The 144,179-nt window shown below is 44.3% G+C and overlaps 1 protein-coding gene across 3 annotated transcripts; it reads left to right on the plus strand.

Annotated features, from left to right (window-relative positions):
* Positions 1-16,556: 16,556 nt before the first annotated feature.
* MON1A (MON1 vesicular trafficking associated A) lies at positions 16,557-83,191 on the plus strand. 3 transcript variants are annotated; one of them, XM_068133387.2, is made up of 9 exons: positions 16,557-16,635; positions 22,320-22,775; positions 46,778-46,958; positions 55,949-56,367; positions 59,244-59,617; positions 64,603-64,701; positions 64,897-64,994; positions 70,868-71,015; positions 81,781-83,191. In XM_068133387.2, the coding sequence occupies exons 2-9, from the start codon at positions 22,343-22,345 to the stop codon at positions 81,919-81,921; spliced, it is 1,893 nt and encodes a 630-aa protein (XP_067989488.2). In that variant the 5' UTR covers positions 16,557-16,635; positions 22,320-22,342; the 3' UTR covers positions 81,922-83,191. The 3 variants fall into 3 exon arrangements, with proteins under 3 accessions (XP_067989488.2, XP_067989484.2, XP_067989485.2); XM_068133383.2 differs by having other exon boundaries at positions 64,603-64,994; XM_068133384.2 differs by having other exon boundaries at positions 16,559-16,635; positions 22,323-22,775; positions 64,603-64,994.
* The last annotated feature ends 60,988 nt before the right edge of the window (positions 83,192-144,179 follow it).

A 144,179-nucleotide genomic window follows, 5' to 3' on the forward strand; every position in this document is an offset into this window, starting at 1 on the left:
CAGCAAGTTCCAACAACAAGTTCCAACAACAAGTTCCAACAAGTTCCAACAGCAAGTTCCAACAACAAGTTCCAACAAGTTCCAACAACAAGTTCCAACAGCAAGTTCCAACAACAAGTTCCAACAACAAGTTCCAACAGCAAGTTCCAACAGCAAGTTCCAACAACAAGTTCCAACAACAAGTTCCAACAAGTTCCAACAAGTTCCAACAACAAGTTCCAACAGCAAGTTCCAACAACAAGTTCCAACAGCAAGTTCCAACAACAAGTTCCAACAACAAGTTCCAACAGCAAGTTCCAACAACAAGTTCCAACAACAAGTTCCAACAAGTTCCAACAAGTGCCAACAGCAAGTTCCAACAACAAGTTCCAACAAGTTCCAACAAGTGCCAACAGCAAGTTCCAACAACAAGTTCCAACAACAAGTTCCAACAAGTTCCAACAGCAAGTTCCAACAACAAGTTCCAACAAGTTCCAACAACAAGTTCCAACAGCAAGTTCCAACAACAAGTTCCAACAACAAGTTCCAACAGCAAGTTCCAACAGCAAGTTCCAACAACAAGTTCCAACAACAAGTTCCAACAAGTTCCAACAAGTGCCAACAGCAAGTTCCAACAACAAGTTCCAACAAGTTCCAACAGCAAGTTCCAACAGCAAGTTCCAACAACAAGTTCCAACAAGTTCCAACAAGTGCCAACAGCAAGTTCCAACAACAAGTTCCAACAACAAGTTCCAACAAGTTCCAACAAGTGCCAACAGCAAGTTCCAACAACAAGTTCCAACAACAAGTTCCAACAAGTTCCAACAGCAAGTTCCAACAACAAGTTCCAACAAGTTCCAACAAGTGCCAACAGCAAGTTCCAACAACAAGTTCCAACAAGTTCCAACAACAAGTTCCAACAAGTTCCAACAACAAGTTCCAACAGCAAGTTCCAACAACAAGTTCCAACAACAAGTTCCAACAGCAATTTCCAACAGCAAGTTGCAACAACAAGTTCCAACAACAAGTTCCAACAAGTTCCAACAACAAGTTCCAACAGCAAGTTCCAACAACAAGTTCCAACAACAAGTTCCAACAGCAAGTTCCAACAGCAAGTTCCAACAACAAGTTCCAACAAGTTCCAACAAGTTCCAACAACAAGTTCCAACAGCAAGTTCCAACAACAAGTTCCAACAACAAGTTCCAACAGCAAGTTCCAACAGCAAGTTCCAACAACAAGTTCCAACAACAAGTTCCAACAAGTTCCAACAAGTTCCAACAACAAGTTCCAACAGCAAGTTCCAACAACAAGTTCCAACAGCAAGTTCCAACAACAAGTTCCAACAACAAGTTCCAACAGCAAGTTCCAACAACAAGTTCCAACAACAAGTTCCAACAAGTTCCAACAAGTGCCAACAGCAAGTTCCAACAACAAGTTCCAACAAGTTCCAACAAGTGCCAACAGCAAGTTCCAACAACAAGTTCCAACAACAAGTTCCAACAAGTTCCAACAGCAAGTTCCAACAACAAGTTCCAACAAGTTCCAACAACAAGTTCCAACAGCAAGTTCCAACAACAAGTTCCAACAACAAGTTCCAACAGCAAGTTCCAACAGCAAGTTCCAACAACAAGTTCCAACAACAAGTTCCAACAAGTTCCAACAAGTGCCAACAGCAAGTTCCAACAACAAGTTCCAACAAGTTCCAACAGCAAGTTCCAACAGCAAGTTCCAACAACAAGTTCCAACAAGTTCCAACAAGTGCCAACAGCAAGTTCCAACAACAAGTTCCAACAACAAGTTCCAACAAGTTCCAACAAGTGCCAACAGCAAGTTCCAACAACAAGTTCCAACAACAAGTTCCAACAAGTTCCAACAGCAGGTTCCAACAACAAGTTCCAACAAGTTCCAACAAGTGCCAACAGCAAGTTCCAACAACAAGTTCCAACAAGTTGCAACAACAAGTTCCAACAGCAAGTTCCAACAACAAGTTCCAACAACAAGTTCCAACAGCAATTTCCAACAGCAAGTTGCAACAACAAGTTCCAACAACAAGTTCCAACAAGTTCCAACAACAAGTTCCAACAGCAAGTTCCAACAACAAGTTCCAACAACAAGTTCCAACAAGTTCCAACAAGTTCCAACAACAAGTTCCAACAGCAAGTTCCAACAACAAGTTCCAACAACAAGTTCCAACAGCAAGTTCCAACAGCAAGTTCCAACAACAAGTTCCAACAACAAGTTCCAACAAGTTCCAACAAGTGCCAACAGCAAGTTCCAACAACAAGTTCCAACAACAAGTTCCAACAAGTTCCAACAAGTGCCAACAGCAAGTTCCAACAACAAGTTCCAACAACAAGTTCCAACAGCAAGTTCCAACAACAAGTTCCAACAACAAGTTCCAACAAGTTCCAACAAGTGCCAACAGCAAGTTCCAACAACAAGTTCCAACAAGTTCCAACAAGTGCCAAATCAATAAGTATCAATTTTTTTTTTTTTTTATGAGCCTCGACCAGAGAGTGGTTGCTACTCACAAAACACTCGTCGCTAGCTGTTCCATTGTCTGCCGATTCCCACTCTGCTGTTTTTGTCTTATAATCTCCAAACAAGAACAGTACACATTTCCTGTAATTATCTCTCATAATCAGGATAATTTGGAACAGCCCTTAAACTAACATCAAGCAGATCAATTTTTATATTTTATGCAATTTTTTTTTCCTCCATCGCCATCTTTCATCATAATTCTGGACCGGCATGAGGGGGGGTTGTCTGTCATGAATTTATAGGCATGGCGGGAAAACTGAAAAAAAAAAAATTTATTTAAAACGGGTGTACACGATTGTACACGTGTACGGACGGACCTTACCGAACCGGCAAACAAGTCGCTTCATGCACATCAGTGGTGCGTTTCTTCGTGGCGCGTGTCAGAAGAATTACACAGCGCAGGAAAAATACGTATTTACAGAAATCGTTAAAAAAAAAAAAAAAAAACTCGGATAATCGCTAAAATCGTTGTGGCCGGTGTACCATATTGGAAATATATATATATATAAATATAATTCCGTTTCCCGGTTCCCTGTCGCTCGTCGAGCGCCGAGCAAGTCAAGTGCTTCGAACAAGTGCAAAAAAAAGTAGTACTTTATCCGTGTGCGGGTGGGTAAACGAGTGTACCGGCCTTACACGTCCTGGAAGCAAGCGGTCGCAAGGTGCACACTTGCTCCGCCCGCTTCCAGGTCACAGTAAGGCCCTTTAATAACCAGCGCAAAAATACGTATTTACAGAAATCATTTAGAAAAAAAACGAATAAATTGCTACAGTCGTTTATCGAAATCCCATTCGTGATGGCTCACGCCACCTATATCGCGGCATCGGTGCGCAAAGAAGCCCCAGACCACCTGCTCCCCCATGTATGTACCCATAACTTCCAAGTTCGTAAATCATATTGGACCAAACAAGACACACTCACCTTTTAAAGACTTGTTTGTGTCCAGTTGATGTCAGCGGTGCCTCCAAGATTGTCAGGGAATTTGTACTGGGGGACTCACAGGACTCCAATGACCGGACACAGGTTACAAAAGGTCTAGTTTATTAAACTGTATTCACTTCATCCAATTACCAAAATGATACCGCATAATATAATGGATCAGGTTAACTCTTTTCGCTGGTCCTTCTCGTTCATCCGACACTCCCGTTCGGTCAGCGCTTCACGTAGCAAGTACTCGTTCATTCCATCGTTCCGTCCGGCAGGGCTTCTGAGGACAAGTCCCTTTACTCAACGTTTGCTCTCGTTATATCGCCAAACTGGACTTAATCTCCTCTCCGCTAATGTCCCGAGGTCATGCATCGCACCGAGTCCTGGCATCAGCTCGCTCCCCTCCTGCTGTGATTTCCATTTACACAGCAGGGGGGGGTGCTCTAGCCTGGGGCCTTGACCAGGTGTTTCAAGAGATTACATTGTTCATACACATTCCTAACTCATTTACAAACTCGTCCTTCACAGAGTTTGCATGTAAAATGTATTTGCTTTGTTACCAGGTTAATTAATAAGTTACCAGTGCCAATTAATAAGTTACGCTGAGTTACTCTTCCACAACGGATAACGGAACTAGAACTTAAAATAAAAAGGATACAGGATACAGTGGAGGAGACAAATGCACAACTGCCCTCGAAATTAGGAATGAAAGTCACAGTTGTCCCATCTGATTTCCAGTTGTCTCCCCAAAAAGGACGGTACAGAGAATTTTTTCGTGTTTCAGGAGATAACGAGAGATTGCAGTGGCAACTCAGGGATGTAGAGATGCAGCCCAGCAATACAAGTGCACAGGTGCACAGATCAGACAACGACAGAAACCGGTGTTTCGAGTGTGGAAAGATGGGACATTGGAGAAGAAGATGTCCGTATGTCAACAGGAAGACAAGGTCATGGGGCAAACCAAGATCAAGGGTACCAGTGCTTACCGGTACCTCAGACAATGATTAGGCCTTCATTGCTGCAAATCCCAAATGATGATTGGCCTCAACAGATTCGATTACTGGACAAACATGAATAACTGTCGATGATTCTTGTGTCTGAAACGTTTTCAGAGCAAGAATGATTCATTTTTCTTTTTTGCTTGTTAACAAATTAATAATTAATTGATCAAATGCCAAAATTGGATCTTCTATTTTGGGCACAGCAATTTTAAATTTACAAAGTTTTGAACAATTGCGTTGCAATTGTGGCAAACCAAGTAACAAGAGTCACATGATGATCAGGTGGGAATTTCGGACTATTGTTCCGCACGATTGATAGGTCAATGGTCGACTGACATGCAAATGGGTGTGTAGTCAAAATTTGGATAGATTATTGTGAAGGCAGAAAGGGTAATTTCAATGTGACATCATAAGGGTTTTCTAAGAATGGACTTTTGGTTTATTTGTCTATAAGCATTTTGAATTTGATTGACAAATTTTATGAAATTGAAATAAAATTGACACCCATCTGATCTGTAAATAATGGTTCCAACGCAAACAAATATGCATAATGCATGTGTGTGTGTGTTTTTGTGTATCAATCTTACAAGATTGTTGACACCGACAGTGTGCCTGTCTGGAAATGGATAGTTATATGTGGATGGGATTGGGATATGTGGATGGGATTGAATATCCAGAGAATCCGTAAAATAAAATAGAAATATAATTTGATTATGAACATTATCTCTTTTGTCAAGGGAAATGGAATATAAAAAATTTGATATGCTGGGTTATGAGCAGCCATTAATTAATAGTAAAATTGTGAGTAATTTTGGGATTCCATTTTTTGATAGAATGTATATGAGAATAACATCTATTTATGGATATGAGCTTCATAAAAGGAAATGTGGGAGTACAAAATCATCCAAATGTGGGAGAGGTCTTACACTGACTTCCCAGAATACTCTGCTCATGGATTTTATATATATAAACTTGAATTTTATCAGCATATAAATTGTGCTGTATGTATGGATGTGTTTTAGGCATAGATGATATGGGAAAATAGTAAAGAAAATTTTGCTGGTTTGAACTATTGTGGGTTTTCAGTTCTGGAGTTTAAACAAAGTCACTGGTTAACAGATGAGAAAGGATAGTAAATAAATTATTCGATGCTGGGCAAATTAAGTACGATATTACTAAGACTTATGAGAGCTATTGTTCTTCCTTACAGCAGTGGAAAATTATTGGGAAAAATTAGATCCAACATAATGAATCTATAAAAGAATGTGATAGGGATAATATCCTCAATTTGTACTAATTATTTGATTGTGGGTAAAGGAATTAAGTCATCGTAGTGGATTGTTAACAGCAGCCTGAAAATGTCCTGAGAGTGTGCATCCATGTAATCAGAAATCCCAGATTTGTTTTTTACAAACAACATTTTGGTAGAGGTCTTGTGTGGAACACTTCCTTGGTAGATAAAAAACGGTACTGCATGCTGGCAGCCACTTTTGCGGCCAGTTAGGCCAAACAAATTGAGAGGAAATTGTAGTTAAATACGTAAGTTACACATGGCTATTTGTAAAAAAGGAAATTTGTTGAGATGGGAAACATTTTTTCGAAGGTTTATTAAGGTGTTATAATATGACATGTGGCAAGGCAAACTATTGGATGGGAAAATTAGATCTGGCTATAGAATAAATTTATTGACCCCTTGAAGTTAATTCTTCGAATCATTGTTTCACTGGCATTTTTGTTCAAATTGGAAATAGTTTGGTAGAGCTTTGGTTAAAACCTTTGGTTGCGGTATCTTGGAACGAAATGATAAACCATAGGAGATTGATAAGAATAAAAAAAAAAAAAAAGATGGACCCAAAATAGAAAGTTGGATTCATGCCCCTCATTGCAAACAAGCACATGGGGCTAAGGTGGACGATCCCACAGAAAATGAGGCTGCACCTAGCAACCCAGCAGAACATTCAGTGGTAGATAAATGATAGTCGTGATTTACAGTCATTTGAATTACATTTTAACACCCCTTGCATTGATAAACATTACATTTTCAACATGTGATATTCCTACTTGGAATAGTGACATTTATTTGCCTACATGACATACAATTACCTGCTGATATTAATACAGCATGAGTGAAAAATGTATCACAACTACACTCATGATCAGGGGATTGAGTTCAACCCCGGGAGATAGGGGGATCAGGGTAAGACAAATAATCTGATTATGTTACATATTAAGGGATTTTCTTTATTTACCTTTTAGGGAGCTTGTTAGTTTGGTATATAATGTTAAATGTCATCGACATATAACTATGTCATAGGTATGAATATATACAAGGAGTAGCAGACTTGTTTGTTGGTTTAGTAGTTATATTGGCAATTGTTTTAGTGGTGGCTTGCTTGAAAGCCTTAGTGACGGTGTGTTTGAATAAGGTAACCAACAACACGATGATAACGCATGAAGTGACAAATGAGGAAAGAAATGTGGAACCAGAAAAGGAAGACTTTTATGGCGACATAAACAGTAGAATTAAGATAATGGCATAACGACAATGTTATGAGTTGTGTCAATTACAATATCAATGAACTCATATCACCACGAGTGACACACTGTTAGGAAAAAAAAAGAGGGAAAAGAAAAAGTGGAGAGGAATTATGGTAATAATACATTATGCTTAATTTGTTGGTTTGGGAAAATTGTTGTTGGGAATTAGGTATTCCCGTTTGTGATTGTAATCATATACAATGCTATTCTTAGTTTAGTAATAAAATACATACCTGATTGAATATTATTTGTGTGACGCATATAAATGAATATAACTTTTTGTGTTAAGAAAAAACAACAAATTGTTGAATGTGAAACTGTCGGAAGATATACATGATTATGCTGATTTCATGGTAAGATGTACCCTATCTGATCCAGTGTGTGCGGAAAGCAGATTCAGATGTGACTGAGCATAAAGATAAGACGAGATCACATTTTGGAGGGATTGCTAACGGAATTGGGAAGAAGTTCGAGAAAGAAAATTTGTGGCTAAAAAATGAAGTTAATCATGGCATACACCCTCTTTCTCAAAGAATGATGAAGACATTCTCCCATGTAACTTGGAGATGAATGCTTACCTTCACCAAGGAAATTTATGTGACCATTTGCCTGGATCACACTGCAACATATGAAAGAAAGGCGATCACTTACTCTTGTTCGAAGGCTTCGAACATTCATCACATCAGAAGTTGCAGGACAACGACATTTTACCTGCAACCTCTGTGAAATGCGGGGACATATGTTATTACTTCACCAACTTCCGGGGAGCCAGCATGAAGCTGCAAACCAATGGCTGTGCCTTTTCACAACAGCTGTGCGCGATTCTGCGGGCCACGCCTGGTATGGACCATGGATGACCTGAACACCATGGTCCCAACATCATTGTGGATGCATCCGGCATCCCTGTTCCACATCTTGCTGGCCAATCAACGTCACACCAATACTTGCTGCCCACTCATAATGAGGGAGGAGGCAAGTTGACTACAACTGGGCGAAGGCCTTGTTCAAGGAATCATTATGGTTCACAGCAAAAAGTGGCAAGAATGCTACATGGAGAGAAGGGTCAGTCTATGACTCCGCAGTGTTACCACAACAGCGAAATCCTACACGAAGTAGTGCAGGAGCTATGAAGACATTAGGAGAAAATGTTTCATACCTGGATTCAAACACAAGTGATCAGCCCTTCCTTTCAAACAAAGTCAACATGTGTGTGGAGGCAAACGTTTTTTCCAGATGGTGCAGATGCTTTACAAAACTTGAAAATGAAGCGAAATTGTTGTATCTTGGTGATGGTGAAGTGTTGTTTTGAAAATATATTTGTGATGCAAATGCAATAGATTGAACAATATGGAAGGAGTCAATGACCAACGAAATGTTTTGTGATTCTTGCAGGATGACGGTGTATGCCTAAGGGAATTTGATTACCAAAGTGATTGATTATTTACTTATACTTGTAATGATGTTTACTAGTAGTGATTGATTGTTTACTTATATTGATGTTTAGATTAATGGTTAATATAAACAAAAACAAAAAGATGAGGGAATTGTGGAAGTGTAACTCAGTGTAACGTATTGATTGGCCCTGGTAACTCATTGATTAAATCTGGTAACGAAGCAGAATGTGCATGAACATGATAATCTCTTGAAACACCTGGTCAAGGCCCCAGGCTAGAGCACCCTCCTACTGTGTAAATGGAAATCACAGCAGGAGGGGAGCGAGTTGATGCCAGGACTTGGTGCAATGCATGACCTCGGGGCATCAGCGGAGAAAGGATTAACGTTTCAGCGGACAGAGGATTAAGTCCAGTTCGTCCATATAAACTAGAGCAAACGTGGAGTCGACAGGACTTGCTACGAGAGGCGCTGACCGAACGGGAGTGTCGGATGAACGAGAAGGACCAGCGAAAAGAGTTAACCTGATCCATTATATTATGCGGTATCATTTTGGTAATTGGAATGAAGTAAATACAGTTAATAAACCAGACCTTTTGTAAACCTGTGTGCGGTCATTGGAGTCCTGTGAGTCATACACAAAATTCTTCCACAGATGCCATTGTCCTGCGATCCGCTAATCCAGCGGTGACTGAACGTTGCCTTCAGGAAGGAGACGAGCTCACACTGAACAAGGCCACCAGCATCGGTCAGAACTACGAGACCTCACAGGAGAGCTTGCGAGTTATTGCTGCGGACGAAGACAGTAAGGTGTATGCCATTAACAAACAGCAGCCACCCCGTCACAAGACACCCACCAGAAAACAGTGGACAGACAACCAAAACTGCTGGTACTGCGGATACTCATCATCACACTACAAGTGTCCCGCCAGGGAGGCCCCCTGCAAATTCTGTAAGAAGGTAGGCCATTTCGCCCGTGTGTGTAGACAGAAGTTGAAAGAGCAGTCAAGATCTGCTGCGCATGCTGTTGATTGTGACTACGAGTCTGATGACACGACCCTGACGCACAGTGTCAACAACATTCATGGAACAAATGCAGCAACAGAATGGTGGACTGATGTCAAGATTGGAACAAAGGTCGTGAAGACACAGATTGACACAGGTGCAACAGTATCCATAATGCCGCTTGAGCTGTTTCACAGTCTAAAGACCCGCATGTCATTGTCTGCCACCGATAGCAAGTTAAAGAGCTATTCGGAGCATGACCTTGCTGTTGAGGGATGCATCACATTGCCTGTGACGCACAAACAAAACACTGTTGACGTCAAGTTTTATGTCGTCAGAGTAAAGCAACGACCACTTCTCTCCGGCCGAGCCAGCACAGCACTCGGGTTGATTGAGAGAATTCACAAGGTCAGTGACCTTAGTGATTATCCTGATCTTCTCCACACAACAGGTGTACTGCCAGGCAAGTATTCTCTGAAAATCGACCCCACTGTGCCCCCTGCTGTCCATGGACCACGTCGGCAACCAAAAGCTCTGTACGACAAGGTTAAAGCCAAGCTAATAGAAATGCAAAAAGATGGGCACATTGCTCGTGTCACTGAACCGACAGACTGGGTGAGCTCCATGGTCACCGTAGTTAAGAAAGACAAAATCAGAATCTGCATTGACCCAAAAGACCTAAACAAGGCAATTAGGAGAGAACACTATTACATTCCAACAGTTGAAGAAGTGGTTGCATCAATGATACCAGGTTCAAAGTATTTCTCTGTACTTGACGCCAAATCCGGATTCTTACAGATCCCGCTCACATATGAGTCCAGTCTTCTCACCACCTTCAACACCCCAATTGGCCGTTTCCGTTGGCTGAGGCTCCCTTTCGGGGTCCGATCCGCTCCTGAAATCTACCAGCGTATCATGGACAACATGCTGGAGGGCATCGAAGGCGCTCGTGCCATAATGGACGACATTTTGGTGGCGGGTAGGACCCCAGAGGAACATGACTCCATCATGCGACAAGTTGTCAACAGAGCTACAGCTTTCAACCTCAAACTCAACTTTGACAAATGTCATGTGAAACAATCATCCGTGAAATATGCAGGGCATATTTTGACAGGGAGTGGTCTGAAACCTGATGATGACAAAGTGAGGGCCGTGAAAGCAATGCCCGAGCCCAAGAACAAAGAAGATGTCCGAAGAATACTTGGCTTCATCCAGTATTTGGCAAAATTTCTACCAGAATTAAGTACAGTGGATGCACCACTTCGTGCCCTATTGCCCAAAGATGTCCTCTTCCATTGGGACAAACCTCAAGCCGAGAGCTTTGAAAAGATGAAACAGTTGTGCTGCAATGCACCGGTGCTGGCCTATTACGACGCCAAGAAAGGCTGTACCATTCAATGTGATGCCAGCAGTTACGCTCTCGGAGGAGTGCTTCTGCAAGATGACCACCCTGTAGCATATACATCCCGTGCGCTCACACCGACTGAGCAGAGATACTCGCAATTGGAGAAGGAAATGTTGGCCATTGTACATGCCTGCAAGAAGTTCCATTACTACATATTTGGGACATCAAACATCACCGTCGAGTCCGACCACAAGCCGTTGCAGTCAATTCACACCAAGCCCCTACTAGCAGCACCTATGAGGCTACAATCAATGCTCCTGAAGTTGCAGCCGTATGACTTGACAATCACGTACAAACCAGGGAAGGACATTCCACTGGGCGACACCCTGAGCCGTGCTAACCTCCCAGATACTACACCAGAGATGGACATTGAGCTAATCAATATGGTAGACTTCATATCAGTGGTGCCGTCTCGCTACGCGCAGTTCCAGCAGAGAACTGCTGAAGAGTTGAATGAACTGCACACCATGGTTCTGAAAGGATGGCCAGACACCAAAGCTGAAACACCTCACAGCATCCGTGCATACTGGCAGTACCGTGACGAGCTGTCGGTGATGGATGGAATTGTTTACAAAGGCATGAGAATCGTTGTACCCACAACAATGCGGCCAGACATGATGCGACAAATACATGGCTCACACATGGGAATCAGCAAATGCAAACAGAGAGCCCGAGAAGCTCTGTTCTGGCCAGGCATGACTGCACAAATTGAAGACGTCGTCAGTGATTGCCCACAGTGCAGTTTGTACCAAAGTCAGCAGCACGCAGAAACTCTGATGCCCCTGAAAACACCTCTGTTACCTTGGATTGAGGTGGCTGCTGATATCTTCGAATATGAAGGGAATCAATACTTACTCACAACCGACTGTTTCTCCAAATTCATCGAGGTGGATGCTCTGACAAACCTCAGCACAGCAGTCACTGTCAACGCCCTCAAATCACAAATGTGTCGACACGGCATCGCAGAGACACTCAGAACAGATAACGGACCTCAGTTCAGCTCGCAAGAATTTTCCCAGTTTTGTGCTGACTATCACATCAATCACCAGACGTCTTCGCCCCGATACCCTCAGTCAAATGGTGCAGCTGAGAGAGCCATACAGACGGTAAAGCGACTCTGGTCTAAGTGCAGTGATAAACATCTGGCCCTCCTTGACTACAGGACCACGCCGCTGGAAAGTTGCAACATGTCACCTGCCACGCTTTGCATGTCTCGCAGACCCCGCAACCTGCTGCCAACCTCTCGTGAGTTGTTGCGTCCAATTACTCTGAACTGTGATGAGGTCAGGAAGAAGCTCGATCAGAGCAAGGAGAAGCAATGGGTCCACCACGACAAACATGTCCAAAGAGACCTGCCCGCCCTCCTCCCAGGAGACCCAGTAAGGATGACTCCACTCCCAGGCACAAACAACTGGCTGCCTGCAACAGTTGTAGCCCATCACAGTGTGCCCAGATCATATATCGTTGAAAGTAATGGCAGGAAGTATCGCCGAAACAGGAAACACCTCCGCCTCTCAACATACGGTGCTCATCAGCCAAGCTCCACAGCACTGACGTATGCAACCCGGCAACCGACCAGACCGACCCCACACTGTGCTACTGCTCCAGCTGGTCTGCCAGCTCCCAGCTCAGCTCAGACCACACAGCACTGCCCGTGCAGCAGCAGCCTGCACTCTACAGCCCGTACAGGGCAACCCTCGCCAGTCACACACACGCCATCCTCTCTGCCGCCTGAACAGGGTCAGAATCCTCTCACCACGAAGTCAGGCCGCATCATCAACAGACCCAAACATCTAGAGGATTATGTGACAAACTGAGGGCAGACTAACCCTTCTTCTAGCACCTTGTATCTCAGGGTAGTCTACCCCTGTTTTACTGTTGTGACAGTATGTTCTAAATGTTTACACTTATTTTGTTCATGTTCGTTCATGCATCAGCTACATCTTTTATTACTTGCTGTGCCATGCTTCACTTAATTTTCCGTTTGTTGTTTGTCAAAGGGAGATGCGACATAACGCATTATATCATAACGTTATGTTCACGTCATGGTTTACGACATGGTTGTAACATAACGCATTACATCATGACGTTATGTTCACGTCATGGTTTACGGCATGTTCACGACACCATGACGAATAAACGGCAGTCCGTTGGCCCGCCATCTTGTTGACTTGTTTGTGTCTGAATAACCAAACGTTACAATGCCTGCATCAATGAAGCGTTGGCACAAATCACAGCTCTTGAATACATCAGGGAAGAGAGGGTTGAAAAACAGAGGTTCAACTTCAAACATCCCTGGGGAGTATGTGTCCCCCTTGCGACTCACGGTAAGACCTTCCCAGGCATTGAGAAGGCTCTGGTAGAATATAGGGAGTGTTGCTGTATCGACATCCTTTAGGTGGGTCAGGAATACTTCACGGCCATAGCCGAGTCTGCCCGCCTGTTGCAAAATATGACAGGCCAATGGGTAGTTTGACAGGTGCTCAACATATAGAAGGCACTGAATGGAGCACAAGCAAAAGGTCATGAGGCGGGATTTCACGTGAACAAGGCCTTGGCCTCCTTCAGATGAAGTATGGCATATTACATTTGGCCGCAGCCAATGATGGCCTCCCCCAAAAAAGGCCACAAGTTTGGCCTGTATCATTCGAAGCAGCACTTCCGGTGGTTGTAGGCGAATAAAACGATGCCATAAAGTTGCAGCAACCAAGTTATTGGCAACTAAGACACGGCCCTTAAATGAAAGGTGTGGTGTGGCTCTTTTCCACAGGTTGAGTCACCTCTCCATTTCTCCAATCAAGCCTTCCCAGTTCTTTTCCATAAATTGTGTGGAACCAAGGGACACACCAAGGTAGTCCATACCATCTGCCTTCCATTCTAAGTTTTCCGGAAGAGGAGGTAGATGTGTCGAGACAGGGAGGCAACTATTAAGGTAAGGCACCCAAATAGCTTTGCTTTTCCTCCAATTAACTTTTAGGGAAGACGTCTGGAAAAAGGTTCTCAAGGATTTAACAAGAGCATCAACATCCCGGTTGCTTCTGATTATGACACACACATCATCTGCATACGCTGATATAGTCAATGGTGGACTCCTTGGGAAACACGTCAGGACAGAGATATTCTCCCTGAGCGTACAAAGTAATGGTTCCATTGCTAATGCGAAAAGCAATCCTGAGACTGGGCAACCCTGCCGTACCCCTCTCTGAACCTGTATGGGGGAAACGAGTTCATTGTTTACCTTAATTACACTAGAGATGTCAGTGTACAATAGAGATATGAAGGCTCTGAAGTTAACCCCACAGCCACATGCTTCCAGAACACGCCACAAAAAAACATGATCAATACTGTCAAAGGCTTTTTCAAGGTCTAGAAACATTATTCCAAAATCATTTTGATCGTGGTGAGTGCCCATTAAACCCCGAACTAAAAAAATGTTGTCATAAATGGATCAACTGGGGATGCAGAAAGTCTGATCGCGTAGGACCAGGTCACCAATGACTTTCTTCAAACGATTTGCCATCGCTTTTGAAAACAGTTTGTAGTCGGTGCACAATACTGAAACTGGTCTCCAATTCTCCATCCGCCGGAGATCTCCTGACTTTGGGAGGAGACTCACCACTGCCCTCCTTAGGCGTAATGGCATTGCACCAGTTCGCAGGGATTCTTGGATTACATTTAAGAGTTCTGGACCTAAAAGGTCCCAAAATTCCAAGTAAAACTCAGCTGGTAGGCCATCGATTCCTGGAGCTTTTCCAGATTCCATTTCAGCCAGAGCACATTCTAATTCAGGAAGGGTTAACGGCACATCCAGCTCCAGCCGTTGAGTCTCAGTCAGGGATGGGAGATGGGAGGTAAAGAGTTTCATCTTATCCTCACAAACATCTCTTTTTGCAAACAGTTTTGAATAGTACTTTCTAATGGTATTTTTTACCCCATCAGAATTTGCAATTGCACATTCACTGGGGTCCATAACTGATAGGATAAGCCGAGCTGGCTTCGTTTCGGATTCGAGGTGAAAAAAGGATTTGCTTGGGCTATCTGATACTTTAATATTTTTTATTCTTAATCTAACTAATAATCCTGCAGCTTTCTCCTGCTATAGTTCCCTAAGTTGGGTCTTTCTTTCAAGGAGTAAGTTATAGTTTGCCTCATTCTGTTGTTTCGCCAGTTTGTTCTCCAGTTTTAGAATTTCAGTTTCTAGCCGAGCCAGTGTGACTCGAATTTCATGGGTGACGTGTGAATTAAACTGTTGACAAAACAGCCTTGTATGGGTTTTCATATTGTTCCACCACAGGTTAATGGAAGCAAAACGGGGCTTTTCTTCAACTACTGCTATCCATAGATTGCGAAAGGCTTCCTTAAAAAAGGCATCATCCAAAATCCTCGTGTTAAATTTCCAATAGGCACCAGTATGCTTAAAATGAGGAAAGGATAGGCCCATAGTGACCATGTGGTGGTCAGATAAGATAGATGGGACAATATTTGAGAAGGTTATCATATTCCTAAAACGTGGGGTGATGTACCATCTGTCAAGCCTCGCTAAGGACACTTGACCATTGGAACATCGACACCATGTGTACTGTTGGTCATTTGGGTGTATCAAGCGCCATACATCAAGAAAACCCACGACGGAAAGGAAATGGGAGAGGTCACCATGGGCTTCGGGATGTGGTTCTGGGGAGTTCCTGTCCAATTTGGGCTGAAACGTGCAATTAAAATCACCCCCCGTGCATTTGCACTGATTGAGGTCAAACAATTTTAATTGGTTTATCACGACAGTAAAGAAGGTTTTACGGTCAGTACTCTCACTAGGTGCATATACATTAAAAATAACAAATGTTAGGTTATTAATCACAAGTTCCAGGGAAGCAAACCGGCTCTTTATCCCCTCCTGGAAGAGGCAAGAGTCAGGTACAAGTCCTGGTTTTAACAAGAACCCAACTCCAGCAGATACAGACGACATGTTACTGAAGAAGCATTCACCTTTAAAATGCTGCACCAGTCATGTTCAACCTTCTCAATGATATGAGTTTCCTGCAGTAAGATCACATCAACTTGTTTCCGTTTGAATAAACTATTTACTTGGATCTGGCGGATGTTGTTCGCCCCACCACCATTTATATTAAGAGTTCCCAGAGTGAGCGTCTTCATTATTTGTTTGTGAATTTTGTCTGATGCCGAGAATACTCAAACTTTGCCTTTGTTATTATTTTATTTAGTCGATGAAACTGTGATTTTGTTTGGTTTAGTTCCTCAGATTTTTTTAGGACCAGTTTTGCAGCCTCAATAAAGGAAGCCAAGTCGGGGAAATGATAAAAAATGACAACATTCCGTTGTCTGTAAGTTTTATTGAGAAACGAGAGAACAAGATGAGGAAGGACTTCGGGCTGAACTACCTACCATTCATTGTGATACGACCGTCACATCCATCTCCTCCTCTGATTCCGATAAGTCAGACATTGCCCCAAAGGGGTGAAATGTGTTCCATGCTGGAATCGAGATAAAACGCCGAAAACACAAAGGGTTAAACGCAGTGACACTCGATTGATGTATTACGAGCGCGACTGGTAATTCATCCCTTTATCAGTTTTCCTCCGACGATGACAGGAATGTAAAACTCCGGAACTTAAAATACGGTGAAACTGATTAAAAATCGGAAATGAGTTTATATAAGTGAATAAAATGACCTGTTAGGTTTGTAAAGTTTTATAATAACCAAAACAGGATTGGATTGGCTCGCTCGAAAGGAAATGACGTTGTGTGTGTACAGTGGAGCAGCAGTGTTGTTCCGGGTGGTGTATGGTTCGTGTCACGCGCTGAAATTGGCTTGTGTGACAGTTGCATGGTACAGTACGTGTTTGTTATGCACTGATAACCTATCATTAGCTTATGACGATGTTAAATGTGCATATCCATATGCTTGTGCTTGTGTTCGTTTATTATTGTGATATACACGAGGTGAAGATCGCGAGAGTGCGCCATGAAATGGAAGTCTTTTCCAGGTTCAGGAATTGTGTTGTCGAAGTGGTTTGCGGAGATCGTTGCCGTTGGTTAGCAAATGTCGTTAAAACCCCACATTGTGGTGATTCCAGGTGCTCATTGATTACGAGAGGAAGGCACGGTGGTGATCACTGTTAATAATGATAATAATAATGTTATACAAATCAGATATTTGTGCTTATTCCTTCATTTGTTTAATATTAAACCTTTCCATGTAAAAATGTAAATTGTGACTTTCTCTTTGAGAGTCAAGTTTGTTAAATAATTAATTGATCAAATCGATTATTTATTCAACACTGGGTTGTCCATTTAATACCATTTGTTGTGTCAATTTAATAATTGATCAAATCAATTATTTATTCAACACTGGATTGTCTATTTAATAATACAATTTGTTGTGAATTTAATAATTGATCAAATCAATTATTTATTCAACACTGGATTGTCTATTTAATAATACAATTTGTTGTGAATTTAATAATTGATCAAATCGATTATTTATTCAACACTGAGTTGTCTATTTAATACCATTTGTTGTATCAATTTAATAATTGATCAAATCGATTGTTTATTCAACACTGGGTTGTCTATTTAACACCATTTGCTATCTTTATCAATCTTTGCTATCTTTATCAAAAACTCTCTTCCTCACTCGCCCTGCACTGCACTCTCTCCACCTCACCCCCAGGAATACCTCTGGCTACGGCTTCCCCTTCGCTCCCACCTCTTGTTCATATGTGTGTTGTACTTGTACCGTCCACCAAACAGTGATGACTCCATCTACATCTCGCTGTCTGATAATATGGACCAACTTCTATCTACTCATCCCAACTCTCTCTCTTCCTCATATGTGGTGATTTCAACTGTCACCATGCCAGTTGGCTGGGTGTGGGTACCTCTCACCAGCCATGGCTCCTCAGCAAAGGACTTCTCCGACTCACTGGGACTGACGCAATCTGTCAATTTCCCGACCCAGATCTCGGTCAACGGAGCATCTTCTCTTCTGGACGTGGTTATGACTAACTTCCCTGAAAATGTCTGCTGCTCTTCTTCTGCTCCAATCGGATCATCTGATCATGTCCTTGTTAAAGTGGACATCTCTCTGACCATTCTCGGGGAGCCTGCTCAGCGTCGGCGAGTCTGGCATTTCACTCAGGCCAACTGGCACGGTCTTCAAGCAGCCATCAATCATCTGGACTGGTCTCCCATCTCTACCACCTCTGACATCAACTCATCCTGGGAATTCTTCCAAAGTAAACTGCTCTCTCTCATGCACAGATTTATCCCATCTCGTCTTCAGTTGTCATACCCTTCCTCCCGTCCATGGTACACGGAATCATTTGTGGTGAGGCTGTTGCCCAGAAACAACTTGCCTTCGTCTCCTGGAAAGCAAATCCAACGGAAGGAAATCTCATTTCCTTTCACAAAGCCCGAAACAAGTGTGTCCACCCTCAGGAGAGCCAGGAAACAATATCTCTCAGTTCTCAAGACCGAACTCTCTAATCTGTCTCCCTCTTCCAAATCCTGGTGGCGTCTGGTCAAATCCGTTTCTGGTGTTTGTTCCCCCTCCATCCCCTCCCATACCTCCAACGGCTACACAGCTGACTCCGCACGTGAAAAAGCTGAATGCCTCAACTCTGTTTGCCTCTAAATCTTGTATCCCAAACCCATCCCTCTCTGTACCCACCATACCCAGTCGTACCCAGCTGCTCCTGGACTCAGTGTCCTTTCCTCCTGACAAGGTGGAAAAGTTTCTGTCAACCCTCGACTCTGATTCTGCAACTGGACCTGACAGCATCAGCCCACGGGTCCTAAAATCCTGCCCTGCCGCTCTATCTCACCCTCTCTCTGTTCTCTTCACCCTCTCTTTTGCTCAAGGTCAACTGCCATCTGCTTGGAAATCAGCCAACATCACCGCTTTGCATAAAAAAAGGTGCAAAAACAGATCCTAGCAACTACAGACCAATCAGCCTTCTCCCAATTATCAGCAAAGTCATGGAATCCATCATTGCTTTGGATATGAAATCTTTCCTCCTCTCCAATGGCTTGATCTCTGATCATCAATTTGGTTTCAGACCAGGTCACTCTACTCTGGACATGCTGCTTCTGCTGTGTCAACAATGGATGGAGGTCCTCAATGCCAAACAGGAAATTAGAGCTGTCTCCCTCGACATATCACGTGCCTTCGATACGGTCTGGCACCCCGCTCTGCTCACCAAACTCTCCTCCTTTGGTATCCATGGAAATCTCCACGCATGGCTAGCGGACTTCCTCTCTAGTCGTCGTCAACGTGTGGCCCTGAATGGGTTTCTCTCATCTCCTCTTCCTGTTCAGGCTGGAGTTCCCCAAGGCAGTGTTCTGGGCCCTGTGCTTTTTCTGGTCTTCATCAATGATCTCTCTGACTCTCTTGAAAATCCTCTCTATCTCTTTGCTGATGACTCCACTCTCTGCCGCTCCATTCCTCTTCCCTCAGATCGGCAGTCTGCAGCCTCCTCACTCTCTGAAGACGTGGACAAAATCACAGACTGGTCAAACAAGTGGAACATGTCTTTCAATCCTGACAAATCTCACACTCTTACTATGTCTCTCCGAAAAGATCGACTGGACAACCCTCCCATCTACTTTCTCAACAATCCTCTCCAAGAAGTTCTGTCGCTCAAGCTTTTGGGTCTCACTATCTGCCATGATCTTTCTTGGGAAAACCACATTTCCAAGCTGGCCTCCAAAGCCAGTCGCCGACTGGGCATCCTCCGTCGTGCGAAGTCCTTCCTCGGCACACCTGAGCTCCTCACCACATACAAGGCTTTCATCTGCAGCTCAATGGAATACTGTTCTCCCCGATGGGCCGCGCCGGTGCTCCTGCCTCACACCTAGCTCAGCTTCACGCTGTTGAAACCAAAGCTTTCAGAATTATTGGAATGTCCCGCGATTAAGCTATCTCTGAGGGCCTTTCACTCACTCACCGCAGGCAGGTAGGTGGTCTTTCTGTCTTCTACCGACTCCTCTCCGGCCTTGCACCCCCAGCTCTCTCTGTGCTCTGTCCCCCAAATATTCCTACAGGTCGCACAAGATCTGCCAGCAACCCTCTGATGGTTAAACTGCCGAAATCTCGGCTCTCTGCTCACCTTCACTCCTTCATTCCTCTTTTCTCCCACCTCTGGAACAAACTTCCTCACTCCCTTCAATCCCACTCCTCCCTCCAGGTCTTTAAAACAGCTGTTCACCACCATCTCTTATCTTACCCCATCCAAAACCTTGATCTTTTCTACCCCCGCTAATTCACCCCAGATCCACCTTGTTTGAAATTCCAACTTCTTTCCTGGAAGTCCTGGCAGTGTCCATATGTTTTATACCTCTCCCACCCCCCCCCCTTCCCATGCCCCCTTCCCAAAGCCCTCGCCCTCTCTCAGATCTCTCCATGTCTCCATGTCTCTCGGTCCCTGCTCTCAAATGTTTTGTTTTGTGTCCTTCCCCCTCTCTCCCCATCTTGGCTACCGCTCCCGATGTTATATGTTTTATGTGTCGGTTTGTCTTTCTGTGTGATTAATGTTCGCTCTTTCACGAGCCCCGATCTTGTATCCCCCCAAAAAAAAATAAAAAAATTGTTGTGTCAATTTAATAATTGATCAAATCGATTGTTTATTCAACACTGGGTTGTCTATTTAATACCATTTGTTGTATCAATTTAATAATTGATCAAATCGATTGTTTATTCAACACTGGGTTGTCTATTTAATACCATTTGTTGTATCAATTTAATAATTGATCAAATCGATTGTTTATTCAACACTGCGTTGTCTATTTAATACCATTTGTTGTATCAATTTAATAATTGATCAAATCGATTGTTTATTCAACACTGGGTTGTCTATTTAATACCATTTGTTGTATCAATTTAATAATTGATCAAATCGATTGTTTATTCAACACTGGGTTGTCTATTTAATACAATTTGTTCTGTCAATTTAATAATTGATCAAATCGATTGTTTATTCAACACTGGGTTGTCTATTTAATACCATTTGTTGTATCAATTTAATAATTGATCAAATCGATTGTTTATTCAACACTGGGTTGTCTATTTAATACCATTTGTTGTATCAATTTAATAATTGATCATATCGATTGTTTATGCAACACTGGGTTGTCTATTTAATACCATTTGTTGTATCAATTTAATAATTGATCAAGTAGATTATTTATTCAACACTGGGTTGTCTATTTAATACCATTTGTTGTGTCAATTTAATAATTGATCAAATCGATTATTTATTCAACGCTGGGTTGTCTATTTAATACCATTTGTTGTATCAATTTAATAATTGATCAAATCGATTGTTTATTCAACACTGGGTTGTCTATTTAATACCATTTGTTGTATCAATTTAATAATTGATCAAATCGATTATTTATTCAACACTGGGTTGTCTATTTAATACCATTTGTTGCATCAATTTAATAATTGATCAAATCGATTGTTTATTCAACACTGGGTTGTCTATTTAATACCATTTGTTGTATCAATTTAATAATTGATCATATCGATTATTTATTCAACACTGGGTTGTCTATTTAATACCATTTGTTGTATCAATTTAATAATTGATCAAATCGATTATTTATTCAACACTGGGTTGTCTATTTAATACCATTTCTTGTATCAATTTAATAATTGATCATATCGATTGTTTATTCAACATTGGGTTGTCTATTTAATACCATTTGTTGTATCAATTTAATAATTGATCATATCGATTGTTTATTCAACACTGGGTTGTCTATTTACTAATACAATTTGTTGTGTCAATTTAATAATTGATCAAATCGTTTATTTATTCAGCACTGGGTTGTCTATTTAATACCATTTGTTGTATCAATTTAATAATTGATCATATCGATTGTTTATTCAACACTGGGTTGTCTATTTACTAATACAATTTGTTGTATCAATTTAATAATTGATCATATCGATTGTTTATTCAACACTGGGTTGTCTATTTACTAATACAATTTGTTGTGTCAATTTAATAATTGATCATATCGATTGTTTATTCAACATTGGGTTGTCTATTTAATACCATTTCTTGTATCAATTTAATAATTGATCATATCGATTGTTTATTCAACATTGGGTTGTCTATTTAATACCATTTGTTGTATCAATTTAATAATTGATCATATCGATTGTTTATTCAACACTGGGTTGTCTATTTACTAATACAATTTGTTGTGTCAATTTAATAATTGATCAAATCGTTTATTTATTCAACACTGGGTTGTCTATTTAATACCATTTGTTGTATCAATTTAATAATTGATCATATCGATTGTTTATTCAACACTGGGTTGTCTATTTACTAATACAATTTGTTGTGTCAATTTAATAATTGATCAAATCGTTTATTTATTCAGCACTGGGTTGTCTATTTAATAATACAATTTGTTGTATCAATCACATGATCATGGTGATGCATAGTAAAGGATTTATATTGAGGCGATTTTTGTTTTTTGTTTTGTGCGACCAAACAGCAGAGAGCACCTCGTCATAGGACATGGCAGATGATGGAGGGCAAGGAAGGAACATTCCCAATGAAAGCCATTCACGAGTTTTATTTCTAACTGAACCAATCAAAAACATGACGCGTACACCTCCTGGTGAAAACATGACACGTACACCTCCTGGTGAAAGCATGACGCGTACACCTCCTGGTGAGAACATGACACGTGCACCTCCTGGTGAGGACGTGACGCATGCACCTCCTGGTGAGGACATTACGCGTACACCTCCTGGTGAGGACATTACGCGTACACCTCCTGGTGAGGACATTACGCGTGCACCTCCTGGTGAGGACATGACTCGTGCACCTCCTGGTGAGAGCAAAAAAAACGTGAAGTTTTTCCTGGCTGGGGATCAGGTACATGTGGATGGGCCTGAAGTGAGATCTGAGAGTCCTGCTCCAGGAATGACTGAAGGAACAGAACCAGGTGCGTTTTATCCTTTCATTTTAAATGTATTCTTTGAGCATTGTTTGTTTCATGATAATTTGTTTTTTCTTTCTTCCTTTGTTCTACTGATCTACCGGAGATTGAGTAGCTTGTACATACAGTATTGTTACGTGTGTGGGGGTAGGTCATGAAATACCTTAGTTGAGATAGAATTGTATAGATTAGCATGCCCCGAATATCGCGAAGAAGAAACCTTTGTGGAAGAATTTATACTTTTAATTCTCCATTTTGTCATGGTTTACATGAAGCATTTATTTCCTTCAGAAGAGGGAGAAAAGAAAACCATCTCTGCCTGACTAATGCCATCAGGTATACAAACACATCAGCAGTTACAGGACGAAGTCATCCAGCTCATTATTTACCCTGGTAAATTCACACCTCCTGAACACTCCTGAACTGCCTGAACACTCACACAACCATTACAATGGTTGTGTGAGTTTGAAATTGCAAGGCAAGGGTTTGGGAGGAGGAAGGTGACAGAGGCAAGGGGCCTTGTGGAGATACCGACACTGACATCACACAGTACTTGAGACAACAACATTCTCCAAGGTCTGCATTTCTCAGATGTTAGTTATAAACATCCCGTTCTCCCTTCCGTAATCCTCGGCCACGCTGCCTGACTTCAAATGGAGACAGCCTTGAGTTTCCCAACTTACAGCTGCCTCGCATGAGCGCATAGTTTTTCTTTTCTTATGACTCCCTCATACTTCCTTCACTAAGTTGGCTTTTATTCGAACTGGCTACATATGATTTTTAAGTTAGGTTTTATTTACATCCGATCTGGACACAAGCTTTGATCAATAGTTAAGATAAAATTTACCCACACCTTTATGTATCTAAGTTAGGCCGACTGTCCGGTAAGATCGTATATATGTTTCCATACGAGGGGTGGAGCTATGCTAATAGTAGGGCTTAAGAATAATCCCCAGTGTGTAATTGCCCCTGTGATTATTTTTTTTCCTATATTTTATTACAATGAAAAAGCTCGCTATTACAACCACCCAAATCACCGACAGTATGACCTGACATGCCGATCGGCAAAGGAACGCTGCCCAGCCGAACATTCCCGCAGGACGGTTAGGCCACGCCCCGAGCTTCGTCATTGGGCATCAAGAATGGCTGTGAGGCCACGCCCCGAAGGACGATTGGTTGAGACGATTCGACGGCGCTGGGCAATTGGTCAAAAGGATGACTTCTCAGACGCGAGAGAGGAAAAGAAAAGGGACAGCCATTTTCTCGCTCTCTTGCCCCTGGTTGCATTAGCGAACAGTCACATTCTGTCTCGCTCCTCTCTCCTCTCCTGGGCCCGGCAGCATTGGCGAGCGGTCGCATTGATATCTCTCTCCCTGTGCCCTCGACGGAGGCGGCTGCGCTTGGAGCGTTGCGCACTAGCGAAGCGAGTGGTGGGAGCTCAATGGATCGTGACTATCGGAGGAGGAAGGAGTTTGGCCGCTGCTCCGCGGGTCGGTGGCTGCTACGGGCGTGACCGCGCCACCTTGTGCGGTTCCTGTGCGATGGTTCAAAGAACGGTCGAGAACGCCAAGCTGAGTACCGGCCAACGCACCACACCACATTTTATTTTTGTTTATTTTTCCCTCGTCTGAAGGCAAAAGGTCTGAAGGTGAATATCGGAAAAATGAAGGTGATGGCAAGTGGTAAAGCATGTGGTGCGTTGGAAAGAACTGGGAAGTGGCCATGTGCTGTGTGCAGGAAGGGTGTCGGAGTGAACTCCATTCAATGTACAATGTGCGCTGAGAAGGTTCATCAAAATGTAGTGGTCTGAGAGGGTCATTAACCAGTGTGGTAGCTACATTCAAGTGTAAGGTGTGCACAAAGGGAGCTGCAGATGGAGGAAATGTTGAGTTGGATCTTGGAGACGGCGTGAAGCTGGAAGGTGTGAAAACATTTTGCTACCTCGGAGACATGCTGAATGGAGAAGGTGGACCAGACTCGGCAACGGTTGCTGGAGTGAGATGTGCATGGAAGAAGTTTTGGGAACTGAGTGGCGTGCTGACGAGGAGGGGAGTGTCGTTGAAGCTGAAGGGAAAGGTGTATGCTGCATGTGTGAGAAGTGTTATGATTTATGGGAGCGAGACATGGGTAATGAACGTAGAGCAGCAACGAAGGCTGGAAAGGGTGGAAATGCGAATGGTTTGGTGGATGTGTGGAGTATCGTTGAGAGAGAGGAAGACAACTGATGAATTGCGAAAGATGATGGGAATGGAGCCCGTGGTGGATGCTGTGAAGAGAAACAGGTTGAGATGGTTTGGTCATGTGTTGAGGAAGGATGAAAGTGACTGGTTGAGAAGTGTGATGGAAATGAATGTAGAAGGAAGTAGAGGATGGGGAAGACCGGGAAAGACTCTGCTAAAGGTGGTGGAAGAAGAAATGCGGGCAAGGGGATTAACAAGGGGAGATGCAGAAAATAGGGCAAAATGAAGAAGATTGTCATGGGGCCTGCAAGGCTAACCCCTGCTCTAGCAGGGAAAATGGCCTTAAAATGCCTGTTTTTGTTGTTGTATTTTCCCTCGTCTGTTTTACGAATCTGAGTGGAGGGTCCCTCATTTAGGAATTTTAGTTTACCTTACCTTTCGTTGTTCCCTTTCATCTTACTATAATTCACCAAATGTCCATCCGTCTGTCTGTCCGTTCGAAGGTACCGCAAAAACGGCTGAACCGATCGCAATGATATTTTGGGTGGGTAATCCTAGGACCCCCTGGAGGAAAATAAGCTACATTGTTTTTCCAAGTTTTCCAATTTTCCAGTTTTTCCAAACACGATGGAATAATATTTACTGATATGAACAGTGATGTGGCTTTTGTTGAAATTCTACCTACCAGGAGAGATCGACTCCTGACGAACTATTCCTATATAAACGTGCGGCTCCGAAGTAACACGGCAACCGAAGTAACATGTGCAAAGCGACTGAGAAACAGGTGTCGCGGCCGCTTCCGTGTTAGATTCGGCGCGCACTCTTCACACATAAACGTGTGATTGAGAAAGACGTGTAGTGGCCGCTTCCATTTTGCAGAATTCAATCTTTTGTTTGCTGTTTAGATTTTGATGATTTGCGTGTGATACGATTCAACGGATGATTATATGAATCGTTTAAAATGAAAAAAGCCTTCAAGTTCTTGATCCAAATCAGATTCACCACAGATCCACCTTGTTTGAAATTCCAACTTCTTTCCTGGAAGTCCTGGCAGTGTCCATATGTTTTATACCTCTCCCACCCCCCCCCCCCCCCTTCCCATGCCTCCCCCCCAAAGCCCTCTCCCTCCCACAGTTCTCTTGATGTCTCCATGTCTCTCGGTCCCTGCTCTCAAATGTTGTGTTTGTGTCCTTCCCCCTCTCTCTAACGCTCCCGATGTTATTTGTTTTATGTGTCTGTTTGTCTTTCTGTGTGATTAATGTTCGCTCTTTCACGAGCCTCGATCTTGTATACAAACAAAAAAAAAAAGTTCTGAGATTTTGCCTTTTCATTTGGGCTTCCCAATTGAAGCCCCGCCCATAGGGCGGGTACCTTTGCTAGTTATTTTAATAACCCCATTATCTGTTGCATGTTACCTTGTGTTCTGACTCGTTTATATGTGGTGGGTTCGAGGAAGCCCAGTGAGCTCTGTTCATACTCCTGGCTCTGGGGGGTTGCTTGTGTACATCTCTCTTCTACGGCCAAACTTTTGATTTTCCTGTTCTATATGTTGAGACCCTTGGAAAAAATCTGGGTAACACTCCCAGATCAAGTACGTTTTTTCTGCACACCCCAATACGTGATTATGACTTGAGGCCAATTAGCCGAAATAGCAAAATTCAGTTTTCATGGAATAATTCAAGAGTAGGCAGCTTTAGATTCAAATGTAACATTTATTTATCATGTTTAGACATAACTAACACATTTTTAGCATGGTTCAATACTATAAACTGTCTTTTTTAGAAAAAAAAACCTGTCATTTAGCTTTTTTTTTCTCCAAAAATCACTTTCAGTTTGATAGGCGCTCAAAATCCGATCACCTCTCATACACCCAATTATGTAGATAAAGCAGCCAAAATTTGTCAGAAGCTTCCTTATGAAGCCCTTTAATAGGGATAAACATGGGTTTCTTTGTGGCTTATCAGTCTTTCACATTTTATATTTTCAGCATATGGTCCGACCTTGCCGATTTTTACAGCCGTACAAACGTAACTAATATCCATTTTTTGTTTTTCAGGCGTGGCCGCTGATGATGGAGTCTGTTACTCTCTCAGGACCGCCCGAAGACAGTTCGTTTGATGCGACAAACTGCATCATCTGCCAGAAAAGCGCGGGGGATAAAACTGAGCACAACTAATGGTTGCAAAAGGATACGAGAAGCAAGTTACATCCACAATGATCAAGTTTCCAAACGGCTTAAGCTGGTTAAAGGAGATGGGTTTGTTTATCATGTGACCAATGACTGTTACAAAAAATACACCATGACTTCAGTTCTCAATAGGAAAAGGAAGAGTCTCGCTGTATGCCAAGACCTGTCCCGTTCTGAGCAGGAAGAAGATAGAAGTACTTGTTCTAAGGCCGTCCGACATCCACCGAATACAGAGACGTCCACAACAGCCTTACGTCAAGTGAAGTGTATTATCTGTGACAGTAAATCACACAAACAACAGTACACGAAATATCGCATTAGTGAATCAGGCCGTGCTTCAGCTTTTCTGGCTGCGACAAACTTCTTTCAAGATGATGTGTTCACCCGAACGTGCGACCTTCAAGATGCGCATTCTGTGTTTGGAGCAGATCTGTACTACCACAGGGACTGCATGACTAAATACTTGTATAAGTATGACTCTCGTGATAAAGCTTCCATACCAAAAGTGTCTGAGAAACAGCTTGCTTGGAATCAGGTTGTTAAAGAGTTAGAGCAAGGCCTAAAAGAAGGGAGGGGTTATGAACTTAGTGCTATCAGAGACTCTTTGAACAATATTGATGACAAATGTAACTTTCGTAATAGAGATGTAAAAGTTTTCTTGTTGAACACTTTTGGTAATGAGATTGATTTTACATATCCCAGTTCGTTCAAAAACTCAATGATGGTATTCAGTGTTCCAAAGAAAGTGTTAGCTGAGCGCATTCGTTCCCTTGATCCTGTTCAGGTATGCGCTGGTGTGATTAGGAAGGCTCTAGATGAGTATGATTTTGGCCTTGACGATAGCTTTTGTGATGCGCATGATCTAAAGCATTCCTTGAGCGAGATGAATATCCCTGAACCTGTACTACGTTTTTTCAGTCATTTGTACAATTTCAATCCTGACACATATGCAAAAGCAGCCGAAGCTGTCATGACAGAAAGTGATGAACCAGTTGATGAGGATGAAGAAGAAGATGATGATGACTACGATACCGGTAGCAAGCCATCAGGTAACAGCCTCTCCACACAGCGTTGCAGAAAGATACAATCTGTCTTCCAAGTCATGCACTATATCCATCACTGCGGTAGAAAGAGAACTCCAATGCATATTATGAATGCGGAATCAGTTCATGGTCTTGGGCGTGGTGGCAAAATTGTAACTACAGTTCTAAACCACGGAGGACTAGCAATCAGCTACCCGGAGCTGCGTAGGTACCAACATGACCTTGCCACGTTTACAGCACAGCACAACAACGATCGCGTTTCACTGCCGTCACACTTTGATCCTGGGCAATTCACCTCCGGTGCAATTGACAACTGGGACCATGAGGGGGCAAATGTATCTGAACATGACACTGTGACTGTTCTCTACCAAGACAAACCCCCGTCGTCGACCAGTAAACCAAAGATTTCTGACACGCAGGTCACACATGGTCCACAGTCATTCAGTTTAATATTAAAATGCCAGGTACTGTCCGACTTTCACAAGCCTGCACGCCGTGCTGACATCCCAGCAACTTACAAAGTGGCCGAACTGCCTTACACTTCCTCCGAAGCCGATGCAGCAAAACTGAAGGATATTTCTTGGTCCCTCGCACGCTTGAACGTCATGCATGATGAAGTGTCCATCTACCCCGAGTCACAAACAATGCCATCTTGGAGTGCTAGCAACTCTGTTTGGACGGAGGAGGCCATCCCATTAAAGAATCTTGCATTTGTGCCTGTTCTGCCGCATCCAGTTACAGAGTACGCGACAGTTTATACGGCTATGAAGAACTTTATGGACATTGGTTCTCAGCTGACTCAAAATGAGATACCAATGTATTGTGATGAAGGTGTTTATTGCATCGTCCGTGATATACAACTGCTGAGACCAGAGGAATTCAGGACCCTGGTTCCATGCCTGGGAACGTTTCACTTAGTGAAAACTGTTTTGAAATGTATTGGCAAACTCCTGGATGGAAGTGGCGCGGACATCACATGGTTGCAGGCTGGTGTTTTTGGTCCAACTGTCATCGAGCATTCTGTTCTACATGGAGGTCACTACAGCCGCTGTCTTGAGGGTATGCAGCTCCTTGCTGAAGCCTTTGAACGCCTCCAGTACAAAGAATTCTTCTCCGAGAAAGGCATCGACCAATATACACATGAGCTTGCCATCCTGACGAACCTCCAGTCTAGTGTCAAGGAGAAATGCATCACAGATAGTCAGAAGTATATGGTTCAGTTTGCTGATGCATCAAAAACGTTGGTCGAAGATTTGAACAGATTCATCCAAACACGGTCTGATACCAATGAAAACTTCAAGTTCTGGACTCAGTTCTTGCAAATGATGGATATTGTCCGTGATCTGTTGAGAGCTGATCGTGAAGGGATTTGGGAACTGCATCTTGACGCTGTCCAGCGTGCATTGAACCTGTTTGCGGCATTCGATTCGACCAACTACTTGCGATGGTGTTCTCTCTACCTTGAAGACATGCGACGTCTACCTGAGACTGCACCATCAGTTCATGAACAATTTGCCAAAGGCAATTTTTCAATCAGAGAGATACCTGGCCGATTCACCGCTGTTGGAGGAGACCAGAAATTAGAGCAAAGCATTAACCTTTAATCTAAGTGCAGCGATAGAGTCATTGGACATGCAATGCAAAAACAGTATGTCGCCCAGTGGGACCTAATATACCATGAAATGATGGCAGTGAAGAACCTACATCGGCAATACAGTGATGTGATTGACAGGACACATGAGACTTACAGCCACCACGAATCATCTCAAGCCACAACGAACCGCAAAGGACATATTCAGGAGATGATGAGATTCATTGAAGAGAAGGGGTCCCCTCTGTCTCTAGACGCTTCCAAAACACTACAAAACTTTGTGACAAAAGAGGTTATGTCCGATGATATAAAAACTGACATGCTCAATGCCTTTTCAAAAGGAAAAGAGAAGTACCTGAAATTCAGAAAGGAAAGGTTTGTCACCAAGACTGAACGAATAAGCAGTACCATTCACCGCACAAACTTGAAGACGATGAAAACTCTTCGAAAGAAGCCACAGAAGGCTACCAAGACGACAGTGAAGGAGATGAACATCGCTGAGAGAAACATAGAAATAGCTCGGGAGCGTGGCCTCACCACTGATGATCTCTTAAAGTACGATGTTGTTCCCTCCCCAGTGTTGTTTGATGATGCAGGAATGATGACTAAACCAGCAAAGAGCCAGCTACTGAAGGAGTTGGAGACGCACCTAAAACCGGAAGAATTTACATATAGTCATCGGAAAGAAGCATCATTTGTAGTTGACATCATGGCCACAATCCGAAAGGTTAATGTTACGAAACTCTCCAAATTCAATGACCTTCTATCAAATTTCATGTCATTTTCGGCCATATATCATCGGTTTGGGCGGACTGACTATGTCTTTGACATGTATTCTGATGATCCATCAATGAAGGACAGCGAGAGGAAAAGGCGAAGTGACACTCTACCCATCGAATATACTTCAATAGAGCCATCAACACCACTACCTAAGGATATGAACACATTCTGGCCTTCCATCAACAACAAACTTCTCCTTGAAAAACTGATCTGCAGCCATGTTCGTTCAAATATTGCAAATACCGGTCAGTACCCAACTGTACTCGGACAGGTGACCAGAGAGAACGAGGATTGGAAATGTATGAAAATGCACAACGGAGATGAGAGCGCACTGGTACACCTTCAATCCACATTTGAAGAGGCGGATCTTCGCATACTCCTTCATGTTTTGGACGCGCTCAAAGAAGGACACAAAATATGTGTTGTCATCTCCAATGATACTGATGTAGTTGTTGCCTTGCTCCACCACATGCCTGTCTTTCTCCAACATGACCTAGAGGAGCTGTGGGTACGAGCTGGAGTTGGAGATAGCACTCGGTATGTGCCCCTTCATACCTTGTTCGAGTGCATCGGATGTCAACTCTGTGCTGTTCTTCCTGCCGTACACAGTCTTACAGGATGTGATATCACTAGCAAAGTTGGGACCAAGAAAGCCACCTTGAATGCCGAGCCAGAAAAGTTATTGAAGCACTTTGGAGGGTTGCCGACCCTTTCTCAGCCTTTGATCAAGAATGCAGAATCCTACTTGGTCAAAGTACTGAAACCAAAAAGCGATACGAATAAATTTTCGAACTTGCGTGCGGAGATCTTCCATCATGTCAAAGGGAGTTCTCATCACAACCTGCCACCAACCAGCCAAGGTCTCCTGCCACATATGAAGCGTAGCTTTTTCAATGCCTACAATATCATGCATGCTTTGGAGCTTCATCAAGATTCTGAAAATGTGATCGCACTTAAGCCAGAGGATTGTGGTTATACGCATGACAAGGAACAGCTGATACCTGAGACAACGTGGAAAACTCTAGAATCACATTGGACAGTTGTCTGTTCATGCACTAAGTGTGCCAGGTCAACATGCCCCTGTAGGACCGCCATAATCAAATGTGTAAATTTTTGTCATTGCAAAAAGGCTTCCCCTGATGCCTGCAAGAATCCTGTCGCTTGATAAAGAGTACATGTATTGAAGTTGCACGGGTGGTAAATGGTGGTAATTGACAGCACGCGCTTCCTTGTTATGACAGTTATATTGGGTTTGTGGACATGTTATGATTTTAATTCATGAATCCTTAAGCTATGTAAGTGTAATAGTTTTGCTTAAGCTGAATTTTGAGCGAAATTTAGTCAACATCATTGCCAGGAGGTGTTTGGCGGCCATTTTGAAATTATGCAAATTAGGTGTATTCAAAAGGGGTTGATTATGGTTCCAATGAATAGCTTGCTATCAAAAACCCATACATAGACACCAAAATCAGCCGAATATCACACTTACTTCTAAAGTTAGACCAATTTAACCAATTTTGGTTTATACCGCTTTTTGGGGTAGGGGTAACCTTTGTTAACATTTGACCCCACTGTCACTATACAATATAATGAATCATAAATATGATGCATGGAATTATTAAAGGGCTTCATAAGGAAGCTTCTGACAAATTTTGGTTGCTTTATCGACATAATTGGGTGTATGAGAGGTGATCGGATTTTGAGCGCCTTTCAAACTGAAAGTGATTTTTGGAGAAAAAGAAGCTAAATGATGTGTTTTTTTTCCTAAAAAAGACAGTTTATAGCATTGAACCATGCTAAAAATGTGTTAGTTATGTCTAAACATGATAAACAAGTCAAGTGAATCCACTTGGATTCCGCCCAGGTTGGCACATGGAAATTATGATGTAGCATAATTATCATCTCGGGTCAAGATTTGAAATTATGCCATGGTTTTTGTAAAATTGCTACTAGTATTCACATTATGTACTTTCACCAAAACATACATCATCATAGAAACATACATAGAATTTGGGTCCTCTGGGTCATTTGGGTCCTCTGGGTCATTTGGGTCCCCTGGGTCATTTGGGTCCTCTGGGTCATTTGGGTCCTCTGGGTCATTTGGGTCCTCTGGGTCATTTGGGTCCTCTGGGTCATTTGGGTCCTCTGGGTCATTTGGGTCCTCTGGGTCATCTGGGTCATTTGGGTCATTTGGGTCCTATGGCTCATTTGGGTCATTTGGGTCCTCTGGGTCATTTGGGTCCTCTGGGCATTTGGGTCATTTGGGTCCTCTGGGTCATTTGGGTCATTTGGGTCATTTGGGTCATTTGGGTCCTCTGGGTCATTTGGGTCCTCTGGGTCATTTGGGTCCTCTGGGTCATTTGGGTCCTCTGGGTCATTTGGGTCCTCTGGGTCATTTGGGTCCTCTGGGTCATTTGGGTCCTCTGGGTCATTTGGGTCCTCTGGGTCATTTGGGTCCTCTGGGTCATTTGGGTCCTCTGGGTCATTTGGGTCCTCTGGGTCATTTGGGTTCTCTGGGTCATTTGGGTTCTCTGGGTCATTTGGGTCCTCTGGGTCATTTGGGTCCTCTGGGTCATTTGGGTCCTCTGGGTCATTTGGGTCCTCTGGGTCATTTGGGTCCTCTGGGTCATTTGGGTCCTCTGGGTCATTTGGGGCCTCTGGGTCCTCTGGGTCCTCTGGGTCATTTGGGTCCTCTGGGTCATTTGGGTCCTCTGGGTCATTTGGGTCCTCTGGGTCATTTGGGTCCTCTGGGTCATTTGGGTCCTCTGGGTCATTTGGGTCCTCTGGGTCATTTGGGTCCTCTGGGTCATTTGGGTCCTCTGGGTCATTTGGGTCCTCTGGGTCATTTGGGTCCTCTGGGTCATTTGGGTCCTCTGGGTCATTTGGGTCCTCTGGGTCATTTGGGTCATTTGGGTCCTCTGGGTCATTTGGGTCCTCTGGGTCATTTGGGTCCTCTGGGTCATTTGGGTCCTCTGGGTCATTTGGGTCCTCTGGGTCATTTGGGTCATTTGGGTCCTCTGGGTCATTTGGGTCCTCTGGGTCATTTGGGTCCTCTGGGTCATTTGGGTCCTCTGGGTCATTTGGGTCCTCTGGGTCCTCTGGGTCATTTGGGTCCTTTGGGTCATTTGGGTCATTTGGGTCCTCTGGTTCATTTGGGTCCTCTGGGTCATTTGGGTCCTCTGGGTCATTTGGGTCCTCTGGGTCATTTGGGTCCTATATTCCTATCCTATAACATATATATCCTATAACCTATCCTATATATATCCTATATCATATAACATATATCCTATATATCCTATAACATAACATATAACAAATATATCCTATATTATGTACTAGCGAGCGGCCGCGTACCAGCCAAAGGGGTAGCCCATGGTTAGCCTAAATATAGATTTGATGACGTCATGTTTACACATCTGAGCGACAGAAACGGAGCTTCACTTTTGGAGAGACAGAAATTCCCAGGCAAACGCTATAACGCACCAGGTTTACAACCTGTGCGTTAATAAATGTTACATTTGAATCTAAAGCTGCCTACTCTTGAATTATTCCATGAAAACTGAATTTTGCTATTTCGGCTAATTGGCCTCAAGTCATAATCACGTATTGGGGTGTGCAGAAAAAACGTACTTGATCTGGGAGTGTTACCCAGATTTTTTCCAAGGGTCTCAACATATAGAACAGGAAAATCAAAAGTTTTGCCGTAGAAGAGAGATGTACACAAGCATCCCCCCAGAGCCTATACAATCAAGTAAAGACCTCCCCCACACGTGCCAAAGAGATAACACCACCATATTTTTGGGTGTACTCTTCGGAGTTGAGGCTCGTTTGGTCAGCCGTCACCCTGAGGTCTTCACTACTACAGTTAAGGTCGATGCGATAGTATATTGTGTAATGCAATATAAGATAACACTTATATTGCAGGTAAGGCAAGGGCACTCGGAGACATCATTGTACTCGTACACTGGCATTGAATCCGTAGCTTCGCTCACGGTTGTTGAACATCACAACTTGTATATGTTACAGTACAGTAATACCGTTTTTGTCTATATTTGCAAAAAAAAATTCTTCCAGAAACATTTTGTTTCCAGTAAACAACTCGGCGTTAATTTTATTAATACACACACTTATTCACCAAAAAGCAATATCTATTTAATCTGTTTCATATTCCCAGGGTTCATTCGTTATGTGGTTTTTGGGGTTTTTTACGGTGTAGCCCATCGGGCAGAGCCGTCTAGAACGGTGTGGTGTATGCCCATCCGTATGTATGTATGTATGTATGTATGTCCCATCAAACATATACCAATCAGAGCTGAGAATCTGGTGACATGGCAGGGTGATGTGATTATGGCTGATGTCATTACAGCGGTGCGGCTGCTGACTCTCCACACACTGCCATTTTGATTTATATGCCGTTCATGCCGAACATATTGTCGAAACTGTCATATATCACAATCGCCATGCTCTGCCTTGACGTTTTTCATTCAGTGTGAAACACAAACAAACCGATTGTTAAAATGACCATCAAATATTGAAAACATCGGCGTTATGTCTCTTCCAACAAAACGGTACGTATAGGCCTTTGGGCCGTTTTGGACAAATTAAGCCCAGGTTTCTTAATACAGTTGTGTATCGTTTCAGTAGTATCGTTTTCGTAATGTAAATAATAATAATATAGTAAAAATAACCATAGTACTTTAATCCCAATGTCGTGAATTGAAAGTTTAGGGATTGAAGTGGTGTATGCTTCATGATCGGTGATGAGCGTTGTTCGGCACTAATATTAATAACCGAGGAAGTAAGTAATTCGCCTCGGTTTTTTGATAGTAATATCATTTTCAAAATAATGATAACGTAGCGTTAATATTATAGAAAATCTAATCGTAACACTAATCCCTTTGTAGTGACTGCAAACTTACTGGAAGTTAAAATATATCAGTTTGTGTCCGTTACGTCGTTACATCTATGATGTCATTACGACGGTTGACGGCACCGACCGACATTTGAATTTACAAGTATATCCGCTCACTACGGGAGTAGCAGGAAGGGCCATTCATCTTTGGGGTATATAGATTACAGTCGATCTATGCTCAGGTCTCAAGAACCATATAAATGGTTCTTGGGTGTGTGTTCATTTACCAAGTTTCTTGTGGAGAGATCGCCAAGTGGTTTAAGCATTCGAGCAGGAACTGCATTCAAAACCATTAAGGAACGGCTGGCTTGGCAAGTGCTAGCTAGCTGCTTGGTAAATGAGCACACCTCCAACCATTGTGGCGTATAATCTATATTACTGTAGATCTTCGCTCAGTTCTGTTGGTAAAACTTACCTCATGGATGTCGAGATTCCTCCAAATTTTTTGTTTAATGTTATAAACAGCATTAGTGACAGTTTAAAAAGCTAATCATGTGTGTTTGTGGTTTATAATATTTTACAAGCCTAGCTACGTCGCTGTTAGACTTTTGATCTTGTTTCAAGTAAAATCCAATTCTCATCGAGTCATGAAAAGTACACCGCTGTGAAGATCGAGCCTAGTGCTAGATGTAATTCCATAATGATGTCCCAGATGTAACGCAGTATTACTAAATCCTTTTTTTTTTCTTTTTTTTTCTTCTTTTTTTTTGTATACTGAATCGAGGCTCGTGAAAGAGCTAACATTTACTTCACAAACAAATCAACCAGACAAACAAAATACCCAAAAAGAGGGAGCGGAAGACAAGATGGGGAGAGAAGGGGAAGCACACAAACACAACATCCGAGAGCAGGGAGATGTGTGGAAGGGAGAGGGCCCGGGGGGAGGAGGCATGGGAAGGGGGGGGGGGGGTGGGGGGGTGGTGAGGGAGAAGTATAAAACACAAGGACACCAAGGACTTCCTGGACAGAAGTTGGTGTTTCAAAAAAGTGGAATTAGGGTGAAATTAATGGGGGTAGCAAAGATCAAGGTTTTGGATGGGGGAAGATAAGAGATGGTGGTGAACAGCTGTTTTAAAGACTTGGAGGGTGGAGTGTGATTGAAGAGAGTGAGGGAGTTTGTTCCAGAGGCGGGAGAAAAGAGGAGTGAAGGTGAGCAGAGAGTCTTGATTTTGGCAGTTTAACCATAAGAGGGTTGCAGGCAGATCTTGTGCGACCTGGAGGAATATTTGCGGGACAGAGCCCAGAGAGAGCTGGGGGGGGCAAGGCCAGAGAGGAGTCGGTAGAAGATGGAAAGACCACCAACCTGCCTGCGGTGAGTGAGTGAGAGGCCCTTGGAGTTAGCTTCATCGCGGGAGATTCCAATGATTCTGAATGCTTTGGTTTCAACAGCGTGAAGGCGAGCTAGGTGTGAGGCAGGAGCACCAGCCCAGAGGGGAGAGCAGTATTCCATTGAGCTGCGGATGAAAGCCTTGTATGTGGTGAGGAGCTCAGGTGTGCCAAGGAAGGACTTCGCACGACGGAGGATGCCCAGTCGGCGACTGGCTTTGGAGGCCAGATTTGAAATGTGGTTTTCCCAGGAAAGATCATGGCAGATAGTGAGACCCAAAAGCTTGAGTGACAGAACTTCTTGCAGAGGATTATTCAGCGAGTGGATGGGAGGGTTGTCCAGTCGGTCTTTTCGGAGAGACATCGTAAGAGTGTGAGATTTGTCAGGATTGAAAGACATGTTCCACTTGTTTGCCCAGTCTGTTATTTTGTCAAGGTCTGCAGAGAGTGAGGAGGCTGCAGACTGCCGATCTGAGGGATGAAGAATGGAGTGACAGAGAGTAGAGTCGTCAGCAAAGAGATAGAGAGGATTTTCAAGAGAGTCAGAGAGATCATTGATGAAGACCAGAAAAAGCACAGGGCCCAGAACACTGTCTTGGGGAACTCCAGCCTGAACAGGAAGAGGAGATGAGAGAAACCCATTCAGGGCCACACGTTGACAACGACTAGAGAGGAAGTCCGCCAGCCATGCATGGAGATTTCCATGGATACCAAAAGAGGAGAGTTTGGTGAGCAGAGCAGGGTGCCAGATTGTATCGAAGGCACATGATATGTCAAGGGAGACTGCTCTAATTTCCTGTTTGGCATTGAGGACCTCCATCCATTGTTGAGAAAGCAGAAGCAGCATGTCCAGAGTGGAGTTTCCAGGTCTGAAACCAAATTGATGATCAGAGATCAAGCCATTGGAGAAGAGGAAAGATTTCATATCTGAAGCAATGATGGATTCCATGACTTTGCTGATAATTGGGAGAAGGCTGATTGGTCTGTAGTTGCTGGGATCTGTTTTTGCACCTTTTTTGTGCAAAGCGGTGATGTTGGCAGATTTCCAAGCAGATGGAAGATGACCTTGAGCAAAAGAGAGGGTGAAGAGAACAGAGAGGGAGTGAAAGAGCGGAAGAACATGATTTTAGGACCCGTGGGCTGATGCCGTCAGGTCCAGTTGCAGAATCAGAGTCGAGGGTTGACAGAAACATTTCCACCTTGTCAGGAGGAAAGGACACAGAGTCCAGGAGCAGCTGGGTACGACTGGGTACGGTGGGTACAGAGAGGGATGGGTTTGGGACACAAGATTTAGAGGCAAACACAGAGTTTAGGCATTCAGCTTTTTCACGTGCGGAGTCAGCCGTGTGGCCATTATAAGGTGAGGGAGGGGATGGAGGGGGAACAAACACCAGAAACAGATTTGACCAGACGCCACCAGGATTTGGAAGAGGGAGACAGATAAGAGAGTTCGGTCCTGAGAACGGAGAGATATTGTTTCCTGGCTCTCCTGAGGGTGGACACACACTTGTTTCGGGCTTTGTGAAAGGAAATGAGATTTCCTTCCGTTGGATTTGTTTTCCAGGAGACGAAAGCAAGTTGTTTCTGGGCAATAGCCTCACCACAAGATTCCGTGTACCATGGACGGGAGGAAGGGTATGACAACTGAAGACGAGATGGGATAAATCTGTGCAAGAGAGAGAGCAATTTACTTTGGAAGAATTCCCAGGATGAGTTGATGTCAGAGGCAGTAGAGATGGGAGACCAGTCCAGATGATTGATGGCTGCTTGAAGACCGTGCCAGTTGGCCTGAGTGGAATGCCAGACTCGTTGACGCTGAGGAGGCTCTCTGAGAATGGTCAGAGAGATGTCCACTTTAACAAGCACATGATCAGAAGAGCCGATTGGAGCAGAAGAAGAGCAGCAGACATTTTCAGGGAAGTTAGTCATAACCAAGTCCAGAAGATAAGATGCTCCGTTGACTGAGATCCGGGTTGGGAAATTGACAGATTGTGTCAGTCCCAGTGAGTCACAGAAGTCCTTTCCTGAAGAGCCATGGCTGGTGAGAGAGGTACCCACCCCCAGCCAACTGGCATGGTGACAGTTGAAATCACCACATATGAGGAAGAGAGAGAGAGTTGGGATGGGTTGATAGAAGTTGGTCCATATTATCAGACAGCGAGATGTAGATGGAGTCATCACTGTTTGGTGGACAGTACAACACACATATGAACAAAAGGTGGGAGCGAAGGGGAAGCCGTAGCCAAAGGTATTCCTGGGGGCGAGGTGGAGAGAGGGCAGTGCAGGGGGAGTGAGGAAGAGTTTTTTTTATAAAGATAGCAACCCCACCTCCAGGACGAGGCTCAGGTCTATCATACCGGAGGAGGGAGTAACCTGGGAAAGATACCAAGGAATCAGAGACATCATGAAGGAGGAAAGTTTCTGTTAAGCAGATCACGTCTGGTTTGTCAGAAGCAACCTGTATGGAGAGATCAGTTCAGTTTGAGTGAAGGCCCCAGATGTTTCAGGTCCATACTGTTAAGGAAGAGGAAGGGGGAGCATCGGATACAGAACGGGGGAGCGGTAGGGTAAGATGTGGAAGAGGAAGAGGTAGGGGGAGCTGTTGAAGATGTGTCAGAGATTACAGAATAGCTTGGAGAAAGGGAAGAATGGGGCAGACAAAAGGTTTGATGGTGATTGGGTGAGGCGCAGTGAGGTGTTATTTGAGGAGGGGGAAGAGAGGCAGAAGGTTGAGGGAGAAGAAGGTGAAAGTTGGAAGGGGGAAGAAGCGGGGAGGACGCTTTGAGGAGGAGGGGTGAGAGGGGAGTCTAGGAGGGGAGGAGTGAGGGAGAGTCTCGGAGGGGAGGGATGTGGGGGGAGTTTAGGAGGGAAGGGGCAGGGGGGGAGATTTGAAAGGGATGGGTGATGGGGAAGATTTAGGGGGGAGGGGCAAGGGGGAAGATTTGAAAGAGATGGGTGATGGGGAAGATTTGGAGGGAAGGGGTGAGATTGGATTTTGAAAAGTGTACGATTAATGGGAAACGAACATTTATTGCAAAATGAGTTTCTTGAGACATTTGAGTCAAAAATACATTTGAGGACACTGAAGGATGGGTGGAGTTCTGGAGAGTTTCGGGAATGAATGAAAGATGCACTGTAAGAGATGGATTTTTTTTTTGGAATGAATAGATTTGGTGAGCAAGTCGAAAGCATCCTTTTTTTTTTTTTTTGTATACTGAATCGAGGCTTGTGAAAGAGCTAACATTTATTTCACAAACAAATCAACCAGACAAACTTTTATAGAAGAAGAAGAAAAAGGTGTTATAGAATATGACAAAATAAAGTTCTTCAGGGGACAGATTCTTTTTTTTTTTCTTTTTTTTTGTATACAAGATCGAGGCTCGTGAAAGAGCGAACATTAATCACACAGAAAGACAAACCGACACATAAAACATATAACATCGGGAGCGGTAGACAAGATGGGGAGAGAGGGGGAAGGACACAAACACAACATTTGAGAGCAGGGACCGAGAGACATGGAGACATCGAGAGATCTGAGAGAGGGCGAGGGCTTTGGGGGGGGGGCATGGGAAGGGGGCGGTGGGAGAGGTATAAAACATATGGACACTGCCAGGACTTCCAGGAAAGAAGTTGGAATTTCAAACAAGGTGGATCTGGGGTGAATTAGCGGGGGTAGAAAAGATCAAGGTTTTGGATGGGGGAAGATAAGAGATGGTGGTGAACAGCTGTTTTAAAGACCTGGAGGGAGGAGTGGGATTGAAGGGAGTGAGGGAGTTTGTTCCAGAGGCGGGAGAAAAGAGGAATGAAAGAGTGAAGGTGAGCAGAGAGCCGAGATTTCGGCAGTTTAACCATCAGAGGGTTGCTGGCAGATCTTGTGCGACCTGCAGGAATATTTGGGGGACAGAGCACAGAGAGAGCTGGGGGTGCAAGGCCGGAGAGGAGTCGGTAGAAGACAGAAAGACCACCTACCTGCCTGCGGTGAGTGAGTGAAAGGCCCTCAGAGATAGCTTCATCGCGGGAGATTCCAATAATTCTGAAAGCTTTGGTTTCAACAGCGTGAAGCCGAGCTAGGTGTGAGGCAGGAGCACCGGCCCATAGGGGAGAACAGTATTCCATTGAGCTGCGGATGAAAGCCTTGTATGTGGTGAGGAGCTCAGGTGTGCCGAGGAAGGACTTCGCACGACGGAGGATGCCCAGTCGGCGACTGGCTTTGGAGGCCAGCTTGGAAATGTGGTTTTCCCAAGAAAGATCATGGCAGATAGTGAGACCCAAAATCTTGAGCGACAGAACTTCTTGGAGAGGATTGTTGAGAAAGTAGATGGGAGGGTTGTCCAGTCGATCTTTTCGGAGAGACATAGTAAGAGTGTGAGATTTGTCAGGATTGAAAGACATGTTCCACTTGTTTGACCAGTCTGTGATTTTGTCCAGGTCTTCAGAGAGTGAGGAGGCAGCAGACTGCCGATCTGAGGGAAGAGGAATGGAGCGGCAGAGAGTGGAGTCATCAGCAAAGAGATAGAGAGGATTTTCGAGAGAGTCAGAGAGATCATTGATGAAGACCAGAAAAAGCACGGGGCCCAGAACACTGCCTTGGGGAACTCCAGCCTGAACAGGAAGAGGAGATGAGAGAAACCCATTCAGGGCCACACGTTGACGACGACTAGAGAGGAAGTCCGCCAGCCATGCGTGGAGATTTCCATGGATACCAAAGGAGGAGAGTTTGGTGAGCAGAGCGGGGTGCCAGACCGTGTCGAAGGCACGTGATATGTCGAGGGAGACAGCTCTAATTTCCTGTTTGGCATTGAGGACCTCCATCCATTGTTGAGACAGCAGAAGCAGCATGTCCAGAGTTGAGTGACCTGGTCTGAAACCAAATTGATGATCAGAGATCAAGCCATTGGAGAAGAGGAAAGATTTCATATCCGAAGCAATGATGGATTCCATGACTTTGCTGATAATTGGGAGAAGGCTGATTGGTCTGTAGTTGCTAGGATCTGTTTTTGCACCTTTTTTGTGCAAAGCGGTGATGTTGGCTGATTTCCAAGCAGATGGCAGTTGACCTTGAGCAAAAGAGAGGGTGAAGAGAACAGAGAGAGGGTGAGATAGAGCAGCAGAGCAGGATTTTAGGACCCGTGGGCTGATGCCGTCGGGTCCAGTTGCAGAATCAGAGTCGAGGGTTGACAGAAACTTTTCCACCTTGTCAGGAGGAAAGGACACGGAGTCCAGGAGCAGCAGGGTACGACTGGGTATGGTGGGTACAGAGAGGGATGGGTTTGGGACACAAGATTTAGAGGCAAACACAGAGTTGAGGCATTCAGCTTTTTCACGTGCGGAGTCAGCTGTGTAGCCGTTTGAGGTAAGGGAGGGGATGGAGGGGGAACAAACACCAGAAACGGATTTGACCAGACGCCACCAGGATTTGGAAGAGGGAGACAGATAAGAGAGTTCGGTCTTGAGAACGGAGAGATATTGTTTCCTGGCTCGCCTGAGGGTGGACACACACTTGTTTCGGGCTTTGTGAAAGGAAATGAGATTTCCTTCCGTTGGATTTGCTTTCCAGGAGACGAAGGCAAGTTGTTTCTGAGCAACAGCCTCACCACAAGATTCCGTGTACCATGGACGGGAGGAAGGGTATGACAACTGAAGACGAGATGGGATAAATCTGTGCATGAGAGAGAGCAATTTACTTTGGAAGAATTCCCAGGATGAGTTGATGTCAGAGGTGGTAGAGATGGGAGACCAGTCCAGATGATTGATGGCTGCTTGAAGACCGTGCCAGTTGGCCTGAGTGAAATGCCAGACTCGTCGACGCTCGTCGACGCAGATGTAGATGAAATGAAATAAAGATATAAAGGATAAAGTGCAGACTCGTCGACGCAGATGAAACATTTTTTAACAACGTGATCACGTGATCACGAACAACGTGGGCGAAGAACGAACGAACAAATAAGAACGAACAAACGGATAAGAACAAAGGAAAATATTTATTTTTGGTTTTTTTTTTTGAGATTTTAAAACAAGAAAGTATGGGGTGAAAAGACCGTGAAAAACAGAGACCGAAAGTAATTTGCAGTGCGATCGAAGAACCGCTGAGACAAAAAAAAAAAGCCTCAAGCCAAGGGCTGACACGGTAGCCTACTAGTACTACACTAGGCCTCAGAATACACGATACGAAAAAAACGACGATTCTGTACACAGGTATGAAAAACCAACACTGAGAAACCTATTAAAGTCACCCCAATAGGTACATACACCGAAAGAAAGATACAGATTCGACAAAAACACAATTGTGAAAAATTACTTAACTTCGAAAGCGTGCGCGCGGGGACAGCTTTGAAGAGACGTGACGACCAATCTTGCGCATGCGCAGAAGCCTTCCTTTATCCTTTATCTTTATCTTTAGTTAATAAAAAAATTATTCTCCAAATCAGAGTACTCGAGTACTCTGTTTGTAGGGATGGCGCGGAAAAAAATGTCGGTCCCATCTGCTACATGCAAAACTAAAGATGGATTATCTTCTTTAAAAAGTCGCTTAGTCTACATCTGAGAGCCTACCTGGTCTGTTCAGCTGATTGTCGAGGTAGGGATCACTTTTCAGTTCTCCAGACCATGGCAAAAGCAAAAAAACTCATCGGTCAAACCCGGGAATTTATCTTGTCGTTCATAAATCAAAGGGAGGCGCAAAGCGCCCCTCCCTTTATATAAGGGATCGTTTCTCTGTATGCAGCTTTTACATGGGGACTGAAAATGCATTTCTCGGTTTCTACTGGACGAAATCGGCTGAAAATTTCAGAAGTAAATGCTTTGTACGTTGAGGTAATATGTTCCAAATTTCAGCAACATTGGTTTATGCATTCTTGAGTTGTATTTAGAAAACCCTCAACATCACGTTGGTCTGTTCAGAACATTCATTGGGGACATGTAGGGGACATGTGTATTGCAAGATGTAGGGATTGTTATGTGATGGCAATACTGTTAGCTTCTCTCTAAACCAACATCACCCCTATCTTGTTTAGGACCTTTTTTCGACTGTAGTTTGTCATCCCTACATTGCTTTTTTTAATTTAGCATAACTTTTTTATTCACTTGTATCACATTTATTTGCATAGCTTTTTGTTACGATTTGGACAGAATCACCCCAGAATGCATATTTTGACAAAGTTTTCAAAATTTTCCAGGGGGACATGTTCTTGGACCCCTATACCAGAAAGGAGTTGTTTTGCTCGTGTAGTTTCCTTGTTTTTCAAAACTTCTGCAGTTTCACCCTGCAGATAATCAGATATATGGGTTATATTGTTCAATTGCCTTGAGGGGATTGGTTGAGTGCTTGATTCCAGGATGGCATGCACGTCTGTATAGGCCTACTCTAGCGCTAGACATAACACCATAATGACGTCCCAGAGAAAAGAGCATGACAGATCAAGGGATGGACAGGGAAATCGGAGAAATTGGGAAATTGATTCGGTAGATTGAGGAAGTACAGTTGATGTTGTATATCTAGCTAGACCATCAGAAGGCATTTGATAAGGTGTCGCATAGAAAGAAGGCTGTTAGCTATGGTTACCTGGCTTGGTGATAGAAAACGAATGGGAGGATGTCTGTTCCGGAGGTTCTCAGTCGTGGAGTATTTCAAGAATCGGTACTAGGACTGTTATCTATCTATAATTCCAGTAATCTCTGTCTGTACGTTTGTACGTTTGTACGTTTGTACGTTTGTCTGTGACCGCTGTTTCTCGACAACCACGGGTCCGATATACTTTTAACTTGCCAGGTATATTGCTGGGGACCCGAGGATGTGCCTTTTCAAGGTTTCATATTAATCGGACAATTACTTACCGAGCTATGTCCAAAAAACGATTCAACCAATCAGAGAGCAGCGAACGATCGCGTGTGCCGAACGTGGCGGGCACACTCTGCCTCGGATGGCACATTTGACAGCGTATTCATTTATTTCACGTTTGCAAACTATGTTGGCGCTATGTTGGCGTTAAACGATGTTTTAAAACTAATAAAAACGAATTTGCGATTCATTCGCTTTCCTGCGCGTTTGTGTACGCGATGGCGATTTCTTTACCAAACTCCGGAAGCCGTTCGCTTTGGACCGAACCATTTCATGTAAATAGAGGGGGGGGATTGTCACCACTCGCAAGCCGTTCGCTTTGGACCAAACCATTTCATGTAAATAGAGGGGGGGGATATAATTTTAGATATAGATATAGTACGGGCATGCCCTAGTTATTTACAATTTGTATCAGTGACTTGGACGGTGGGATTTAGTCAGTTTTCCAAATTTGTAGATATAATTATAATATGGATTGGTGTGGGTGAGGAGAGTGGGAGGTGGTATCAGATTTGGGTAAATCCTAGATGCTTCTATTGTGCAAAATATACATTAGGGAATGTGTAAGATGCTGGGGATGGATGAGAATAATGAAAACCTCATTTTTCAGTAAAGAATCATCATTCATTAACTGTTTCATGAATCTTTCTCCTTTACCATTAGTCCCCCATGCTTCATGCGCAGAATACGCTTTGCCGTTGAGGACGATTTACTTCTCCTCTAAGCTCCAGCTCTGTTCACTTACTCTTCCCCAATTCGTCTGGAAGCTTGTAGTTGTTGGTTGTAGAACAGACAACACCTTTTTAGCTTTTAGCTTTGGTGTAAAGCTCTATCCTATCGTGAGGTGCGGGTCCCCTTCCTCACCTCAGAAAGTGCAGTCATTATCCTTTTCCTTTTCCTTTTCCAGTGCATGTCAGCTGCTTGGTCTGGCAGCACAGACTTAGGCCTCATCCTACAATGGGTCGGTGACACTTTCGTCATTTTCTGCAACCGATTGTCATCGTTTGGCATATTTTTTTTACAGCCAGCCATTTTGCTTTCCCCAACTGGCCGTAGGGCCTTGGCTGTTTGACAGGGGGTCATCTATGGCACTCAGCGGAGTCGTGCCAAGAAGATATATGCCAGGGTTGTGCGTCTGCCTGCTCGCTTTCTCCTCACTAGTTTGCTTAATAGCTTGCCACTGCTCGAGATCGCTTGCAGGGCAAAATAGAGAGTAATTAAGGGGAGAGTTAGAGAGTAAATAAAAGGAGATATTTATGGTGTCGTCGCTCTGGATTGCAGGCAGGGGAAATTGAGAGTGAACGAGAACGGCACTCGGTAGCATGCATACTTCCACAAGGCTCAACAGTTTGTGTTTTGTATCCCATTGATAGGCCAGATATTGATTCAGACACGAACCAAAATCTAATCAGCTTGTTCTTGACATCTAACCAACTCGTTCATCTAGTTTTGTCATAATCTGTCCCCAACTTTTTGAGATATCGTGCTATGTATTGCTTTTTGCCCTATCTCTCAATGGTGAAGAATCACTTTAAAATTCTCAGATCCAGATCCTAGTTTTGCGGGAAAGGGTGAGACTTGCGGGAAAGGGTGAGACTTGCGGGAAAGGGTGAGACCTGCGGGAAAGGGTGAGACTTGTGGGAAAGGGTGAGATTTACGGGAGACAGTGAGTTTGGATTTAGTTTCGTCAATTTTAGTTTTCCCCTTTATGGACTTGGAAAATATCACATACTATACATAGGTGAGTTTTTCAGAGTATTTCACCTTTTCCTTCAACATATTGAACTGAAATTTAGTACATGGCTTTATTATGATAGGTTACAGAAACTGCGACTTGTTCTGTAGATTTTCATAAACCAATTTGTCCTACTGTATATGGCTCACAAATGCTGAGTGCTTGGACCAAGAACATTCATTGGGGACATGTATTGCAAAGCAATTGTCCCTCTTGTTTCTGTGCTGTTGCCTTTCATGAGTAGCATTTTATTTCCTATCACAGTCCTTTTTTGTTTCTAATTTTTGTTATTTCGTGCTATTAATTATTATATAAGGTCCTCTATGAGCCTTAACCCCCATAGAGCAAATGTAAAAAAACAAACAAAAAAAACAACTCACCATTCGTGTATCTGATGCCGTCATTGCTATTGGCAGGTGCAACTTGCGAGAATCATTTGTTTCTGTCCGTGCCGACGTACGAAGACCTTCTGAGCTGTGATGAAGAATCTGATAATAGCCTGCAAGGCAACCAGGAGCTCTGTGAAGACGCAGGCCAATCCCTGCATAATTGGCAGCTTGGGCAGCTGAGCAAGCCGCTCAACAAACTGGCGCTGGAGTAAGTTTCTGGTCGAGGTCGATCTGCATTCGTGTTTGTCAATAAATGATCAGAGAAAATAAATATCCATAACGAGGGTCTGATGTTTTAGCCATATTGATTTCTTGCAAGTATTCAAAATACAAGCATGCCGTGATGCCATTGTTAAAAGTTTGCCAAAAAAAATAATGTAGGCCTCATAACTATGTATGGATAGATCTTACATATTTTTGTATTCGTATGAAAATACTTGTAATATCCATTCCTCCATCTTTTTATTATTATTCAACTGACTAGTGTGTTGATCGGTTTTACAGGAGTCATAAGTACATGTTGTGAGTCATAAGTGCACATCGGATTTTTATGTGAAAAAAAAAAAAATATTTTTTCACATAAAACGGCTTTTTTGCGCGCAAAAAAATTATTTTGCTATTTTCGGAGAAAAAAAGATATTTGGCCCTTTTTCGGGAAAAATAAAATAAAATGCCCTTTTTGGTCGAAAATGTCTGGCAACGCTAAAAAAAATTAGGGAATTTTTCGAAATTTTAAACTGCGATCGATCTCAAAAACAAAACGTTGCGTCCACTTGCGTGCGTTGCGTCCCCAGCGTGTACAGCAGTGAGGCGGTGTACTACAGTGAGAGAGTGTACACAAAGTGTGAACAAGTCTCCTATCAAGATGAGTGCTGCTCTTCCTGTCAAGTGGCTGAAGGAATTCAACGCTGGCGGCGATGGGGCCACCTTCAAGTACGTGTCGAGTGACACGGCTTTCTGTCGAGCTTGTGAAAAGACTTTCCGGGCGAAGCAGAAGTCTGAGCTGGCCCAACATGTCCGAGGAGACCGCCACAAGAGCAACTTGGCCTTGAAGAAGAAGAGGACGGTCACGCAAGCCACCATGGAGGACTTTGGTGGCGGAAAGAGGCACATGTGCGACGTCGTGGCTCAGGAGCTGTGCCAGGCCATGCTGGCCGCTGGCATCCCATGGTCGAAATTGGAAAACCCTGCCCTCCGGTCGTTTCTGGAGAAGCACATCACTCTCCAGATCCCCGATGAAAGCTGGATTCGAAAGCACTACCTCGACAAGTGCTACGACGAGGCCTTGGCGGGGATCCGTGCCGACCTCGGACAGCAGCCCATCTGGCTGTCCGTCGACGAGACGACCGATTCGGCAGGTCGATATGTGGCCAACATCATCGCGGGACGCTTGTCCAAGGAGGGGTACTTTCGTCCCCACCTCGTCCAGTGCATGTTTCTGGAGAAGACCAACTCCGGGGAGAACGTGCGTGCAGTCAATGACACGCTGCGCTATCTTTGGCCTGATTTCAAGCCGGAGTGCCTCAAGGTCCTCGACAGCGACGCCGCAGCCTATATGATCAAGGCCGGCCAGGCCCTGAAGGAACTCTTCCCGGACTTGCTGCATGTGACTTGCGTTGCCCACGCGCTCCACCGTGTCTGCGAGACAGTCCGAGAAATGTTCAAGGACGTCAACGACCTGATTTCCACGACGAAGAAGGTGTTCGTCAAAGCCCCGTCGCGTGTTGTCCTTTGGAAGGAGCAGCAGCCCAATCTTTCTCTCCCCCCCGGAGCCCATTCTGACTCGGTGGGGGGGCGTGGATCGACGCCGTGTTGTTTTACGCCGAGCACTTCGAGGCCGTCAAGGACCTTGTGGACCAGCTGAACGATGACGACGCGATAGCAATCCTGAGTGCCAAGGACCTGTTTGGAAAGGCGGACATCAAGCTCAGTTTGGTCTTCTTAAATGCCCACGTGTCGTTCATCCCGAAGATCCTTAAGCAGCTGGAGGAGGCCGGCATGGAGCTGGCCAAGGCCTTCCAGCTCCTTGATCAGGCCAAGGAGGAGCTCAAAAAGATCCGAGGCTGCCGTAAGGAGATCCTGCTCACCAAGTTCAAGGCGGTGCTGCAGCGCAATCACGACGTTGGTGTGCTGAGGACAGTGGCTTTGATCCTGGATGGAGATCAGCACGGATCTGAGGTTGGTGTGCCGGCTGGAGTCAAGCTTGCCGACATCCCCCTCTTGAGGTACTGCCCCATCGTCAGCGTCGACGTGGAAAGGTCCTTCTCCGTCTCCAGAAACGTCTTCACCGACCGCCGACACCGCCTCACCAAGGAGAACATTACCAAGATAATGATTTCAAACACCTACTTTTACCGTTCCTAAAAGGGTCTTGTCAATTTCTTCTAGTCCTCTACTTATAAAACAATGCGGTTGCAATAAAGGTACCTGAACGTCATTTTTTACCTGTTTACTAGCCCAGAGTGCTTAATGTTGTGCAGGAAAAAGCTTACCATTTTTTGTTCTTTTTTTGACTGATTTCTGAAAAACTTGGTAATAATAAAAAATGAATAAAACGGGGGAAAAAAATATTTCGGGATTTTTTCACATAAAAAAAGAATATTTCCGCTTTTCAAAACATAAAAGGCCTATTTTCTTAACATAAAAATCCGTAGTCTACTTCATAAGTACTCATTGTTGTGAGAATGACTTCTAGGGGCTAAGCATGGTATAGGGTTGTTATCTTCCATATTGCATGTATAGCACAAGCATGATATAATATAATTGTTATGCAAGATATGAATTGTTTTATGCATAGAAAGATGTTGTCTACCCGACCCCAATGTTTGTGTCTAACACCACCATCCCTTGAAACCCCTTTTTAATGTTCTTACCTTTGGAATCTGTATTTTACATGCTTTTAAATGCTACGACAGGCCATGGGCACAAATTTAGGTGGAAAAATCCACCTGCCTGATGCTGATCGGACCCGCAAGACGAGCACCATTTGGGTGAGAGATCAAGGGTGAGATTCCCCCATCCGTGAACTGGGCCCCAGACCAATCGCGACTGAACTGTGAGGGGCGAAGTATGTAGTGACTTGTAGTTTTCCATGCATCATTTTCTACATGAACAGACAGAATCAATTCATCAAGCTTGGTCCTCGCATACTGGAGTGCTCCAGCAAACGTTTAGTTAGTGGGGCGTCATTTAAAAACCAGGGACAACTACAGACTTGGCATTTAATATGGAATTTTTTTTTTGTGGGGGTGAACTTACTTTTCAAGATGACTTAGAACCAAAAGTTCATTGGAATTATGTTGAAATGAATCTAGATTTTGTTAATGTGACCTTTAAAAGAAACAAAAACCACATTTGACATTTCGAAGCAAATAAATTGATCCTTGAAAGTGATGTAAACTGATATCGAACTCAATTCACGGACAGTACTGTGTTAAACTTCTGTACGTTTTCCAGAAGTATCTCTATTTTTCACATTAGCCAAAAAATTTCAACAAAAACAAAAGCTAAATTATGACTGGGATTACGGACAGTAAAATTACAGTTCAGTACTTCGTGTAACCCCCACGAGCATTCAGGAGAGCACGTACACGTCGAGGCATGCTGTTCACGAGATTTGCCAAGGTTTGGACAGGAATCGCTTGCCATGCAATGACAATAGTCTGCTGCAATTCACGCACAGAGGTAGGCTGCCGCTCCAAGTTGTCGATTTGACGCGTTAATTCTGCCCACAAGTTCTCTATCGGATTCATATCCAGGGACATGGCAGGCCATTCCCTATGCTCTACACCACGGTCAGCAAGAAAGTGTTGGATCATGCGAGCACGATGAGGCCGTGCATTGTCATCTTGGAAGACAAAGTTTCCTCGAAAGGCTGCACGAGCAAATGGAAGCAATGTTTCTTCCAGAATGACCCTGTACTTGAACTGGTTCAGGTTTCCATTCAGAACAACCAGGTCAGTTTTGCCCCCTGCATGAAAAGCAGCCCAAACGGTCACAGCCATCTTGACGATAGACCAGAAATCTAGACTCGTCACTGAAGGTCATGTGATTCCAGTGTCCTGGCTGCCATTGACGGTGCTCTCTAGGCCCATTGCAATCGGCGCTGGCTGTGTTGTCTGGTCAGGTGTGGCTTTCTCAGGGGACGCCTGGCACAATAGCCTGCTTGAACCAGTCGTTGGTTGACTAGCCTTCTGGATACAGGCACATTTGTCAGTTGCTGCCACTCAGGCCTAAGCCGATTAGCTGACTTGGTACGGCCATTGCAGACTAACCGGTGCAGCTGGCGATCATCTCTCCTTGTGGTTCTGCGTGGACGTCCTGGCCTCGGTATTGGAGTAGGGACACCCCTCTGAGCATTTCGTTTCAGGATCTTTGACACCTGACCTTGAGTGATGCCATACTGCCGAGCAATAGCATGCTGTTTCATGCCAGAATTTCGTAAAGCCACCACTCCATGACAAACAGCATTGTCAAGTTGACGGACCATCTCCAGAGGAAGCGGAAATAATTTTTGTAGACGTGCAGCAGTTGTTTTCCACTAATACAGAACGCAACAACCCTTATATACCCGATTGTGAAGACAATCGTCAAATGTACCTGTCCTTACATTTTGTCACGCCACCTGTGATATAATCCTGTTATTGACTTCTTGCTGGAAAAGACAATCAGTGACATGGTTCTTTCAACAAAGACATCACCGAAGGGTAAAAGAAACTCACCAGATTGATATACTGAGTTCAGAAAGTAAACCCAAGTCAAGAAAAAAAATATATTCCATATTAAATGCAAAGTCTGTAATAAACTCAGTACGAGACGACGAAGCACGAGGAAGAAGAAGAGGGTTTGCTTTACGCAGACTCTCTCCTCTCAAGGGGCTTGGAGCCAAAAGGCGTGATAACGTGGAGCAGTTGAATACTGTACTTCACTGTTCTTTGATTTCCCTTGGGACCATCAGCAGAGTACTACTTCACCACCCGCTCGCTGTTCACGACAACCCGACAAACTTTCCTGCTTCTCAGGGTTATTTTTTCTCTCCGCCATTTTAGATCGCTTTTTGCAGGTAGAATATTCATTTTGTTTAACCACGGCTCAGGTCACCCCGAAGCATTGGTATTTTCGTCTTCTGAAAATCAACATTTCATGACTGGTTTACCCACCGAGAACTTCGACTAGCTTCTGGGGAGCATTGGCTGCGTCTCGGTGGAACATGCACCTTTACTCCCGTTTGGCTATGTTTGTCAAGCGTAATGGAGATGGAGGATTACCAGTAAGCATATAACCACCATGTGACCACACGTGAGCCGAAATTCACGCACACATAATTCCTACATTGGTGACCCCGACGTGATACGGTGGTTTCGATCGAGTTTATACACATTTGGATTCATATCTATTTTGGATTACCAATCAGCATGTCTGATCCCGAGGTGACACGTCGACAGTCTTCAGAGGCCACATCACCTTCCCCAGTTGTGGTGGTTAGACTGAAACCCCCTCCCTTTTGGCCCAACGACCCAACCTTATGGTTTGTGCAGGTGGAAGCAAAGTTCCTGGCCTGAAAGATTATAACACAGGATACTAAATATGTTACATAGTTTGCTCCCTGCAACCAGAGATTGCTCGATAGGTCAGAGATTTTCTTGTCATCCCGCTGAGGACGGACACAAAGGACAAGCTCAAGACTGAGCTCATAAGGCGTACCTCCACATCCGAGCAGAAATATTTGCACCAGCTGCACATCTCGGAAGAGTTGGAAGACAGGAAACCATCGCAGTTTCTTACGAGGATGAGGCAGCTTTTGGGTGACGCCAAACTGGAGGATAACATTTTGAAGCAGCTCTTTTTGCAACGTTTACCCAACAACGCTCAACTCATCCTGGCCTCTACCAGTGCAGCTTTGACCATCGAACAGCTTGCTGAGATCGCTGACAAGATTGTGGAAGTGGCAGCACCAACATCTTCAATTGATGCTGCTACACGCCAGCCATTCGGTGCAGCGTTTGATCATTCGGGCATCGAGCTCACTGCACTAGTGCAGGCCCTCACTTGTCACCTGAAGGAAGAGAATGGTTTTTCTCATGATCGAGCCCAAAGCAAATGGCGTGGCACAGGAGCCGTAGTAATAGCCATCCTTGTCATGGGTGTGAAGGTATAGAATGTTGGCATTATGGTACAGCAGCCCAGAAATGTGTGCCGCCATGTTCATTTTTAGAATCCCACTTCCACCATGCAGGGAAATTGCGGGACTGGCAGCTTGGGGCGACGAGCTCTGCCGGTCATCGTGAGGGTCGCCTTTTCTACGTCACTGACGAACACTGGCAAAAGCTTCCTAGTTGATATGGGGGCTGAAGTGAGCTTGTTGCCTTGCACGACAGAAAGTAAGACTCGGTTTAACAACACTGCACCCCAACTTCAAGCAGTTAACCACTCACCTATCGCCACCTACGGAGAAAGATATTTGACGCTTGATCTGGGACTGCGCTGAGTTTTTCGCTGAGCTGCCCAGACCCATTGACAGAGCTGATTTTGGCTTGTTAGTGGATGTAAAACATCGTCGGATTATTGACACCACAACCAACCTTGCTCTGCTCAAGCATGCAATGGTTCACAAGCATGCACCATCAGTCCGATCTATGTGAAGAGTAGCAACTTATGATTTTGTACCCTCCTTCAGGAATACTGCAGCATAACTCGACCAGTGTACAGTGATGCGGTAGTTAAACACTCCATCACATAGAGGCCTGAGGGCCACCTGCAGCAGCGAGACCTCTCCACCTAGCACCTGATCATCAATCCATTCACAAGGCAGAATTCGATTCTCTGCTTGCGCTCGGTATTATCCACCCTCTAGCAGTAACTGGTCCTCCCACTTTCCAATGGTCCCGAAGAAGACACCAGGAGACTGGCGGCCTTGTGGAGATTATCGGGCACCCAACAGATCCACTTTGCCTGATTTTGTACATTTATATATATTGTTATGTTTGTGGGGGTAGTAATGAAATACCTTAGGGCCAGGTAAGATTGCATAAGGCCTTAGGGCCTTAGGGCCAGGTAGTGTGCTCCGACTGTCGTGAAGAAGAAAAACCTGCAACTTAAGTCAGTTCCGTGTGTCTGGTAATTTTGTATAATTGTCTCCATGGAGAGGGGTGAAAAAAAAAAAATAAACACCTTTAGAGGCCATTTTTCCCCGCAAGCGGGGGTTGGCCTTTTTCGGGAACCGTGGTTGTTGTTGTTTTTCGGTCCCCTTTTTGAAGCAATGTTTTACGGCCGGATGCCCTTCCTGACGCCAACCCTTTTTGCCGCCTTTAACGACAAACAGGGAATTACCAGTGAACTGGTCCTCAATTAGCCGACCTCGGAAGGATGACAGGCTGAGTCAACCCCCCTGGCGTTAATTCAACGATCGACCGGGATTCGAACCCAGGATCCTAGGATCCTAAGCTGGCACCCTAGCCGCTAGCCCAACACCAGGGTTGAGAGGTGGAGCTATGTTAATTAGGTAGTGTATAAGGGTAATTAATTCCCTGTATGTATGTTGCCTCTGTGGTTTTTCCCTTGTTCCTTATGACGTATGCAACACCAGACATGCACTCCGCACCTAAATTAATAACACTAAATAAAAGCCACCGGATTCAGACACTTGAGCGCTGCTGCTGATGCCGCCAGCCAGGGACAGCGGGAGGGGTCATGGGGCCCCGCCCCGAGAGGTGATGATTGGTCCGGGCAATGGACTGCTGCGATGGGACTCTTTGATTGGAGCGCGCGCGATGTCATCCTGTGATGTTCGAGGACCAGGAACAAAAAGGAAAGGTCCCACCATGTTCTCTCTTGCGGGGCTGGCCTTCATAGCGTGCAGTCGCACATTTTCTCTCTCTTGGCCGACATACAGTACGAAGTCTTATTTTATTATTCCTCTCTTGGTTTCGACGTTCGTAGCAGGCAGGCGGTCGCAGTTTGCGCACTCTGATTCTCTTGGTTCGTGGCCGGCACACTCTGGGCAGACATATCCTTCTCTTGTCTCACCTCGGTACTTTGTGGAGCAGACGACGAGGAAGGAACGAGGGCCTGCTCGCTTCACGTTCTGCGGCCTGGGGTGAACGCAGCTGCGCACCAAGGTCTGTTTTCCTGTGCACGGACTCAGGGACCCGTGCGGCGGTTGGCGGGTGAATGGACTGCGCGCCAAGGCGTGCTTTCCCGGCACGGTCTCTGGTGGGACCCGTTCGAGGGTTGATGGGGTTTGAGGACCGCTCAAAGCTGAGTACACACAAACGCTACGCATTTATTTTAATTTATCTCTCCCTGTGTCTGTGTCACAAGTCCGTATGGGGGACCGTGCCTCCGTATGGGAGTCCGTATGGATTAGAAATTGGTTTCCCGTGCCTTTCTTGTTGCCTGCATTTATTTTCATTAACCTGTTTATTTGTTAAATTTCAATTTCTTGTCCTGTCACGTTTATTTGTTGGTGGTTCCTAAAACCCGCTTCGCTCCCGGCCGTCCAGGTAAGCTTCGCTACCCTCCACTACACCCTCGCGCGTATAAGCAAGATCCGCCATTGTTGGACTGAACGCCTCAGAGTGGAAAGCTCGGGGGGCCATTCGTCACCCAGGGGATCTTAATCCCCCCCCGGTGAACACGACAATATGTACATTTATTTATATAATTACAAACATTTATATTATTTCAAACATGTAACGTGCTGGCCCAATGGCCTAATGGATAAAGCATCAGACTCCGGAGCTGGGAATTGTGGGTTTGAGTCCCATTTGGGTTGAATAAATTTTTCCCCTTACTTTTTCAAGTCTTTTATATCGTCTTGAATAAAGTCTTGTACGATGAACAAATGCATTTTGTTCGTATTTAAAACTTAATTATTCTTAGACCTGATTTTCAGCGTCATGTTGAGGTTGTTTTTTTGTTTGTTTTTTCTGCATTATCCCAATAAGAACGGTGTTTTGTGTGAAAGGTATCTGCTAAATATCCTTTACTACTCTGATTTATTTTTGTAATTTTAATACATTGGTTGAGGATCCTGGAAGAACAAGGTGATAAAGGGACAAAACGAGCACGCAAACGCGTTGGTGTCAACTTGTCTCATGTTATTTTCTCCACAAGTAATCTAACTTACCAAAGGTTTGTTGTACGAACAGTTGCAAAGAGCTTGATTTTCTTTGAGCTTGTTTTCTTTTCTTTTGTCAGGCAGGTTGATGAGGAAAACTTTGAAGAGGATGAAATCATTCATCAGGAAGAATGGGGAGAAGAAACTTGTGACGGTGACAAAGATGGCGTCGCATGTACACCGCTGAACAGTTTAGAAGAGCTTGACTTGGGTGTAAGGATGGACGATCAGGAGGGGCTACTGGAGGATGATGTTCATCGAAGTCCAGTGCGAAGAAATCGTGCATCCCGTAGTAGTGCGAGCAGTCGGGATTCTCAGGATGTAATGAGCGAGGCGTGGTGGAGCCTCAACAAGCACGTGTTTGTACTGAGTGAGGCTGGAAAACCGATTTATTCTCGTTATGGCAGTGAAGAGGCCCTGTCATCATTTATGGGAGTTCTTCTTGCGCTCGTCTCTTTTGTACAGGCTGCGAAGAATGTAATTCGCTCCATACATTCAGGTTTGTACATCCTGCTGAAAAATACATTTTCTCGGCAATCGTTGGTCCGATTGACACGAAATTTTACCATCGGAGCGACTACGCCTGTATAATTTTTTATTCATAGTTGTGGTCGTAGGTCACATGGTATAGGCGGCATCTTGGAAAAATTGAAAATGTTGCACCTCTATATCTTCGAAACCACTCCCCGGAAAATATTGAAACATGGCTCATTGTCAAGTACTCCCCATGGGGAATAAGATATGTTAATGATGATGTCATCGGTGCCTTCGTGACGACGTCATAATTCGACAAGTATAATGTTTCATTCGATCTATATGAATTATTTTTTCTCTGCAACCGTTGGTCCGATTGACACGAAATTTTCACCAGAGTGCCTCCTCCTGCAGATTTTTAAAATCATAATTATGACATCGTACATCACGTGGTACAGGCGCCATCTTATAAAAACCGAAAAACGTTGCACCTCCATATCTCCAAAACCGCTCCTTAGAAAAAGTTGGCTCATTGTGAAGAACTCCACATGGGGAACTAGCTTCACTTTTGAGCGCCCGAAATTCCCAGGCAAACGCTATAACGCACCAGGTTTACAACCTGTGCGTTAATAAGTGTTGCTAATGATGATGTCGTTGGTGCCTTAATTATGGCGTCATGATTTGACAGGGACAACACTTGGTCTGATCAGTTTGAAATTTATTGAGCGTGATCAAAACAACAATTATATTAGAGAATAGAAATTTATGATGTCATCGCTCACGTGGTCTGACAGCCATATTGGATCAAAGAAAAGTAGAATGGCACTCTTCGACGTCACGACATTATTACATCATTATAATACTTGTACCAAGTTTGATTTAAATCCATTCAGCTGTTCCCAACTTATCACATTTTTACCTGACATGACCTCTTGACCTTTGACATTTGACCTCAGGACACCAAAATCGAATCGGTTAATCTTTACATCATTATACATACCTGTACCTAGTTTGAATTAGATCACTCCAGGCATTCTCATGTTGTAGACCTATTACAGACTCTGACCTTTGACCTCGTGATCCCAACATCTAATCAGTTCATATTTACCTCATTATACATACCTGCACCAAGTTTGACTAAGCTCCCTTCAGCCGTTCTCAAGTTATCAGTTCTCAAGTTATCGGTTCTCAAGTTATCGCGGTAACGAATGGACAGACAATCTGAAAACATAATGCCTGCGGCGACTTCGTCAACAGAGGCATAAAAACCCTTCAAAAACAGAAGAGCTGGCTCACACAAAGTTGACTACATGGGGTAGGTAGGAGGTATTCTATGAATACCATCTAGTTTTCTCTGCAACCGTTGGTCTGATTGACACGAAATTTTGCACCATATGAGCACCTCCACCTGTAGATTTTTTTTGTTTGTTTTATTGATCATCATGACGTCATAAGGGAAAATGGGGGGCAGGGAAAGTGAATAAGGCAGCATTCTCCAGGGCTGGTGCGATTTGGAGTAAACCGGAGTGAAGTCGGACACCTGGAAGCTTTGTGACTGCCTTGGACTGGCGGCATGTCCTGCTCCATGAGCTATGCGATCCAATTGAGGCCTACAACCTTTCCTGTCTGCGATCTTCTATCTCACCCACTACTTGTTTGTGTAAGCCCATAGGGGGATGGAAATTTCGTTCTTCTTTCTCTTTAACTCTTGTAATTATTTATTCATTGTCTTTGTCAAAGATTCCTCCATTTATATTGTAGTCTTGTCTCCAGTAAAGTGTTTATTTATCTCGTAAGGCTTGTGTAGGCCCTTTTTCCATCTTTCCCACACAAAGAGTATTGACTTTATTGATTTATCCACAAAGGAGAAACATTATGTCCATGGGAGATATTACCTGCGTGTTTAGAGACGCTCACCAAGTCCCGAAGCACCTGTATGTATAACTGCTCTGGCTGCCTTCTGCTAAGTTTGGCCTTAAACCATCATTTGAGGTGAACTACAGCGGTGTGTGTGTTTCCCACCCCAGCTTCCCTTGAGCTTTAGGCGAGGGACATCCACGTGTCGATGTAGTTTTTGTTGTCGGCATGGGAATAGCAATTATCAAGACTTTTTTAGGCTAGAGGTGTGTAGGGGTATGGTGGTGGTTGTGGGTGGGGGAGGGAGGAGAGTGGGGTGGAGGCCTGTGGGGGGGGGGGGGGGGGTGGATGGAGGAGAGTGGGGTGGAGGCCTGTGGGGGGGGGGGGGGGGTGGAGGCCTGTGGGGGGGGGGGTGGATGGAGGAGAGTGGGGGGTGGAGGCCTGTGGGGGGGGGGGGGGGGGTGGACTTAGAGGAGAGTGGGGTGGAGGCCTGTGGGGGGGGGGGGGGGGGTGGACTTAGGAGAGAAGTGGGGGTGGAGGCCTGTGGGGGGTGGGGGGTGGTGGAGAGGAGTGTGGGGGGGGGTGGATGGAGGAGAGTGGGGGGGGGGGAGTCCTTTTGGAGGGGGTGTGGGTGGTGGAGATTGCGAGGAAGGCTTGTGGGTGTGGAGGGAGGAGAGTGGGGTGGGGGGGAGGAGAGTGGTGTGGTGGGTGGGGGGAGAGTGGGAGGAGGGAGGCCTGTTGGAGGGGGTGTGTGCGGGGGTGGGAGGATTGCGATTGCGGGGGGAGGCCTGTGGGGGTGGTGTGTGTAGAGTGAAGGGGGGAGGAGAGGGACAGTGAAATATCTCCTGAAGAAGCTTGAACAGTTTGTGGGGTTCGATTCTACAAATAACTAATGCTGCTTTATTGGAGGGTTTTAAAATGTAAATATTGGTTGTTGCAGGATGAACAGGTACACAGGTCTCATGCCACCTTGCTAGACCATCTGATCGTTTGTGCTTGTGATTGCACGCACCTTATGAGGCCGCCATTGTGCTGTTTTTGCAGATAATCATACAGTCATGTTCCTTCATCGAGGACCGCTTGTGCTGGTGTCGGTGTCGAGAACCCGACAGTCAGAACAGCAACTTGCCCAGGAGCTGCACTACGTGTATAACCAGATAATAAGCGTTCTTACCATCACTCAGCTCAACAAAGTGTTCAAAGCCAAACAGAACTACGACCTTCGACGCCTCCTCGGCGGCACCGAACGCTTTCTGAACAGCTTGCTGAATCTAATGGAGCAGGACCCGTGCTTCTTGCTGACGGCCGTACGTTGCCTGCCTTTGCCCAGCTCGGTGCGTGACTCTGTCAGCCAAAGCCTACAACAAGCTCGTGCCAAGGACCTCGTCTTCGCTGTCTTACTGGCAAAGAACCAACTGGTTAGTCGGTGCTTCCGTGTAATTCCGGTACGGGTTAGTCGGTGCTTCCGTGTAATTCCGGTACGAGTTAGTCGGTGCTTCCGTGTAATTCCGGTACGGGTTAGTCGGTGCTTCCGTGTAATTCCAGTACTGGTTAGTCGGTGCTTCCGTGTAATTCCGGTACCGGTTAGTCGGTGCTTCTGTGTAATTCCGGTACCGGTTAGTCGGTGCTTCTGTGTAGTTCCAGTACTGGTTAGTCAGTGCTTCCGTGTAATTCCGGTACGAGTTAGTCGGTGCTTCCGTGTAATTCCGGTACGGGTTAGTCGGTGCTTCCGTGTAATTCCGGTACGGGTTAGTCGGTGCTTCCGTGTAATTCCGGTACGAATTAGTTGGTGCTTCCGTGTAATTCCGGTACGGGTTAGTCGGTGCTTCCGTGTAATTCCGGTACGGGTTAGTCGGTGCTTCCGTGTAATTCTGGTACGAGTTAGTCGGTGCTTCCGTGTAATTCCGGTACGGGTTTGTCGGTGCTTCCGTGTAATTCCGGTACGAGTTAGTCGGTGCTTCCGTGTAATTCCGGTACGAGTTAGTCGGTGCTTCCGTGTAATTCCATTATTGGTTAGTCAGTGCTTCCATGTAATTCCATTATTGGTTAGTCAGTGCTTCCATGTAATTCCATTATTGGTTAGTCAGTGCTTCCATGTAATTCCATTATTGGTTAGTCGGTGCTTCCATGTAATTCCATTATTGGTTAGTCAGTGCTTCCATGTAATTCCATTATTGGTTCGTCAATGCTTCCATGTAATTCCATTATTGGTTAGTCAGTGCTTCCATGTAATTCCATTATTGGTTAGTCAGTGCTTCCATGTAATTCCATTATTGGTTAGTCAGTGCTTCCATGTAATTCCATTATTGGTTAGTCGGTGCTTCCATGTAATTCCATTATTGGTTAGTCAGTGCTTCCATGTAATTCCATTATTGGTTAGTCAATGCTTCCATGTAATTCCATTACTGGTTAGTCAGTGCTTCCATGTAATTCCATTATTGGTTAGTCAGTGCTTCCATGTAATTCCATTATTGGTTAGTCAGTGCTTCCATGTAATTCCATTATTGGTTAGTCGGTGCTTCCATGTAATTCCATTATTGGTTAGTCAGTGCTTCCATGTAATTCCATTATTGGTTAGTCAATGCTTCCATGTAATTCCATTACTGGTTAGTCAGTGCTTCCATGTAATTCCATTATTGGTTAGTCAGTGCTTCCATGTAATTCCATTATTGGTTAGTCGGTGCTTCCATGTAATTCCATTATTGGTTAGTCAGTGCTTCCATGTAATTCCATTATTGGTTAGTCAATGCTTCCATGTAATTCCATTACTGGTTAGTCAGTGCTTCCATGTAATTCCATTATTGGTTAGTCAGTGCTTCCATGTAATTCCATTATTGGTTAGTCAGTGCTTCCATGTAATTCCATTATTGGTTAGTCGGTGCTTCCATGTAATTCCAGTTGCAATTTTAGACGTACCAATTTCCGTTTGCCTTCAGAATCCAATGTAAATGTCTATTATTTGACTAAAAAATCTCGAATTATTGATGATTTATGCACCAGGACCATTAAAGGTCCTGACGGTGTTTAATATTTCATCTGCTTGGATGGAATTTTGTATTTTGTAAAAATTATATTTCCAGTAATTGAAGTATTCTCCAGCTTTGAACACCCGCATGTTCTGTTGTAGTGCAAGTGGAATCTTTCATATTGAACACCTGCATGCTAATGATTTGATTGATGATGATGCTAATGACACCCTTTGATTTAATCAATAATATCGGGACATCTGGCTAACCCCCCCCCCCCCCCCCCCCCCGCTCCAGCGGGGAAAATTGCCTTAAAACGATCATTCATTCAATAATATCGGGACATGAGGCCCATCAAATGATTTTGGGATCAGAAGCAAATATCATGGGACACCATGATATTTCCGAATTTTTCATATAATCTTTTAAATTTATTTTCTTTTACTTGAAAGAACCGCACATGATTGCATTTGCTGTTGGGGACCATTATTTATTTATATCCACTTTACCTTCTCCACTACCTACACACACACACCTTTGATTTAATTACTTATTTATATCCACTTTACCATCTGCACTACCTACCTTTGATTTAATTACCTATTTATATCCACTTTACCATCTCCACTACTGACACACACCTTTGATTTAATTACATATTTATATCCACTTTACCATCTCCACTACATACCTTTGATTTAATTACTTATTTTATCCACTTTACCATCTTTACCATCATCATATACATTAAAAGTGATAAAAGCAATGAAGAGTAGAAAAGCAGGAGGGCCGACGGGAGTTGTGGGAGATGCGTTGAAGGCAGCAGTAAGTTGGCGGATTGGCGGGACTTTCGCCGGCATTGGCGGGACTTTCGCCGGCATTGGCGGGACTTTCGCCGGCATTGGCGGGACTTTCGCCGGCATTGGCGGGACTTTCGCCGGCATTGGCGGGACTTTCGCCGGCATTGGCGGGACTTTCGCCGGCATTGGCGGGACTTTCGCCGGCATTGGTGGGACTTTTGCCGGCATTGGCGGGACTTTCGCCGGCATTGGCGGGACTTTCGCCGGCATTTGCGGGACTTTCGCCGGCATTGGCGGGACTTTCGCCGGCATTGGCGGGACTTTCGCCGGCATTGGCGCGACTTTCGCCGGCATTGGCGCGACTTTCGCCGGCATTGGCGCGACTTTCGCCGACATTGGCGGGACTTTCGCCGACATTGGCGGGACTTTCGCCGACATTGGCGGGACTTTCGCCGACATTTGCGGGACTTTCGCCGACATTGGCGGGACCTTCGCCGACATTGGCGGGACCTTCGCCGACATTGGCGGGACCTTCGCCGACATTGGCGGGACTTTCGCCGACATTGGCGGGACTTTCGCCGACATTGGCGGGACTTTCGCCGACATTCTCATTTTGTTTTTTTTTTGTTTTTTTTTGTCTACAAAGTCGACGCTCATGTAAGAGCTAACACATTAAACACAAAAACATAAACTGACATAAAACATATAATAAAGGGAGCGGTAGACAAGAGGTGGAGAGAAGGAGAAGCACACAAGCACAACAACAGCAGAGAACAAGGACATCGAGAGATCTGTGGGAGGGAGGGGGCTGTGGCGGGGGAGTGCACGGTATAAAACAAGTGGACACTACTCGGAATTTCAGGAATGAAGTTGGAGATTTAAAAAATTATCGATTATCGTCGACATTAATGCCGGTGTGTGCCCCGGTTTAGAAGAGGTACACCGTATCCCTGCGGGTCGTAAGAGGCGACTAAAGAGTTGGCGTCAGGAAGGGCATCCGGCCATAAAAAAAACATTGCCACAAAAAGGAATCATGATGACTGTCATGGTGCCCGCAAGACAACCCCTGCTCAAGCAAGGAAAATAGCCTTAAAAAGGGAATTCTTTTTTATCGTCGACCTTCATGGATTATCATGGATATATGTATTCATGGATTAACACCAGGGGGGTTGACTCAGCCTGTCATCCTTCCGAGGTCGGCAAATTGAGTACCAGCTTGCTGGGATGAATGATCACGGTGTGTACCCCGATTTAGAATAGGTACACCGTATCCCTGCGCATCGTAAGGCTGCTGGGCCATAGAAGTTCACGTTTCACCGTTCACGTGAACAATCGGACCCTGGGCCATAGGATTTCACGCTTGGCTGTTCACGTGTTGCGTGCCAGTTCTGCTTTGGCCGAGTAACCGTCAACATGGACTCTTCGGATGAAGAAGATTGCCTCATTCTGCTTCTACTAAGACGGAGGAAGAGAAAAAGGCACAGAATTTGGAGCCGAGAGCACTTCCTTCTGAGAGAAACCCGTGGTGAATTCCACCGAACATTCCGTTATCTGCTTGACAATCCCGATGAAGAACTGTTTTTCAATTATACCAGGATGTCATACAGGACTTACGATGCCTTGAAGACCCTCGTCCTGGAACATCTACAGCCAGGTCAAACAAACTGGAGAAAATCGATCGAAGCAGAACAAAAGCTCATCATTACTCTCAGGTTGGTACCTATTAATTTGGATAATGTGGTGTTGGTCGTGATGATCTAGGCTAGGGTAATTTGTCTAGTAGTCTAGCGAGTCTACTTTTGAAAACGTTCAGACTGGGTGGTGAGACCTCTCTTCTCTTGCGCTTACAAAGTTATATTTGTTTTCATTAAATTCAATCTATAGATCTGATTTGTTCAGTCTAAAAATAATCAGGTCGACCGAGATCTCCGTTTTCACGCATAGAAAAAGTGTGCATGTTCATTCCGCCTTTCACGCGTGAAACGTGACACGTGAAACGTGAAACATGAAAGGCGTTCTATGGCCCAGAGCAAGTCATACTACGTTTGTCCACTTTTCTTTACACGCGTGAACCGTGAAACGTGAACTTCTATGGCCCAGCAGCCTAAGAGGCGACCAAGGGTTGGCGTCAGGAAGGGCATCCGGCCATAAAAACATTGCCTCAAACAGGGAACCATGATTGTCATGGGGCCCGCAAGGCTAACCCCCGCTCTAGCGGGGGAAAATGGCCTTAAAACGATCATTCATTCATTCATGGATTATCGTCGTCATTCGCGGGATGTGCCTCGACATTTGCGGATTTTGCCTTGCCATTCACAGTTTGTTCCTCGACATTTGCAGCTTTTTGCAATTCGGGAACCAATCCCCTCTTTTTTCCATTGAAACATTGCCCCCCCCCCCCTCCTCCTCCATTTGTGGTTTCGCAATTCGCAGCACTTTCCAGGAACATATCCCCCACGAATAGCAGGGTCCGACTGTATTTATATACATTTTATCACCTCCAGTACCGACATACCACCTTCAATTCCTTATTTATTTATGGGCACTTGGCCATCACCACGACCTCCATACCACCTTGAAATATTCCTGTATATGTACTTTACTATGACCACGACCTACCTTCCATCTTGATTGCAGGTGTGCATGGTGAGAATGAAGGACCAGGTCCTCCACCCCACTGATCTACACCTTCTGTTAAATCTCGTGAGCGGTTCTACATCGTTTCGTGAGGGAGAGGTGTGGACGCCCATTTGCCTTCCCAAGTTTAACCCTGAGGGTTTCTTCTATGCGCACATATCCTACTTGGATGAGGCCTGTACACTCTGCTTGTTGCTGCTGTCCACTGATAAGGAGGCATTTTTTCCCGTCTCCGATTGCAAGCGCCGTGTGTTGGCACGTCTCGGGAAGCATGATCTTGTGCATGCTGTGCAGATTGCAATGGACAAAGACTCGTACAGCGTATCGCAGGCTGGTGTTCCAGACCTGCAACACTTCATTTACAAGTGTAAAAGCACATCACAGTTTACCAGGTGAGACGGTTGCACGCCAATGGTCTATTGCAAACTTCTCGCACTTCTCTCTTTATTTACTAAAAAATTTATTTTGGCCTCCATTCTGTCTTATTGATGACGTCTTTTTTTCTTCTTTTTTTGTATACTGAATCGAGGCTCGTGAAAGAGCTAACATTTACTTCGCAAACAAATCAACCAGACAAACAAAATATATAAAAAGAGGGAGCGGAAGACAAGATGGGGAGAGAAGGGGAAGCACACAAACGCAACATTTGAGAGCAGGGAGATGTGTGGAAGGGAGAGGGCCTGGGGGGAGGAGGCGTGGGAAGGGGGGGGGGGGTGGGGAGGGAGAAGTATAAAATACAAGGACACCAAGGACTTCCAGGACAGAAGTTGGTATTTCAAAAAAGTGGAATCGGGGTGAAATTAGTGGGGGTAGAAAAGATCAAGGTTTTGGATGGGGGAAGACAAGAGATGGTGGTGAACAGCCGTTCCAAAGACCTGGAGGGTGGAGTGGGATTGAAGAGAGTGAGGGAGTTTGTTCCAGAGGCGGGAGAAAATGGGAATGAAAGAGTGAAGGTGAGCAGAGAGTCCTGATTTTGGCAGTTTAACCATAAGAGGGTTGCAGGCAGATCCCGTGCGACCTGTAGGAACACCTGCGGGACAGAGCCCAGAGAGAGCCGGGGGGGCAAGGCCAGAGAGGAGTCGGTAGAAGACGGAAAGACCACCAACCTGCCTGCGGTGAGTGAGTGAAAGGCCCTTGGAGTTAGCTTCATCGCGGGAGATTCCAATGATTCTGAATGCTTTGGTTTCAACAGCGTGAAGACGAGCTAGGTGTGAGGCAGGAGCACCAGCCCAGAGGGGAGAGCAGTATTCCATTGAGCTGCGGATGAAAGCCTTGGATGTGGTGAGGAGCTCAGGTGTGCCAAGGAAGGACTTCGCATGACGGAGGATGCCCAGTCTATCAATCCAGTGGCTAATACAGCATCTGGGCTGGCAGGATAGCATAGACTCGAAAGGTATCCACACTCGCTTCCGAGCTGTCTCGACTGTGTTGGAATCTCGGCCCAGCGATGAAATACCACAGGCAGCACGAGGCATCGATGTTGTGCCATCCCTCGGATGGACGTTAAACCAGGCTTCCCATCTGCTTGCATTAATTGGTGGGTGTTTATAGATCCAATGGTGTCCTTCCTTAGAGTAGGCGAGTTATCAACGGCACCCTGAAAAAAAATCCCAAATCCTTCCTGGAATACGAGTAGCAGGTTGTCAGGTGTTCTTGCAGATCTTGGACAATGTGAGGGATAGGACTGGACGTTTATTTAATTACTGTGAGTGAGTTCATGGTTACTATACCAGTGAATGGTAACTCGCGTGTGTGCGTAGGGTTCATGGTTACTATACCAGTGAATGGTAACTCACGTGTGTGCGTGGAGTTCATGGTTACTATACCAGTGAATGGTAACTCGCGTGTGTGCGTGGGGTTCATGGTTACTATACCAGTGAATGGTAACTCGCGTGTGTGCGTAGGGTTCATGGTTACTATACCAGTGAATGGTAACTTGCGTGTGTGCGTTGGGTTCATGGCTACTATACCAGTAAATGGTAACTCGTGTGTGCGTAGGGTTCATTGTTACTATACCAGTGAATGGTAACTTGCGTGTGTGTGTAGGGTTCATGGTTACTATACCAGTAAATGGTAACTCGCGTGTGTGCGTGGGGTTCATTGTTACTATACCAGTGAATGGTAACTTGCGTGTGTGCGTTGGGTTCATGGTTACTATACCAGTAAATGCTAACTCGTGTGTGCGTAGGGTTCATTGTTACTATACCAGTGAATGGTAACTTGCGTGTGTGCGTAGGGTTCATGGTTACTATACCAGTAAATGGTAACTCGTGTGTGCGCAGTAGGGTGCACACGGTGCCACTTTAAAAATATATATTTATAGAATCAATCTGTCCCTGGTCTCATTGTATTCCTATACCAAAATAAGAAAGCCAGGCAAACTTTCAAGAAGATTGGAAACTATTTATGTGTCCCACCACTGCTTTGAATATTCACTGGCAAAAACAAATAAACGGCAATAAACGCTTACAGAAATAGGTGGTATACATACAAAGGACACATGTAGGGATTTATTTTGTTTGCAAACATCGACAGAAAATATTAATGCATGACAGACATAGTTCAGATATTGATATAAAGTACATTTTATATTCCTTCACAAGTTCACACATGCATTCAACAATGTATTAATTGAACATAATGGCCACGTTTGCTAACATACACAAAACAGAAAGGCAACAAACTCATGAATCAGCTGCTTATGACTTTTGGTCCAACAATGTCTTTCTTGTCCCTGACTTTTATCATCTGGTTCAGTTGTCCTTTTTCTCAGATTGGGCCTCATCTTTCTGTTCTCTTCAACAACTTGGAGAACATTTTGATAGTGCTCTTCTCACCGCGAGCAGCTGCCAAGAAGTCGGAGCTCAGCTTCACGCCTCGTTCTGCTGAATCATTCACTACATTGATTGCTCCAACATTGATCAAGGCATTCTTGTAGAATTCTGATTCAGGCCACTTGGAAACATCCAGGGACAGGAACCCTGCTTCCAGCTTCAGAACATGGAAGAAAAACCATGAATCTTCGGTGACAAAGTCAGCAAGTTTTGAGCCGAGATTGACTTCTGTTGGGAACCTTGGTTTGCCAAAGCCTGCTCTGAAACGATTCTCAGGAAGCTGGCGCGGTGTGCCAGGTCTTTTTTGGAGCAGTTGGTCTGCAAGTAGGTGACACTCATGAGCTGGGGTGTTACTGCTGAATAGTGCCAGTGGTATTAGCTCTCCGGTGTAAGGTACCACAGGTGTCGACTGAACGCCTTCAGTGCGCTACTGGCCACTATGGTGTTGAGTTCCTGATACCGTAGCAGCTTCTTGTACAGGAGGAGATCATTCCAGGGCGCATCTACACTGATGGAGCATTGCATCCACCAAGTGGAATAGACGAGTGTTGCAAAGGTGACGAATTCTGTGAGCTTCTTTCCCTGGTGCTTGGCTGTTATTGTTCCAGATGGGAGATCCTGGATTTGTGTCTCAAACAGGCAGATTTTCAAACAGTAGATCAATTTCGCCATCCACCTAGCTTCGTGTAAGGCACCAGGACGCTGAAATGTTGTAGTAGGGTAGTCAGGATCGAGATAGACTGCACACAGCTGTAGAAATTATTTGTAGTCGTCCCGTTTCTGGTCAACTTGTGATATCACGAGTTGCAAGGTTTCTGCACGCCATTCATCAATTAGATCTTTACCTTCCTCGGGAAATGACGCTAACTGTATTCGGTGCAGTGGCCGATCGCTCTCATGGGGAACCAAGTTCCAATTTTTCCTGAGACGAGTGAACAGCATGACATCTGGAGACTTGGATGTCTCAATCTTGAGATCCTCAAACACGTGCGTAAGAATGACTTCTCCTACGTGATGCCGACAACCAGATCACAAAAGTGGACGTTCTAGGGTTTCCTGTATCTGAATGCATGCTGCGGACACATGCCCTGTGTTGCTAGCGGTCGTATCAAACACCATGTTGCAAATGGAGTCTGTGCAGTTCCAACTGCACAGCAAATCAAATGTGAGCTTTGAAATGATTTCTCCAGATTTTTTATCAGTTCCAGGTTTGTAAGCAGGCACACCAAGAACCTTGATGTCTGTCCCATCTCCAACCGCCACAGTCAGCCGCTCCTCATTTTCATATTTATTTGTGAGCGAGGGAAGCAGCTTGCCATCCCAGTGAAGAGAAGCAAACTGTGGAACATCCCACTTCTCCTGGTAACTTTCAGCTATTTGCTTTCCGATTTCTCGTCTGGATTTATCAGCCACAGCATACGATGTATATACTTTGGACACATCCCCTCCAGCTTCCTGGACGAATGCCTCGGTGAAAGCAGCCTGTTGTGATGGAGACATCTTCATTCTGGTACCAAGTGCAACCATTTTGGGGGATTTCATGATGTTATGAGGTATGAAAGCCTCTGTCCCAGAATGTACCACTCGTCTGTGCTTTCTTCTCGGATGTGTATCCATAGAGGTTCCTGGCAAGAGATCCACTCCATCCTCGGTGTCACCAGGATCAGTATCAGAACTGCTCTCAAATGTTGCTGTAGCAGTTAACTCCGCCATCTCAGCTTCTGCCTTTTCTTGCCTTCGTCTGTCCAGAAGCTTGCGTTGTTCTGATCTCTGTTTCTGTTTCGCGAGGGAAGCGTCAAAACCTCCAAAGCTAGCAATACGATCTGTCTTCATGGACTGCAGGAATTTGATGTCCTCAGGAGTTTTCATTTTCTCTTCAGCATCAAGCGGCCAGAGTGGGAATGTTTTGGAAAGATCCTGCTCATGTTCATGGACTTTGCTCAAAACAGTTGGCATGTCACGGCGACTTTTGGGGATTTGTCTTAGTTTGGAGTTCTCATCGTGCAGCTTCAAGATCTTTTCACATGCTTTGCGATCACATATCAAAGGAACGTTTGCTTTCTCATAAAAAGGCTGAATATTTGCAAGCACCAGCTTGGAACAATCCCACTTGGTTATGTTGGTAGAATATCCATCCTGTATATGGAATATCAGACACCGAAGGACCTGTAGTGCTGTAGGCAAGCGAGATCCAGTTATTTCTGAATCAACGTCCATGATCGATTGACCTAGTGCAAATATCTCAGAAGAGTTTCTTGTTTTCATTCTACTAGATCCTGCTGCAGTTGCTGGCGAGCCCTGGCGTAGATTCATGCTGGAGTTCATCAGTTGAGCAGATATCAAGAACACCAGCATCTTGTGATGATTTATCCTCCTCCATAATATTTCCTCTCTGCTAGTAATTCTGGCAGCGCACACAAACGTATCACAAATGTGTGTCAATATCTACAACTGGGTAATAGCATCTGTGTCATGACAGGCCAAAGGCAAACATGTCAGCTACATCAGGATCAGTTCCTGCATAATGCATATACTTGCTACAGAGCAGATCAGTCAATCAGCTCATATTGTGACGGCATTGTTATGTCTAGACAATGTCTAGACTGTGCATGTCTAGAAATAGCCCAAATCTAGCAGCAGTTTCCATGGCAACTGTCTGGACATTTCATCCCTGGCATTTCTATTTCCAACTTTACACAGGTAAATCAATTCACATTGAACTCTCAAGAAAAAACAACAACAAATAATGATACTAGTCCTGGAATTAAAGACAGCCTATTTACCATAATATTGTTATAATGGCGGCTTATGGCCATTTTTGTGGAAATATTCAAGTGAATGGTGGGACACATAAATAGAGTCCAATTTTCATAAAAATTGACTAGGACTATTATTTTAATGATTGGAACAAAATAAAACAGGGACAGGGCAATATGCCCATATGAGGGCACCGTGTGCACCCTAGTGCGCAGGGTTCATTGTTACTATACCAGTGAATGGTAACTTGCGTGTGTGCGTAGGGTTCATGGTTACTATACCAGTAAATGGTAACTCGTGTGTGCATAGGGTTCATGGTTACTATACCAGTGAATGGTAACTCATGTGTGCACGTAGGGTTCATGGTTACTATACCAGTGAATGGTAACTCGTGTGTGCGTAGGGTTCATGGTTACTATACCAGTATACCAGTGAATGGTAACTTGCGTGTTTGCATAGGGTTGTTTTTATTTTATTCCGAATGTCAAAATAATGCTCCAAATCTAAGTTAATATAAAATATTGTTTGTGTCTAGCGGTTCCTGGTCGGTAGTGGCATTGTTGAAAGTCTCTTACTTTCTCATCTCGCTTGTTTATTTGTGAAGGGCAAGGTCATAAGAAACAAACTATGCCAGTGATTTTGATTTTTGTCAAATATTTTGTTTGCATTTCTAGTCCTGAGATGGATGCACCATACAACTGCAGCGAGCAGCGCGAGCGTCTGTTTGGTCTGTACCAGCAGCTGCACAGTCGCATCCACAGCGCGTCTCGTCCATTGAAGCTCATCTACCACGTTTGGCACTTTGAGACGCTCCTCGCATGGGTACGTGTCCTGGTCATGTGTGTACATGTCGCTTTGTTGAACGGGGTTCATTGTATCATTCTTCACTGGCATTTCAAACTGCCTGTTCCAGAGCATGCCACAGAGCTAGGATGAGGTCAGGTGTGCATGCACCTGAAGCACACCCGCCTTCTTCCAATTGGCAGGTTTCTCCTTCTGTCTCCAAGTTGATTTGTGTTTAAATTTAAAATAAAAAAACCCTCCAGACATGATGATTTTGTAAATTGGGACTTGTTTGGTGTAAACTGGTCAATTTGAAAACCCTTTTTTAATCTTTCAAATTTTTTTTCCCATTGCTCGTTTTTTAGCTCACCTGGAACGAAGTTCCATGGAGCTAATGCGATGGCGCGTTGTCCGTTCTTCCATCAGTCCGTAAATACTTAACTTCTTCTCCGAAGCCGCTGATGGGATTGTGACCAAATTTGGCACAAATTATATTTGTTGTGTTGTGACTAAAGTATGTTCACTGCATTAAAAAAAAATCGGGGTTTAAGGGGGGGTTACCGGGGTCAAAGTGGATCCAGGTTTGACCCCCCAAAATAGGTATTTTCTTTCTTTTTTGAAACTTACACACACAATTTTGATGAAACTTCACCACAACCTTCACCATCCGTGATGTACCAAAGTTTGTTCACGGCATTAAAAAAAATCTGCCTCTTTGGGGGTCTAAGGGGGGCTGCCCCCCAGAATAGGTATTTGCTTTCTTCTCAGAAACTGCACACGCAATTTCGATGAAAACTTCACCGCAACCGTAATCACCCATGGTGGACCAATGTTTGTTCAAGGCATTAGAAAAATTGGGGTCTTTGGAGGTATATTGGGTTGGGGGAGGGGGTTGCCCCCCTAAATAGGTATTTTCTTGTTTGTTTAAAGTCTTATGATTATGTTCGTATGATTCTGCATGCTGCCCTGTCTTCTAGCAACCATTGAAATTGGTTTAAAATGCCCTTATTCGGTGCAGTGTACCGTTTATTCCACCAGGTGAGCGCCAGGGGTATTGCCCCTATGTTTTGTATTTCTCATACATTTCACATTCATAATGTCATATTGATATCCATCTGTCATCATTGCAAATTGTGGGTTCTTTTGATCGACACCTTTCCAGTCGGTAAGGTATGCGTTCCACCTGTCTCTACAAATTAACAATGCGCTGCTGGAGCATCCTTTGTAATGAATGTTTGAAACAGCACAGAACCCCCTAAATGGCACGATATTGAAGCCTCGGCTAGCCGAGAACGCAAACTGTTGTGGAGCGCTGCAGCTTTGGGATTTTGGAATCCTAATGGACTACAAAGAGATCATTTATCATTGTAACAAATATATTGTTGTGGATATGAGGATTGTGTTTTTTTTATTGTGTTGTATTGTATAGTAAATTGTTGTAAATATCACCCTCTGTAAAATGTAATGATTCCTTGTAAATACCTCCGTAGTTTAAAGATAAAAAGGGCGTCTCGGTAGTTATTCCATAAACACCACATTGCAGGACCCGATAAAACCCTTGTTCAGTAGCTTATATCTTATTATGTGTCTTAGGGTAAGGCTGTGTCTCCCATTAATTTAAATACTCCATTGCACCAAGTGAAATAAGAGTAGATCCCCTTTCATTTCATTTCAATGGCCAACTGCATTTTGGGCGGTTTTCTTCAACCACCATTGGCCACGAGGCAGGGTTGGGGAAGAAAGGCGTGTCTCCACCTCGTCATAGAGGGGAGGAGTGAGCCAGCCCCACTCGACCAACCATGAACAAGGGGTTTGGCTTGAGAGGGCGGAGAGAGAACGTTTGGGGGAGGTTCGAAAAGGTTGAGGGGCGGGGCCTATATAACCCGCGGCGGGACACCCCCACAGCAGACGAGAGATGAGTCCAAGGAAAGAGCTGGGTCGTCAGAAAAGATGCGCTTTTACTGAGACAAGGAGATGAGTCTGAAAAGAGAGGTCCATGACAAGAGCTGAGTTGGTCGTCAGGGGTGGTCAGTGGTTGCGTTGAGTGGTTGCGTTGGAGAAAGAGTGGTTGGACAAAAGAAAGAGAGAGGAGAGAACCCGTCACGCCAGACCCCCCACCAGCGCGTCGGCTCTGACCGTGATCCGACCCGTGATCCCGCGCACACGACAGGATCGGTGGCATCAGCGGCCGTCGAGGTCCAGCCCGACGTCCCGTGCGGGATCAAGCTCCAGCCAGCTCCGTGCCGTCCTCCCCCTCCAGCCACACACCTCCTTCCAGCCAATCCACTCTGCAATTCCCCGTGTGAGTCGTCTTTGTTTGTTCTGTCCTGGGTAGTAACTAAGTCTGTATAAGCTAGTAATTTTCACTGTGTCACCTGCGTCTCATGTCCCCTGTAAATAATCGTGACTGCTCTTTTTGCTTATGTGTGTAAATAGTAATAAATCCAGTTACTCTTCTGTACGTCTTCTTCCTCTTTGCATTTGGTCGCTTTAGAGTTTTCCAGATTGAGTAGCTGTGGCGCGATACGGCCAACGTTTGGGTAAATCGGGTGAATCGGGGAAGAACAGTTCGGCCGCGGTTATACCTCCGCTCGGTAAAAATAACATCCTAATCCGCGGACCGTAACAATATTATACTTGGCATAGCACAGTTGTTAGTGATTCATTTGGTTTCCTCTGCATCCACGAATACCTATTGAAACTGCTCGAGGTTATTCTTATGCCCCCCCCTCCCCCCCCTGTTGTCCATGTCCGAAAAGTTTAAAATCGCTGTTTTCTGTAACCGTTGGTCCGAACGGCACGAAATGTTCACCAAGTGAATGGCTAGACCTGTATAATTTTTACAACTAATTATAACGTCATAGGTCACGTGGTATGGGTGCCATCTTGGAAAAACCGAAAAACTTTGCACCTCCATATCTCCAAAAGTGCCACGTAGAAAACATTGAGACATAGCTCATTGTAAAGAACTCTCCATGGAGAATAACATATGTCAATGATGATGTCATGGGTGCGTCCATTATGACGGCATAATTCGACAAGTACAAAACTTCATCCGATCAGGATGAAATTTCTTGAGCGTCATCTTGGGATAAATTGGTGGAGAAAAAAAAGATTAATAACGTTATGGGTCATGTGATTCAGCCGCTATATTGTTTTAAGGGAAAAGCCTTAAACATCATGAAAAAACCCCGTTTGTCCAAAACAGCTGAACAGATTGAGCCAAAACTTTGCATGCGTGATCACATAGCCATGACGAACAAAATGTTCAGCGACCCTGATGCTATAGGTCAATGGTTTTGGACCTATGATGTTTTGAAGCATAAACCTTTAAAACCTATCTCCTCCCTCGTTTTATATCATGTTGAGTGTAAACTTCACAAATATGTTCCCTATGTCTGGAAGCTAAAATGGTCTTTTGGAATTTGCAGAAGTCACACGGTTTGGTAGCGATAAATAATCGAATGAAAATATTTAAAACAGAGGCAATACCCCTGGCGCTCACCTAGTATAATAAACAGTATATTGCACTGATTAAAGGTATTTTAAATCAATTTCAATGCTTTCTATAAGGCAGGGCAGCATGCAGAATCATACTAACATAATCATAAGACTTTAAACAAACCAAAAAAAAAACTATTTTGGGGGCAACACCCTTCCCCCCCCCCCCCCCCTCCCGTCCCACCCGTGTACCTCCTCAGACCCCAATTTTTCCAATGCCTTGAACAAACATTGGTACATCACGGATGATGAAGGTTGTGGTAAAGTTTCATCAAAATTGTGTGTGTAGGTTCTGAGAAAAAAGCAAATACCTATTTTGGGGGGCAAGTGCCCCCACCCCCATCGACCACCAAAGACCCCGATTTTTTTAAATGCCAGGAACAAACTTTGGTGCATTACAGGTGATTAAGGTTGTCGTCAAGTTTCCTCAGAATTGCATATGTAGTTTCTGAGAAGAAAGCAAATACCCATTTTGGGGGGCAACCTCCCCCCAACCCCCGTGGATCCCCAAAGGTGTAAATTTTATTTAATGCCGTGAACAAACGTTGGTACATCACATGTGATGAAGGTTGTGGTGAAGTTTCATCGATATAGTGTTTGTAGTTTGGTACATCGACGACTCACTATCGCATATGCTCCCCTGAACTTCGTTCTTGGTGAGCTAAAAATTTTGGGTTTGGTCCCCAGATCTATGTTTATTATTTGTATGCATAGTCAAGGCTTGTGAAGACTTGGTACACTGTACAGATCAGGATGTAACATGCCAAAAGGAACAGCGGAGAGAGAGGGGAAATGTCAACAGCGGAGTTGAAGGACAATATAGAGTGGGACTTGAATAAGCAATGGGGGTGGAGGGCAAGAGAGGATGCATGGGGTGGACAAAATGGATACAGAAGGAACCTCTCATGAGGGAAAACTGGAGATTTGGAAGGAGGAGGGATTGGTGTGTGGAGGAGCGAGCGCTGTCATAGTTTTAGATGTGAGATGACTTGATATTGTTGTGAACAGCCATCTTGAAGACCTGAAGAGGAGAATGAGATTGAGGAGGATGTGGAAATTTGTTCCACTGGTGCGAAAAAAGAGGAACAAATGAGTGGAGGTGAGCAGTGATCCTGGATTTCGGTATTTTCACCAGAAGGGGTTGATGGCAGAGAGTGAAAGAGCAGAGGTATGGAATGGAAAGAGCACAGGGTGAAAGACCAGAAAGGAGGCTGTAGAACACAGACCACCGACCTGTCTGTGATTGCAAAGTGATACGCCGAGAGACTCGGCTTCAGCGTGGGAGATGCCAATGATCTTGAAGGCCTTGGTTTCTACAGCGTGAAGCTAAGCAAGATGTGAGGCAAGGAAGCCAACCCAGAGGGGAGAGCAGTACTCCATCAAGCTGCGCATTTAGGCCTTGAGTGGATCGGAGTTCAGGTGTGCCAAAGAAGGACTTTATATGACGGACGATGCCCAGGATGTAGGACGAAGGCTGGCTTTGGTGGCCAACTTTGAAATGTTGTTTGCCAAAAAGGATTATGGCTGATAGTGAGACCCAGGTGTTTTAATTACTGAACTTCCTCAAAATAATTGTTAATTGTTAAGAAGGTACATGTTGGGTGTGGGGAGGGGGTAGGGAAGGGGGTACATTTGCATAAGCTGTGACAGTTGGTCAGGACCATTGGCATTTCTGTATAGCAATGGTGATGTGAAGGTGTAGCTCATATAACTCGATCAATTGTGTAGATGTGCAATCCTTTTGTGTACCTTTTAATATATTGTCTCAAAAGGATGCATATGGTTTCCTTTCACAATGATTTTTCTTCTTTATCCCCACTTGGCTTCTTTCTAATATGAAGAATGGATGCTCCATTTTGTTAATATATTGTATGAACCAGCTTCCATGCCTTTTTACTATTGCTCTGTGCTTCCTCCACCTTTCACATGTTCCCCACTGGACTCGATTCCCACTTCCTCCTCCTCCTCACCCTTCCATCTGTATGTAATAAATATATGGTCCTTTATTCACTCTGGGATGTCTCTAATTAGTAAGACAGTGTGTTTGTGAAATAATGCGTTCCAAAAGAATACTTAATCCAAAGCTGTTTCATATCATTTGGCTCCACTCATGACAAACCTGTCCTTGGAGACTGGTTAAGTGGCTTAGAGCTAAGGAAAGGTCAGGTTCCCCAGATCTACGGATGGGTTAGGTACCTCAGATCTACGAGTGGGTTAAGTCCCCCAGACCTATGGAATGGTAGATCTATGGGTGGGTTAGGTCCCCCAGATCTACGGGCGGTTTAGGTCCCCCAGATCTACGGGCAGGTTTGGTCCCCCAGATCTACGGGCAGGTTTGGTCCCCCAGATCTACGGGCAGGTTTGGTCCCCCAGATCTACGAGCAGGTTTGGTCCCCCAGATCTATGGGCAGGTTTGGTCCCCCAGATCTATGGGCAGGTTTGGTCCCCAGATGTACAGGCAGGTTAGGTCCCCAGATCTACGGGCAGGTTAGGTCCCCAGATCTACGGGCAGGTTTTGTCCCCCAGATCTACGGGCAGGTTTTGTCCCCCAGATCTACGGGCAGGTTTTGTCCCCCAGATCTACGGGCAGGTTTTGTCCCCCAGATCTACGGGCAGGTTTTGTCCCCAGATCTACGGGCAGGTTTTGTCCCCAGATCTACGGGCAGGTTAGGTCCCCAGATCTACGGGCAGGTTAGGTCCCCAGATCTACGGGCAGGTTAGGTCCCCAGATCTACGGGCAGGTTAGGTCCCCAGATCTACGGGCAGGTTAGGTCCCCAGATCTACGGGCAGGTTAGGTCCCCAGATCTACGGGCAGGTTAGGTCCCCAGATCTACGGGCAGGTTAGGTCCCCAGATCTACGGGCAGGTTAGGTCCCCAGATCTACGGGCGGTTAGGTCCGCCAGATCTACGGGCGGGTAGGTACCCCAGATCTACGGGCGGGTAGGTACCCCAGATCTACGGGCGGGTAGGTGGTTCCCCAGATCTACGGGTGGGTTAGGTCCGACATATCTACGGGTGGGTTATGTCCCCCAGATCTATAGGTGGGTTCGGCAATTTATGTTCACGTCATGTGGATTGTTCAGACCTTATTCCTAACAAAGATGAATCCCAGATATTGAAAACAAAATTTATTACGCATATCTTAGGTACAGAACCATCAGCTCTTTTATTTAAGGCCTTGCCTCGATGAGGACGATATAGTCCGCCTCCGCTTCCGGTCCGGTCTGAAGAGGACGCAGGCGTCACATGCTCGCCGCTTCTTCGACTGGGCCACTGTCTGTGGCTTGCTTTTTTTGGTGGTCGTGCGGAGTTTTTGCCATTGAGTCTGCCCTCCGCATAGTCCCGGCTCTGCTCTCTGCTTCGCCTACCCGGCTCCTTCGCCTGCTCGCTGTTTCCTCGGGCACGCTCTCGTGGGTTGTGTCCTTCGCAGCGGTGTGGCGGCGGTTTTCCCACCGTGATCTTGATTTGTAGCGGCGGCGGTTGATTGCCGCTGCATTTCCCGCTTTGCCGTGATCACCCTTGGCCTCGTGATCGTCTCTTTGCTCCTGTCTGCCCTCTGCTTGGTCCCGACTCTGCTCCTGGCTTCACCTACCTGGCTCCTTCGTCTCCTTCGTTTCCTTGGGCCTGCTCCCGTGGGTTGGGACCATTGTTTCACCTCCTCAACCTTGGCCTCGTCTCGTCTCTCCGCTCCTGCCTGGCATGGCTCTGCGGTACTCCGCCGCAAGGCTCCTTCTGCTCAATACCCGCTCCACCCCATCATGCATCTCTGCCATCAAATCAAATGGACTCCTTCGACGACCCAGGTACATTCACCGTGGCTCCGGTCGTAAGTTTGTATATGTACAATCAGGTCACTCCATCCCCGTCCTCTGGTCGGCTCAGCGCACTCCCACTCATCGTCCCAGCGCACCTAATCACGGCAACGCACAAAATCGCACCTCCTGCCTGCGAACCCTGGCTAAATCACCTGAATTCATCCCCACTGTTCAAAACAACATCAAGCTCACCCTGTTCAACACCCGGTCCCTCAACAACAAATGCCTCATCCTCAACGACTACATCCTGGATAACAAACTGGACTTTCTCTGTCTCACCGAAACCTGGCAACAACCACTGGACTACTACACGCTCAACCTCACCACACCCAATGGATATACCTACGTCAATAAACCACGCTCGGAGGGCCGAGGTGGTGGAATTGCCGTTATCCACCGTCAAGACATCAGGACCAGCCTCATCCCCATCGCCTCATCCTCATCCTTTGAACACCTGGCTTTTAAACTCTCTGGTCGCACGCAGTCAGTCATGGCTGTCATCTACCGCCCTCCCAAACCACACCCATTATTCCTGTCTGACTTCTCCTACTTTCTGACCCAGCTATGTTCCCTCTCCCCCTCAATCCTCCTCCTTGGTGATTTCAATATCCACATGGACTCCACTGACTCCACAATAACCACTGACTTCACTGATTTACTCACTTGCTTTAACCTCACTCAACATGTCAACTTTCCTACGCATATCCGTGGTCACATTTTGGACCTTGTCTGCTCCACTGGATTAATTTTGCACCATCTCTCTGGCTCCGACCTCACCCTCTCTGACCACTTAGCCATCACTATGACCATCAACATCCCCACCCCAACACCAAGACATTATCGCACTATCAACTTCCGTAAGCTAAACGCTCTTTCACCTACCTCATTCTCATCCACCCTCTCTGAAAAAATGTCCACTTCTCCCTTCATTGACCTCCACACCCCTTCCGACCTCACTGACTACTACAACCACACTCTCTCCTCCTGCCTTGACCAGCTTGCGCCTGTAAAAACCAAAACAGTTTCTTTCACCCATTCTGCTCCCTGGTTTACCCCTGAACTCCGCCTGATGAAAACTCGTGCTCGCCAACTTGAAAGACTCCGCAATAAAACAGGTCTCACAGTTCACTCCCAAGCCTACAAGGACCACCTACAACACTACAAAGATGCCCTCTCCCATGCCCGCTCCGCCTACTACTCTCAAATTATCCACTCTGGCTCCGGAAACCCAAAAGCACTCTTCTCGACAATAAACAAACTACTCCGCCCCCTGGACACCACCACCCAGTCATTCACAGTAGACAACTGCATCTCCTTCCTTTCTTTCTTCCAACGCAAAATTGACAACATCTACAACAGCTTGACCACCGCCGCACCCGCTCCCCCTCCAACCACCTGCCCCCCCTTATCCTGCCTTCCCCTGTCTCAATTCTCCCCGGTCTCCCCTACTGACCTCTCTGAACTCCTCATCGGAATGAAAACTGCCACCTGCACTCTTGACCCCATCCCCTCCAGCTTTGTCAAGGCCTCCCTCCCTGCTCTCTCTCCACTTATCATTGCAACAATAAACTCCTCCCTGTCTACAGGCATCGTCCCACCATCCCTCAAAATTGCTGCTGTTACCCCCATTCTAAAAAAACCTGGTCTAAACCCTGACACCCTAAACAACTTCAGACCCATCTCCAACCTACCCTTTCTGTCGAAAGTTTTGGAACGCGCGGTAGCCACTCAACTCAAACATCACCTCTCTGCCAATAACCTGTATGAAACATTCCAATCCGGATTCCGCTCCAACCACAGTACTGAAACTGCTCTCCTCAAAATCACCAACAACCTTCTCCTCTCCTCTGACGCTGGCAACCTCAACATTCTCGTCCTCCTCGACCTCAGCGCTGCCTTTGACACCATCGATCACACCATCCTCCTCACCCGACTTGAATCCACCTTTAACGTTACCGGCACTGCCCTCTCTTGGATTAAATCATACCTCTCTGACAGACGCCAGTTCATCTCCATCAATAACTGCAAATCCCCCACTGCTCCCCTCCCCCAAGGTGTCCCCCAAGGTTCAGTTCTTGGCCCCCTCCTCTTCATCCTTTACCTGTCCCCCCTCGGTCACTTAATCCGCCGTCATGGTCTCCAATTCCACTGCTTCGCCGATGACATCCAGCTTTTCATCTCCACCAAGTCCGTCTCCACCGACACCCACTCTATCCTGACAAACTGCATCTCTGAAATAAAATCCTGGCTTCAAATCAACTTCCTCAAACTTAACTGTGATAAATCTGAAATAATCATCATTGGCCCAAAAACGCTCACAAAATCCACCCATAACTTTGCCCTCAACATCGACGGTATCCCAGTATCCACCTCCCCTCTCATCCGGAATCTTGGCGTCATCTTTGACCAAACCCTCTCCTTCGACAAATACACTAAACAGATCACAAAGACAGCCTTCTTTCACCTGAAAAACATCGCCCGTCTCCGCTCATCCCTCTCCTCCACGGCTGCAGAAACCCTCATCCACGCCTTCATCACCTCCCGTCTGGACTACTGCAATAGCCTCCTCTATGGTTCACCCTCAACAATCACCAATAAACTCCAATACATTCAGAACTCCGCTGCCCGTCTACTCACCCATTCCCGGACCCGTGACCACATCACCCCCGTCCTTTACAAGCTTCACTGGCTCCCCATCTCCCAGAGAATCCAGTACAAAATCCTCCTCTTGACCTACAAAGCCCTCCATAACCTGGCCCCATCCTACCTGGCTGACCTCCTCTCCAGACACACTCCCACCCGCAACCTCCGCTCTGCTGGTACCAACCTCCTGACCCCCCCCCCCCCCCCCATCCGGACCAAATTCAGATCCTGGGGGGACAGGGCCTTCTCCATCGCTGCTCCCACCCTCTGGAACTCACTACCTCACACCATCAGAGACTCCTCCTCACTCACCACATTCAAAACATCACTCAAGACCCACCTGTTCAGCACTGCATTCAACATTCAACCCACAGCATTTAACCCCTGACTATCACTTCTCCTTCTCCCTCCTTTTGCTTTAAATATTTCCCTATTGATTCTTGTCTTTTTGCAATTGTTGTTTTCATGTTTTGTTATGCATTATGTTTTGCACTCTGTCAAAGCGCCTTTGGGCTTCATGAAAAGCGCTATACAAAATAAATGAATTATTATTATTATTATAGTCCATTACTGGAGCCTTCAACATTAAAAAAAATCAATGGTGGATGATTGGCTGCAGGTATGTTTCCTTTTGTGAAAATTTGTTTCTATGGGTGGGTTCGGTCCCCCAGATTTACTGGGGATCTATGGGGGGATTTATCAGGTATTTCCCACTTTTGTGACATCTCATAAATGAATGTTTATCATGATAATGAAATTTCAAACTTTTGGATCGTTCTTTCAAAACCCTTGCTTTTCTTCTTTCTTTCAAGATCAGTTTGTTGTTTCTTTTCTCTCTTGTCAGGTTACTGCTGGATTTGAACTGTATACTTGTTTCAGTCCACTGGTGACCAAGGCTGCTGCAATCCATGCCATTACTAAACTGTTGCGCTGGATAAAGAAGGAAGAGGAAAGACTATTTATCATGAACCCTCTTACCTTTTGAACAGGTGAAGGCGAGAACTTTTCATTTGGGGTCCGTTCGCAATTTGCTATCATGAGCTCATTCTTATGACTTTAATGTGTATGGCAAGTATGTGCAGGAAACTGGACTGATTTAAATGAGCAGTGCTTCATGGAGGTGGGAGCAGGGGCAGGGTATGCGTGAGGGTGCATGGGCAAAATATCAGTGCGGGACAAGGGCAGTATATGCTTGGGGGACGGGCAGGGTATACTTGGGGGGAAGGGGGAGATGCAGGGGCAGGGTATGTGGGGGGGGGGCAGGGGCAGGGTATGTGGGGGGGGGGGCAGGGGCAGGGTATGCATGGGGGGCAGGGTATGCGTGGGGGGCAAGGGCAGTGTGTGCGTGAGGGTGCATGGGCAAAATATCAGTGCGGGACAAGGGCAGTATATGCTTGGGGGGTGGGCAGGGTATACTGGGGGGGATGCAGGGCAGGGTATGTGGGAGGGGCCGGGTATGCATGGGGGGGGGGGCAGGGGCAGGTATGCTTGGGGGGCAGGTTATGTGTGGTGGGTTTTTGTTGACATTTTCACTTGAAAGCAGAATGTGCAACATCAAGGTGACCAGATTGTCTTTGATTATTTGTTTAAGACATTTGTATTGATGGGTTGTTCATTTTTATTTTTTGTTTATAAACCTTGAATAATTTTTTTGATATGGTTTTTTTTGATAGTTGTTTTTTTCGTTTTAATATCCTTCGCCAAATATTGATGCTGGTATTAAAATAATTAAATAACCTGTTTTCCACAACACGTGTTGCACATTTTCCGGTATTTATTCTCGAAAGGTGTAAAGATGTGCACTTTGTTTTATTATTTTTATGTTTTCTTATTCCCTCAAACCTGTGCTTCGAAGGAATGTTTGATTTTTGATGAATGCCTTTAATCTCGGCAGGGATCGATGTGTGTAGAAAACGTCATTTCTCCACCAGATTGTAAAGTAGTTAGTGAAAATTTTAATTGTGTTTATGATATCCTGGGATCCTGGTTTTAGGAAACGATTGCAATTTCTCTCTTTGTACGATAATGTTCGATTCTGCGTGAAATTTTCCACATTTGCTTTTCTAATTTTTTTTTTCTTTTTTTTTTCTCATTTTATTTGAAGGATTTTAATGCTTGAAAAAAATTACGGTGCTTGGTAATTTCTCTGTTTTGGGGATTTGGGGAATGGGGGGCATTTCACCAAAATAATTGCTTTGATTTCAACTGTAAATAGTATTTAATTTTGTGTGGATAAAGTTGTGGAGAAAAACGTGTTCAGTGTTGTCTGAGCAGCATTGTTTGAGCCTTGCTTGCACGATTTGAAACGCACATTTATCAGGACACGCATCATTACATGCACTGGTTTGGTGCTCGGACTGTGTGTAGGCCTCAGTTACCCAAAATGGTGTGATAACAAAAGGTGTGTTTTCCCTTCAAAAACAGGCTTTCTGTATCTATCTATAATTCCAGCAATCTCTGTGTGTCTGTGTGTCTGTGTGTCTGTGTGTCTGTGTGTCTGTGTGTTTGTCTGTGACCGCTGTTTCTCGACAACCACGGGTCCGATATACTTGAAACTTGCCAGGTATATTGCTGGGGACCCGAGGATGTGCCTTTTCAAGGTTTTAAATTAATCGGACAAGTACTTACCGAGCTATGTCCAAAAAACGCTTCAACCAATCAGAGAGCAGCGAGCTATCACGTGTGCCGAACGTGGCGATCAGACTCTGCCTCGGACGGCACATTTGACAGCGTATTCATTTATTTCACGTTGGAAAACTATGTTGCCGTTAAACTATGTTTTAAAACGAATTCAAACTGCGATTAAATTAAAACGATTCATCGTAACTGCGATTTGCGAACTTCCGGACAGTGACGACTTCACTTCCGGCAGCCAATCACAGAACGCTTTGTTGCGTAGGCGTGGCCGATGTGAGACGAGCGGAGCTGAGCGCGTTACGAGCTGACCGCCATTACGGTACGTAATTCGATTTCTTATGCGCATTATTTCTCCCAATTCAGTCAGAGCGAAGGGCGGAAGCGAAGAGCGTTGTTTTTTTTGTTTACGGGCGTACGGGCGGGGTAGAGCGTACGGGTAGCGTTTTTTTTTTTTTTGGGCAAGGAACGGGCACCCACGTACGGGCAATGCCCTAGTTCTTTTAATGTGTGATTTGGAAAGAAATTTGCTTCTGGGCCTGAGCATGTTTCAACGGTACTTATTGCAAAACCTGTATGTTGGTAACGTTGTGAATTGAGATTAACCATAATATTTTTCATGGACGGCCATTTTAGTTTCAAGCAATGTGAAGTTATACCAGTATTATTAGGAAAAATGCCAGGGGCAGAGAAACGGCCCCTTTATATGGTATGTGCCATGTGGCAAAGTATAGAAAAGAAGGGACATTCCATAGCTTGTGGAAAATGCCAAACAATAGAAAATAAGGGACATTGAAAATAATCTCGTGTGCATGCTGGACTACCCTTGTGTTCTTAGGAGGAACCAAGTAATGCTCTAGAAAAGTTCATACAAAGGGGCGCCAATTTGATTCATACAGTTCAAAAAACTTTACTTATTGACGGGTTTTAACCTATGTACCCATGTAGGGAGGTTTTAACCCATGTTGGGCGCCCCTTTATATGAACTTTTCTAGAGCATTACTTGGTTTCAACTAAGAACACAAGGGTAGTCCAGCATGTACACGAGATTTTTTGAATGTCCCTTCTTTTCTATTGTTTGGCGTTTTCCACAATCCATGGAATGTCCCTTCTTTTCTATACTTTGCCACATGGCACATACCCTTATATAAAGGGGCCTTTTCTATGCCCCTGGCATTTTCCCCAATAATTACTACCGGAGTCAAAAAATTTTGATGTCCAACTTTTTGAGAATCGCCCCGAAGAGCCAAGCAAAAATAGGACCTTGGGTCCTGAAGCTCACCTGGATCAGAAGCAACAGTCTTTCAAACCCCCCACAGACTCCCTCAGACCCCGATATTTTTAATGCTGTGAACAAACTTTGGTACATCACGGGCGATGAAGGTTGTGATCAAGTTTCATTGAAATTGTGTGTGTAATTTCAGTGAAGAGAGCACATACTTATTTTTATTTTGGGGGGTCAAAACACCCTCATAGACCCCCGTAATGAGTGCTGATTTTGATGCAGGCCATACACCTTCTTTAGGCATCAGATATGAAGCTTATGGCCAAGTTTCATCAACATAATGTGTGTAGTTCCAGAGAAGAGGGAAAATACCTATTTTGTAGGGGTAAGGAAGGGGGTCAAAAAAAACCCCCGTAGATCCCCTGAATGAGCACAGAATTTAAATTTGTTTTGAAAGCCATTAATTGGACGTATTGGCCGATGTATATTGCAAGTTTCAGCTAGTTTTGATGTATAGCCCTTGAGATATTAGCGCCAACACATTATGGACGGACGGACACTAATGTGATTTCGAGGGTTTTCTAAATAAAACTCAATGTGGAAACAGACGTTGCTGAAATTTGGTACATATTACCTCCATGTACAAAGCATTTACGTCTTAAATTTGCAGCCGATTTCGTCCAGTGGAAGCCGAGAAATGTATTTTTAGTCTCCATGTTAAACCTGCATACAGAGAAACGATCCCATATAAAGGTAAAGCGCTTTGCACCTTGTGGAGGCATATAATTATTTATATTCTCCTTGTTCTTAAAATGTGTTTTTCATGAAACTTGGAGAGAAACATTCCTGGGTTGGATGGGTCAGAAGGAGAATGACCTGTGGGGAACAGAAAAGGTGCTCCATCATTTAAACAGATAACAACTGTCTAGGAAGGCTCTTAGAGCTCTCCATGATAGAAACCAGTGTCTCACTATCTGAGCCGTGCGGAGTCTTGAATTTCATGTCCTCATAAGGAACTAGGCATTTGATGATTTGAGGATATAAGAAAGAGGGACTTCGGAGAGCTGCTGGGCGGACCGAGGCTGAAGACGGAGGGAAGATCTGACCGCAGGAGAAGATTGTGCCATGCCATGACCGGCTGAACGAGGCGTTTGTTTAAAGTTCAGATTCGTTCTTAGTTAGTCAATGTCTTGAATTAGTAAATACTGCCCTACCCTTTTAAAGTCTTAATAAACCGAACAAGGAACAAAAGTGGAGTCTTACTTTATTGTAGGATTAGGAACTATTCCATAATTGGTGGCCCATACGAAGATCGACTGCCCAGGTGAACAAGGTAAGCCTTTGTCACCTGTATAGTACGATGATGAACCTGCGGAAAAAATTGTTCGGGTTGTATGCAGATGTTTCGTTTTCCTGTGTAAATCATGACGGTTTTTTTTTTTTTTTTTTTCTAAATTTTTTTTCGTCTCAATTTGTACATATCTCATGATGGTCACTGACATCCGCGGAATTTGTGAGAGCACAACCTTTTTTTCGATAAATAACGACTTTTCCTGCTATTTTAAACGATTTTGTGTAAAAATACACAAAGCTGATCGAAAAATGCGTGGCTCTTTGTAACGACTTGTTACAGGCACATCTTGCTGATGTTTAAATGCAAACGCAGTCCCTCTGTCTCTCTCTCTCTCCTCTCTCCCTCGCTCTCATCCTTCATTCCTCATTTCACTCATCTCTCATACACCCTAGCAATCACCTCACCACCCCACCACCACCCTCCCCACCCCCACAACCACCACACTACCACCACCACCACCCGTCTATTTTGATCTCCACCCCTCATTTTCCAAAGATGGTCAAGGTTGATGGAGGTTATGTTTTCACCCCTGTTTGTCTGTCTGTTTGTGAACAAAATATCTCAAAATTGTGGACGAATTCGGACCAGATTTGGCAGAGATGTAGCGTATGTAACAAGGAGGACATGATTCCATTTTGGTGAAGATCGGGATTCGGATTCGGCTACTAGAATTTTTAAAGTGATTCTTCACCATTGCATTAAAAGATTGAATTTGGACGCAGATAGTACCGATATTAGCGAAGCGCGTTCGCACGTACACAAAACTATTTATATCTCTGAAACGGCTGGTTCGATTTTTATAGAATAAACTTCCTGTTGCAGAGCAGACCCGTGAGCCAACAATGCTATAAATCGCGATCTTGAAAGACTCGGTTTGCGTCGGTAAATGTAATTTTACATAGCAATGGCCATCGTGCTGCATGATTTATCCGCGGCACGCATCGTGATGCAGAGCTGAAAACACGAAGGCGTCGAGATAACAGCTTAATCGGTGTTCGAAAACCATGATGGTACAGCTGTGATCATGTTCCATGTCACATGTGACCATGGGATCGCTGTTCATGTGTCCTGTTGACAAACGTACGGGATCGGAAAGAGCCCCAAATTGGCACAAGCAAGTCACTGAAGACAGGTGGGGATTTGGCGAATGTCGATCAATTCATCATTTAGAGAAGCAGCGCAAATGTTTCGTTCGTGTACAGTATATTAATAGACTGCGATTAATTACAGTACATGGTTATTGATTCCCTGATGCTGATAAACAGGGCAGCTGTGTTTATTATTTTTTAAATATCGATCGATTCATGAGAGTTAACAGTGTAGGTGATCGTCTCATGATAAAACGAAAATTGTTATAATAGTAACGAAATATGGTTTCATACGAACGTATTTCGTTGGGTGAAGATAGTGATATGGGTTTGAAATCTTTTTCTTAAGATGAAAAGCGTAAAAGACCACGACATCGCTGGAGCGGTGTATAAATTTGAGAAATAAACCCGGAAGTGGCGATCTTATTTTCTACCACGAAATCATTTTGTGAACGCTTAAAATGAAAATTGGAAATTGTGATAGATGATATAATTCGTTGTGTCAACATTTCGACACGGTTCAAATTTTTGTTACAAAGGACAACGGCAAATTAATGTCGTGGTAAATATCCGGAAGTGCAGTATATTCCTGCGTTATGACGTCATCACGTTTTTGATATACCAGTCCATTTGTGTGGATTTTTGCCGTAAAACATAATAAATATTTATTATTTGATGAATAAATAACTCTATGCGATATAATTTAATGTTTCCTATTAAATATGTGTAAATTTAAGTCTTTTTTTTTTTTTTTTTTTCTTTTTTTTTTTTGTATACAAGATCGAGGCTCGTGAAAGAGCGAACATTAATCACACAGAAAGACAAACAGACACACAAAACAAATAACATCGGGAGCGGTAGACAAGATGGGGAGAGAGGGGGAAGGACACAAACACAACATTTGAGAGCAGGGACCGAGAGATATGGAGACATCGAGAGAACTGTGGGAGGGAGAGGGCTTTGGGGGGAAGGCATGGGAAGGGGGGGGGGGGGGGTGGGAGAGGTATAAAACGTATGGACACTGCCAAGACTTCCAGGAAAGAAGTTGGAATTTAAAAAATGGTGGATCTGGGGTGAATTAGTGGGGGTAGAAAAGATCAAGGTTTTGGATGGGGGAAGATAAGAGATGGTGGTGAACAGCTGTTTTGAAGACCTGGAGGGAGGAGTGTGATTGAAGTGAGTATGGGAGTTTGTTCCAGAGGCGGGAGAAAAGAGGAATGAAAGAGTGAAGGTGAGCAGAGAGCCGAGATTTCGGCAGTTTAACCATCAGAGGGTGGCTGGCAGATCTTGTGCGACCTGTAGGAATATTTGGGGGACAGAGCACAGAGAGAGCTGGGGGAGCAAGGCCGGAGAGGAGTCGGTAGAAGACAGAAAGACCACCTACCTGCCTGCGGTGAGTGAGTGAAAGGCCCTCATAGATAGCTTCATCGCGGGAGATTCCAATGATTCTGAAAGCTTTGGATTCAACAGCGTGAAGCCGAGCCAGGTGTGAGGCAGGAGCACCAGCCCATAGGGGAGAACAGTATTCCATTGAGCTGCGGATGAAAGCCTTGTATGTGGTGAGGAGCTCAGGTGTGCCTAGGAAGGACTTCGCACGACGGAGGATGCCCAGTCGGCGACTGGCTTTGGAGGCCAGCTTGGAAATGTGGTTTTCCCAAGAAAGATCATGGCAGATGGTGAGACCCAAAAGCTTGAGCGACAGAACTTCTTGGAGACGATTGTTGAGAAAGTAGATGGGAGGGTTGTCCAGTCGATCTTTTCGGAGAGACATAGTAAGAGTGTGAGATTTGTCAGGATTGAAAGACATGTTCCACATGTTTGACCAGTCTGTGATTTTGTCCAGGTCTTCAGAGAGTGAGGAGGCTGCAGACTGCCGATCTGAGGGAAGAGGAATGGAGCGGCAGAGAGTGGAGTCATCAGCAAAGAGATACAGAGGATTTTCCAGAGAGTCGGAGAGATCATTGATAAAGACTAGAAAAAGCACAGGGCCCAGCACACTGCCTTGGGGGACTCCAGCCTGAACGGGAAGGGGAGATGAGAGAAATCCATTCAGGGCCACACGTTGACTACGACCAGAGAGGAAGTCCGCAAGCCATGCATGGAGATTTCCATGGATACCATAGGAGGAGAGTTTGGTGAGCAGAGCTGGGTGCCAGACCGTATCGAAGGCACGTGATATGTCAAGGGAGACAGCTCTGATTTCCTGTTTGGCATTGAGGACCTCCATCCATTGTTGAGACAGCAGAAGCAGCATGTCCAGAGTAGAGTGACCTGGTCTGAAACCAAATTGATGATCAGAGATCAAGCCATTGGAGAAGAAGAAAGATTTCATATCCGAAGCAATGATGGATTCCATGACTTTGCTGATAATTGGGAGCAGGCTGATTGGTCTGTAGTTGCTGGGATCTGTTTTTGCACATTTTTTGTGTAAAGCGGTAATGTTTGCTGATTTCCAGGATGCTGGCAGATGACCTTGAGCAAAAGATAGGGTGAAAAGAACAGACAGAGGGTGAGATAGAGCGGCAGAGCAGGATTTTAGGACCCGTGGGCTGATGCCATCTGGTCCAGTTGCAGAATCAGAGTCGAGGTTTGACAAAAACTCCTCCACCTTGTCAGGAGAGAAGGTCACAGAGTCCAGGAGCAGTTTGGTTCGACTGGGAAAGGTGGGAACAGAGAGAGATGGGTTTGGGACTAAGGATTTTGAGGCAAACACAGAGTTGAGGCATTCGGCTTTGTCACGTGCGATGTCAACTGTGTGGCCATTTGAGGTAAGGGAGGGGATGGAGGGGGAACAAACACCAGAAACGGATTTGACCAGACGCCACCAGGATTTGGAGGAAGGAGACAGGTTTGAGAGTTCATTCTTGAGTGAGGAGAGATAGTGCTTCCTGGCACTCCTGAGGGTAGACACACACTTGTTCCGAGCTTGGTGGAAGGAACTGAGATTTCCTTCAGTTGGATTAGCCTTCCAAGAGGCAAAGGCAAGTTGTTTCAGGGCAACTGCCTCACCACAAGATTCAGTGTACCATGGACGGGAGGAAGGGTAAGACAACTGAAGGCGAGATGGGATAAATCTATGCATGAGAGAGATCAGTTTGCTTTGCAATAATTCCCAGGAAGAATTGATGTCAGAGGCAGTGGAGATGGGAGACCAATCCAGACGATTGATGGCTGCTTGAAGACCGTCCCAGTCGGCCTGAGTGAAATGCCAGACTCGTCGACGCTGAGGAGGCTCTCTGAGAATGGCCAGAGAGATGTCCACTTTGACAAGCACATGATCAGAAGAACCGATTGGAGCAGAAGAAGAGCAGCAGACATTAGCAGGGAAGTTAGTCATAATCAAGTCTAGAAGAGAAGATACTCCATTGACTGAGATCCGGGTCGGGAAATTGACAGATTGTGTCAATCCCAGTGAGTCACAGAAGTCCTTTGCTGAGGTGCCATGACTGGTGAGAGAGGAACCCACACCCAACCAGGTGGCATGATGACAATTGAAGTCACCACATATGAGGAAGAGAGAGTTGGGATGAGTGGATAGAAGTTGGTCCATGTTGTCAGACAGTGAAATGTAGATGGAGTCATCACTGTTTGGGGGACGGTACAGAACACATATGAACAAAAGGTGGGAGCGGAGAGGAAGCCGTAGCCAGAGGTACTCCTGGGGGTGAGGAGGAGAGAGGGCAGTGCAAGGAGAGTGAGGAAGAGAGTTTTTGATAAAGATAGCCACCCCACCACCAGGCCGAGGCTCAGGTCTATCATACCGGAGGAGGGAGTAACCAGGAAGAGATATTAAAGAATCAGAGACATCTTGAAGGAGGAAAGTCTCTGTTAAGCAGATCAAGTCTGGATTGTCAGAAGCAACCTGTATGGAGAGATCAGTCAGGTTTGAGCGAAGGCCCCGGATGTTTGAGGTCCATACCGTTAATGAAGAGAGAGGGGGAGCATCGGGTACAGGACAGGGGAGGGGAGGAGTAGGGTAAGATGAAGGATGAGAGGGGGAGGTAGGGAGAGCAGTTGTTAGTGTGTCAGCGATTGCAGAAGAGTTCCAAGAAAGGGAAGGATGAGGAGGATGAAAGGTTTGAAGGTGAAGGGATGAGGCACAGTGAGGGGTTGTTTGAGTGGGGGGGCAGAGGAAAGAAGAAGGTTGGGGGGGGTGGAGGTATGAGATAGAAGGGAGACGAAGTGGGGAGGAGGCAGCTTTGAGGAGGAGGGGAGAGGAGGGAGAATTGGAGAGGAATGGTATGGGGGGAGATTTGAATGGGAGGGGTTGGGGGGGAGTTTTGAAGGGGAGGAGTGAGGGGGGAGTTTAGGAGGGGAAGGGCAAGGGGGGAGTTCAGGAGTGGAAGGGCAAGGGGGGAGTTCAGGAGTGGAGGGGTAGGGGGGGAGTTTAAGAGTGGCGGGGCAAGGGGGGAGTTTAGGAGTGTAGGTGCAAGGGGAGGGATTTGGATGGGAGGGGCAAGAGGGGAGTTTAGAAAGTGGATGATTAATGAAAGACGAACATTGAAAACAAATTGGGTTTGTTGTGATTTTCAAGTTAGCAATCCGGTTCAGAATGATGGAGGAGGGATGGAATGAATGTGAATTTAGACCATGTAGTGAGGGAGACGTATAAGATATTGAATTTCTTTTTTTTGAGGTGGAATGAGTTGGAGAGGAAATTGAGAAAAGCCTTTTAAATAGGAAGAAAAACAGCGTGTTGTAAAATACCACTGAGTAAAACACTGAAGGGGAAAGTTTATACATATTTAAATAATATTTAAACAGAACCGTGAACAATCTTATGTGCACAAAAATACCAACGGGGGGAGAGCCGAGAGGGACCACCACGAGTCACGTGAAGGGCAAACGGTGGATGGCCAATCCACAAACGGTGGATTCTAATTCTATAATCACCACCGATGTTATGTCGTGTGAGTAAGGGAAAAGCTCACGTGTTTGTTGGACAATGCTAAAACCTACGCTGACATCAGCTGCTTTAGATGTCAGTGGACTCAATCCTATTGAGGAGTGGTCCAATTGTATGACCATGCATTGTGCCCTTTGGGAGTGAGTCATTCGAGACAGCAAATGCTTCCAAGGAGCAAATAATCGTTGTTGTTGTTGTTGTTGTTGTTGTTTCTCATCTTTTTATTTCTTCTTCTAATTTATTTGTGTTGCCCCTGTGCCTTCCTTCCTATACCCTTCCTTTCTTCCCCCCCCCCCCCCCCCTCACCTCAAACCCTTATTGCAGCTTGTCCCTGCCTTGTCTTTGTACCCTCATCCATCCCTTATTCTTCCCACCCCATCTTCCGCCCCCCTCCCCTCATTCCTCTGTGCCCCCCCCCCCCCCCACTCCTTCCCTTCATTCACTCCTTTGTGCTCCTGCCTTTCCCCCTCCCTTCCCACCCCCTTCCCCCAACCACCCACCCGCTCCCTTCCCCCACATTCCCGCTCTGCAATATGATGTTTTCACAGTACTTCTTTCTATATTTAAATCCCGATCAGGAAAATATACATTTTTCAGGATTTTCATTTTTTTCAGCCGCCATCTTGGATGACAGCTCAGATTCATTTAAATAAGGTAAAAAATGATGAGAGGCGATCCCATGTCACTGGGATGTAGAATTTATAAGAAAAATCATTGAAGATGCATTTGAAAATTTTATTTGGATTCGAATTATGATGGACACTGAAATCAGGATTGTGTAGTTTTTTGCCAGGAGTTTTTCTCAGTAATTTTACGATGGCTGTGTTAAAACACACCGACATGATTAAGATTTTATATACTTGCACAGGTGGTATTGCACCTGTGACGGCAGTTTTTTGTTATTCATATCAACAAATGGAGAGCAAACCAAAATTGTTCTGTGCAGACAGACAATCATATGGGTTTAAATGTAATATCCTCTTTTGATGGAGGTCATAGGATGAGTGGGAAGCATTTTCGCTTCTTGGAGGGCCCCCAAGAAGCGGACTTGTGTTTCCCACTTGTAAAATGGGGAATCAGGCTGTATTGTGCTTGGTGGTGTTTTATCGAATTTTCTTTGGATTAAAATTGGCAGATTTTCCATTCTCTTCCAGGCTCCTTTGTAGGATTGGATAGGAAAATGGATTAGAATGGACAAATATTTTTATCGGTTAAACCTTTTGGCTGAACTTTTGAGTTAGTTTTCAAAATTGAAGTTGGACTAAAATTGGAAAAAGGGATTATGCTTGTTTGTCTTTTAATTGGTTTAAAAGTGAATTCTTAAAAAGGGAGCATTGACGTCCTTAAATTGACATCAGAAGATTGTGAGGATTTTTGAGGGAGATGATTGTGATTTTGTTCATCTTATTTTTTTCTTTTCTCATTTCATTTTTTTTTTCTTTTTTTTTTCCATTTTTAATTTTCATTTTTTCATTTTTTTTCCTTCATTTTTTCGAATTTTTTTTCATTTTATGATTTGAATGAAAGTCCTCACTTCCTCACTCCTCAGTCCTTTATCCTCTATTTTCTTTTCCCCCCCTCTCCCTCAAACCATGGCCCCATAGTGCTAAAGTAATGAGTGCGATGATACGACACAGTTTAAATGGTTAAATGTCACTTTATGAGTGTAACGGTTCACACAGATAGACCAAGGCAGGGGACAGCATGAATACAAAAATCTCTGAAAGCCTTGTAAGGGAAAAAGATATAAAACATTAAAGTAATGAGTGCGACCAATAATACACAGTTATCTTTAGGATAATAAAATGAGTGTCGTATTTCGCACAGTATTAATACCCCTAATTGTGGCTTGGTCCTATATCAAGCTCTCATTTAATTGCTCCTTCTTCTTCTTTATTTTTCAATAAAGGATTGATTTTGATTTGAAAATGAGTGCTTCTTCTTTTTTGTTTTGAAATGCTTATACAGGAAATGTTTGTTCTGTTGAACGGAAGAAATGTTTATTGTATTGGTGTAATTAAGTGTGGTCGGTGGGCGAAATCCACAAAGCATGTAAAGATGCACATTACACAAAGTTGGGATTTACTTACCAGAACCCGTCTTCAGCCATGGCCAATTATATGTTGCATTGTCGCGTGCTAAACGATTTGAGGATGTCAAGGTAAAGGTAGTCATTAATGGCCAACAGGGAAAAATTGATGGCCACAGTGGAATCTTCACCCGTAATAGTAGGTGATAAATGTTGCTTCTGGGACACCTCCGTTTAACATGGGAAATCCCTATCTAATGTCATTTACCCCCCTGTCTTTTTCAAAAATCATAAACACCTCTATTTCTCCCTCTATGAACCTATAATCCTTCTCACCTTATGAACCTATAATCCTTCTCGCCTTATGAACCTATAATCCTTCTCACCTTATGAACCTATTAATCCTTCTCGCCTTATGAACCTATAATCCTTCTCGCCTTATGAACCTATGATTTTCTTCCTTTATGAACCTATGATCCTTCTCGCCTTATGAACCTATGATTTTCTTCCTTTTTGAACCTATAATCCTTCTAGCCTTATGAACCTATGATCATTCTCACTTCCATGTAAATTTCCCTCTCACCATCACTTTTATTCATTTCCCCTTAACACCTCTATTCCTGACCCCCTTGGTCTTATGGGCCTTTTACTCTTACTATCGATGATCATTGTTGTTCATTGATCATTGATTATGTTCGGGTCCTGTGCCACACACTTTTTGTTAAGCTCCGCGCCACTTTTGGCTAAGATCCGCCCACTTTTTGCTAAGCTCCGCCCACTTTTTGTTAAGCCCCGCCCACTTTTTACTAAAACCCACCCACTTTATAAACTCTCCAGCATTACATTATTTTTAGTTAAGACATTACATCATTTTCTGTTGAAACATTACATCATTTTCTGTTGAAACATTACATCATTTTCTGTTGAAATATTACATCATTTTCTGTTGAAACATTACATCATTTTCTGTTGAAACATTACATCATTTTCTGTTGAAACATTACATCATTTCCAGTTAAGACATGCCCAGACTTGCCCACACTTGCCCAAGGGAATTTCCACAGGAAATGACACACCCAGTCTTTCTTATTTTTTATTTTTATTTTTTTGTATACTGAATCGAGGACACTTTCTGCTTCACTTGAGAATGGACTACTATGCTGAAAAGGAGTTGGATAACTTTGACATTCCTTGGAGTCCTACTACCTGTGTGGAGCTCAACCTTCAGATTGATGAACTGGACTCGAACCTCTTATCAATGGAGGTAAGTTTATTTTTTTTTTTTTTTTTTTTTTATTTTTTTTTTTTTTAGATAAGACTCATGTAAGAGTCAGCAAAGTTTATTTTAATATTCATAGAGCTTGATTTATATAAATAATAATATTGTATTAAATTAATACATTGTTATTTTCTCTCACAGGAAATTGTATCTCAGATACAAAATGAAAATACCACTTTTGCCACAACCTGGGGTGAAATGATGATTGATTTGTTTGAAGACCTTTTGAACAACCAAGACCCACAGAACGAGTTCTACCTTGATGACCCAGCCAAAGAGTTATACCTTGGAGACTCACTAAATTTGGGAAAAACAAATTATGAGGTCTGCCTAGATGGTTCTAACTGTGGAGCCTACCTTGGAGACTCACTAAATTTCATAAAATTAGGAAAAGAGTTTTACCTTGGAGACTTTGAAAACTGGTTTCGTTTTGGAGACTCTACCTGTGTGGAGCTAAACCTTCACCTTGATAAACTCGATTCAAATTTCTCATCAATGAAGGTAATATTTTATTTTAATATACATATAATAATTGTGTATTAAATGTAAAAAATAATTAATTAATACGTTGTTATTTTCTCTCACAGGAAATTGTATCTGAGATTCAAAATGAAAATACCACTTTTGCCACAACCTGGGGTGAAATGATCGATTTGTTTAAAGACCTTTTGAGCAACCATGACCAAGAGAACGAGTTTTACCTTGATAATCCAACGAAAGAGTTTTACCTTGGAGGCTCTTTGGATTCTAAAGCAATGAACAATGTACTTTCTTTAATGACGTTTGATTTAAGGTAAGTTCTGTTGATTAATAATCAATTAAAGTATGTTATTTCATTCAATATTAGATAAGTAATATATATATTTTTTTTACATGTATTTCAGCAATATCAAGAAAGTTCGGGGAAGAAGATGCTGGAAAATACTTTCTTCCCATTTCTACTTTTTCCAACTTGAAAGCCTTGAAAGACAGAATTGGAGGAAGAGGAAAAATATATATATTGAAATACGTATTAAAAAACATTTAAAAAAAATATTGAAATACGTATTTAAAAAAAGAAAAGGAAAAAAAGATTATGCTAGGGTTAGGGTTGGGATTTTGAATGTGAGGGTTAGGGATGGGTTGGGTTAGGGTTGGGATTTTGAATGTGAGGGTTAGGGATGGGGATGGGTTAGGGATTGGGTTGGGTTAGGGTTCTGGATGTGAGGTGAATTTTTGAATGAATGTCAAACCTCACAGACTCATTTATCTTATATTATCATTGAATTGTTTAAAAAAAGTTGGGAAAAGATAAATAGAATTGGAAGGTCATACAAAGAGATGGAGTTAAGAACTTTTTTTAATGGTTGATGTAATGGATTCAGTTGTTTTGACTAACAAATTTGGTGTTTTAATGTGGGGTTTGTACATTATTATGACCCACTCACACACACACAAAAGTTAAGCCCCAACTAAAAAGTTGTGGGATTCTGTGTTTGGGGTTCACAGATTTAAAAACGTATCCCCATTACATTTTTTATTTATTTATTATTTTCAAGGGTTATCAGCTTTGTTTTTTGTAATTCCTGTGAATAAAATGACCCTAAGATTTCTTCTCCATTTAAATCATATAATTTGTAGGTCCAAGGGACTGTATCCATTACATCAACGATTTTAAATAATTCATTAGTCCATTTTTTTGTATAACCTTTCTCAAAATGGCTTTTCCATCTGTATATTCTTACAATATCACCAACTTTGAACTTCGGTTTTCTCAAATTAATCTCCTTTTCATATTCTAATTTTGTAAATGATTCTGATGGTTTTGATTTTGTTGATGAATGAACGGTATTATTGTAATTATCTACAATACCCTGAATTAAATACACCCATTTTTGAGAACCGAGTTGTGTGAATTTTTTATATAGCCTCTCTTTCAAAGTACGATTAAAATGCTCAATAACAACTGCTTTTCCTTCATTAAAGGTGCTGTATAATTTAATACCCTCCCCCTTAAGAAATTTCATAAATATTTTGTTATAGAACTCTGTTCCCTCATCGGTCCACAGTTTCTTTGGTTTTCTTTTATCCCTATCAAATATTAGCTTAAAGGATAACATTCAAGTATCACCCTTTTTATTTTTTAAAGGAACAACCCAGGCAAATCTACTCCTCAAATCAATAACGGTTAAAGCATACCTGTATCCCCTGTCATTATTCAATTCAATTAAATCAGCGGACCATATGTAGTCAGTGTCTTTGGAATAAACCTTCCTTCTTTTAAACTTTGTGATTATAGGTTTGTGTAATTATTCAGCCAAAAGCTCCTCAGTCTTGATGACATCATTAGAGCCTAATAGTTTTTTGAGGGTGAATAACCAAGACCAAGTTTCAATTTAGCATTTATCAAATTTCTCACAATAAACCTATCAACTTTCTCTCTCGACGTTGGATTTTGTATCAAAGACAAATTATACAACATTTCTCTGTCGGCTTTATGTTTTTCAGTCAACGTAGTGGTTTTCCCATAAGCAATATCATGCTTCATACACACTTCGTCAACCCTATTTGTAGGTTTAGACCAAGGTTTAGGATTGTCAGCCTCATCTAATCTTTTATCCAAGTTTGTTCCTGGGCCACAGAAAGAATACCCTGGAAGGTGTAATTCCCCTGGAATTCCAGTTGTTGTAAATTTGCTACCTGACAAAAACTTTTGTATGTCTCCTCCTCTTTTAGGAGAGATGAATTGGCACTTTTTAGAGCCACATACTTGACATATTCCTTTTTGATAAACTCTATTATTTTTAGCTTTAACATGAGATATTTTTAGATTTAGTTTTCTTTTTACATTTGAGACAATAACTCATATTTATTTATGAGAAAAAGTCCTACATAGTGCCAAAACCTTTTTGGTTTTCAACATATACATTTCTATCTTGATTTTTAAAACATAAAGAATCCTTAGAAATGGCTTCACTCTCTCCTCCATTTATTTACAAATAAAACTAACTAAAGTCAATAACACCAACATCATCAACTATATGTTGTATATCTGCTCTCTGAATTTATTATAGCAAATTAAAAAACCAATATCTTCATAAGAGTCATTAGTTCTTTATTTTCCTCTTCGGTGCGTTGAGATTGATTTATTTGTCGTAATAACTTCAATCTTTCATTAATCTCAGGAATGGTCATATTTTTATATTTTTCCCCCCTCTCTCTTTCCTCCCTCTCCTCCTCCTCCTTTTTCTCCCTTTCCTCCCTCTCCTCCTTCTCCTTTTTCTCCCTTTCATCCTTCTCCTCCTTCTCCTTTTTCTCCCTCTCCTCCTTCTCCCTTTCCTCCTTCTCCTCCTTCTCTCTTTCCTCCTTCTCTTCTTCAACTCCTTCCTCCTTCTCTTCTTCAACTCCTTCCTCATCCCTTGCTACCCTTGAGCTTGAGCCCCAAAGAATATTATACATATACTCATCTGGATTTTGAGATATTCTTGTATCTATAATTATTTTTCTCATAATAGGATACCAATAAGATTTGTTGACGATTTCTAAAAGAGTTTTATATTTCATAACTTTGAGAAGTTCATTTTTATTTAATATTTTAAACAAGTCTCTATTTGTGGGTTTAACAATACTAGGGCATGCCCGTACTATATCTATATCTAAAATTATATCCCCCCCTCTATTTACATGAAATGGTTTGGTCCATGAAATGTTTTGGTCCATTCGCAACGCCAAAGCGAACGGCGAACGCTTTACATGAAATGGTTTGGTCCATGAAATGTTTTGGTCCATTCGCAACGCCAAAGCGAACGGCGAACGGCTTGCGAGTACAGTGACAATCCCCCCGGGGTTTTAATTAGTTTTACTCTATTCCCGGGGTTTAACTCTATTTACATGAAATGGTTTTTATTAGTTTTAAAACATAGTTTAACGCCAACATAGCGCTAACATAGTTTGCAAACGTGAAATAAATGAATACGCTCTCAAATGTGCTGTCCGAGGCAGAGTGTGTTCGCCACGTTCGGCACACGCGATAGCTCGCTGCTCTCTGATTGGTTGAATCGTTTTTTGGACATAGCTCGGTAAGTAATTGTCCGATTAATATGAAACCTTGAAAAGGCACATCCTCGGGTCCCCAGCAATATACCTGGCAAGTTTCAAGTATATCGGACCCGTAGTTGTCGAGAAACAGCGGTCACAGACAAACAAACAAACACACAGAGATTACTGGAATTATAGATAGATCAGTATAAGGCCAGTTTTTTATGACAAAATTCCCATGTATATGCTCCAAATCATAAGGTATGGAATATCGAGCACCCTTTTCTTGTAGGTATCCTTGAATACAAAAATTATAATTCTCTTGTAGTCTTCTTCCTGCCATTTATGTATCAGAAATATATGTGAGATTAATATTATGACAGGTAATACCACCCCATCTTCCCACTACCAAATCGGTTTGTATTCCTTGGCTTTCTATCCTTATCTCATGACCTTCCTTCTTTGTCATGCTAACCATCGCTGTACTATCATATATTTTTCTTTTCTTAAAACCATGTATTTGTTGTTTACTAATTGTACTTCCACATAAATCCTTATCCTCGCCAAGCGGATAATATTCTTCTTTACGAGACTGATTCAAATCATGTAGGTCTTCCAAGTTTATTGAAAAATACCAATTATACCCTAAATCAGGCATATCATACCCCCATTTATTGATTCGCATATTAACTATATGTCCTTCTTTATAAAATTCAATTGTAAGCAGATAGTTAAATTGAATGAGGAAAGGTGTATGGTCAGTATAACCAGGTGTTGTGGTTGTAAATTTTACTTGTTTAACAAAACGTGCTGTTTTATTTAAATATATATATTGTGATAAATCACTGAATCTAATTAAGTCATTCACATCTGTAGGGTTTGGATAATTGATTAATTTATAAGTATTCTTCATCATATTAATATTTTTACTTATACTATATTTTTGTCGTTCAGCCTGTGCCTTTGTATAATAATTTGATAAATCAATATCCTGAGAGGATTTTCCAAAGATAGAACCATCTTTTCCAACATGTCATTTATATTAGATTTAAAATGATATCATAAAAATTTTCATTATTGTTGAGTTGAAATAATACATATAAACATAATTGACCACAACATTTAGAATTAATTTCTTGAACTTGAAATGTTTGATAAACACCATTCTGTAAGAATTGTATTACTTCAACAGGCGGTGGCATACCATAACTATCAAAATAATATTTATCCTGACTATTATGAATACAAACCCAATGAGAACCATTCTGTGTGTCTAAATTCATAATAATATTCATTGTATTATTGGACAACTTTTTAAATTCATCTCTCATACAAATAACCACATTATCAATTTTTAGTTTTTTACAATATTTAGTAAGTTCTATATTTGACGTTGTATTCTTTCCAAATTGTTTAAACCATTTATCCATTTATTTAGGAGAAAGATATAACCCATTACCCCTTTTAGTTAGTTTAACACCTGCTTGAGCGATAGAGGAAAGCATATCTCCAACTAACAATCTAGCTTTATCAGGTAGACTTTCAAGTTTTTGAGCAAAATCTACAATTACACCACTTCCACTAATTTGTTTCTCCAACTCCTTGTTGTGTCTTTCCAATTCTTTTTGAGCTTTTAGTTGTGCCTTCCTTTCGTTAGCAGTTTTTATCGCTGCTGAAATACCACCAGTCAATGCTCCCGCCGCACTTAAACCAGCAAATAAAGGAATTAGAAATGGGAGAAATCCTCCTCTTGACTCGTCTATTGAATATTTCTTTGACATCGGTTTTGTCATTTTAATTTTAAGTGATCCAGCATCATTTAGTGTTTTCACCTGCTCTCTTGTGAGTAAAACATCAATTCTTACTGCTCCTTTTCTTTGAAATGTATAAACATTAATAATACAAGGCTTTTGATTTTGAATACAAGATGTTAATTTATCAAGATTGATTTGATTAACATATACCCCTACCATTTATTTATGAGAAAAAACCTATGTGATATTAATCATAACACCATTATCTGTATTAATCTGTAATTCTGTTTCCTCCAAAAGCAAACAATAAGCATCAACTTCTTCATTCTCTCCTCTTTCAATGTATAGAGAAGTATCCACTCTATTAGACTTTATAGTTTCCTTTTGAGAACTCAGGTCAATTGCGTAGATTGTATAAAGTTTTTGAAACGCAACCATATCCAAAATAGGTTCATTATTACCGTTGCTTTCACACACCTTTTGGTAAGACTTGTAGGCTTCCGCATAATCATTTTTTTCCCAATCAATTTCCAATCTATCTCGCGGATAAAATGTTCCATCAAGAGAAACCCGAAGTTGTTTCACCTTAGCATTATCACTCAGCGCATTATTCTTATCAGTACCCTCCTCTCCATCTGGTTTCTTAAAAATGAGCCATAGGTATCGTGGCTTTCCTTCAAGAACACCCAAATTCCAAGTGTAGGTAGTGTGTTCCAGTTTAACGTGTTGACATCTTCTTTTAAGGTATGATACATTTAGCGGTTTCTTTGAGTTAAGTCTTCTATTTAACATCTCTTCCGTTTTAAGATTAGGAGTATATTCACTAATATACCAACACAAATCATTAATAACAAATTTATTATTGTCGCCAAAAGCATTTTCAGCCCCAAAAAGCAACCTATTTACATTATCATTCCTTTGTAGTTGAAATCTAATTTTAAGACCATACAAAACTTTATCATAATCACAAAATCCAAATATACCTTTCAGAGGTACTGCTACCGTAAAACTATTCTCTGCTTTTGTATCATTATACATTGACTTCCTTTGACTATAACCAGGGTCAGCATTTGTTCCCGTTGACATATCAGGAATAAAACCTTCAACAGCTCCCTTACCCATTCTATCACTAAACGAATATAGTGTAAATTTCATCATTTCAGATATAGCAGAGACATAATCAACCGCTTCAACCTCTTGTGTTCCAATATACAGGTGGACACTATCAAACATTTTCCAGAAGAAATCATTTACGAGTGTAGCATTAGTATTATTCGCAGCCTTAGTGAATTTAAATTTACACAGCAAGAAACTATCAGCTATATTCAAGTAAGTTTGTTGATTATTTATTTCAAAACTTTTTGTTTCGTTTGAATTCCAGTCTGTTCCTGTTATAGCATTTACCTTAAAATAGTCTTCCTTTTTAGTAGAGTTTGAAATTATAATCGTATTGTTATGAATTTGGTAGAGCAATATCTAGAGCTAGGTAGATCTGAATAGGTAGGTATTCGGCTGTCGTGACAGGGACTCTACATGTAATAAGTTCTTGATGTTTAGGCGTTTGTCGGGGTAAGATGTATGATTGTGGATCTAGCTGGAGGTCCGAGTGTTAAATAGTGAGGGATTAAAGGTAACGCCCCTGTGAGTCTCACCTGGTAGTCAAACCTCTGTCCATTATGGCACTGCAAACCACATAAACATTAGTTAGGTCCTTAGCGCAACATTAAATAATTCCCTTTCCCTGACATTGACTTCGTAATAAATAGACAGGAAACCAGGCCAAAAACACCGCCACGGTTGGCCGCCGCCGTTCGCACCTAAAAGGCCTACCAACCTCGCTGGCACGTGTTACAAAACGACCGCGGGGGGGGGGTCGCGGACGGGAGATGTCAGGAGTCGCATGCCGCAGAGGGCGTGACCTGGGCGAGTTGGGAGGCTGTGATTGGCTGAGGAGTGCGCCAATGTGACGTCATCGGCCACCAATATATGCGACGGTCGGACGCCATTTCAGGGAGTTGAGTTCGTGGCAGACGCAGGCAGACACCAGAGAGTTCGTAGGAGTTGGTTGGAGCACACAGTCGACGCAGAGACACAGTTGGTGGAAAAGCTCCCCGAAGGCAGTTGGTGGAAAAGCTCCCCGAAGGCAGTTGGTGGAGAGTTCGTTCACACACCGAGCACACCAAGCCCACAGAGCACGCGGCAGTTCGCAGCAGTTCGTTGCAAGTCGAGCCCTCCGTTGAACCATTGGTGCACGGGCATTGTGGAGATCGTCCTCGTGTGAAGCTGCTGGCCACGCGTCGGACGCGTGGTGCTTGGAGCGGGGCCTCGTAGAGTTTGGAGCGAAAGGACCTCGTGGTGTGCGATCGGGGACGACAAGGACGAGATAAGGCCGTACCCGCGAATACACTGTGCATAAACTAAAAAGACGTGTTATTTTCGTATTCACCTCCCTCGTATCGTGTTTGATATCTGTTGTGTCTGGGATCCCAATTTAGGCTTATTCGATTTATTAGTATTACCGGCGCGGGCTTTTTCACTGTCTTTACTTTTCAATAATAAATCCTTGTATTATTTTCTGTATATATCTGAACGCAGTTTTCCTGGGTGTTTGATTTTAGTAGATAAGGCGGCGGGCGGAGCTTTGCTGCGTGCGCCATTCCGCGCGTTTAACTTTGTGTTGAACTTGAATCCGCCATTGAGTTTTCGCCTCGGGAGTTAAAGTCTCGCAAATCGGTCATCCGTAACTGTGGTGTTAATCACAGTTGCGTAACAAGTGGTGTCAGGAGTGTCGGATTTGAACCCGTCGGACAAATTTTTTGTCCGCGGCGAGACATCGACACGGTCGGACAAATTTTTTTGTCCGCGGGGCGACATCGACACGGTCGGGCGTACATTGCGCCCGACGCTCGAACGCAGAATTGTTATAGTTGAGGCGGAGAAATTTGATAATCAATTGGGCAAACGGAGCGCGATATCGCGTCTTCGTCAAATTTAAATTGTGTTTCAGGAATTATTAAAATAAATACGCGCGCGGGGAACGACCTTCCGAAAAGCGGATGTCGGAGGTCGACAAAATGGAAGTACGCAGCGAGGCCTCCGTCAGCGTCGGGAGTGAGCCGGAAATAGGGGAATTAAATGTCGAGGTGAGCCTTGGAACCTCCCCCGTCCCGAGCACCAACTTATCCCCCTCCCCCACCGGGGAGTCGGGAGTAGTAGGAACGGCCCCGACAACCGACCAGATGTTGGGTCAATTGTTTCGAATAATGGAAAGGATGGAAAATATAATGGAGTCGCAGGGGAGGGAATGGCGGAAATGGAGTATAAAAATTGATGGGCTGGCAAACAAAATGGGGGATGATGGGGAGACCGCAGGTGCACAGGTGGATGGGGAATGTCCACAGGTGGATGGGGAATGTGTACAGGTAGATGGGGAATGCCTGCAGGTAAACGTGGAGTGTCCACAGGTGAGCGGGGAAGGAAATTTGGAATGTGAGAGTTGTAATGAGGAATGTTTCCCACATTCTGGCCTGGTTGTTTATCGGGACCGTGTGGATGTCACAACACCCCAACCGGGGGATGAATTTGGAATTGTGCAGCACCAGGGCGGTGGTGCGGAGCAAGAGGGGGTAGAGTTTTTGGGGGTCCATGCGATAGAGCCGGACCGGGTATTTATTGGGGATATTGATCAAAGCCTGGCGGGGCCAGGAATGATTTGTGATGAGGATGATTTGATCCAGCGGCTGGAGACCTGTGACAGTCCCATGGAGGTAGAGCTTGTTCAGGCCCAAAGGAGCCTGGGTGATGAGGTGAGTTGGTCCGAGGAGGTGGTTGGAATGACCGAGGGGACGCTCACTGTACACTGCTATTTGGAAACAGAGGCTCCAAAATTGGACAACCAGTTGGGGGAGTGTGTTGGCTCCGGGCTGGATTTGGATCTTGGAGGATCGGGAGATAGAGCTTCTGGAGATTTGGTCCCTGTAGGGAATTTGGATCAACTGCAGGGAGGGGCAGAACAACCGGTGGTAGAGGTTGTTCCCTGCAGCTGCGGTTTGGCAGTGGGAATGAAAATTTGTAAAAGAAAATTTAAAATAAAATTACAATGGGAAATTGATTTGGAGCAGCCATGGTGGGGATTGGTCCCCGGGCTGCGGGATCTGGACATGGCGAGGTCATGGGTGATGGCCTCGGGCCAAAGTTGCCCCTTTCAAAATTTGGGTATGCCAGCCAGCTGGGGGGCTGTGATGGCGAGATTTGGACGTGGGGTCCAGCCTTGGGTGTCGAGGTACGAGCTGGGTCCCACGGGGGGTCTGGTGGAGTGTGGCGTCCCTTGTCCATCGGGGCGCCGTCCGAGCTGGTGGCTCGGGCCGGCAGGGTCACCGGACCCTGGTGGGGGTTAAGACCTCCAGGGAGGTCCGAGGTGGTTTCTCAAGCCTGGGATGGCAAATATTGAGGACCACTAGGGGGAGGTGTTGTGGGTCGCGCTTTGGTGGTGGCACCGCAGATGGCCAGCTTGGGCCTGATGTAGTGATCACCCGGGCATGCGACCTGACACCCTCTCCCTGAGACTCTGGGACAACCAGCATGTGGTGACCTGGCATGGTGGTTGGTCTATGGACGCGGGTCAAACCGAATGGACAGGGATGGAGATAGCCTGCCGGACAACCATTGGGGCATCTGTGGAACGTGATGGTGTGAGTGACCTTCCACAGATGCTCCGTTATGATTTATGGACTCTCGGGTTGGGAAGAGAGCCATGGGGATGTGAATCGGGAGATGTGTAACGAGCCGAGCATATGGGCCATGCTCGGCTGGCATGTGTATGGCAAAGCATCTTTCTTTGGTGAGGTTAGTAAAATGTGACAAATGGTTGGCATGGGTAATCTGTGGGTTAGATGGAAATTTAAGGGTGGATTTTGAAATGCCATGGTGGACACTGTACAGTGACGCCATTATTGATCCAGGTGTGTAGACCAAAGTGTTGGAGGCTGTGATGAAATTAATAGGGTAGCAAGACACAGCTTTCAACTGGTTGCGGGGGCAACTGTGCTGATATTTGGGACGCGGGATCCTGGGGATGCAGTTGTGTAGCCTGAGGGTCAACGTGGTGCTGTGCATGTCCGAGGTGTGTGGACCATGTCTTCTGGGTGAGTCTCCTGGTGGAGCATGGCTGTTGACTGGACCTTGGTGTGGTCAAGTGTGGGTGAGCACTGGGGGGGCTGCAGTTCTGTAGTCGGACTGGGGGATGATGGGGAGGTGCAGGGGACGTGGCTGTAGGGATGCCACGCACTGCGACCGTGCCCCCCAGGGCCGAGGTTGTGTGTGCGGTAGTGTGTGTTGTGGCAGCAAGTGCTCACCACATTGGCCAGCTGGGGCTGCTGCAGCTGTGTTCCTCGCAGGGGGGCCGAAGGATGGATGGTGGGTCGCACCCTTATGGACGCTCATGGGCCATGTTGGCGTTTTGACTGCTCACCTTGTCCCGGTGACCCTTGCACGGTAGAGGTGCAGAGCTGTCGTGGCCACAGGTAGTTGTGTAGTGATGATCACCGTTGGATGCGGATCCACATACCTGCCAGTGTAGTGGGGACAAAAGAGAAATTTGGAAGTATTTGGTAGGCCCAATGTGAAATTTTGGGATTGTGAAGGGTGGATGACGCTCTTGAACCTGACCAACCTGCAACTACCTGCACTTGAGGTGAGTGTTTTGAGGAGTACTGTCCCAGGCTTCAGGATTTGCTTTGGGAAATTGGGGACATGTAATTTGGAGTTGGGAGGTGAGAGCGAGTGATGACATGGCCGGTGAGGGGATGGAATGGGAGCCACAGTGTCTTGTGGGTGGCGTATGTTTTTGTATTGTGGTTAGGTGTTTTGATGTGGTCGTGAGAGTGGAACCTAGAGAGTGAGTGATGATTATTGGAGATAATGAGGGGCGATAATTGTGCTTTTTGGAAATGTGCTAATGGAAATGTGTAAGGATTCAATGATTCGAACTGTGAATGGGATTTCACATTGGCAGGCCATGGCAAGCCTTGTAACACCTTTTACACCATCTATGAATTGTACTGAATTGTGCTGAGTTGTGTGGAGAATTGAATGGCAGCGGGGGAGGAAGTGTGTTTTGGGGTCTTGTGGGTGGGGAAGGTGTGTGTGTCCGCAGGTACAGAGCAAGCTCTGAGGAGCGATGCCTGCGGGCCCCCCTCTGCGGCAATTACCCCTGGCAGCCGGTGGTAACTGGAAATTGGAGCTCGTCGGTGGAGGGTCTGGTTGGGCGCCGCGGGGTGAGGAAGTCCCCCGGTGACCCGTGTTGCTGCGCGAAAGCAGGAGGCAAAGGAGCCTGGTGTGTGTGGAGACCCTCACCGGCGAGGTAACGGCGGAAAGGGGCTGTTGGGCTGTCATGGGGCCAAGAGGTAAAGGGGGGGGGGGCAATGAACTTGTAAGTCGGTTGACTTGTTTTTGGGACTGCGGGCACCACAGCCTGATGCGCCCCCACCATCTTTTTGTGCGGTACCTCCCCGCTGCCTAGTTGAGGAATGCACACACACGTGAATGACATCAATGCCATGGTCCTGCAGGGGGGTGTATTGAAGAAGAACCTTATTGATTTTTGAAATGCCTTGATGACCTATGGAATGAGAATGAGTGGTTAAGGGGTCTGTGTAGCATGAATGTGGGCGAAATCCACCGAGCCGTGTCACTCACCTGTAACATCTGGACAGGGCCCGTGGAAATTTAGGGGGATGCATTGGGGATGGCCCCGCAGGTAAGGTTGTGTCTTGTGGCATCCACCGGGGGACGCGGTCTGTAGACCGGGGTATGTACAAAGGTTAGAGTTTTGAGTTTGGAAAGATGGTTAAGTTTTGTGGTTAAGTTAGTGTTGTGTGTTGTTGTTTCCTCCCTCCACAGGAACAACGAAGAAAATGTACATACTTGCATGATGGTTAAGGGGTTCAGCATGTTAAGGAAGTGTAGGTAGGTAGTCCGACTCACTTCCCACAGCCCTTCCTGATTTATTTAATAGGTTAATTAAGTGTGTGACAGTAAGTGTTAAGGCTGGAATGGTAGCGCCTGCGGTGAACCTTGCAGGAGCTACGGTTCCAGGGGGGGGGGGGGGGGCTGTGTTATGAATTTGGTAGAGCAATATCTAGAGCTAGGTAGATCTGAATAGGTAGGTATTCGGCTGTCGTGACAGGGACTCTACATGTAATAAGTTCTTGATGTTTAGGCGTTTGTCGGGGTAAGATGTATGATTGTGGATCTACCTGGAGGTCCGAGTGTTAAATAGTGAGGGATTAAAGGTAACGCCCCTGTGAGTCTCACCTGGTAGTCAAACCTCTGTCCATTATGGCACTGCAAACCACATAAACATTAGTTAGGTCCTTAGCGCAACATTAAATAATTCCCTTTCCCTGACATTGACTTCGTAATAAATAGACAGGAAACCAGGCCAAAAACACCGCCACGGTTGGCCGCCGCCGTTCGCACCTAAAAGGCCTACCAACCTCGCTGGCACGTGTTACAAAACGACCGCGGGGGGGTCGCGGACGGGAGATGTCAGGAGTCGCATGCCGCAGAGGGCGTGACCTGGGCGAGTTGGGAGGCTGTGATTGGCTGAGGAGTGCGCCAATGTGACGTCATCGGCCACCAATATATGCGACGGTCGGACGCCATTTCAGGGAGTTGAGTTCGTGGCAGACGCAGGCAGACACCAGAGAGTTCGTAGGAGTTGGTTGGAGCACACAGTCGACGCAGAGACACAGTTGGTGGAAAAGCTCCCCGAAGGCTGTTGGTGGAAAAGCTCCCCGAAGGCAGTTGGTGGAGAGTTCGTTCACACACCGAGCACACCAAGCCCACAGAGCACGCGGCAGTTCGCAGCAGTTCGTTGCAAGTCGAGCCCTCCGTTGAACCATTGGTGCACGGGCCTTGTGGAGATCGTCCTCGTGTGAAGCTGCTGGCCACGCGTCGGACGCGTGGTGCTTGGAGCGGGGCCTCGTAGAGTTTGGAGCGAAAGGACCTCGTGGTGTGCGATCGGGGACGACAAGGACGAGATAAGGCCGTACCCGCGAATACACTGTGCATAAACTAAAAAGACGTGTTATTTTCGTATTCACCTCCCTCGTATCGTGTTTGATATCTGTTGTGTCTGGGATCCCAATTTAGGCTTATTCGATTTATTAGTATTACCGGCGCGGGCTTTTTCACTGTCTTTACTTTTCAATAATAAATCCTTGTATTATTTTCTGTATATATCTGAACGCAGTTTTCCTGGGTGTTTGATTTTAGTAGATAAGGCGGCGGGCGGAGCTTTGCTGCGTGCGCCATTCTGCGCGTTTAACTTTGTGTTGAACTTGAATCCGCCATTGAGTTTTCGCCTCGGGAGTTAAAGTCTCGCAAATCGGTCATCCGTAACTGTGGTGTTAATCACAGTTGCGTAACAGTATCATCCAAATCATAGATACTATCAATCGCTTCCATACTTGTATTTATATAGCATTAAAATTGTTGAAACCCTGACCCAAGTATTTTAATGATTTTTTGTCGTTCTTGTGAAGATAGTTGAGTTTTACCTTTTTTAATTTCTTTGATTGCTTGTAATTTATGAGACTCCTTTTGAGCATCTTTTATATGCTTTATAGCACCCGCAACTGAGCCCACGGCTGAAGCAGTTGAACCAATTAGGTCTTTATGTTTAAGGATGGTTGAACCAATACCCATTAGAGTATCAATTATCCCATCTCCTTTATTTCTAAATTGATGTCCCACACCCCGTTGTCTCTTTGGTTTATAGTATCCTCTCCCAAGAAACATACCTTCACCCTTATAGTATGGTGAAAGGAACATCCCATCCCCTGTAATTATTTTATATTTTCGCAACTCGTGTTTTCTCACAATAACCATTATTTATTTATTGAAAAACTTCACGTAGGTGAATTCTGATGGATATAATTTCATCATTAAAGGATATCATACGATTATCTTGGTCGGTTATCCTAAAATTTACTCTGTATATGGTTTTTCCTGACACAGGTAAATAGACAAGATTTTTTGGTTCCATATTAAATTTATAACCAATCGGGGTTGAGTATGCACTGAATGAAAATATTGTATTTGTTCTTATTCCATCGTTATAAGCACCATCAATCAAATCACAATGAATTAATACTGAATTTATACCGGAGGATATTTGAATGACATTATCACTGTAAGACGTCCCGTTAGTTTCAATCTTTTTAGAAGAGAAACCCAATAGCTCTCTGAACGAATTTTCAATCGTGAAATCAACTTTAAATTATTTTTAAGTTTAATAGTTGATTTTGAAGTGTGTTTTTTAATATCTATTACAATATTTTTTGGTTCATCACCTTTTTCTTTCATAAGGCGAGAGACTTCTGAAGATATTTGAGAAATCTCGTAAGCACCGGGTGAAACGGTTATAGTTTTATATCCACTTCCTGGATTATAACTAAACTTGTTGTTTTTCTCTGTGATATTAAAAAGGGTATTGTAAGTCTCCATTGACAACAAAGAAGCCTCATATTCTTTTGTGGGGTCAAGTTGTAGTGGGTAAGGGAATGAAGCTGTGTAATCACTCGTTGTGAAATTAAAACTAAGAATTGTGCTTCTCATCTTATTTAATATCTAATAAAATATCTTTGTATTGACATTTATTAATTATTTTCATATTCATCAACTGATCTAAAATGGCGGATGCTTCATTCAAACAATTGTTGTTTCCAGCCTTCTTACTACCTAACAACAATAATAACCTATTAACTAATTGTGATGGGTCATTTGTAAGAAAACTAACACCCGAACCAAGCTTACTTAAAGCATCAATAATATGTTTCTCCTTCTCATTCTTCTTACTTTTACCAGCAACAGAAACTCCATAATCAAGTGCGTTTAGCAACTCAATATACTCTCTATCTTTCTCTCTTTCCATATCAAGCGGTTCATCAAAATAAGGTGAATTAGCATGTCCATCTTTTGTTGGAAGAAACATTAATCTTGGGGTTAATTCAACATTTGGTTGGTCAGAACTTAAGAACACCAATTTATCATTAAATATCAATAACTTTTCTTTCACAAGATGGAACTGTGCTGGTTCTTCTGTTGGAATGAGACCTGCTCTGGTTTTTGAACCCTTCAAATATTCATTGTTTTGAAGAACTTCTACAATATAATTGGAAAGTTTATTTACCTTCTCAAGATGCCGAAATAATCCTTCATCATCATATTCTAATTCTCCAAGTTCTTGCTCTGTCATTTGACTAAAATCTTTGAGCATTTGAAATTTTTTCGGAGTAAATTCTACCGTGGGAACTGTAGGTGAAGTCGTTTGTTGAGTTTTTTAAAGTGGTTTAAGAAATTTCTCTTGTTTTCTTTCAAAGGCTTCTTCACCAGTTAGTTTCTGTCTCCTTTTCTTCTTTATGTCTTCCTGTTGCTTTACAACTTTTGAAACCAACTCTTGATGTTCTTTAAACTTTCTTACTCTTTCTTCAGTATTCATTTTCTGTATTTATTTATTGAAAAATATCATTTAGTATCTCATCTTGTTTCACAACAATATATTTATATTTTCCAATCGTGTGTTTCATATTATTTTCAAATTCCTTCTTACTACATAATGTAGAACAATTATCTCTCCAAAAATTATTTGTATCTATTGAATTTAACTTAAATAAAATAAAAGTATTAGCATTGTTTCTTATTGAGCGCCGAGGGAGTTGAAAATATGACTGACTAAGATAAATACAATTACAAGAAGAATGTCTCCCTCTTGTATAGTAGCTATCCATTACTGTTTGGTTTCTCTCATTAACACAATCATCAAAGATAACGAGGTTCTTTTTTGATTTATCTAAATCTTGAGGTGAAGGTATATCATCCGTATTATCACTGAGAATACAAGTTATGGGTTTTGGTTTTGATTTTGATTTCTGTGTATCACAAAATAATTGTATTATATCATCAATATTATAATCATTTAGTTTGTTTTGAAGTTTAAATAAACCGATAATGTCTTCCTTTTTAAGACCCGCATTAAAACCCTGTGAGAGTAGTTGATACTCGGGTTGAAAACTTGACTTTGTAAAAATTATTAAATTATCATAATCTAAAAAATTTGGACTAAGGAGCATCTTTAAAAGTAAACAGGTTTTTCCACATCCGCTTGAACCGACTATTAGACATCTCAATGAATTTGGAAGATTTTTATGGTTATTAAATTTTATCTTATTTTCCCAAACGGGTAAAAAATCATTCATTTATATATTTGGAAAACAAGTCATCTAACTTTTTTTGAGTTTTTTGAGAAACTCTATATTTTATCCTGAGTTCAGGTTTAATTTCAAAATAATCCATTATTTTGTTTATATAGTATCTTGTATTAACATTTCCATTAAAATTATTTTGAATAATAAATATCATTAAACCCTTATACATTTCCTCAATACAAATAGTCTCTTCCCTTGTAAGAAATGGTGTATTATCACCATAATACTTAACATTCATCTCTCTTATTAATCTTGTAAAGTAATTCATTTTTGGTTCTAATTTAAAAGAGTTATATATTTTTCTATATTTTTTATTATCATTAATTAAAATTAAATCACAGAAAATACATTGTTTATATGAACCCTCATTATTAAGCCCTATTCTACCACAATGGTGGCAGATTTCTAATTTATCATATGGAGAGTCTGGAAATTCTAAATATCCTTCAGAATTTATCATATTTATAAAGTAAAATTATACTTAAAACAAAGTGCCTTTTTTAGAGGCTTTTTTAAAGATGAAACTGTGCTTAAAGTAAAACACAAAAGACAAATTTCAATCAATCTCTACTTCGGTGGAAGATATAGAAAAATATGTCAAAGATGTTAAATTGAACAAAGATAAATATGGAAATTTTTGGATTAAACCCATAATGGAGAATAACATGTGTCCTTTTATTAAATTTACGGGACAAGCTATGTTAATTAATAACTCTATTAAAGTAAATTTGACAAAAGTTTCTCCACTACTACTAACAATTTACTCAAAGCTTGAAAAGGTCATTGATAAAGAAGCTTTGAAAATGAATGATAAGACCATCAACGATTCTAGAGGAAACATTTGTATATTCTTTAATAGACCCAAAGATGTGGGTGAAATTAATAATATGAATATTAGTGGTGAACTATCATTCCGTACTCTGATTATTAGAGATTATTTGAAAATAACATTTAATGTAAAAAATATTGTGGTTATTAGTTCTAATGAAAGAAAATATATAGATATTGATGGAAGTTTAATGGTATGTAAATGAGTGATATTAACAGTCAATACTCTGAGAGTTATTATACTGAGAGTCTAGGATCTGAAGATAGTTATGATACTAATAGTTTGTGTTCAAATGATAGTTATGAGAGTAGCTTTATTGATGACTCAGATAGTGAAATTGAAATTGATGAACTAGAGTATCTAAACTTTCTGGCTAATACATAGACGCTTTACTTCAAGTAAAGTTATATACATAAAACGTGTTGAAAAGCTCAAAGGTGTTTTACTTTAAGTAAAGTTATCTATCTATAATTCCAGTAATCTCTGTATGTCTGTGTGTATGTCTGTGTGTCGTTTGTCTGTGACCGCTGTTTCTCGACAACCACGGGTCCGATATACTTGAAACTTGCCAGGTATATTGCTGGGGACCCGAGGATGTGCCTTTTCAAGGTTTCATATTAATCGGAGAAGTAGTTACCGAGCTATGGCGATTTAGCCGTTCGCCGTTCGCTTTGGCTTTGCGAATGGACCAAACCATTCATGTAAATAGAGGGGGGGGGGTTCTGTGGTCGTTCGCTTTGGCTTTGCGAATGGACCAAACCATTTCATGTAAATAGAGGGGGGGGTTCTGTGGTCGTTACTGCCACGCGGTTTGGAATGTTTTTCCGAACGGGCACCCACGTACGGGCACGTCCTAGTATACATAAAACGAGTTGAAAAGCTCAAAGGTGTTTTACTTTAAGCACAGTTTCATCTTTTAAAAAGCCTCTAAAAAAGGCACTTTGTTTTAAGTATAATTTTACTATATAAATAAATATGATCAAAGCAACGTATTGCGACGTTTGTGAACAAGAATATAAACAATACAAAAGACACCTTAAAACTAACAAACACACATTTAATCTACTTCACCTACTATCTCCTATTCAGAAGGAAACAAAACACTGTTCTGCATGTAATAAAAATATCCTCAAGAAAGGCTTCGAAATACATCTTAAAACAATTCTACATTTATCAAATTTTATCACAACTAAAACCTCTGATGGCGCATTCAAAGGACATATTAAAATAAGAGTCTTTAACTTCAAACCTCCTGAACCAGAGTCTATAGTTTATGCTGTAGAAATAGTTAAACCTGCTGTTCAAACGTTGATTGAAAAAACACTAAAAGAAATGAAACCACTTAAATTTTATATGGGAGTAAAATTAGAAATGACAAAGGACGAAGGAGTTATAGATACACCATACATGAGAACTGAGCCACACTTTATATTGTTGCGAATATGGAATTTGGCCTCCATATCCGCTTGTAAATATTCCCCTATTTCCCCAATACTCCCCAACTATCCCCAATCCCCCATTCCCTAGTCCCATTGTCTGTAAACAACAATCAGTAGAGCCGACCTTCCCCTTTTTCCCCCATTAAATGTCGTGCCCAGGTCCACCGCATCACACGTAGACAACTTTCGGACATCTTGCTAGTTATTCTTAGTCTATGTCAGTTAAGGACTCGTTTCCATTAATTATGACTCTTCGTTGCACCAGAATGTGATTATATGGCACCAGTAGTGAGTTTAGGACCTTCCCATACCTCCTTCCATCTTCTTCCCCAAACAACAACAACAACAACAACTACAGCTACAACAACAACTACAACAACAGAGGGGCACGGCGCTGCGCGGGGGAGTGTGCGTCCTCACACCGGCTCGGTTAGCCGCCATTGACAATGCGCTCCGGACCATGCGCTCCACGGGGTTACCATGAAGGGGCTGGCTGTCAGCTCCTCGTCAAGGGCGGAGCCTGGTAAACCCCCCCGCACGCACCCAATGAGAAGCAACGTGCCGATTCCACGAGGCGGAGCTAACGAGCCGAGGGCGTGTCACTCCCCGCCGGATATACGAAGCGACTCACCGGATGTGAGGTCAGATGCGCCCCCAGCTTGAGACGACAAGACGCCACCTCGAGCGCTGTGAGACCTCCCGCATCTCTGGACCGGACCGAGTCGATTCTGTCCCTGAGCCCAGGTGCACCTGGAGCCATCGATCCTGCCTTTCCTAGCCATCAATCCCCGTGTGAGTCAGCCTTTTGTCCCGTTTATCTGTCGTCTGTTGGGGTTAATATAAGATTGTGTCTAAGTGCCTATCTTCCTTTGCTGTCCCTCTTGTAGTTGTAATCTAACCTTCCGAACGAATATAATCTCCTCCGGAGGTCTTGAGAACCGTATCCCTGGTGTCGCGTCATTTTAATCCCAGCCGTGTGTCTTTTCCTTCATTGATCTAGCGTAGCGCGATTAGTCAACGTTCGGGTATAATCGGGTAACTTGTGCAGACGTGGTCATACCAAACCGCTCGGTAAATAACATCTAAGCCACGTCTGTAACAATATCTTCATATCAAGATTTTAAAACATCAGGAGTCTATGATGAACTTATTAAACAAGAGCAAGATGTGGATAATTCAATCGTAGGAAGTGGATTCAATATAGGAAAAATTATTTACATAGACATTCATATTCTTAAATGAGATCCTCTAAAAGCTTCTTCCTACATTGATTTACCCAGTGTTATCAAAAATAGAAAAGCAGTTATCAATATCAAAAATAAAGACAATAAATGTTTTCTCTGGTCTATTCTAGCACACTTACATCCTCCACATTTTCATGATGAAAGAGTATCTCATTATTAAAAATATGAGAATACATTAAATACGAAAGATCTAAAGTTTCCTATGGCTTTAAATGATATTCCTAAATTTGAAAAGATAAATAATTTATCAGTTAATGTTTATGGTCTAACAGAAACAAACAGCATTCAGGTTTTAAAGCTTTCTGACAATTGTAAACAAACTCATATTAATCTTCTATATTTTAATTCAGAGGAAAATTCACATTATACATACATCAAAGATATTGCTAAATTAATAAAACCACAAGTATGTAAAAGAACAAATAAAATATATATTTGTTTGCGTTGTCTTAACTTCTTCCATATACAAGAAAGATTAGATAAACATTCAAATTATTGTGGTGAACATAAATCAATGGTAATCAATATGCCTAAAGAAGGCTCAAATATCACATTCAAAGATGAAAAGAAAAAGATCAAACATCCATTTGTTATATATGCTGATTTTGAAAGTATTCAAGAAAAAATAGATACTGCTTCTCCAGATCCAAAAGAATCATACACAAATAAATATCAAAAACATACACCTTGCGGTTTTTGTTATTATATCAAATCATCCGTTGGTGATAAATATAACAAGTTAGAGGAGTATAGAGGCTCAAATACCCCAGAGGAGTTTGTGAAACGACTAGAAAAAGACTGTGTCCGATTAACCAAGATAATGAGAGAAACTAATAAACCAATGTCCTTGACGAGTGAACAGAAAAGGGAATTTAGAAAAAACAATGTTTGTCATATTTGTGAGGAAAAAATTGGTGAAGGTCTAAAGGTTAGAGATCATTGTCATCTCACTGGTAAATATAGAGGTCCAGCTCATCAAAGTTGTAATATTAATTATCAACTCCCCTCTTTCATTCCTGTCTTTCTTCATAACAATGCTCATTATGATACTGTTACGTGGTCCCCTCGGTGAATACCTGGTCTCGGTGACCCCCGGACCGTGAGAGGAACTTCGCCAGAAAGTTGTATTATATATGCGCTTTCGCCACATATTATATATGCGCAATCCATATGAATTCCACCCAAGAGAAAACTGATGTTCAAGAGTATATTTCAATGGTAATGATACCATACAATTTCAATGATACAACCACGGAGATTTTCCCCGAGCAATCGACAACAAACAACCATCAACAATTCACAATCCCCAATCAATCCCCTAGACGAGTAAGATGGCCATCTTATATATGTGTGTCCCCTTCTGTACTCACGACCCCCTTTTGGTCTCTGCCCCTCACAATGTCTCTGGGCCCCTCCTGACCAAGATGCTGGTCGGCGTCGCCGCACTCGGGCGGTTAAACGAACCCCGGGTGGACGTGTCTCCACCGGGCAGGTATCGTACCAGGCACCCCGGCTGCAGCCCCTCGTGGCCACGCGAAGCGGGTACGGTAAAGCAAGCCAAAAGCCCCACGCCGCTTGCCAGGCGTGTTAGGCCCCAACGTGCGACCCGTACGCGTCTTTTTAGACGGTGCCGCGAACGGTGCCAGACGCGGGGGCGATGCACGGCCCCACGTCAACTTGACGTCTCCAGCGGGTAAGTGCACGTCTCAGTAACTCCTCTCGCCAGACGGGCTTCGGAACGCCGCTTTTCCACGCGGCGCAAGGTCAATCCCACCTTTCGTCGGAGCGGGGCGAGGAAGAAGAATCCTCGTCGCTTTTCTTCCTCGTGTCTTTTTCTCTTCCGTTTCCGGTTTCTTTTTCAGAAGGGCTCCTGACCCTCCAACCACAACAACCCTTAATCTACTACACAGGGAGAAGCAAAGACCTGAATGGTAATTCACATCCATTCATATAAATATGTAACAATACGCATCTATTTATTAATGAACTTTCAAAGACATCTGGACACATTTCAGCAATTCCTAACACAGATCAGAAATACATTTCATTCACAAAAACAATTCACACATCTCCTATTACTCATATCAGATTTCTTGATACATTTAAATTCATGGCAAGTCCATTGGCTAACTTGGTTCAAAATCTAAAAGAGTTTCCATGTCTTTCAGAGTATTTTTCAGATAAATATTTTCTAACACAAAAGGGAATTTACCCCTATGACTATATGGACTCATTTGAGAGATTCAATGAAACACAACTTCCTTTAAAAGAAAATTTCGATAACAAATTAAACAACAGTCATATATCTGATAAAGATTATGTACACGCACAAAATGTTTGGGAAAAATATAACATCAAGAATCTTGGCGAGTATCACGATTTGTATCTCAAAACTGATGTGCTTTTATTGGCCGATGTATTTGAAGCCTTTAGATCTGTTTGTCGCACTGGATATGGATTGGATCCTGCTCACTACTACACAGCACCTGGATTGGCTTGGAGCGCGATGTTGAAAATGACAAAACAAGATTTGGATTTGATAACCGATGTCGATATGCTTTTGATGATTGAAAAGGCAAAAAGAGGTGGAATTTCACAAGTATGCCCGAGCAGATACGCAAAAGCAAATAACAAATATCTTCCAAATTATGATTCAACGAAAGAGAGTTCTTACTTGATGTACTATGACGCAAACAACTTGTATGGCTGGGCAATGTCTCAAGCTCTTCCTTATGGGAAACTAAGATGGGTAAAGGAAAAAGACTACACAAAGGTTTTACAAGATGTATGTATCTCTACACAAAAAGAATTGGATGATTCAAAGGTTGGTTATTATTTTGAGGTCGATTTAAAATATCCTGAAGAACTTCATATCAAACATAAAGATCTTCCATTTGCTTGTGAGAAAGAAAGTCCAAAGAAAGAATGGTTGAGTGATTATCAACGATCGTTTGATATAGGTGAATCAACAGAAAAATTGCTTACTACATTATATAACAAGAAAAATTATGTACTACACCAAAGAAATTTGCGACAATATTTATCAAAAGGTCTAAGAGTAGAGAAGATCCACAGGGTTCTAAAGTTCAATCAAAGTCATTGGTTAAAGGGGTACATTGATTTTAATACACAAAGAAGAACAGAGTCAAAAACAGATTTTGAGAAAGACTTTTATAAATTGATGAATAATGCGGTCTTTGGTAAGACCATGGAGAATGTGAGGAAAAGACAAAATATCAGACTAGCAACATCTTGGGAACAAGCATCAAAATTAATTAATAGACTGAGTTTTACTAGAGCTGAGGTCTTTACTGAGAACTTTTGTGCGATCCATTTGGTTAAAGAGAGTATTGAAATGGACAAACCTATTTACATTGGAACATCAATTCTTGACTTGTCAAAGTCATTAATGTATGATTACTTTTATATTAATCTAAAATCAAAGTATAAGGATAATGTGTCATTGTTGTATATGGATACTGATAGTTTTATTTTGAAAATTAATACTGATGATGTTTATTCAGACATGAAAAAGGACATTATAGTCCGGCAGATATGTGAAGAATTGTGGTAGAATTGTGCCTTTGATGATACAAGCATGAAACTTGGCACACAGTTAGGGCATACCCTTACAGTGAAATTTGGATGTAGGGGCATTCCAGATTTCTCCTTGGCCCAAAATGGCGGCTAAGAAGGATATATTTACCTATTATTTCAGACTTGTCATTTGTGCTGCTATTGAAACACAATGTAATGAGCATATTATAAATTGTCATGTACATGCTATGCAATACCTTCATACTGGGTTCAAAATTGGAATCTACGGTGGCCTATAAGGGGCAGAACAAATGGTTTACCATTGCAATAGACAGGACTGGTCTAGCGGTTTAATTATTTAACTTTGCATGACTATCTGATTTCTCCTGGGTGTAATTTTGGTTCAATACCTTTATATGAACAACTTTAATGTAGCTTTATGAACTTTCCTATCATAGACTAGGTGACTATAAGGAACAATGCAAGGCTAGTGAAAAGTTACGAAAGCGAATTACTATATTTATGATAATAATGTATGTATTTCTTTTTCAGATGATAACTCGACTGCACTGCACCTTCGCTCATTGACTGTAGTAGCTACCTAGATTTGGTTCCCAATTTGTATATTTTGATTGGATGGTGGTGGTGGATAATGCTTAATTGACAATGGCCAACAAAAATTTCAAGCTATTAGACCCCCAAAGCCCTAGTACATCTGGAACAAACATGCCTTATCTGACAGATTGGGAGAAGTGTGTGTTATGTCAGGAGGTCACCGATGAGGCCCTTGCCTGTCCAGCTGATTCCAAGCGAACCACAGGGTCCGGATACCAAACTCTTGCAGATTATCTCCTCACCTTCAGCCAGATGGGCTGCCTGCCAAAATCTCTAGAACTGTCCCGCCTGGACGATGGTGAAGGTATCCAGTCAACCTTCCAGAGCCACAAGGCTAAGTGGCATGATTCATGCAGACTGAAATACAACAAAACTGAACTGCATCGGGCACAAAAAAGAGAAACGTCTAGTGAAGAAACCGCAAGTGTCTCAAGAAAGTACACCCGTCACAGAGTACATGTAGACCACACACAGCCACAGCCTGAAAAGTGTTTCTTTTGTGACAAACCAGCGGGTACTAATTCTCTGCGAAAAGCTTCCACCTTCGACCTCGATAAACATGTCAGGACAGCTGCCCTGAAACTAGGAGATCAGGCACTTCTTGCTAAACTGAGTGCAGGTGACCTTATAGCACAAGATGCACAGTACCACGTGAAGTGTCTGGTGTCACTTTATAACAAAGCAAGGGCCACAAGCACAACACTGAATGAACAAGATGATATCAATCACGGTATAGCACTTGGAGAGCTAGTGTCCTACATCGATGATGCCCGCACAGATGCTCTTGTGACACCAGTGTTCAAGCTGGTAGACCTAGCAAGACTATACACCACCAGGCTGGAACAGCTTGGAACAGTCTTGACCAGGCGTGTCCACTCCACCAAACTCAAAGATCGAATCATGACATATTTTCCAGACCTAGAGGAGCACATGTCCGGTCGAGATATTCTGCTTGCTTTCAACCAGGATGTTGGCTCAGCCCTTCAGAAGGCATGTGATCACGACACTGACAGTGATGGAGTTTGTCTTGCTAGAGCCGCAAATATAGTTCGTAGAGACATGTTGAAAATGAACTCAACATTTAGTGGTTCATTTGAAGCCCACTGCCAAGCACATTCGGTACCTAATTCGCTTGTATCACTAGTTTCTATGATCTTGAATGGTCCTAACATCCAAGAGCAGTCAAGCCACTCGTCGGTATCAACACCTACTCTCACAATCTCACAACTCCTTATGTTCAACAGTTACTCACGCCGCAGAGAGAGTAGCAGTACTACCACGTCCACGAGGCACAGTCACAATCGGGAGACTCCCCTGCCTGTGTACCTGGGCACCCTTATCCACACAAAGACTCGAAAAAGAGACCTGGTTGATACTATGTTCAACCTGGGTCTCTCGATCTCCTATGACAGGGTGCTTAGCATCTCCACGGACTTGGGGAACAGAATCTGCCGTTTCTTCCAAAATGAGGGTACAGTTTGCCCCCCTGAGCTAAAAAGTGACCTCTTCACAACTGGGGCAGTGGATAACATTGATCATAACCCCAGTTCAACAAGTGCCCACGACTCCTTCCATGGCACTGGCATTTCACTTTTCCAGCACCCAAATAGCGATAGCCGTGGAGTTCAACGGGTAAACCCAGATGACACATCAACAACAGATGCACACCTGCCACAGTCATACACCATCGTACCTCCTGTTGTTCTGGGTAAATGTGACCCACCTGTACCCAAGCTAGCGGGTCCCAACAAAAGCAACTGCCAACTCATCCCTGAAGCAATGCAGATTGAGTACAGGTAACTGATTATTGTGTTTGAACTGTGGACAGTTATATGTGTACCTAAATAACCAAGACTTGTTAACTTGTGTGGACTTGTTTGTTCTTAATTGTGTTCATTATCTTGCATTTTGACAGGTGGCTGGAGCAGATGGAGAAGACAGTGCTATCTGACACACCACTTAAGGGAGACGAGACAGTATCATGGGCTGGATACCATGCCAGCAAGCAGTCTATTCCAGAAGAACCAGAGTGTAGTGTGGCCTTAACTTCATTGCTGCCTCTCTTCTATGACCAGGCAAAATCTGTGGCAATGATTCGTCACTCCATGGATGTCATCAAGAAAGCAATCGATATTCTGAATCCAGGTCAGATCCCTGTAATCACACTTGATCAGCCACTGTACACACTTGCCAAACAGATCCAATGGAGATGGCCAGAAACACACGGAGAAGATCACTTCGTCATGGTCTTTGGTGGACTCCATATTGAGATGGCAGCATGGAAAACCCTCGGTGACCTTCTGGATAGCAGTGGGTGGACAGGCGTTCTGATGCTTGCAGGGGTTGCTACAAGTGGTACTGCTGATTCCTTCCTGAAAGTGACCCATGTGACACGCACACGACGAGCACACCAAGTCACAGCCAGTACTCTCTATCTTCTCCTGAAGGAAGCCTACAGCCAGTACACCAGTGGACTAGATGAGGGACAGGATACGATACCACTAGATGACTGGTGCGGTGAACAAGCCAATGCAAGTCCACAGTTTCAGTTCTGGTTCCTAATTATGCAGCTAGAACTGGCAGTCCTGATCTATGTGAGATCCGTCCGTGAAGGAAACTTCCAACTGTACACTGATGCTCTGACCAAGCTTGTACCATGGTTCTTCGCCTTGGGACATACAAACTATGCCAGGTGGATCCCAGTTCACTTGCGCGACATGGTGACACTTGCAACAAAGCATCCAACTGTATACGCACAGTTTCTGGCAGGAAACTTCACCATGAAGAAGACTACACGTGCATTCTCTGCCATAGCCTTAGACCAGGCACACGAGCAAAATAATGCATTGGTGAAAGGTGATGGAGGGGCTGTAGGTCTTACGGAGAATGCTGCAGCTTTGCGCCGATGGATGGTGTCTGGTCCAGAGATGGCCAAACTGATCTATAAGTTCGAGGCCACAACAGAAAAAAGAATTAGGAAAACTGAACTAAAACACCATGAACAGACAAAGCACACGCAGGTAGCCTTTGCTCGAGATGTGAGAGCACTCACCCGTGTCATAGGAGAGATGGGGAACCCATTCTGTGACGACAGCAAAGATCTCTTGGTGCTAGACAGCAGAGACCTGGCAGACCCAGCAGTCATCAACACCCTTTACCAGATCGAGAAGCTGGGAAAAGAACAGTATGACACATATGTGAACGAGAGGCTTGTACATCAGACAAAGCCTATCACTGACCCAATAAAAAGAAACAATCTCCCTCTCTTCAGCCGACCCCCAGTCAGAGAGAAGTCAAGAACAGAGTTGAAGGTGGTATCTCTGAAGAATGACTGCGTTCTGTTCTCCAGGCTGTTTATTGCATCCCAGACACGGAATGGAGATCTTGATGAATTCTTTGCACATGAAAACCAAGCTTGTCCCCCTGCATTGTCACAAATGGGCAAAATCCGGCTTGGAACCAAGTCTGATCTGGTTGGGTGCTTAGAAGATCTGATCACCTCACGGGAAAATGATGATGTAAGCCCCCCTGTTGAAGTCATGATCCTGGATGGAGCAGCCATCGTGAACATGCTGGCACCTCGTAATGCGAAGACCTTCTCTGAGTATGCATCACTAGTATTCTTGCCATACATCACATCTCAGATACAAAATAAGAGCAGGGTTGATATTATCTGGGATGAATATTTCCCAGACAGTTTGAAAGCCGACACCAGGAAGACGAGGGGTAAAGGCACCAGGAGACGAGTTGAGCCATCTAGTTCCATCCCTCGAAACTGGCAGGCCTTCCTTCGCATAGACGAGAACAAGGTGGAGTTGTTTGACTTTCTAGCAACGAGGATAGCAAACATTGAGACTGACAAGCAAATCGTCACCACAAACCACAAAGAAGTTTTTTGTACACAGCCACGAGATGTTACTGGTCTTTCCCCGTGTAGTCACGAGGAGGCAGATACAAGGATACTACTCCATGTCCAAGATGCAGTCAGACAGGGCTATACCAAGGTGTCAATCCGCACAGTGGACACAGATGTTTTGATCCTTGCAGTGGCAGCAACTGGATATCTTGACATCGATGAACTCTGGGTTGCTTTTGGCACAGGGAAGAATTTCAGGCACTTGGCAGCTCACGAGATGGCTGTGGCACTGGGACCAAACAAGTGCCGAGGGTTGCCATTCTTCCACGCCTTCACTGGGTGTGACACCGTGTCCTGCTTCGGCGGAAGGGGGAAGAAAACAGCATGGGAAACATGGAAAGCCTATGATGAGGTCAACTCAGCTTTCTGCGCACTGGCTGCCACACCAACCATTTCAACTGCAAATGACAACATGGATCCACTGGAGCGTTTTGTTGTTCTGCTCTACGATCGAACAAGCAGCCAGGAACATGTTAACGATGCCCGCAAGCATCTCTTCACCCAGACTGGTAGATCAATAGAGGCTATCCCACCAACGCAAGAAGCCCTCAGACAACACATCAAGAGAGCTGCCTACCAAGCCGGCTTTTGTTGGGGCCAGATGATGATTTGCGCACCTGAGCTCCCATCGCCAAGTGAATGGGGTTGGAAACAGAGTAATAACGGCTGGGGGATATATTGGACAACCCTCACAGAGGCAACTGAGGCATGCCGACAATTGATTAGATGTGGATGCAAGAAGGGTTGCAGGAAACAGTGCAAGTGTGTTAAGGCCGCACTCCAGTGCTCAGCTCTGTGTCACTGTGCAGGGGAGTGCACACGATAGTATACAGGAGGAATAACACACCTGTTACATATACACAAACATGTGGAAGACTGTTTTGTAGACTGTTTTATAGTGAAAGTCACTTCCACAGCGTTAATGTGGCATTTCCACTTCATTTCCATTGTGTTTCTGGAGTTTGCTCAAAATAGCTCAAAAAGTAATTATTTTTGTAAAGAATAAGGACCAAATAAATGTTATGTGAGTTTGTTGACATTTAATTATGATCTTACAACCTGTTTACGTGAAAAAAACATCATAGGTGTGCTTGAGCAATAAGTAAATCTAGTTTTATAGACATCGGTACTGTGTATCTTATTATCCGTAAACGGCCATTTTTAAAATGGCCGCCATTTTGTCCCTAGGAAAAGATTTGAATGCCCCTATATCCAAAAATCTTCCTAGTAGTATGCTCTATCAGTGTTCAAAATTTCATGCTTGTATCACCAAAAGCACAATTTTTTCACATATCTGCTGGGCTATTAATATCTATGATACAAGTAATTACAGTCCAGAGAGTGAGTTGTTCTCTTCTAAAAATAAAACGGTGATTGGAAAGTTCAAGGATGAATTGGGAGGAAATGTTATGAGTGAATTTGTGGGATTGAGGTCGAAGGCTTATGCTTATAAATACATTGTGAACTAGAACGGGCACTCGGTAGAGCGCATACCTTCGCCGCAGCTACTGTTCTGTACTTGGCATGGGAGTGTAGGGAACAGAACAACAAAAATACGATTTTGACCTTTTCGTGACCTTGACCTTGACCTTTGACCCGATTGCTCCCAAAATCTAATCAAATGTGTCCCGTATAATAACCAATCATCCCACCAAATTTCATGCAATTCGGTTGAATACTTTTTGAGTTATGCGAATAACATACACACACACACACAGACATACAAATAAATACACAGCGATCAAAACATAACCTTCCGCTTTTGCGAAGGTAATAACGTTGAAAAGACTGATAAGAAGTTAAAAGGTGTAAAGAAAAATGTCATTAAAGAAACAATAAACTTTAAGGATTATTATAACTGTTTAACAACAAAGAAAGAAGAGTTTAGAAAGATTAATGGAATAAGAAGTTATAAACATCAATTATATTCAGAAGAGGTGAATAAGAAAGCATTGGGGGCTTTTGATGATAAGAGGTTTATTTTAGAAAATGGAATTGATAGTCTCCCTTATGGTTATATAAGTATATAAGTGATAAGATATATAAGTGATAAGATATAAGTGATAAGATATATAAGTGATAAGATATATAAGTGATAAGATATATATAAGTGATAAGATATATATATAAGTGATAAGTTAAAAAGGGGGGTTAGGGATTTTAACGGGCTACCGCCACCTTTTTTACTATTATATAAATGATAGAACCAAGTATCAACCAGACTAAAGAGTGGAGGTGTAATCGACCTTGGTATATAAATGGAAAACATAACGAATGTGAAAAATTTCAGATTCAAGAGGTTGAGAGAATCACTGGTCAGAAGGTTCTCAAGACGGATAAACGTATTCATTTGTTAAGTGGGGTAATGGAGGGCGGGAAGAAAAATATATCAGAGTGGAGTGAGAACTTTAATGGTTATCAATCGGATAATAAATATTATAATTTTAAAATGGTATGTGGGAGAGGAGGAGGTCAAACAAGAACCCTCCGTGAAACATACCACTTTATACTTTCACAACAAAAGGTTAAGGAACCTGTATACTTTATAAATATACTTGATGGGGATGAGTTCTATAGGAGAATGGAACTCTTAAAAAAGTTAGAAAGAGATAATATATTTATAGGCTCATTAGTAGAGTGGTCTAAGGAACTACATTAAGGGGCTAGTGGGGGAATAGGGTAAAAATTACATGTAAGTGAGAAGGATCATAGGTTCATAAGGCTAGAAGGATTATAGGTTCATAAAGGAAGAAAATCATAGGTTCATAAGGCTAGAATTATTATAGGTTCATAAGGTGAGAAGGATTATAGGTTCATAGAGGGAGAAATAGAGGTGTTTATGATTTTTGAAAAAGACAGGGGGGTAAATGACATTAGATAGGGATTTCCCATGTTAAACGGAGGTGTCCCAGAAGCAACATTTATCACCTACTCATAATGTTGTTTACCCGGAGGTCCTGCAGTGACACCATTCAGGCAACAAAAGGAGGGCACGAAGGAAAATAGTTAATTACTCCGACACATTTACAGACTTGGCATTTAATATGGAATTTTTTTTTTGTGGGGGTGAACTTACTTTTCAAGATGACTTAGAACCAAAAGTTCATTGGAATTATGTTGAAATTATTCTAGATTTTGTTAATGTGACCTTTAAAAGAAACAAAAACCACATTTGACATTATGAAGCAAATAAATTGATCCTTGAAAGTGATGTAAACTGATATCGAACTCAATTGATGGACAGTACTGTGTTAAACTTCTGTACGTTTACCAGAAGTATCTCTTTATTTTGCACATCAGCCAAAAATTATTTTAACAAAAACAAAAGTTAAATTACGACTGTGATTACGGACAGTAAAATTACAGTTCAGTACTTCGTGTAATCCCCACGAGCATTCAGGAGAGCACGTACATGTTGAGGCATGCTGTTCACGAGATTTGCCAAGGTTTGGACAGGAATCGCTTGCCATGCAGTGACAATACAACAACAACAACATGCATTTTAAGGCCATTTTCCCTGCTAGAGCGGGGGTTAGCCTTGCGGTCCCCATGACAATCTTCTCCATTTTGCCCTATTTTCTGCATCTCTCCTTGTTAACCCCCTTGCCCGCATTTCTTCTTCCACCATCTTTAGCCAAGTCTTTCTCGGTCTTCCCCGTCCTCTACTTCCTTCTACATTAAGTTCCATCACTCTTCTCAACCAGTCACTTTCATCCTTCCTCAACACATGACCAAACCATCTCAACCTGTTCCTCTTCACAGCATCAATCACAGGCTCTATTCCCATCATCTTTCGCAATTCATCATTTGTCTTCCTCTCTCAACGATACTCCGCACATCCATCGAACCATTCGCATTTCCACCCTTTCCAGCCTTCGTTGCTGCTCTACGTTCATTACCCATGTCTCGCTCCCATAAATCATAACACTTCTCACACATGCAGCATACACCTTTCCCTTCAGCTTCAGCGACACTCTCCTCCTCATCAGCACGCCACTCAGTTCCCGAAACTTCTTCCATGCACATCTCACTCGAGCAACCGTTGCCGAGTCTGATCCACCTACTCCATTCAGCATGTCTCCGAGGTAGCAAAATGTTTTCACACCTTCCAGCTTCACGCCGTCTCCAAGATCCAACTCAACATTTCCTCCATCTGCAGCTCCCTCTGTGCACACCTTACATTTGAATGTAGCTGCCACACTGGTAAATGACCCTCTCAGACCACTACATTTTTGATGAACCCACTCAGCGCACATTGTACATTGAATGGAGTTCACTCCGACACCCTTCCTGCACACAGCACACGGCCACTTCCCAGTTCTTTCCACCTCACCACATGCTTTACCACTTGCCATCACCTTCGTCTTTCCGATATTCACCTTCAGACCTTTTGTCTCCATACATTCCTTCCACTTGTTCATCTTTTCCTTCAGTCCATCCATACTTTCCGCAATCAACACCAGATCATCTGCATACAACAACTCCCACGGTAAACCCTCCTTTACGTTCTGAGCCAGCACCTCCATCACAGCTACAAATAGTAGTGGACTTAGTACCGACCCCTGATGCACTCCCACCTTCACCTCAAACTCACCACTGTTCCCATCCTTCGTCCTTACAGCTGTGCGCGCTCTTTTGTACATTGCCATCACTACTCTGATCAACCATTCCTCCACTCCTAACTTCCTCAATGCCCATGTCAATACTTTGTGTGGAACCCTATCGAATGCTTTCTCCAGATGAACAAACCCAAAAAACAACTTCTTCCTCTTCTCCATGTACTTCTCCTGCAACTGCCTCACAATGAAAAGCGCATCTGTCGTTCCTCTTCCTGGCATAAATCCAAACTGCATTTCGTCGATCTTCACTTTCTTCCTTATCCTCCTCTCCAACAACCTTTCCAATACCTTCATTCCATGCTCCAATAACTTTATCGCTCGGTACGAGCCACACTCCAGAGGGTCACCTTTCCCCTTGTATAGAGGGGCGAGGGTACTCAGTTCCCAGTCCACTGGAATGTGGCCTTCTTTCACCACCAGATTACAGATCTCTGTCATTCTCTTCACACCCCAACTTCCTGCTGCCTTCAACATATCTCCCACAACTCCCGTCGGCCCTCCCGCTTTTCCACTCTTCATTGCTTTTATCGCTTCCTCAACTTCCTTCTCAGTTATCGTCTCTGCCGGTCCTAAAACTGGGTTACTCTCTATGTTGCCATCCCATTCATTCTCTGTATTCAACAGCATTTCCATATATCTTTTCCATCTTCCTTTAATTCCATCTGGGTCGACAACGATTTGTCCCACTTCATCCTTCAAGCAACTCACCCCCATCACATCACACCTCTCTTTCGCTATGTGCTTTGCAATCCTGAATACTGCTTTCTGACCCTCTTCCGAATCCAAGCGTTCTCCGAACATTTTCCTACATGCCTCCTGCGCCTTTGCTACCTCTTTTTTTGCAGCCTTCCTGGCTGCCTTATAACTTTCATGCTCTGCTGTTTCTGCTCCCGTACCCTTCGCCTTCTGCCACTCCTTGAACTTCTTCCTATTCTCGTCAATCCTCCTTCCAACTTCATCATCCCACCACCATGTTTCCGAGTGCCTCGGTGGTCCTTTTGTCCATCCACATACCTCACCAACGGCTCCCAACAGACTAGCTTTCATTGACATCCAACCACTTTCAAGCTCAACCACATCATCCTCTACCCTACTCAGCCTCTCTTTTAATGCCTCCCTTACTGTCACCTCTTTCAACCTCCACACCCTCATTCTCGTTTGGTACTTCACCCGCCGAGCTTTCCTCGCACCTTTCACCCTTATGTCGCAGACAACCAAGTGGTGCTGTGAAACAGCCTCCTCCCCCGGGATCACCTTTGTGTCCCGGAGGTGCCCCCTATTTCGCCTACGCACCATCAGGTAGTCAACGGTTGTCGTCGACCCACCTGACGTGTATGTAACAAGCTTATTATCCTCTCTCTGGAACTGAGTATTACAAATCAACAAATCAGCTCCATCAGCAAACTCCAAAATCCGTTCACCTTCTCCATTTCTCACACCATATCCGTAACCCCCATGAACTCCCTCAAAACCATCCATACTCCTTCCCACATGTCCATTCAAGTCTCCTCTCACCACAACAACTTCCTCATCTTTCACGTTTTCCATCAGCTTCTCTATCACACACCAGAACTTGTCCTTCTCTTCATTGCTGCGACCAACCTGCGGAGCATATCCCGAGATGACGTTCACCAAGAGCTTTCCAATCATCATTTTCACCATCATCAACCTATCACTTACTCTAGTCACACTCACCACACTGTCTACAAACTCCTCAGAAAACAGGACACCAACACCATTCACGCCCTCCGGGCACCCTTGCCACACAAACTTGTATTTCTGTCCCTGCCTACCCTTCACCATTCTCACACCACTTCCCTTCCATCTCGTCTCTTGCACACAACATATGTCAACTCTTCTTCTGACCAATACTTCCACCACTTCTCCTGATCTCCCTGTCATTGTCCCTACATTCCATGTCCCACACCTCAGAAACTGATCTCCACTTCGGGCTGCACCCTGCCCATATGTAGTTGTAATTGTCATGGTTCTCTTTTTGAGGCAATGTTTTTATGGCCAGATGCCCTTCCTGATGCCAACCCTCTTAGTCGTCTCTTACGACACGCAGGGATACGGTGTACCTATTCTGACCAGGGTACACACTGGGAAACGTTTAAAACATGGAAATTCGGGGGGTGGGGGGGGGGGGGCAGCGTCGGCATCACGGCTGCGGTTTAAACATATTCCAACAATATCCAAACAGAACCATGAAAACCATGAAAAACAATCTGGGAAAAGTCTCCAAGCAAGAACGTGGATTTGAGAAAGAAGGAGCAGAGGCGGAAGAAAAACGAGATACAGGGGGCGGGGCACAAGTCGAGACGAGGAGGAGAGCGAACAAACGTGTCCAAGAGGAGAGAAAGAATCAATATAGAATTATTTGTCTAGGGAGGTGAGGTGAGGGGGAGAAAATACAATAAAAGAAACAAGCAATACAGTGAAGGAAAGAACCCAAATCGACAAAACACCGACGGGGGGAGGGAAGCCCCAAGTTACCAGGCCACGCACGAGGTACGACCCAGAAAACGATTAACTACACACAAGTTTGTACGAATTACAAACCAATACCAACCAGAAACACACAATAACACGTACACAGCAAAATAACCAGTGGAAATTTGACAAAGACAAGAATGGGAAAACACTTAAGGGAGCAGTACACTGAACACAGTAAAAACAACACTGAATCACAGTAATGCACTTTTTGATAAAATGTCTTGATTGAAAATATGCAAAACTATATATGTACATGTTGCTTGATATATGAACATTACATTGGTATACATTACATAGCATTATATTATGCATGGTTACCATGGTAACCAGATGCATACAAATGATGAATTACCACGTTTCAGCTTATATCTTCTCTATGACAAGTCCATTTACGTTCAAACTTGGTACATATATACAATACTAGGAAACAAACATTTTAATTGAAGCATTTGTATAATTGGCATTTCGTGTTGCCATGGCAACCATTAATCGTCCAATGAGAATTGACATCCTTTAAATTAAAAACCCAAGGTCATAATACAATAAAACTCTATTAATATCTTTGTTGGGTCATTATCAATATCTGTGCCAAATTTGAAGTGAAAAGAATTAAGAATTCCAAAGTTATAGGGGAAAATGTAAGCTAATATTATGTAAACACACATTTGCTGTAAGTGGCCATTGAAATCAGGATTCCGTTTCCTATACATTGAAATTACAATTGCGTACAATGTTTTTCCATTATTTCATGAATCTGGAGTTCACTTTGCAAGTTTTTTCATTCTTTTAACCCTTGTACTTGTATGTTGATGGACAAACTCCTCTCCAAACTCCCCACTACCATATGTTTGGCCTTCTTCTTCAATAAAGCTTTCCTCCATTTGTCTTTTTGCCTTTGAAATATTTTCCCGTATCTTTTTTTCCTGAACGGAAGCTTTCCTAGCAGCATCGTACAAACGTTTTTTTTTGTTTTTTTTCTGCTGCTGCCTGTGTGTATACTGCCCCCTTAAACTTCGATGCCGTGGAGAGCTCGAAGTACGCTTCACTCGCCCGAGGAACCGGAAGTTTGACCGATGGACAGATGGACAGATTTATACACGTTATCACTGCAGGAAAAACGCCTTGGGGAAGTGGGACATGCAGTGACAATAGTCTGCTGCAATTCACGCACAGAGGTGGGCTGCTGGTCCAAGTTGTCGATTTGACGCGTTAATTCTGCCCACAAGTTCTCTGTCGGATTCATATCCGGGGACATGGCAGGCCACTCCATATGCTCTACACAACGGTCAGCAAGAAAGTGTTGGATCCTGTGAGCACGATGAGGCCGTGCATTGTCATCTTGGAAGACAAAGTTTCCTCGAAAGGCTGCACGAGCAAATGGAAGCAATATTTCTTCCAGAATGCCCCTGTACTTGAACTGGTTCAGGTTTCCATTCAGAACAACCAGGTCAGTTTTGCCACCTGCATGAAAAGCAGCCCAAACGGTCACCCCACCACCTCCAGCTTGGACTCTTGGCACTATACAATCTTCATTGTAGGCTTCATGCACTTGTCTGCGCACTCGGACGCGGCCATCTTGACGATAGACCAGAAATATAGACTCGTCACTGAAGATCACGTGATTCCAGTGTCCTGGCTGCCATTGACGGTGCTCTCTGGCCCACTGCAATCGGCGCTGGCGGTGTTGTCTGGTCAGGCATGGCTTTCTCAGGGGACGCTTGGCACGATAGCCTGCTTGAACCAGTCGTTGGTTGACAAGCCTTCTGGATACAGGCACATTTGTCAGTTGCTGCCACTCAGCCCTAAGCCGATTAGCTGACTTGGTACGGCCATTGCGGACTAACCGGTGCAGCTGGCGATCATCCCTCCTTGTGGTTCTGCGGGGACGTCCTGGCCTCGGTATTGGAGTAGGGACACCCCTCTGAGCATTTCGTTTCAGGATCTTTGACACCTGACCTTGAGTGATGCCATACTGCCGAACAATAGCACGCCGTTTCATGCCGGAATTTCGTAAAGCCACCACTCCATGACAAACAGCATTGTCGAATTGACGGACCATCTCCAGAGGAAGCGGCAATAACTTTTGTAGACGTGTAGCAGTTGTTTTCCATTAATACAGAACGCAACAACCCTTATGTACCCGATTGTGAAGCCAATCGTCAAATGTACCTGTCCGTACATTTTGTCGCACAACATGTGATATAATCCTGTTATTGACTTCTTGCTGTGACAGACAATCAGTGACATGGCTCTTTTAACAAAGAAATCACCGAAGCGTAAAAGAAACTCACCAGATTGATATACTGAGTTCAGAAAGTAAACCCAAGTCAAGAAAAAAAAAATATTCCATATTAAATGCCAAGTCTGTAGTTGCGGTGATTGAAAAATCACCGGACCATTGTTGCTGTTTTGATGCTTTTTACTGCTGTTTTGATGCTTTTTCACTGCTGTTTTGATGCTTTTTCACTGCTGTTTTTTCACTGCTGTTCTAATGCTTTTTCACTGCTGTTTTGATGCTTTTTCACTGCTGTTTTGAAGCTTTTTCACTGCTGTTTTGATGCTTTTTCACTGCTGTTTTGACGCTTTCCACTGTTGTTTTGATAGTGTTTTGTTGCTTTTTCACTGCTGTTTTGATGCTGTTTCACAGCTGTTCTGATGCTTTTTGCCGTTTTTTTAAATATAAAAATCTCATTTCAAAAAAACAAATTCCAAAAAAATCTCAATGATGACATATAATTCACCAAAAACGTTGAAGCAACCGCATAATATTACGGTGATGTTTAACTGAGTGAGAATAGTTCTAAATTTTTAAAACTTTCTTCTGATATTTGTGATTTATTTCAAACAAACTGTATTTCCCATCTACACGGGCATGTATTCCTATTAACATTACTAGGGCATGCCCGTACTATATCTAAAATTATATCCCCCCCCTCTATTTACATGAAATGGTTTGGTCCAAAGCGAACGGCTTGCGAGTACGGTGACAATCCCCCCCCCCCCCCCCCCTATTTACATGAAATGGTTTGGTCCAAAGCGAACGGCTTGCGGAGTTTGGTAAAGAAATCGCCATAGCATGCACAAACGTGCAGGAAAGCGAAAGAATCGCAAATTAGTTTTAATGAGTTTTAAAACATCGTTTAACGCCAACATAGCGGCAACATAGTTTGCCAACGTGAAATAAATGAATACGCTCTCAAATGTGCCGTCCGAGGCAGAGTCTGTTCGCCACGTTCGGCACACGTGATAGCTCGCTGCTCTCTGATTGGTTGAATCGTTTTTTGGACATAGCTCGGTAACTACTTCTCCGATTAATATGAAACCTTGAAAAGGCACATCCTCGGGTCCCCAGCAATATACCTGGCAAGTTTAAAGTATATCGGACCCGTGGTTGTCGAGAAACAGCGGTCACAGACATACAGACATACAAACATACAAACATACACACAGAGATTACTGGAATTATAGATAGATGTAAAGTACATAAACTGTGTGGATTACATCATTTGTGGATGTGATCAATTGCCAGTAACCATTTTATATAACTGAATGTGCAGGTGCAGCATCTAACTCAATATGTCGAAATGTCACACACATCCATGCCCGTGGGATTCCCAAGGGTGACCCCGCTAGTCCTTTTATAGAAGAAGAAGAAGAAAAAGGTGTTATGGGACAGCGGATAAGCTCTCATATTTTAACAAATTGTGCATTTTTTGAGAAAAGCATGAAATTTCTAGCAGAGTTGGCATATACCATAATAGTACAGTACATGGTGTTATATAGAATTATTATATGTAAGTGCAAAATTTGCTACACTAGTGGAACCAATGTTTTTTTGCATCTATATACCCTTGGCACCAAGACCTGAGTTGGTTCCATTTTTTTCAATGGCGTCTTCGGCGGCCATTTTGAATTTCAAAATGGCCGTCGTTTTTTGCAATTTTGTATGTATTCTAATTTCTACAGTCTTAAACTACACATAGATAACTATAATTACAATAATGAAAGAAATATGAACATTTGCTTTATTCTTTTTTATCTTACAGGTATTCATAGACAAGTTGGATTTCAGCTTCACCGCCGAATAATGTCATCGTTTGAAGAGCCGCCTTCTAAGAAGCAATGCACAAGTTACGAACTTTGTGTATTCTGCCAAGAGAGAACTCCTGAACCTTTGGTTGACGTTGCTCATGCCAATTTCAAATGTGCAATTTCAAATTTCCAGGGAGCAGCCACCACCAAAACACAATCACGCAATGAAAAGATAAATGGAACATGTGCATTTATTGGACAGCACATCATCCAGGAGTTCAAATCTGATCGGCAGGTGCAATATCAGCCAAAGTCCTCAACTTCAACCTTCAGGTTCACAACTGAAACGCCATTAGGGGTTGGACTTTCACTCCATAGCCATCATGCACACCGCAGTCGCAGAGACATAGACATGTTGTACCAGAGTGGCGTTGGTATTTCATATCAACGTGTAAAGGAGATCACTTCAAAGATTGCCACCACAGTCCAAGAGAATATGAATGAATTCAATGGCGTTTACATGCCTCCAGGACTGTTGAAAAATCTGCTAATCAGAGGAACACATTCCATGGGACTGCTCTTGCTGTCTATCAACAAGTTCCCACAGATGTATCAGAATACGAGACTGTCGCTGAACCACTGAAGCTGCATGACAACACCTCAACAAAACTTGAGAACATCCTGCCAACTGTGACTGAGATGTCTGACTGTACAATTACTGGTAACCCCAAGCCAAGTAGAAGTCCACGCTATGAAAACTTTAAACTTGGTCAGTATCAAGATAAAGTTGTTAATGCAACACAGCAAGACTTTGCATGGCTACTTTCACGGTATTCACAGAGGCACCATGAAGAGACATCAGACGGTATACCAGTTTGGTCAGCATACAATTCTCGTGTGTGCACTCCAGAAGAGAACAAGACACCCAACCTTGATCAAGATCACACAATGCCTATCATCAAGGCACCAGCTCATGAGTGGACAACACCGGTGACAGTTCTTGAGAAGCTTTCGTACCTCAATAGTTTTGTGTGTCCAGAAAACACTGGAAAGATCTTAGTTACATTTGACATGGATCTTTACAAGAGGGCCCTAAAGTTAGAATATCTTCATGACCAATATGCTGGGAAATGGATGGTATGCCCTGGTGGTTTCCACACTGTCTTGTGTGCACTAAGGTGCCTTGGGAGGACTGTTGAGCACAGCGGGCTTGATGAAGCTTGGAGCAAGGATCTGTACAGCACTGTGACAGTAAATCAGATACTCAATGGGAATCACCACAATCGTGCTGTTCAAGCTCATGAGCTCACATTAGAGGTATTCTTTGATCTCTGGCTTGCAGAATTTCTGAAAGAGAAGCCTGCAATTGTAGAAGCTCTATCTGCCTGTATGGATCACTTGATAGAAGCAAACAAGAAAGAGGTCGGCATTCAGGAAGCCCATCACCAACTTCTAATGGAGATTGAACATCTAAACTTGGAAAAGCAGCTGAGTGGTTTTGACAGGAGCCACAGTAAATTCCCAATGTATCAATGGGCACGAATGTACATGAGGCAAGTGTTGGCGCTGATTAACTTCACACGTTCACTGAAGCAGCCAGATTTCTTCCTGTACTTGGCTTCTCTAGAAAATTTGTGCATATACTTCTTCAGCTACAACCGACTAGATTATGCAAAAAACAAGTTGTTAGCCAAAGATATTTCTCAAAAAACGTCTGTTAACTGGATATAAGTGTTCTGGTGGATTTTCTGTACAATGAATGACAAAAATGCCAGAAAAAATGGTTAATCAAAGTGTTTTATGTGAAAAGATACAATACAAAATTGAAAAAAATGGAACCAACTCAGGTCTTGTTGCCTAGGGTATAAGGATTCCAAAAAACATTGGTTCCACTAGTGTAGCAAATTTTGCACTACAATGACGCAACACCATGTACTATAAGGTTTATTTTCAGATGTGGAGGGAAGTCAGATTTGACCTCTGAGGACCGTGAGAGGTCAAATCCAAAATGGCCACCAGTCCACCGGGTCTAATGTTCAAACGCGCTAATAGGTGTCATTTCCAAATCCATGTCCGAGTCAAAGCCACACTCCTCCTGGGGGTTAAAAGGGCTAAAACGCTGTTCAAAATCCATGTCAGAGTCAAAGCCACACCCCTTGTGGGGGATACAGGGCTAAAACCCTGTTCGAAATCCATGTCTGAGTCAAAGCCACACCCCTCCTGGGGGTTAAAAGGGTGAAAACTCTGTTCAAAATCCATGTCAGAGTCAAAGCCACAACCCTCCTGGGGGCTAAAAGGGCTAAAATCTTGTTCAAAATCCATGTCCGAGTCATAGCCACACTCCTCCTGGGGGTTAAAAGGGCGAAAACGCTGTTCAAAATCAATGTCCGAGTCAAAGCCACACCCCTCCTGGGGGTTAAAAGGGTGAAAACTCTGTTCAAAATCCATGTCCGATTCGAAGCCACACCCCTCCTGGGGGTTAAAAGGGCTAAAACCCTGTTCGAAATCCATGTCTGAGTCAAAGCCACACCCCTCCTGGGGGTTAAAAGGGCTAAAACCCTGTTCGAAATCCATGTCCGAGTCATAGCCACACACCTCCTGGGGGTTAAAAGGGCTAAAACCCTGTTCGAAATCCATGTCCGAGTCATAGCCACACCCCTCCTGGGGGTTAAAAGGGCTAAAACCCTGTTCAAAACCCATGTCCGAGTCATAGCCACACACCTCCTGGGGGTTAAAAGGGCTAAAACCCTGTTCGAAATCCATGTCCGAGTCATAGCCACACACCTCCTGGGGGTTAAAAGGGCTAAAACCCTGTTCGAAATCCATGTCCGAGTCAAAGCCACACTCCTCCTGGGCTAAAACCCTGTTCGAAACCCATGTCCGAGTCAAAGCCACACACCTCCTGGGGGTTAAAAGGGCTAAAACCCTGTTCGAAATCCATGTCCGAGTCAAAGCCACACACCTCCTGGGGGTTAAAAGGGCTAAAACCCTGTTCGAAATCCATGTCCGAGTCAAAGCCACACACCTCCTGGGGGTTAAAAGGGCTAAAACCCTGTTCGAAATCCATGTCCGAGTCATAGCCACACCCCTCCTGGGGGTTAAAAGGGCTAAAACCCTGTTCAAAACCCATGTCCGAGTCATAGCCACACCCCTCCTGGGGGTTAAAACCCTGTTCAAAACCCATGTCCGAGTCATAGCCACACACCTCCTGGGGGTTAAAAGGGCTAAAACCCTGTTCAAAATCCATGTCCGAGTCAAAGCCACACTCCTCCTGGGGGTTAAAACCCGCTCAGAACGCCCATTAAACTCGGTGGAGCGTGGTTGAATGGTCTAAGCCGGTAGTTGCACGGTCAGGTTCGAAAGGATCTGGTCCCGTGTGGGGTTCGATCCCCGCCGTTGCCGAGACTGGACATGAGGCACCGTGGGCCTCAGGCCTTGCGGATAATTGTTAAGTCAAAGCAAATGAGCTAAGATTAGCCCACGCAAGGTTCCCACCACCTTTACTTTTTCACTGGAAACCGCATTAATCCATTTTAATTCTTCCACTCATGCGTTCATTGCTGTGACGTCACCTTCCCCTTCTCATCAATGTTTTTAAAAAAGAGCATTTAAAGAATATTATTAATCCTTCAGGAATTATCTTTTCGCTTATATAAATCGATGGAGAATCCGAAAAGGTAAAAATAAAACAAAATATCAGTTTCCTTCCGAAGAACTTCGAACGAAAAGCACTAATCTGAAACCGAATGCTATGTGAAAATTCCGTTTTGTAAAGTTTATACACCGCTCCAATAGTGTACGGAAGGGTTGTGTGAACACTTTTTACAGGTGCTTTTATATGTTGCTGAGCAGGAATAGTGTAAATGTACTCGTAATTTAACGTCATGAGGTTTACCCAAACCGACCAATCCCCTCAATCCTCATCCGTACGTACGTCACTTCCTCTCCTGCCGTCGCCCATTTGTCGTCACCCCGAACCAATCGGCAGATGGATTTGTTTTCCAATTCGCTCTTCGACTTCTTGTTGTGATATTTATCGGTACTTTAGAGTATTTTGAATGGCAGGATTCGATTCGGATTGTTTCATTCGTAAACAGGGTGAAGAATGAAGGAAATAACTTGTCAACATCAATCAAAATCAACATAAATTGTCAACTTGTGTTTGGTTAGTAAAATCAGGAAGTCGAGCCATGTGGGGAATGTCGAGTCGCGGGAATTGATTGTATTTCTCTCGTCACTTGATGGTGCACAGGGACCTTTTGATCACCCGATATAACATGATATTTACTCCCGCCAGGGAGTGATGCATTCGATCGTGTGTGTGTGGGTGTGGGTGTGTGGGGGGGGGGGGGGGGTGGGGGGTGGGGTGGGTGTGGGTGTGTGTGTGTGTGTGTGTGTGTGTGTGTGTGTGGGGGGGGGTGTGTGTGTGTGTGTGGGGGGGGGGGTGTGTGTGTGTGTGTGTGTGGGGGGGGGTGTGTGTGTGTGGGGGTGGTGTGGGTGTGTGTGTAGGGGGTGTGTGGGTGGGTGTGTGTGTGTGTGTGGGGGGGGGTGTGGGTGTGGGTGTGTGTGTGGGGGGGTGTGTGGGTGTGTGTGTGTGGGGGGGGGGGGGTGTGGTGTGTGTGTTCGTGAACAAGATATCTGGGAAAGTTCTGAACGGATTTGGATGAAAGTTGGTGGGATGATTGCCCTTGGGATAAGGAAGAATTGATTAGTTTTTGGTGAAGCTCAGGATATTATTCCGGATCCAGGAATTTTTTTGGGGAATTTTTTTTGCTGTTTTACTGCATTAAAGCTTTTATTCTTATTCTTCAATGATGTTTTTCTCCTGTAATTCCGAGATATATCAAAATTTATTCTCTGACAGTTAGGGCCTACTTTCTTTTTCATTTATTGTTTTGGGGAGAGGCGCTGTTAAACAAAATGTATGATTCCAACTTGACCCATGGCGCTCAACTGAGTGGCGTTCGAGTTAAAAAAAGTTGTGGACGAGTTATGACTAAACTTGGTGGACGAGTTGGTTATGGTGACAAGAACAAGCCGATTATATTTTGGTTCAGGTCCGAATCCAGATCCGGCCTATCATTGGATACAAAATGTAAACTGTTCAGCCTGGCGGAGGTACGCCCTTTACTGACGTTTATTGGACTTAAATAGTAGATTTCTCAGTTTTTTTTATATTTTTGATGGTGATTGATATTTATGTTGTGGCGGTCGGTCCACAACGCCAGTGGGTGACGCGAGCGACCGGGCGTGGAAGCACGGCTCGGGCCACGCCCGGAGCAAAGGCGTCATGAGGCGCAGGGTTGAACTGAAATACATGCCCCGCCTTTCGGCCGACCGGCCACGCCCGTGGGCAAGGCGTGGCCTCGGGACATATATGCGGGCTCGAAAGTCGAGCCCGCCCAGTGCTTACGTGCGAGCATAGAATAAATTGTTTTGGTTTGTACAACGCGTGGTGGCCTACCTTCTTGGCAAACGAGTTGTGTGTGCATAGCACCACACTGGTGACCCCGACTGGTTCAGCCGTTGCTGACCCCTGAACGCGCCATGACTACCAACGCTGTCGCCGTTAAACTCCCGGAGTTCTGGGAAGCACAGTCCGACGTTTGGTTTGTGCAGGCCGAAGCCCAATTCCAGCTCTGGGGCATCACGGCGGACGACACCATGTACTTTCACGTGGTCGCCGCCCTCGGGCCCGGCACTGCCGCCCGCGTCGTGTCCATCCTTCGGCGCCCACCGGGCGCCCACAAGTACGCGTCGCTCAAACGACTTCTCGCCATGTTCGGGCTCACGGAGGCCGACCGCACCGACCGCCTCCTTGACCTTCCCGTCCTCGGCGACACACGACCGTTCATTCGGATGGATTATATGTTGTCCCTTCTTGGAGATCAACGCCAGGATTTCCTTTTCCGAGCGCTTTTTCTCCGCAAGCTACCTGCGCAGGTGCGGCTCACGCTGGCCGGTTCGACCATAACGGAACCCCGCGCCCTGGCCGGAGAGGCGGACAAATTTTTGCGGTCTGCGACACGCGGCTGTCGTATGGCGCTGCCGTAGTGGATCCCGGTGCGGAGGTTTCAGCGCCGCACACGCGGCCGACACATAGCGCTGCCGTACTGGATCCCGGTGCGGAGGTTTCAGCGCCGCGCCCCCTCGTGGCCGCTGCTACACACCGTCCACCACCGCCGTCACGACCGACGCGGCAGCCACCACCGGGGCAAACCTGGTGTTATTATCATGCCAGGTTCGGCCGCAAGGCTAGGGCGTGCCGCCCGCCTTGCTCTTTCGACGGGTCGGGAAACGACCGGGCCGGCGCTCACTTGCGGCCATGAGCGTCGGCCATTCCGGCAGCCTCCTTTTCATTACAGACACCTTGTCTGGTCGCCGCTTTCTGTGCGACACTGGAGCGCAGGTAAGCGTCCTCCCTGCCTCCGCGTCCGACAAGCAAGCCGCGGGCCGGGGCCCCGCCTTGCTCGCCGCCAACGGAACTCCCATCCGCACATTCGGGAAGCGTTGCCTCTCGCTGCGTTTCTGGGGACAGCACTTCCAATGGTCTTTCGTCACCGCCAGCGTGCCAATGGCCCTGCTCGGTGCGGACTTCCTTTGTGCGCATGGGCTGTTGGTGGACGTTAAGCGCCGACGCCTCATCCAGGCCGAAACCTTCAGCTCGCTCGCTTGTTCGCTGAGCGGCTCATTGAGCAGCTCGCTGAGCGGCTTACCCAGCGGCTTGCTGAGCTGTTCCGTCCCGGCGAGGTTGGTCTGTACGCTTCCGGCAGCGGATGAGTTTAGCCGCCTCCTCGCCAGTTTCCCGGCGCTCACGCGGCCCACCTTTTCAGCGGTGGCCATCAAACACGGGGTGGAACACCATATTCCCACCGTCGGACCACCGGTCTACGCCCGAGCGCACCGCCTCGACCCGACGAAGCTCGCCGTTGCGAAAGCGGAGTTCGCCACGCTGGAGCGGTTGGGCATCGTCTGGCGCTCCAACAGCGCATGGGCCTCACCTCTGCACATTGTGCCCAAGCCTGGCGGCGGATGGCGGCCGTGCGGTGACTACCGCCGGCTCAACGACGCCACCACCCCCGACCGCTACCCGGTCCCACATATTCAGGACTTTTCCGCCCGGTTGGCGAAAACGACCATTTTCTCCAAGGTGGACCTCATCCGGGGCTACAACCAGGTCCCCGTACAACCGGACGATGCACCAAAGACGGCCGTTATAACACCTTTCGGCCTCTTCGAGTTCTTGCGGATGCCTTTTGGGTTGGAAAATGTGGCCCAGGCATTCCAGCGGCTCATGGACAGCGTCTTGCGCGACTTGTCCTTCGTCTACGTCTACCTGGACAACATCCTAGTCGCGAGCGCGTCCCGGGAGGAGCACCTGCTCCATCTCCGCACGCTCTTAGAACGCCTGGGCCAGCATGGCCTGATAATCAACCCCGCGAAGTGCCGGTTCGGCGTCACCGCCATCGACGTCTTGGGGCACCGCATCACCAGGCACGGGGCCATCCCTTTACCGGCCAAGGTGGAGGCAGTCAGGAGTTTCCCGCACCCCCGCACGATCAAGGGGCTCCAGGAATTCCTGGGCATGGTGAATTTTTATCACCGCTTCATGCCCCGCGTCGCCCAGCTCCTGGGCCCCCTGCACGAGGCCCTCCGGGGGAAGCCGTGCAAAGGTGATATCGCCTGGACGGAGCAGATGGACGCGGCGTTTGCTGCCGCGAAGCTGGCCTTGGCCAACGCCACCATGCTGGCACACCCAGCGCCCGATGCACCAATCGCCCTCACCACCGACGCGTCGGACTACGCTGTGGGCCCGGTGCACGAGGAGTGGGTGAATGGTGCATGGCAGCCCCTGGCGTTTTTTAGCCGGCATCTCCGCCCGCACGAACGCCGGTGCAGCACCTTCGACCGCGAGCTGCTCGGGCTCCACCTGGCGGTCAGACACTTCCGCCATCTTCTCGAGGGCCGCCCGTTCACGGCCTTCGTCGATCACAAGCCCCTTGTTTTCGCGATGGCCAAGGTTGCCGAACCGTGGTCGGCCCGGCAGCAGCGTCACCTCTCTGCCGTGTCCGAATACACGATGGACATCCGACACGTCGCGGGTAAGGACAACCCGGTGGCGGATTGCCTTTCCCGGTCCGTCGTACACGCGGTCCACCTCGGGATCGACTATGCCCGGATGGCGGCGGACCAGACCGCCGACCCCGGCGTCCCGGCCTTTCGGACTGCCGTCACGGGCCTCCGCGTCACCGAGGTACTGTTCGACGTCGCGGGCACTGCCCTCTTGTGCGACGTCTCCCTCGGCCGGCCTCGCCCCATCGTGCCTGCTGGCTGGCAGCGCCCAGTTTTGGACGCCATCCACGGCCTGTCCCACCCGGGCACGAAGGCCTCCCAGAAGCTTGTCGCGGCAAAGTTCGTTTGGCATGGCCTCCGGAAGAACGTCCGCAACTGGGCCAGAACGTGCCTCGCATGCCAGCGCGCAAAGGTCCACCGCCACATCCAGGCCCCGTTGGCCCCGTTTACGGTGCCCGAACGTCAGTTCGACCATGTCCACGTCGACTTGGTGGGACCTCTGCCCCACTCCTCACCATGGTGGACCGCACCACCCGGTGGCCAGAGGCCGTGCCATTGGCGGCTGCGGCTGACGTCGCGCAAGCTTTCATCGCTACTTGGGTTGCCCGGTTCGGCGCCCCCTCGGACATCTCGTCCGACCGCGGCCCCCAGTTCACCTCGGAGCTCTGGGGAGCGGTGGCGCAAGTGCTCGGCATCAAGCTGCACCGCACCACGGCCTTCCACCCCCAGGCCAACGGCCTGTGCGAGCGCTTCCATCGCTCGATGAAGGCCGCGCTCCGGGCCAACCTCCGCAATGGCAGCTGGGCCGACAGGCTCCCCTGGGTCCTGCTGGGCCTCAGGACGGCACCCAAGGACGACCTGCGCGCGTCCTCGGCGGAGCTGGTCTT

This window comes from Myxine glutinosa, chromosome 12 (assembly GCF_964187855.1).
Source record: "Myxine glutinosa chromosome 12, kmMyxGlut1.1, whole genome shotgun sequence".
NCBI lineage: Eukaryota > Metazoa > Chordata > Myxini > Myxiniformes > Myxinidae > Myxine > Myxine glutinosa.

Coding starts and splice junctions, on each gene's coding strand:
- MON1A (XM_068133383.2), top strand. CDS start 22,343: ATGGCAGATGATGGAGGGCAAGGAAGGAACATTCCCAATGAAAGCCAT. Junction 64,995..70,867: donor AGCACATCACAGTTTACCAG/GTGAGACGGTTG, acceptor TTGCATTTCTAG/TCCTGAGATGGATGCACCAT. Junction 71,016..81,780: donor TTGAGACGCTCCTCGCATGG/GTACGTGTCCTG, acceptor CTCTCTTGTCAG/GTTACTGCTGGATTTGAACT.